At 39.0% G+C, this 144,179-nt stretch overlaps 7 protein-coding genes across 18 annotated transcripts in view; 3 read left to right on the top strand and 4 right to left on the bottom strand.

Annotated features, from left to right (window-relative positions):
* The first annotated feature begins 3,156 nt into the window (after positions 1-3,156).
* LOC131240646 (monothiol glutaredoxin-S10) lies at positions 3,157-13,259 on the top strand. Its single transcript, XM_058239014.1, has 5 exons — positions 3,157-3,646; positions 4,032-4,105; positions 11,086-11,160; positions 12,559-12,585; positions 12,970-13,259. Exons 1-5 carry the CDS (start codon positions 3,258-3,260, stop codon positions 13,053-13,055), a joined length of 651 nt encoding a protein of 216 aa, XP_058094997.1. The 5' UTR covers positions 3,157-3,257; the 3' UTR covers positions 13,056-13,259.
* Positions 13,260-14,300: 1,041 nt separating this feature from the next.
* On the top strand, positions 14,301-20,800 carry LOC131240644 (protein LOW PSII ACCUMULATION 1, chloroplastic). 5 transcript variants are annotated; one of them, XM_058239009.1, is made up of 7 exons: positions 14,308-14,705; positions 17,274-17,867; positions 17,943-17,996; positions 18,380-18,521; positions 19,345-19,469; positions 19,888-20,002; positions 20,383-20,800. In XM_058239009.1, exons 1-4 carry the CDS (start codon positions 14,485-14,487, stop codon positions 18,519-18,521), a joined length of 1,011 nt encoding a protein of 336 aa, XP_058094992.1. In that variant the 5' UTR covers positions 14,308-14,484; the 3' UTR covers positions 19,345-19,469; positions 19,888-20,002; positions 20,383-20,800. The 5 variants fall into 5 exon arrangements, with proteins under 5 accessions (XP_058094993.1, XP_058094992.1, XP_058094991.1 ...); XM_058239010.1 differs by lacking the exon at positions 20,383-20,800 and having other exon boundaries at positions 14,301-14,705; positions 19,340-19,469; positions 19,888-20,099; XM_058239008.1 differs by lacking the exon at positions 20,383-20,800 and having other exon boundaries at positions 19,888-20,099.
* A 2,227-nt stretch (positions 20,801-23,027) lies between these two features.
* LOC131240645 (photosystem I reaction center subunit IV B, chloroplastic) lies at positions 23,028-25,085 on the bottom strand. The gene is made up of 3 exons (XM_058239013.1): positions 24,758-25,085; positions 24,113-24,178; positions 23,028-23,254 (listed from the first exon to the last, which is right to left on the bottom strand). Exons 1-3 carry the CDS (start codon positions 25,010-25,012, stop codon positions 23,150-23,152), a joined length of 426 nt encoding a protein of 141 aa, XP_058094996.1. The 5' UTR covers positions 25,013-25,085; the 3' UTR covers positions 23,028-23,149.
* A 12,389-nt stretch (positions 25,086-37,474) lies between these two features.
* On the top strand, positions 37,475-58,859 carry LOC131240643 (uncharacterized). Of its 3 annotated transcripts, none has more exons than XM_058239004.1 (13): positions 37,477-37,925; positions 41,518-41,689; positions 41,825-42,042; positions 45,848-45,908; positions 48,914-48,986; positions 49,214-49,291; positions 49,483-49,640; positions 51,717-51,885; positions 53,155-53,617; positions 53,849-54,238; positions 55,317-55,520; positions 56,945-57,078; positions 58,391-58,859. In XM_058239004.1, exons 1-13 carry the CDS (start codon positions 37,521-37,523, stop codon positions 58,566-58,568), a joined length of 2,703 nt encoding a protein of 900 aa, XP_058094987.1. In that variant the 5' UTR covers positions 37,477-37,520; the 3' UTR covers positions 58,569-58,859. The 3 variants fall into 3 exon arrangements, with proteins under 3 accessions (XP_058094988.1, XP_058094987.1, XP_058094989.1); XM_058239006.1 differs by having other exon boundaries at positions 37,786-37,925; positions 41,480-41,689; XM_058239005.1 differs by lacking the exon at positions 55,317-55,520 and having other exon boundaries at positions 37,475-37,925.
* A 1,844-nt stretch (positions 58,860-60,703) lies between these two features.
* LOC131240642 (chaperonin CPN60-2, mitochondrial) lies at positions 60,704-68,998 on the bottom strand. The gene is made up of 18 exons (XM_058239003.1): positions 68,784-68,998; positions 68,618-68,642; positions 68,366-68,497; positions 67,124-67,283; positions 66,777-66,952; positions 66,444-66,539; positions 64,285-64,389; positions 64,000-64,086; positions 63,804-63,893; positions 63,602-63,682; positions 63,446-63,514; positions 62,612-62,689; positions 62,399-62,494; positions 62,181-62,280; positions 61,986-62,089; positions 61,761-61,866; positions 61,562-61,640; positions 60,704-61,153 (listed from the first exon to the last, which is right to left on the bottom strand). The coding sequence occupies exons 1-18, from the start codon at positions 68,819-68,821 to the stop codon at positions 61,048-61,050; spliced, it is 1,728 nt and encodes a 575-aa protein (XP_058094986.1). The 5' UTR covers positions 68,822-68,998; the 3' UTR covers positions 60,704-61,047.
* A 2,915-nt stretch (positions 68,999-71,913) lies between these two features.
* Positions 71,914-109,340, bottom strand: LOC131240640 (CLIP-associated protein-like). The gene is made up of 21 exons (XM_058239002.1): positions 108,836-109,340; positions 107,744-107,899; positions 107,571-107,633; positions 106,837-106,905; positions 106,433-106,607; positions 94,331-94,492; positions 89,974-90,071; positions 87,920-87,994; positions 87,769-87,837; positions 87,606-87,691; positions 87,397-87,514; positions 80,061-80,159; positions 79,626-79,986; positions 77,572-79,394; positions 77,275-77,376; positions 75,682-75,786; positions 75,459-75,533; positions 75,291-75,359; positions 75,121-75,189; positions 72,608-72,709; positions 71,914-72,347 (listed from the first exon to the last, which is right to left on the bottom strand). Exons 1-21 carry the CDS (start codon positions 109,166-109,168, stop codon positions 72,186-72,188), a joined length of 4,371 nt encoding a protein of 1,456 aa, XP_058094985.1. The 5' UTR covers positions 109,169-109,340; the 3' UTR covers positions 71,914-72,185.
* A 34,444-nt stretch (positions 109,341-143,784) lies between these two features.
* The window catches only part of LOC131240639 (uncharacterized), a 17,151-nt gene continuing 16,756 nt past the window's right edge, over positions 143,785-144,179 (bottom strand). For all 6 annotated transcript variants that reach the window (XM_058238999.1, XM_058238996.1, XM_058238998.1 and 3 more), the window contains one exon: positions 143,785-144,087. In XM_058238999.1, coding sequence (XP_058094982.1) covers positions 143,936-144,087 — 152 coding nt within the window. In that variant the 3' untranslated portion in view covers positions 143,785-143,935. The remainder of the gene's footprint in view (positions 144,088-144,179) is intronic.

The raw sequence follows: 144,179 nt of genomic DNA, 5'->3' as shown, positions 1-144,179 counted from the left end.
GAGGAGGGTTGGTGTATGGTCGGACATCGCTTGACTGTCCTCCCCTCCACTCGGACCCCTACACTCGTTGAGGCTGCATCTGCTCTAGCATCTGTTTCATATAACCCAGGTTGGCCCTGATATCTCCGACCTCCCTCTCGAGGGCATTCCGTCGACCATTTCTTCAACGATTTTGCTGGCTGCGTTTGCTTGAACTCGAAGTGGCCTGATGTTGTGGGGAGCCCTAGCAACTCTCGTGCTATTCAGGCTGTTCCGCGGATCGCAGAGCAGGCTCTGGTGCGGGCAGGGTGGAAATCGAAATCGCTACTGGAGGGGATTGAGTTTTCTTTTTTCCCTTCACCATTGTAGGTTATCTAGAGTATCTCTGGTAGAGCATAAACGGCTTAAGATGTCAATTTCCACAGACGACGCTAAACTATTGATGCAGTTTTTTGGCAGACCCTTTGTGTAAACCTTCCATGGACCTGCACATATGTAAAGAAGGACAAAGGAGGCCCTAGCTAATGCAAGAGACTCTCTGATGCCTAAGTTAGGATCGAAGTCTTATAAAATGGTGTAAGATCTATAAAAAAGAGATACAAGTCGAGTATTTGGGGTTTTTCAGTGAATGTACCTTAAAATGGTGGAAATTACCTATATTTAATGGAGACCTAAAATATTGTTTTGGTTGGATTCTTCCCTGATTTATTGGCTGTAATCCGGGATTTCTGTGAGATGAGGGATTCCTGAGAATGTCGGAATAAGATATTATCACCTAGAGATCTTGAGAAATCTTCTAGGTCAGTCTAGGGTCGGGACCCAAGGTGGGCCTTGACTCGATCAACGAATCAGCCCTTGCCATTTGTAAGCCAGTTGGGCGCATCATTGGTCTGTGGTCATGCTGCTCCCGATATATAGTCGATCCGTAACCGACTTATGGCCGATCTATAGTCGATCCGTAATCTACCTATTACCAACCTATGGGTCAAGTTAGTAGTATATGACCATTAAAAGGGCTTGTTGGTGGGCTCTTTAAGTGTCCTTAAATTTGCATCATCCTTCTTATAAGTGACGCTCTTTGGATACAAAAGCATCACTGGGCCCGACGCTCGATTGGCCTGAGCCAGTTCAATAGAGTTGTTCCATTCAATAAGCCAACTTATTGACTTATCCATTTTTTCCCTCAACAATTTTCAATGTTAAAATATTTGCAGGACCTGCCGTAACATTTATTTTCAATCCAATCCGTTAATAAGGTCAAAAGGACTTGCATGAAGAGGAAAAACAAATATAATATTGATCCGAGACTTTTGCGACCCATGGAATGGTTTCAATGGTCCACGTTCAATCCCTAACTAATTCTTCCCTCCCTAATTCTTGCAGTGTAGTCCACTTAATCTTTAGATATTTCCTATGTTTTGGCTCAAGCCTGGCGACTAGCTCGGCAAATGGATGGACGGTTTAGATATTACACATACCTCGTGATGGGACCCACAAAACTTGGTGACGTCAACACACCAGCTAGATGGCTGGTGTGTAGCCTATGTCCAGGTTGACTGAAGTAGTCCCGCCAGCTAAAACAATAGGGAGAGTGACCTTCACCGTTGAAATCTTATTAATTCATAAGTCAACACAAACACGAAACGAGTGAAAACACAAATATGAACTTCTGCATCCCTTTGACGTTTTTAATGGTAGGCGTCACGCTCCCCATTGTTTCCTGTGGTTGGGTCCACCGGAGCTTTGAATCCGACTAATTCTTTGGACCATGCCTCGAAACGATCTCCACAAATAATGCACTATGCATACTTACTCCTCCACCAATGGGTCTAACCTTCGATCTTTTAGATTTGAATGTGACCCATTGGAAAATTTATTTTCATTGTTCTAAAATCCATCCACATAAAGTGATAATCAAGATCATCCGTTCAGCATAAATTCAGTGATAATGGCCATGAAGCATAAATTACACAACACGGACGGTTCCGATCATCGGAACACAGCACGTGGGGCCAATGAGCAGCCACCCACGCTGGAACGTGAGTCGCGACGGAGCGAAAGATGAAGAGTATCCGTTAACATGTCCAGATACATCGCGCTCTCTCGTGAATCCCAAGGTTCCTGTCTGGTGCACTCGAGCGAGTACATTTACTCCTCACTTGTCATCACATGGGCCAACGTGGTGTACCTATGCAAGATCCAATCGGTTCGTTATGCGTCTTCCACCATCTTCTCTTTTGTGACCATAAGAAATAGTCCGACGGTCACTACAAAATGGACCAAAGATCCACGTTCAGCATGCATGTCTCGCCCACAGAGTTCAATGTCCGTCCCGATCTTCGACGGGAAGAATCTACTCAGTAGATCCTGACCGCCGAGTGGCTCGGATAGTCGGATCCCGTGCACGTGTTCTGTGCTATCACACGTGCGAGGCAAGTACGTGAACCGCAGATTCGCGCGTGACAGTGAACAACGTATCTGCCAATCCCGAAGGATCGGAGAAAGGAAAAGGACGGAACATGATATGGGCATCTCTATCGTGATTCGGGGAGCGACCTTCCACCGTACACGTGACCTGATAGACGGTGGATCGGAACCGCTTATCCCATAATATCTTCTTTCTATGCCCAAACTTTAGCTAAGAGCACAATCCTAACCATTCATTTCTATCTACTTTCAACTCAAAATGATGACTGTGAAGTATTTTACTATTTCACCGTCCGTTTGAAGGCCTCTTATCAACGCATAAGATGAGTAATTTTGTGTAAAGTTTCCAAGGGGGCCCATCCATAGTGGGACAAGATAGATGTACGGCCCATACGGAAGCGATGGATCGCAATCGTCTACGACACCATACAAGATCCGTCAGGCCCAACATGCTTTATATCTAAATCCACTCCGTCCATCAGGTAAGATATCTTATTTGAACCATAAACACAAAAGATCATCCTGATTAAAAAAATATGATGGGCCATATCAATTGTAACAATGTGAAATTGCTTCTAAAACATCCAGGTACAAACAACATGGCCCACCTGATATTTGGATCACGGCGGTTTTCGTTTATTCACTTCATCCCGGCGAGTTACACCTGATTAACGGGTTTGATGAAAGATGGATAGCATGGCGGGCCCGGACACAACCCTCTAGTTGGCATCCCATCTCTATTTTCCCCTGTCGTGGGACCCATCTGAGCTGTGGATGTCGCTGATTTTTACACCCAAGGCATGGAATCGAGGATAGAACCTGATGGACGGAGATGATTTTACGTACGTCGCATGTCGGGCTCCACAGCTTGGGTGTTTTGCGCAGTCGTTTTAAAGCAGTCAGGTCCAGAAGCGATAGGGAGACAGAGAAAGGCCCGAGCAGCAGCAATGGCGGAAAGCTCCTGTCTTATTGGAGCGAGCTCTGCTCTCAAGACGACCTTTCGAAAAGGCAAAAGCCATCACCTCCTTTCACCTTCTTCTCCATCCCACCTCGTCTGCGGTTCGTCTTTCTCTCTCCTCTCTCAGAGGAGGAAAAGCAGCAGCAGCAGAAGTCATGGAAGAGACGGAGCTGTCGTCGCCGTTCGATCGATGGCCTCTTCGTTCGGATCTCGATTGGAAGAGACCGTGAAGAGGACCGTCTCGGAAAACCCCGTCGTCATCTACTCCAAGACCTGGTGCTCGTGTGTTTTCAATCTCCTCTCTTCCCTTCTCATGTTACACGTGGCAAGCATTCTTGGTTGATCGAGACTGTTGACCTGGAGGGCCAACGTTGGGCAATAGGGCATAAATTGCAGTTACAGGACGGTTCTGATCGTCCAATTGTTTTGGGTTTTGCTGGTTGAATGTGGTTTACTGGTATTACCGTTTCTTTTGCAGTCCAATTTCATTGGGCATGACCTATCCCGGCGGAGGCCCACCAGAGCGACGGTCACAATTACCAGACACGTTTCTCCATGTACCCTGAGGGAGCTGCGTAGAGCTTATGTGCAGAGGCCTGCACAAGATTGTGTGTTTTTTTTTTTGAATTCTGAATGAATTTTCCATTGGGTTTGAATTTGAGGGAAGGTATTCATTGGAGGTGAAGTCGCTGTTCAAGCGGCTCGGTGTGGAGCCACTCGTTATTGAATTGGATGAAATGGGTATGATTTCCTTTCCTTTCATTGCAATTTGATTTTTATTTGATTACATTCAAATTCCATAAATCCACTTTCTTAGGACTAGGGGTGCAACGTGGGTGGTTTGTATCGGCTCGAGGATCAATCCGAGCCGGACCTGACCTCAAGAGGACCCAACCAGCAGCCCATCCTGACCCCAACCTGAATTCCTCTGTACTCACCCTAAACTGACCCGGCCCAACTCAACCTGACCCAAATACACATGTTTATTCCCAAACCGACCTAACCAGACCCTGAATTTGCTCAACCCGAATCCATACCAGATTTCAAATTGAATTGGAATTTCCCAACCCTAACCCAACCTGATCCAAACTCATGTCGGGTGGCTCGGTTTCAGGTTGGTCCAAACCCAAGCCACAGTTCTACTAAAGATACAAGTCATTGGTATAAATGTGTCAAAGCACCTACCAACTGATTTGCAAGTTGGGTTTGGAGCCCAATTTGTTTGGTTGACCATAAATTCGAAATAATTATTAGGTTTACAGTTCAATACTCCGGTGCTGATGCAATCGCCCCACATCCCACACGTGCATGCTCTACACGTGTGCACAAGAAAAGGACCACGTTCCTTTTTGGCTTGTTCCTAATTTCCTTCCTTTCATATGCCTGAATTGGGAAAATATCTCCCTTTTTTAGGAAATGGGTATTATTAGATTTATTGTTTAAATGCTTTCCTATTTTAGAGATCTTTATGTTTGGAAATAAGCATAATTGGATTTTCTTATTTTGGAGATCTTAGCTAGCAAGGAATCCTATTTTTAGATTTCTTAAATTATGTCAGAGAGGATTCCTTAGATTATGCTAGAGATTGTCTTAAAGAGGAAATCTTGTAAGCACTTTAAGTCACAAGCACCTTAAAAAAAAAGGATAGTCCCTATGGAATAAAATACAATTAAATGATATTTTCTTTGAGCAAGTTCTCTTGTTTTTCTACAGTAGTATGTTGGAGAGGCGGAAGTAATGATCTCTAGTATAAGACTAGATGACTGTTGAGCTTGCTCATAGTCATTTCATCGTCTCTCTTTTGTGTTTCGAACTTTAAGTTTGGCACGTTGAATCACATTGCAACTAGTTTCTTTCTTGATCTAATTGCATTATTTTTGGTATTAGAGCAACTTTTGCTCTTGGGATTTTCTCTCCTCTTCCCCATCTTCTTTTCATGAATTTTGTTCCAAAATCCGTCCCAAACCTACCCTCAATTCCCTAAACTAGCTTGTTAATTCAACCCTTTCACTACAAACTATATACAATCACCATCTCACCTAAACCATCACTATATCTCTATTCCAAATCCCACGTGTAAACAACTCATGCCCTATCATACACCAAACTTGCCCAAAACCTTTTCCATTCCCCCCCACCTATCGTGGGATGGCTAACCTCAGGATGGGATTGTATCAACCCTGCAACAAGTGGTTGGTTTGATCACAAAATGGTTGGATGATATGGAAGCTTGTTTCACGATCAAAGTAGATATTCTGGAAGGACGAGTTATTGTTCTCGAAGAAGTAAGGGAATCAATCGGATTGTCAAATATCTATGGATGGCCATAATGGAGGATGGAATATGGGAATATAGCCTCAATGCACATTGGTCGAAATTGTGATTTCCGTGAGGGAGAGTATGAGCCTAGCTAATGGATTCAACAACATCACAACGTGCAATCGGGAACAAGAGGAATGAATGACCTTCGATCGGACTATCCAAATTATCCGAAGGAGGGTGGGATGTTCATATTACAGATCCCGCTAAGCACACCAAGATCGAGATTCCAGATTACGATGGTAATTTTGACCCTAAGGTGTTCAATGACTGGATAAAGTCAATAGATCGATATTTTTGTTGGTGCGAAATGGAAGAACTGTCAAGCTATATTTTACTGCCATGAAACTTAAGGGTGCGGCTCTAGATTGGTGGTATGTTATTGAAGAAGACTTGTAGCAATGTGGGTCTCCTTGTGTAAGCAATTGGGAGGAGGAAGAGAAGGAGGGATTCAAGTAGAGGTTTCTGCCGTGGATTGTGAGATAACTTCTTTCTAGGAGCTCCTCATGTTACGACAAGAAAATTTGACTGTGAAGGAATACGGACAACATTATTATGACTTTGTTATTCACTGCCGCCTAACGGAAATAAAAAAAAGCAACAAGTGTTGCGTTATTGCAATAGACTACAACTTGATATTCAAAGAGAAATGGAGACTATTTGGTTCAGTAGCATAGACGAAGTGTATCAGATGGCCTGAAAAGTGTAGGAGCAGAAGTTGGCAATAAGATGTTGTAGCCCTTAAGTTGGGGATTATACATCCACTCATTCTCTATTAGTGGCTTCACAGTGTGTCTGTAATCAGTCGCACCCTGCGGTAACTTTCCCCAGGTTTACAAAATTAGCTAAAACTCTGCCTCTAATCCTCTTTCCTGAAGCAATGACACAAAGGGAAAGTCTATTGTGACAACTCGGGGGAGGTCCACCAACACTTGCTTCAAGTGTGATGGTTGTGAACATTACATGATAGTTCCCCTCTTGCGATCTCTAGTTTTTCAAGGACAAGAGGGTGAATGGTACAAAGGAAACTTCATTGCAGACCGAATGGAAGGTCAATGTGAAAGCGATCCAGAAGATGACAATTAAGAACCCGAGGAATGCATAGATGGCCTTAGAAAATAAGTTGTCGTTGGTGGTCAGGAGGATTCTGAAGACACCAATAGAGGAGGCTCAAGAAGTCTGGTTGAGAATCAATATCTTCCATACACGAGTATCATGTGGTGGAAAGGTTGTCAAGGTCATTATTGGTGAAGCCAATAGCATGAACATAGCCTCGCAAAGCATGGTGGACAAGTTGAAGTTGAAACCTCACAAGCATCCCAAGTCGTATGCGATTGCATGGGTGAATGACATGTTCATCCCTGTGACTAAGCGGTACATAGCGAACTTCTCCTTGGGTCCTTATGAAGAATCTCTTGGTGTGACATTGTTCCAATGAAAGTCATACGTATATTATTGGCATGCCCGTGGACATACGATAGAGATGTGACTCATAAAGGTCACAAGAATATGTACAACTTTATGTACAAAGGAAAACTCATTATTGTCAAGTGTCAACCTTATGAAGGATGACGTACTCGACGAATGAAGTTGGCTTTCACAGTGTTGTGAATGGCCTGATTTGTGGAGGAAAGTCGGAAAGAGGAATTGTGTGTTTTCTAGTAAGGATGTAAGACTGATCCAATTGGTGACGTTGTTGTCCAAGCACATGAAATTTAGGACATTTTGTCCCAATTTTAAGATTCGGTCCTTAATGAGCTATGAAGTGAGCTTTCACCCATCATGTCACTCAACATGCGATGGATTTGGTACCTGGAGTGCCATTATCAAATCTTTAACATACCAATGAAATCAACAGAGCATGTAGAGCTTCTTCGGTAGGTGGTGGAATTGCTAGCTAAGGGTTCATTTGTGATAGACTTAACATGTGTGTTGTGCCAACATTGCAAAGAAGGATGGCAATTGACAGATGTATGTTAACACTTGTGCCATAAACAAGGGATCCTATTTATAGATTTCTTAGATTATGTTGCAGATTGTCTAAAAGAGGAAATCTTGTAAGCACGCTTTATAAATAAGGCATAGGCCTTATGGAATAAAACATAGTAGAATGATATTTTCTTTGAGTAAGTTCTCTTGTTTCTTTACGGTAATGTTTTTTTTGGAAGGATCTATAGTATAAGACTAGAGGATTGTTGAGCTTCCTCACAGTCATTGCATCATTTCTCTTTTGTGATTCGAACTTTCATTTCGATACATTGAATCTTATTGCAATTAGTTACTTCCTTGATCTAGTTGCATTAGGTAGATTTGGAGTTCCAGTCTTGTGGAAGGTGGGCCTCTTAAGGTTACCCTTCTAAGCATCCCACACGGGTGCTGGGCCATGAATAATTTATGTGTACAAGTATTTGGTTTTGTTCCAATTTTATCACTTGTGTCTTCATGATGGTGAATAATTCTTTTTGATAGTTCTTTTTTTTTTTTTTTTTTTATCTCTCCTTTTCTTTTTTCATCTACTGCGTTATATATATATATATATATATATATATAAAATTTTTATCAATAAAGATTTGATCAGAAAAGGAAATGATATATAAAGGTCTAAAAAAATTATGGAGATTACAAATAGTAGGATTTGGGTCCCAACCAACAATGCATATAAAAAAAACTTGCCATCGGGGAGCATATGTCCCTTTAGGAGGGTCCCTACTCATGGCTCAGTCGTAGACGCTGTGAGTTTCAACACTGAGGTCATGGGTTTGAGTACTCATTGTGGTGTGTGTGGGGGTGTGAGAGTGTGTGTGTTGAAAAAAGGGGCCCCTTAGGAGTAAGTGGTTTATGTAATCAAGGGCCATGTTGTATAAAAGAGGGTGATGGGAGGATCCTGAAGCATAGGAGAATTATTTATCTTAGTTGGGGTAAGGCATAGATGATGATAATGATTTAATTTGAAGTAAAAACTTCCCTTTTGGTTGAGCACTACTTCCATCATGACTCTCTTATCCCTCCTAGTTCTTTTATTTTCTTCCTCTCATTCTTCTTTTCTCCATCAATTTCATAAGGTGGTGTGGTTATGTAGACACTCTACCCGGTAATGGAATAATCGATTGTGCCTGATCAACATGATCGCTTCTCACATGAAATCTTAGAACCACACACCTTCTCCAAGTCCGTATATGTCCATCCTAAATCATCTCCAACCTGATCTGAACAGACCTTTAGCTTAATCCAAGCCATCCAGACTCTGAAATAAGGCCAGATTGGCCATCCAGAGGTAGTAGAAATTAGATTTCCGTTGATACATTTTCTCCTTCAAAAGTTGCTAGGTGTTCCTAGAATCAACGGCCAGTTAGTCATATGTAAGGATTTGGTCAAAGATCATAAGCAAAAATTGGATTTCCGCATTTCATGAAGACCTAGTTATGACATCATTGCCTCAGTTTTCTGAATTTTCTATGATTCTACCCTTTCATTGTAAGCCATTTTCAACCATTACTATAAAAAATCCCTAAAAGAATCATTTTACTCCTTTATGCTTAACCTTCACCCAAATTACTGAGCCAACCACCCTAACGAGAAGATGCCATGTGTCGAAGAGCTTTCAAGAGCCAATCATAACAAGCCACATACCATTTTATCCCTCATGTAACCACTAATAACCAAAAATGCATCACCTCCAAGTCTCCAACTATAAATACCCCTCACTCCTCTCATTTTTAAGACACACAACAACAACTTCAAGCCTTGAAGACTAGGTGAGGATGTCCTAGAAAAAGAAAAGGGTGAAGTACTCCACTCCCATAGGTTTTAGGAAACCTATTCCATAATGCTAATGGTGGCCTCAATGACCACTGCCATTACCATTACGATACGGCCTATAATGGCCATTACAACTTTCTTTATTCCTCTTTTGTTTTTTTTTTTTTTTTGGTGGGGGACATGTTTCAGCCCCATAATGGACCCATTATAGGGCCTTTCACAAGCCATTTTTTCCATAATGGCCATTACTCCCTTTAACCTGGGATGGTTACAAACATTATTGTTACATAATTGTTTTGAAATACCTTGGTTCCAGGTGAGAGGCTTTGGAAACTAGGTGATGATGTCATAGAGAAAGTGGTGAAGTGCTCCCCTCTTTGAGACTAACCTCCCACAGGTTTCATGGAGAAGGTACCAGGAGTAGTGTGCGGATCGAAGAGCTCCACTCATAAGGAGTGCTGGTGTTCTTCCTTCCCCATTCACATCTCCAATTAGGGCCGCCGTCTTGCTATTAAAAAATTTGTAGAGTCAGAGATCTAAAAACTCCAATCATCTTCTCTCTTGGAAGAGTGTTGAAGTTATTCCCTCTCCACTCAATCTCTAGGTCCGTGCCTAGTCATAGAGAAAGGGGCGAAGTGCTCCCCTCTCTAAGGCTACCCTTCCACAGGTTTCATGGAGAAGGTACTAGGAGTAGAGTGCGGATCGAAGAGCTCCACCCATAAGGTGTGCTAGTGTTCTTCCTTCCCCACTCACATCTCTAATTAGGGCCGCCGTCTTGTTATAATTTTTTTTTTTTTAAATTTGTAGAGTTGGAGATCTAAAAACTCCGATCATCTTCTCCCTTGGAGGAGTGTTGAAGTTCTTCCCTCTCCACTCAATCTCTAGGTCCTCGCCTAGTCCAAGCGGTTTATTTACGACTTTTATTTACATTGCTTTCCTTCCATTTACCGCATTGCTATATCTCCCTTCTCATACATCTCTCTGTTGTAGAGTTCCTTTATTTCTTGCTTTATTCATTTACTTATTTTCAAGTAATAATCAAGTGCTAAAATCCCAAATAATCCCAAATCCCGTAAAGTGGAGACTGTATGTTTGTCTGGGGAAAGAAGAGTGCGTCACACCTTCCTTCTTCATAACCGAAGCCATTACAGAACTGGTGAATGTATACTACATGGAGTCATTCGAATCTAAACTATTCATCTTGACCCCTGGGTCATCATGGTTCTATGGGGTCTAGCCTATCGTAGATTCTGAGATTTTGGCTTGTGGCAACTCCAAATATTTTCTTTCACCCTCTTGCCACATCCCTCTTCCAGTGCCCTCTGCCGGTCCGTTCCACAGGTTAATGTGAGCGCATGATAATTGTGTTAGCAAATAAATTACTCATTTTTGTTGTGCCAGTTGTGTGTATTTCACATGATGCTTTGAACTTATTTGTTTTGGTTCTTTTATGTTGTTATAGTGAAGAAATCTGTTGTGCAAGTGTGTATGTGCTTAGGAGTATGACATTCTTCTCCTAATTTGAAGGAAAACAACAGCTGACCTTTAAAGGAAATGTTGTGAGTTTTACAGTATCCGGTAAATTATGGACTATTAGTTAATGCAAATGAAGTGTTTGATCACTGACCTCTGTTCTTCTTTAGGTCCTCAAGGCCCACAAGTACAAAAGCTGTTGGAAAGGCTCACCGGACAACATACGGTCCCAAATGTTTTTATTGGTGAGCTATACTTATTGAATCCTCCAAAGTTTCTCTTGCATGTTCTAGAATGGCCTAGTGCACAAGGGTTATATTGCATTGGGCTTTCTTCTTGCTTGATGTGACCAATATGGTACATAAATATAATTTGTTTGAGGTAGCCTAAATTTCATTTTAGTTGGTCATATTGTGGTTGGTAGAAGTTTATGTCATGTCTAAGTAAGTTGTTTGCATGGAGTAAAGACATCGACACAAATGCTTCCACCACAGTTACAGTTCATCGAGGTCAGTGCCTCCATTGGTCCCAAGAGACCACAATAGGATGCCTTACAAATTTGTAGACGCAAGAGGGAAGAATCAACAATTTGTGCAAGCATTTGAGTATTTCTTTATTCAAATATTGTAAATTCCCTATTTTATAGTTCCATTGAATGTAGTTGGAAACTTTAAATTAAAAACTCTTACCATTATTCTGTAATGAATGAACAAAAATTCATTCATAATGAGGTGCAAAAGATTTACTATTTTTAGGCTTTGAAAAACAATTGAAGTGTTTGTGACTTTTCAAAATTAGCTTTATATTATGTGTTCTTCTATTGTTTTGTGGTTTCAAGTATATAACCCATTCAAAAGGTACACTTCATAGTTTCTGCATGAAGAAATATTATCCATTAAGTGATCTCTAACCTTTTTGAATAAGTGTCAAGCTTCAGTAGTGATAGAATGAAGAGTAATATATACAAATGACACATAGAAAGCTAAAAATCAGCCTTTCTAAAAAAAGAAAGCTACATATCTTTCTGAGACAGGAATGAAATCCTTAGTGTTTAGTTATAAAGGTAAAAATAAGGAAGGGTAATGCATGCCCGATACACAAGGCACCGTTAGGATGTATTCTAAATCGCATTGGAGCACCCGTGGTGATTCAAATAAACACCTGAAGGTGGTCAGAATTTTTGGTAGCCCATTCATTAATATTATGTTTAGGCCCCCAAATCAATATCCAGAACTTCATTCATGAATCCCTTTTCATTCAGATTTATAGTACTTGCATCCAAGGAAATAAAAATGGTTGATACTTCTCATCTTCCATGCAAATTACTCTCAGCCTGTCTATTTTTTGTTCCCAGTTTCTGCATACTATATCGTATGGCAGTTTCCATTGTTTCTACTTTGTACATATGTACAAATGCTACTAATTTTGAGACGTACCAATTGATCAGCCTTCTCTATCTGAAGATTGAACAATTTTCACTACATGTATCTGTGGATTGTTAATTTTCAATCCCTTGATTATTCGGTATTGTATGTTTATGGGTGTAGTCAATGGCCATATACCATAAAACATGTATGTGTTTGTATTGCTATGGATTTTGCTTTAGATAGACATTCAAGTTTCCTATGTTCCTTTGTAACCAGGTGGCAAGCACATAGGCGGTTGTACAGGTACCTTCCCTACGCTGCTTGTTTCTTTTTATGATGTATGTGGTTGTAACTTGTATGTTCCCCAAGGGGCCTCGAAATCTTTATTGTGTTGGAGACGATCATTGGTTTTGAAACTGAGTATCTTGGCTCAGACTCACCATGCTGCTTGCTGAGTCAACTTGGCTCTAATGGTTGTCAAGTTGCTCAAAATTGATGATATTAAGAAACAGAAGTTTGATAAACAGAGACAAGAAGAAGAAGAAGAAGAAGAGAAAACCACAGACTCAGCTGTCCCCAAGTCGAATTGCTGAGTCAAGACTCAGTTGGGCACCTGATGAGATAGGTCCCATGTCCAAGTATTTGGGTCGCGATTCTTCATTGTGACATTTTCTTGTTTTGGTGCAGATACTGTGAAGTTGCATCGGAGAGGAGAACTCACATCCTTGCTAGCAGAAGCAGGTAGCAGTAACACCCAGAGCTTGCAGCCTTGAGGATATGTGGATGCATGGATTGCAAGAATCTTTGGACCTGTTGATAACATATGTTGTTTCTTTCAAACACAATCCATTTCATTCAACCACAGATTAGATTACAGGTCTAAATCATGAGTGTATATCTTTTCTAATCAATTTATGCAATCTCTACAAACTTGCCATGTACTTGAATAATAAAAAAGTGGCATGCTTTTCAATGGATGGCTTGTTTCCTTTGTCATGAAAGTTAAGAGGTGATAGCCAGAACCCGGACAGCTCTAATCTGATGATCTTAATTGTTCAATCGCTTACCTTAAAAAGAAGGTGAAAAGCGATGATGGACAAAAAATCCATTGATCCTAGGGTTATCACCATCTTATACATGTGATCTTTGACCTATTAAGTTGCGGTGGACCTGAATACGAGGCCCAGAGCCAAGAGTCCCGGGGTACTGAGTCAGGCCCAGCCACTCAGATCTATGCTAGCTTTGGAAAAAGTTAGGTTCAGCATGCATTGTGCTTGGGTTAGGCTCCTTTTCGTCGGACGTGGCTTCAGGATCACCTAGGTCGGTGGATCCTTGACTGTGGGGCCCACCATGATGCATGTGTATTGTATACATGCGTCCATCCATTTCGCCAGCTCATTTTATTGGATGAGCAAAAAAATGAAGCAGATCTAAATCTCAGGTGGACCACACCACAGGAAACAGCGGTTATTGACCATTAACAATTCACACTATTTCCTCTGGTGTGGTCTATTTGAACTTTGGATATGTCTCATTTTTTCGTTCAAGCTCTTAAAATATCTGATAAAATGGATGGATGGAGTGGATAAAATAAATAAATCACGGTGGAACCCACAGCGTAGTGAGTTACTCGGTACGCAGCCGCTTCCTCTATAATTTCTGCTGTAACAAGCTAACACTCAAGATTAGCTAGCGCCACGTGCATCCTCTCCACACGCGCCTTAAAAAGAGGCAGAGGTGCCGAAGCGGCGCGATTTTCCGAGATCCAGTCCATTAAAAAGGTGGGTCCCTCCCTGCAGATGACATGATGCAAAAATCAGAGCTGTCCGCTAATCAGGCAGGGCACACTTATATGAAAACAATGGATACTTAAAAAACCCCTTACAACTGTCAACATTCGTTGAGCATGTCAAGCCCACCTGAAGAGTTAACGAGCCTGTACCACCTTACGCATGGTTCAGATGTTCCACACACATGCCGAATTGGCACGCGTGCCGCGTGTAGATAACATCATAGGGGCTACAAACCTTAAAAATAGTCTCCCGTCCACGCTTCACGTTGGCGCCATGGTCGCCACCCATCCACTAACGGTCCAGACATCGCTGCTCCCGCCAAATCGCAGGACGCCTCCAGCGCACGTTAGCGACACCCTGATATCTATAAATTCCTGACTCTCTTCTCTGTAAGCTCTCTCTAGTCTCCATGGCTTGTGCTGTAGTGCACCTTTCCTCCCTCCTGCAAAACCCTAATTTCCATCCCAAAACCCACCTCCCTATCTTTCCCAAATCTCTCGGCTGCCAAAAGAGAAGAATTCCTTCCATCCATGGGACCCACCTCATCCACTTCAAAACTCTAGCCAGAAACCCTTCCTTCAACATCAGCTGCTCTGCTGCGAATAAGCCCTCCCCGTCCACTGAATTCAGGTATGCTTGTAACCTTAGCTGCGTTTGGATGTCCATTCGAATCAATTTGCGATAATTCAATCCAATAGAGAGTAAATGACCAATTTGGGAGTGGCCTTCCAAATTGCAACTAGGGATTTTGGTTGTGATGACTCATCGAGTAAACAAGAAGCTTACAGTGAGTAAACAAGAAGCTTACAGTTAGATAAATGCAAGAGCATGTTTCAGATAGTTATAAGTAACTTCAAGCATGAAGCAAGAATAGAAGGCTTAACAAGTGAAGATACATCATTCAAGTTCCAAATATCAAAACATAAAACAAAACCAACTTCCACAATGCATTTGAATTTACGAACACCTAAAAGAGAATGCATGATGAAAACAACAAAGACATCTTGAAAATTCAAAATTTGAAACTTAAATAACCCCAAATAGCTATGATGATGATGAAATTGGGGAGCTGAGCAAGTTCTCATCAGCTACACTGCTCTCAAGTTGGAAGTGTCCATTGTCAAGACCATTCATCAGGCAGGTCCCATCATGATGAAATTGGGGAGGGTCAACAAGTTCTTGCCATCCATGCTTTGATCATTTCTCATATGTGGAAAATTGAATGGATTATGATCCAGTTAGACAAAGCATCATCCAAACATGCATATCTGGAGATTATAATCAATAGTTATTTATTTATTTTTCCTGCGAGGATGTTCTATAGATTCCATTCAATAACATTATGTGCAATACATGCTGGTTTCCTTCATTCTGCATTACTGATTGGTGTATATCCTATAATTAGGTGTTGTATGGCATACTCTCATCTCAAATTTGTTGTTTTGGTGTATACCAGTGTTGTGTAGTTTTGGTTTTTGAATGAAGTCGAATTGTCTGTGATAGTTGATACTTTTTGGTGGAAGTGTTATAATTTCCATACAGAATGACAACTATCCAAGATACAAAGTAATGTATTTGTTCCTAGGTTGCAAGAATTAATGGAGGAATTATCCCATAGTCTATAATATAATATGCATGCACCACTTTCACTGGACACTGTCCATAATTTGGGCCCTCTTTGGAAAATAAAAGATAACAAGGAATGGTAGATCATATCTGTCTGTTTGGTGGCCATCAAACAGAGTGCTAAAAAAGACCAGTGAATGGCTCAATTTCAGAAAGCAAATGTCCACTGATCAAATGGTTAGAATTTTCTGCTCAATTCAATATTCGGGTTACGCCCCACCTAGAGTGGGTGCATGATTTGGAGGCTTTGAAATGTGAAATGCATGCCAAGTGTACAGATGGCGAATTCATGCATATGATATGAATTCAAAAAGAAAGATCGGGACTTCCTAATAGGAGAAACATTTGTCCAGTTAATTACCACTAAAAGATTAAACTCATTTGTCACCCCCCAAGAATGTCAAAGAACAAACTGCTCCCAAACATTCTTTCTCATTTATCCTGAAACAAAAAGGATGACATCAACTTCAAGAGATAAATGAAGCTGTCTTAAACCTATTGCAGAACCATGGTCACCTAGTGAGGGTTACATCAACTTTTAGAGATAAGTAAAGTCTTAAACCTATGGCAGAGCCATGGTCACCGCGTTTTTCAGAATCTCTGCAGGTCTCTGGGTGGGATCAACAATAGGGTTTTGGAGTCTTTGGATGAGTGGACTCATTGATTCCCTAGTGTTTGGTTTTGGGGCTTTGTATTTTTTTCCTTGTCTTTAGTTGCTTTTCTTCCCCTTGTTGTATAGGTTTTTTTTTTTTTTTTTTTTAGCCTTGGCCTTTATTTTCCTTGTTGTATAGTTTTTCTTTTTTGGGCCTTTGGCCCTAATAATATGCATCATCTTTCCAGAAAAAGAACCATGTTTACCTGGTTGCTTGTTTCCCCTCACAATATCTATTTTCCCGGTCACTCTTTTGCATGTGAGTAATTCTTGCATTTTTGTTGCTTGGATCCATTTCTCAGCCTGGAACTCAAATTGACATGGTGTGGGATGGGTTCAATTACAGAGACACATTTGCTAAATGAAAATGATACGAGGACAAATGCACCATGAGAATGGTAAAAGATTTCTTTGTTGTGCCATCACCACCGTTGTCGTCATAGCTTTGTCCCACTAGTTTGGATTGGCTTTACGATTCCTGTTTTGCCAGTCATTTCTAAGATTTGATTCTCATGATTGCTGGGTAGAAGTTTTACGACCAGCTGCCTGCCTGACATCAACTCCTGTCCCTGGGACTGGCTGGGACATTGCTTCCGTTAGTTGTGATTGTTACCGATATGACAATAATCATTTTCTGCATTGAATGAAGCATGTTCTAAATCTTGATTTCTGTTTTACAGAATTACTTGTTTTTGTTATATGGGTGTTGGAATATGCTGTGTCTGTAATTTTTAGGTTACACAATGTCAAAACTGCATGTCAATGTGTATAGCCTTTTTTATTCATCACTTATCTTAGTTTAGTCTTTTCAAACTAATGCAAAATGAAATTCCTGTAAATCTGGGTAAATCGTCTGTTTGTTCTGTAACTTACAAAACTTTTTCCTAAGCTTCTGATGCTATCATGTTCTGTTAGTAAAGCTTCCATCATCTGCTCTTCAGTTCTGCAGCCAAGATACGAAGTGAAGTTCTTTCTCCCTTCCGCTCTGTTAGAATGTTCTTTTATCTGGCTTTCATTGCAAGTGGTGCCTTGGGAGGACTAATTGCCACCACACGGTTGGTTGCTGCTCTTGCAAATTCATCAAGAGCAGATTTGGCCCCTGAGATCCTGATGGGTCTTGGCATAGACATAGGAGCAGTCTTGTTTTTTGCATTTCTTTATTCGAGGGAGCGCAATGCTAAGAATGCACAACTAGCTAGGCTCTCAAGGGAGGAAGGCCTCTCAAATCTGAAACTACGTCTGGATGAAAAGAAGGTCATTTCTGTCAGTGCTCTGAGAGGACTTGCACGCCTTGTCATCCTTTCTGGCCCCGCCTCCTTCATTGAGGAGTCCTTTAGACTGAGTAAACCTTTCACTGAAAGCCTTCTTGAACGAGGGGTACTGGTGGTGCCTTTTGCTACCGATGGGGGCATACCCAGCTTTGATTTTGAAGAGAGTGAGGAGGAGACTGCTGTGCTTGAGAAAAAGAAAAGGCTTTGGCAGCTGCGCCCTGTATACACCTCTGAATGGGCCAAGTAAGGGACCACTAAGAAACAAAACTCATTTGTGTTCATTTCTTTCTTTCTTACTCTTAATCCCTCTTGCATTAGCAGGTGGTTAGACGAACAAAAGGGAATGGCTAATGTCTCACCCGAGGCTCCAGTGTAAGTGTGATGCTCTGACCTTTGTGGACACTCAAAAACTTGATAAATGAGTGGATGTGCACTGTTTTCTCTTATTCCAGTTCTTGCCATGCATGTGGATGCTGCACCCTCTCTCTCTCTCTCTCTAACATGGCAAATAAATGGATGTGCACTGTGTTCTCTTATTCCAATTCATGCCATGCATGTGGCTACTGCTCTCTCTCTCTCTCTCTCTCTCTCTCTCTCTCTCTCTCTCTCTCAAATTGTTTGAAGAGTTTAATTACTTTTTATGTTAATTATATCTGCAAATGTGGAAGTGTGGTGTGACTTTGTGCATGTCTGTTGTATAATTTTGATAAATTGGTTTATGTCAAGAATTCTGCTCATTTATGTTTTGTTTGAAGGTATCTCTCGCTACGTATGGATGGTCGTGTTCGTGGAAGTGGAGTTGGCTACCCTCCTTGGAATGCCTTCTCTGTGCAATTACCACCAGTAAAAGGCCTCTGGTCAGGTATTCTTGATGGCATGGATGGAAGAGTCCTCTAGGTAAGACATTTTTCTATGTTGTTCAGTGTGAGGAAGGTTAGTGTCTTCTCTACCTTCAATCACATTGGAGCGACTGCATTTAGTTTTTTAGCTCATATCATCTGAGTTTGTTGCTCGTTGCTGAGAATATAGTAGATCTGTTTTGTTGAGGTTTGTCCATTCGCCTACTATTTCTTATCAACCTTCTCAACTTGGATTTGTTTGTACCTGAATATTCTACACCTTCACATTAAAGCCTTTATATTAACCTTGACGTTTGCTGCATGAATTTGAGAAATGCCACTATATTCTGAACTAACTAGAAAAATGCTATTAATAGTAGCCAATATAAAACTGACCCTTCATTGCCTCTACCTCTTGGTGTGCGCATGTTCATGTATGTGCGTGTGTGTGGAGCTTGTAAGTCTCTATGTATTGCCAATCCATCCATTATGTAGGCCACACCATGGAAAATGATGGACAGCCATCAATCGGATCCAAAGTATATGTTTTGGAGCTCACAAGTCTCTGATTATTACCAATCCACTCATTATGTAGGCTACATCATAGAAAACAATGGACATCAATCAATCTGATCGAAAAAACATGTGGCTCACTTCATGCGTGGAGCAGCCTAAGCGATCTTTATGGTTAGGTCAACATTTTGGATGGCTTGTATGCCATTTTCACGTCACAGTGCTCTTTGCTAACCATCTAAGGATGATAAGTTTACCTTCAACTAGCTGCCAGTGAGTCCTCTTTTATGTGTGCGCGCGCGCGCGTGCAGCATTGAGGCCTCGGGTGTGCGTGTGTGTGTATTAACGTCTATGTCCATGTAGTGCAGGTACAGGTGCAATTGTAAGGTCTGATGTTCAGGTGCTAGAAGAGTGGGGAAATGAAATGGGAGGTAAAAGGAACATGTGGCAAATGTCAGGAGAGATTGTGGGGTATCAAGTGGAGAATGTCGAGGTGAGATTTCAGGAAGAGAGCCCTATTGTTTTATTTCTGTAATGAGTTCTAATTTGTTAGCATGGAATTTATCCAGTCCAAGTGGCTTAGACTGAATCATATTCATCCATGACCTACATCAATGTCTGATTAACCACACAGTGATCTGCTATGGGGCCACCATCGGCTAAAAGGCATATCTGATTTGTACACCGAGCAGGTGGCAGGCCTCCCATCTGACCACCATCCTTTCAGGATCCGGCTGTGGTTCAAGTCGCTTACTCGGGTTTTTCAGCATAGTTATACTGGATTATTCCTTTTCTTTATTATCGAATTGACATTTTCCTTCCTTTCTGCCACTTCATAATTCTAGATTCCATGGACTTCAAAATCTCAATAGATTGTGTAGATAAATTATTTTATTCTATTGTTTTTTCAGGTTTCAGGAATTGTTCCCTCCACTCTCAAGGTTGAATTTTTTTCCAAGATGTATTGTGCCATGTTGAGACAGTCTATCAACACAAAGATCACATGCTTTCAATCATATTTTCAATGTAAGCCTGTAACAATTACTAATGTAGTTTGTAAATGTTAAGAGTGGATACCTGCGCTTAGAGCAGCACATAGCATGGGATGGTGCTTTTCCTTGTACCGCGTTTCCTTTTCTTTTTTCCTTTCTTTGTTCAGAAAATATAAATCAGGAAGTGAAGTAGTGGTGATAACACATGCCCCACCATGTTTCCACATGTGGGTCAGTTGCCCATCAACATCGTAGTTGTGGCAGCACAGTTGTATGGTCTGGATTGGTGGACGCTAGATTGGATGGGTCAGTGGTCAAAACCTCATAAATTGGTTGACTCTAACTGTGGTCAATGTTCTGTTTGCCCATAGAATGTGGAGTTGACGACTTCCGTTTTTAACCTTTCATTTGCAGGGCACTGATTGGACATCACATTCTCTATCAAGAGCGGATACCAGAATGGGAAGACATTTATAGGATGACCTTATTCTGGATCCGAAACCTCCCATGCACTAATATCTTGACCCGTTTTTTTTTCTTGTTCTTTCCTCCTCCTCCTTTTGGAGCAATGATAATCAATGCGGATCGGAGGCTGAAGATGCCCTTTCTGAGCACATGCACGGTATTCAAGGCTTCCCAGTTTCAGTACAAGGTGCCTTCTCATCTCTGTCCCTCTCCATTTCTTTGTACTATCTCAGATTATATACATTATAAGAAAGAGAAGAACTTGACCCTTCTCCCTGAAAGCTCTGAGAGATTTGAATCGCTTAAATCCTTCAAAAACTTGGGCTACGCTTGGATGTCTAATAAAGATGGGCTACGCTTCTTGACATTTCGTAAATTTTCTATTGTTCGTTAGAAATTGTGTGGTTTCTCTTGTTTTGTGTCATTTGACAACATGGATGTGAGCATGGTAAGAGACTAAGAACAAGTTGGTATCCTTGTATGGGCATGCCCTGGTGTGGACGGATTTACCATGTACCATAACATGAAACACTGATGGGCTTGACTCCAAAGCCCTTGGTCACAAACTATTACTGGCATTGCTACTCCTCGGGAGCTTCGACTGCAAACCTTCTGTTATTTTTAGTGCTTCATGCAACTGGTGTGGCTAGGACCGTATGATTGTTCTTTAGAACACTGGGCCAGCCATGTTAGGGCTACTATATGGACACTCTTTATTTAGCATGTAGGAGATTTTGGTGCCATCCATGGTTGGGCTCATCAATATCCATGGTTTGTATCTTTGAACAATGAGCTCCACTTGTACAAGCTGAAAACCTGAGCAACCTGTGCATTTCCGGGGTTGAGTTTTGCACTCCACTGCATGTATAAATTATGTTTGCCAACTAATCCCATCTTCACACACACACACACTTTCTGATGAGATGTTTCTTGCTAAAATCGTCACCTGCAAGGGTTCTTAAAAAACCATTTGAATCAGGTAAACTGTGAATAGGCCTGTTCTGTTTATTTCCATTGTCCATTGGGAAGTTCACACACATTTTCTGATGGGATGTTTCTTGCTAAAATCGTCACCTGCAAGGGTTCTTAAAAACCATTCCAATCAGGTAAACTGTGAATAGGCCTGTTCTGTTTATTTCCATTGTCTGTTGGGAAGTTCTTCCCATCGAGAGGATGGACCATGCCCTAGAAATCTCCCTGATTACAAGATCCAAGCTGTATCATTTCTTTTCTTCCTTTTGAAAGTTGACAATAATTATATTAAAAAGAAGCGCCCAAAACGCCAAAGAGCAAACAAATCAAAACGTAAAAGCAAACTAAAAAGGAAAAAATATAATCTCTCAAACCATATATGCAAGAGGCCCAATCTATAACAGAACCCCTTGCCCTACTCAAAACCATATCCACCTTATTACTAACATTGTGGAAACATCTCTCATTCCTTTCAGCCCAGATAGCCCAAAAGACAGCTAGCAAGCTAAGCTTCCACAAAGTGCGGACGTGCTTCTGAAGACCTATCCCATTCTAAACCAGAAGATCTCCAACAGATTTTGGCATAGTCCACGCTACATTGAAACTAGTAAGGAAGCCTGACCAAATCTGATAAGATGATTCACCAACTGGGCTCTGTCCTTTCTCAGTTGAATGTTGTTTGCATTTCTCTTCTTGATCATCTATTTGCAGGACAAACTGAAAGGTTAGGATTGTCGTTTCAAGGAGATTAGGGGCATGGTCCATCCATGGTATGGCTGGAAAGGCTAATGATCCAGATTACTGAACCATTGGCCCCTCTTATACAAAATGAAAACCTGAGTATACAGTGCACACCTTCAGTCCGAGCATCACATAATTCCTCTTTGGATTATTTTCCAGTCCACTCAAAAGTGTAGGTAATCCAAGATTCTCCCATTTGTGTGGACCCATCCTGGACACTCTTGGAGCATGAATGCTAACTTGTTACATGTGCGTAAGCAATCTATTCGATTGTCTGTGTTTGATTATGAAATTTCTAGGAAAATGCATGGCTAATTCCAATCAAGTGTGCATAATATCTTTGGATCCTGCAAAAAGAGCCCAGGATCCAAACATATACGAACATATTTCAAACTTGGTAGTTTTTTTTTTTTTGGTTCTCTTCATTCATTGTTTCTTTCAAACTAAGGCCCTGTTTGGTAGACACCAAAAACGGATTTCATCTCATTTTAGTAAACAATGATTTTGTATTGGAGATCTTGATCTCTAATACATAATGAGTTCATGCTAACAGTAATTATATATATTAGAGATCAAGATCTCTAATGCATAGTTACTGTTAAACTAAAATGTGCTGAACTCATTTTTAGGTGCCCACCAAACAAGGCCTAAGCAAGAAATCCGAAATTAGTTACAAAGTGAAGTTGTCTAAGCTAATCTCTCCTTTTGTTTCACCTCTCTTAATGAGTAGACCTTCAAAATTATGAAGAAACACACCACTGGATTTTATCATTTTCCTCTTGATTTAACCAAATGATCGTAATTGAATTTTGCTGTCCACCCAAACGTATCCTAACTCGAGTAGATGGCTTGATAGTTATAAAAACAGACGCATCACGGTATCACACAAATAAATGTTCGTTGGAAAATAGAACGGGTTACACGAGCAAGAAGTATATTACAAATTTGAAAACACTACGGATACATTCACACACACAAATGTGCGCACGCATGCACTTGCTACTCATTTCACTTCCTGGACCTCATCCAATGCATAGTTGTTGGTAGAGACGTTGGCATAATTCACCTTGTTGAATCGAACCACGACGGGATAGCGGGTTTTTGGATCCTGGAAATTGCAACAGAATATCAGCAATTAGAAGTTAGAACATGAAACTCAGTGTATAAACTTGTAAACTTCTCAACCCACAAATCAGCATGCGCCTTGGTTAGTTACAATCGATGGACCACTTCTTGGATGAGCCAGTTGAGAAAAAGGAGCAATCATGTGGTCGATAGCTTGCTTAGAGACTATCGGTGAAAGTTGTGGGATTTTCTCAGATCATGGGATTAGACTGCTTTAATTAGGACCATCATCAAAGGTTATGGGGAGTATTCCATAAAAGTGGCCAGTCTATCAGACGAGCAGGACCATTGACTGGTGTGGACACAATTATGGGGGTGGCCCACCAGTTGGACTGTCTAGATCAATGAGCATGGGCTTTAACCAGGATAATGGAGATGCTTTATACAAAATGTCTTAATGCATATATTTTAAAATAAATCTAAGCATTTGAATGTCAGAAAGTAATCTTCCATGGCCTCTTCGTTTTCATTGAAGGGGCAACGGCGTATAAGAAATGACTAAAATAGTCTTGAATAATCAAAAGAAGGATACCTTATTTTCACCCTACGCATGGTTTCATCAGGGATTTGTAAAATGCACTTGATTTTCGGGCACAGAAGGAGAAAAAAAAAACACAAAAAAAAAAAACCTTAAAGACTATGGAAATCTTTGTGCACACCTGTATATGCCAAAGCGTCAATCGATTGTGGGTGGGAAACTCAAAAAAAAATTCAAAATGGAATTTGAAAATTTGATTTTGAAATGCAAGCGTGGAAATATTTTTGTTTCTGCAACGAGCCAATCATAATTCCACGCGTAGAGAGAGAGAGAGAGAGAGAGAGAGAGAGAGAGAGAGAGAACCTGATCAACGGCTACCACAGATCCGATACCATTGTACCAGTAGGATTCTTTCCTAAGGATCTTCACCTGAGGGGTGAGATAGATGGAACATAGCCAAATCAGTACTTAGACTACTATTACCAAAAAAATAAAAATAAATAAAAAATCACAGCAACATTAACTATGGTGGCGGCAGTAATGCTCCTAGTTTTATAAGAACACATGAAGAGTCCAGTCAAATGATCTGGACCATTCATTATGTTCAGCTGACACTTCATGGGTCGTGAAAATTGCACCGATTGGATGGTTCCAACAATTTGATCAGTAGCCCATAAAACAAACTATCAATTCACGGAAGCAGGCCCAATCAACACTTCAAACTACTGACTTAATGGGGCCCACCATGGATTACTTTTAACTGTAAAAATTAAAATAAATAAATAACATATCCATGGGAAAACAGATACTCAGTAACTCAAATAAAAACTCGGCCAAGTTACTAATCCAAATATTATTAATTTATTTATTAAGTACCGACTCGAGTTAAGTAAAGAAACATCCAAGTCTCCGAGTCAACTCCACCCAGTTGGACACAACACCGAGTCCGAAGTCGGAGTTTGGAGTTTTTTCTACTATGTATGCATGCATGTATGCAAGTATGTCTACCTTTGTGCCCCTCTTGGGTCCAATGGGCGGGGGCGGAGCAGGCTTGGTGGCGGGAGCTCCACCCTCCGCAGGGGCTGCAGCAGGTGGCGGCGGCGGCGGCGGCGGCACTTCTTGGGCACATACGACTAGCCTTCTAGCAGTGGAGTTGTTCTTGGGGAAGAAGATGGAGGCACGTGAGGAGGAGGTGGTGGTGGTGGTGATGTTTGAGGTGAGAACAAAGGTAGAAGCAGCTGAAGCAATGTTAGAGGTTGCCATTCTCCCCTCTTTCCTCTCTCTCTCTCTCTCTCTCTCTCTCTCTCTCTCTCTCTCTATCTCTCTTTCAACTCTTTTTACTTTCTTTATTTTCTCTTTTAGATTTTGTGTGTGATAAAACAAGTGGTTCTAGATTGATGAATGACAATGGATGGTTCTGACCACTTGGGTGATGCCACGTGGGCACCATATCCATCCGCTGAGGATAATGGCATCTTTTGGATCATGCCACGGTTGGAATGCCGGGATATTGGTATGGTAAGGTTTTGGAACGTGGACATTGAGTTTCGGACAATTACGTCTGTGCCCTTCTGCTTATTGAGTTGGGAATCTAATCTGGACGGTTGGAAAACAACCAATTAGTGGCCTTTAAACTGACGGTGGAGAACAGTGGCGGTTTTTTCCCAGGCGAGAAGTAGTGACAAGTGATGGATGTGATTGTCTGATTGATGTGGTTTTTGAACTGTGTGCTATCTGTAATCGGGTCCCCCAAATGAATGGACCTGATTGCTATCTCGTATTCTCACGTGTACGGCGTAGAGTTGGCTCTACCAGATTTGTTCTTCTGCTCCACCGTATCATTTGCATTGTGGTACGTGCCAACCTATCACGCGCATGTGAGATCCAGTCCGTTCATCAGTCAGGGAGCATGTAAGATGCACCAAGTGAAAAATCAGGTGGATATACTCATCATGTAGGTAGCACATCTGCGTTGAATTTCGAGCGGTGGTCACTTTTTGTAACCGTCCCTTTTTTCTCGTACACGCATTGTCTGCGAAATGAGTGGGCCAATCTGATTTTAAGGCCAGGGCATGCTCAGAGCGTGCCAGACTTGATAAATGGTCTCGATCTCGCACTTGTTCCATGTTCTATCGCACAAATATCCGTCCCAATCATCCATTAGGCGACATATGCATCTTGCATGTGTGCATTTGAGGCCACCTGATCAACGGATGGATTAGTGACATTCATCTTCGGAAATAGAGATTTGATCAACCTTTTGGGCTGGGCTGGGCCAGGTTGTTCTATCAACGGTGACTGGGACTGACTCACGACTTGTGGAGGAGGCACTGTGACGTGGGACTTTTGGGGCTGATTTGTGTCCGTCCAGTCTCTTAAAATGGTGGTGACTCGTCGGTTGTGCACTTGTTATACAGATGTACGTCGATCCATACTGTCCAAATCGCGGGCCCCTGGCCCAGATTCATGGTGATGGCCGATCCTAGCCATCCAAGTGGTAGCCATCAGTGGAAAAGTGAAATGTCAACGCAGCCCAATCTGGAGATTAAGCTAAAAGGATCATCCTGACCGTCCATGCGTAGTCGAATGCAGACTGCTGATCATGTTTGTTTTCAACTACCTTTACTGCGTATATGCTCGATCAGGACCATCAATTCAACGATATTTTTTGGACCCTGGTTCATCCCACTTACCGATCGCAAGATCGATGGTTCCAATCATCAGATAATCTCTGCATCTGGTGGTGCACGCTGGATGAGACAAACCGAGCTGATCAGCCCATTATGATCATAAGGTGGCCACAATTGCACAATAGAAATAGATGGTCACAATAAATTGATGAACATTCCATAATCAACGTACAATTGTGCCCACCTGGTTATTAGATTGGTCCGATTTTTTTGACAAAAGGCATCTGACTGATGTGGACCACCATTTCGAAGGCCCTCTTTAAGGGACGTTTTGAGCGTTGCTTGAGTGGTCACAGGAAGAAAAGAATTCACGATGACGGTTGGAGCGGAGTCCAGACGTACGGGCCCATCTTTGATGAATGGTTGTGGTTATCTTTCGAAGGCGATTCGATAATTGCCGCGAGTCGTTCATCAGCGTATTGGGCGGTTCAATGCATATGGCTGCGTTTCAACGAGAAGGGTGCAATGGCACATATACTAGGTTGGGATGGTTGCATCTCTTTATGGGGTGGGCTCGTATGGTACGGCTACCACCATAGCTAGTGGTGTTATGGAGCTGCTGCGGGCCCCACATGGTGTATACATGACATCTAATCCGTCCATCAGGCTCATCCCACTTGTCTCATTGAATACATTTCACAACAATTCTATGTTTGGTTTACCACTGGAAAATCATATTGATGATACTCTTCTTTGTTTTTTGACCAATGAAATAGCCCCTTAGCCTTTCTTTTTCAATAGCATGGTATGTAGCTTGGCTTCTGGAATTGGATTTTGTTCTTCATTTCATCGAATTCAAAAGCTTTATAATGTTTGATGGGAATTTCATGGACTTTTTCTTTTCTTTTTTTTCACTTGGAGTATGTAACATGATATCATCGAGTGCACCCAAGTGTACTAACAGATGCATTTAGACGCATGGACAGCTTGTTCTCAATTTGGACCGTCCATTATACCTGCCGTATTGTTTATTGGTCAGGATGAAAAATGCTGCACACATAGGATGATGCCATCTTAATATGGTCCTTTTCTGTTAGGTGGTTTTTGGTCATATGATTGAAATGGAATAACTCTTTTGAGATGAATTATCTAAGGAGGCTCTACCCAGTGAATGTTTAAAATGATGTTTGGGCCCTTTCTATTGCCTGTTATCTAAACCCTTCCTACTTGAGGGCATGGATCCTTGAACTATTCGGATCTCTCTAAGGTGTTCGATGAAAGGTGGGCTGGACATATATAATGGTTGCTCTAGATTGATTAATAAACCTTTGATGCGTCGAAGAGGCAATAGAAAGTGCATTTATCAATTGTAACTGTCATTTCTTGATTTTGTTAGGAAACCAGGCACTTTTTCCTTTTATGTGCAAATTAATAGGATTGATAATATATAAGATTTAAATAATGAAAATTATTTTTAACACAAACAAGCAAATCATTAGACGTAGGATGCAAGAGATACTATTTATTTTTTTTTTAATGGAAAAATTTTCAGTGTGAAGGAAAAAGCTATAAGACTTATTTCGGCTAAATTGACTATAATAGAAATAATACAAGTACAACTATCAAAACTACATTCAAACTATATCATCCAAATGTGGATTATAAGCAACAATGAAAAAAATGAATTTCTTTCTAATTTGTAATTGTACAAAATCCTCAACACAACTCTTAGAGAAGACAATCGAAGAAACCGGCATTATGGATGGACCTTGAGTTTGTGAAGATTTTAATGGTAAAAGGCTGTTGTTCTTCATCTTATACAAAACTTCTTTTTTTTCTCTCTTCTTTTTTCTTCAAGAAAGAAAACCCTCAAAATGTTGCTCTAACTCTCTCTATGTAAAAAAAAAAACAACTTTTCTTTCATTTTACTTGCTTAGCTAAAAGACTAAAATATATTCACATACATGTGGCAATAAAATAAATTACTTAAGCCCACACATATGAGTCCCATCACCACATGAGTAGAAACTCCCAACAATCTCTCCCTCCTAAACTTATGAGGAAGCTCCGATATGTCCAAACCTACCATGCTTCTGTAAAACTTATATATTTTTTTTAAAGTAAGGCCTTAGTTATTAAATCTTAACCGCTCTTGTCGGTATGAATTTTCTCAAGTTGACGTCACAACTTTTCTTCAAGATCATTCCGAATTCAATGATTTCTTACATTTATGTCCTTGGACTTATAATGGAGACTTAAATTTTTACTGAGGTGGATGATACTTTGACTATTACAATAAACAACATAACTATCTTACATCAAGTCAGATTCTTAAAAAAACATTTTCATCTACAACATTTTCTTGCTAGCTCTAGTCACTGCAATATACTCAACTTTTATAGTAGATAGGACCACACACTTTTGCAACTCGAATTGTCATGACAATGCTTTCCCTACAAAAACAAGTATAAATTCCGATGTGGACTTCTTGAAATCAATGTCACATACCATATCTTCATCTATGTAGCCTTCTAACATAGGCTTACCATCTCCAAAGCATAAACACACATTCGATGAACTACTGAGATATGTGAGAATCCATTTAACTACTTCACTAGAATTTGCTAACAACACCAACTGTATGTGTAATGTTGGGCCTTGTGCATACCATAGCATACATCAAACTACATGTGTGATGTTGGGCCTCTGCATACCATAACATACATCAAACTTCCTACTGCTAATGCGTAACTAATTCTCTTTATTTCTTCTTTTTCTTTCTCACTCGAAGGAATTTACTCATTACTTAACTTAAAGTGACATGTAAGTAAAGAACCAATGGATTTTTCCTTGCTCATATAGAACGTTTCGAGTACTTTCTCAATATAATTTCTCGTGATAACCAAAGTTTGTTGACCTTCCTATCACGAGAGATCTTTATGTCCAAAATTTGTTTTGTGGGTCCTAATTTCTTCATGACAAAGGACCTATTTAAATCCCTTTTCAACCTATCAATTTTATCAATATCTTGACCAACAATCAACATAGAGTAAATGAATAATGAAATCACCATCAGAAAATTTCTTCGTAAATACACAATAGTCTGAAGAAGTTCTCATATACTTATAATTCACCATAAATGAATCAAACAGGCCTGTTTTAGCCCTTATAGGCTCTACTTCAACTTGCAAAACATGTGCTCATTGCCTTTAACTTTAAAAATTTTCAACTATTGTATATATCTCTTCCTTCAAATCACCATGAATGAATACTATTTTGACATTTAGTTGCTCAACCTCTAGATTTATGCTTGCAGCTAAACGTAATACAACCCGGATGAATGACATATTCACCACAGGTGAAAAAATATCATCAAAGTCAATAACCTTCTTGTCCCTAAATCCTTTCACAACCAACCTTGTCTTGTACCTTGGCTGTGAGTTATTCTATTCAGTCTTTAACTTAAATACCCACTTGATCTTGAGTGCTTTCTTACTCTTGAATAGCTTTACGAAGTCATATATGTAGTTCTTTTGTAAAGAATTCATATCTTCTTATATAACACTTAGTCACTCTTTATATTTATCGATTTGAGCTTCTTGATAATTTTTAAGTTCACCCCTGTCTGTAAGCATGATATATTCATGAGGTGGGTACCTTCTGGATGGTTGACTCACTCTAGCGAACCTTCTCGACTGAGGCTCAGCTGGTGGTTCTTGAGGGGTTTGCTCCACATGTTCTTCATGTTCAACATTAACAACTATTTCTTATTAACCTACGCATCTCCTTCATCATCATAAATATCTCAATTCTTATAGGAAGCGACTCCATTTCTATACTTATATAGATGAGTCCATCAGGGATATACCTGCAGATAGATCACATCACACTGTATCATAGTTATAGAATTCATTAAGAACATAGTCCAACTTTCCTCGCTATAGGTTATGATACTGCTACACCATATGAATGAGGTTATCTATTTTTATATGCGGTGTTGATATCAAGTCAGCCAAGGTAACTTATTGTTACCTATTTAACTTAGTTATTGGGATTTTTAATCATATAGGTTGGATTCCCATTGCCAGTGATTTATCTAAGTATGACTCAACTCTATTCCCCTCGATGTACTCATCACTAACTCTCTAACTAGTACTTTAGTTAGTGGATCAACTAGATTCTCTTTATATCTTACAAAATCAATTGTCCCATCCTCGAATCAATTATTTGACTAATTTATATCTTAGACGTGTTTGGACTTCACATTATAGGTCAGATTGTTTTCTTTAACAATCACAACTTGATTATCATAATACAGCGCAATTATTACCACTGGTTTACCTCACATTGGTATATCTGAGAGCATGTTTTTAAACCATTCGACCTCTTCACTTGCAGTTGGAAGAGCAATAAACTTGGACTCCATCATGGACTAAGAGATATAAGTATGCTTCTTAGATTTTCAAGATATTGCGACACCTCCAAGAGTAAGTACATAGCCACTAGTAGACTTGGATTTCATTGAATTTGATATCTAATTTGCACCACTATACTCCTCTAATATTGTTAGATATCTGGTATACTCGAGAGCATAACTACAAGCCCCTTTCAAGTATCTTAGAATCTATTGACGACATTCCTGTGATCTTCTCTAGGATTATTGGTGTATCTATTCAGCTTACCAACTCCATATATAATATAAGGTCTAGTACAATTCGTAAGATACATCAAATGCCTAATAACATGAGAGTACTCAAGTTGTGATACACAATTATATTCATTTTTATATAATTTCACATGTGGATTAAAGGAAGTGCTTACAGGTGCACAATTTAGAATGCTATATTTTTTTTTCAGAATTTTTTCTACATAATATGATTGAGATAAAGTGATTCCATTGGAATCTTTCTCAATTTTGATTCCGAGAATCACATTCACCTATCCCAAGTCATTTACGTCGAATTGTGAACTAAGGAAATACTTAATTTCATTCAGCACACTAACGTTAGAATCAAATATCAACATGTCATCTACATGCAAACATATGATGATGCGTGCATTTTCAAACAGCTTGATATACACACATTTATCCAATTCATTAATTTGAAAGTCATTTGGCAATAATACTTTACTAAATTTATCATGTCATTGCTTTGAAGCTTGTTTAAGCACATAGAAATGTTTAATTATTTTACATACCTTATTCTCATTACCTTTTATCACAAACCCTCTGGGTTAGTTTATGTAGATACTTTCCTCTAATTCTTCATTTAGGAATGATGTTTTTATATTTATTTGGTAGATCGCCGGATTGTGGATGAAAGCAATAGTATTAATACTCATGTGATTGTAATTGGGTGACTGTGAATATTTATCAAAGAAGTTAGTACATTTCATTTATTTGTACCCCTTAGCCACGAGCCTAGTTTTGAATTTCTTAACAAATTTATTTGGTCTAAGCTTAATCTTAAAAACCTATTTACAACCTATGAGTATGCTATATAGAGGTAGGTCTACTAATTCTCAAGTGTTGTTATGTAATATAAAGTTTGTTTTATTATTAATGATTTTATTTCAAAAAGTTGAATTATGAGAACTCATAACTTTGGCATATGAGGATGGGTTATCCTCTGTAAGGAATGTGTAAAAGTTGGGTCTGAAATTAGTTTCAGATATGGCCCTCTTACTTGTTCTAAGTTTCAATGGCTCTTTTATCATATCATTCTCTTTGTCAATCCTTATGGTCGAGTCTATTACTTTTAAGGAAGAAATAGCCTTAGATTTAATTGGGAACAACATATAAGGTTTCGATGATGGAATTGTCATCAATATGATTATGAGACCTCAAAACTAAGAATTTATAAACCTTGTTATTTTATGCATAGTCCATAAGCACACGATCAATGGTTTTATTCCTTATTTTTTCTTTAAAGGTAGTTACACTTTAGCTAGGCACCCCCCACACTTTAAGATATCTCATATTTGGAGGTTTGTTCTTCCACGATTCATAAGGAGTTTTATCATAATGCTTATGAGATACACGATTTAGAATATAACATACAGTAAATGAGGACTTATCTCCTTAGATTAAAGGCTAAACCGGAACTAGAAAACATCTCATTTACCATATTCATGAGAATTCTATTTTTCTTTTCAACAATTCCATTTTGCTGACGTGAATATGGTGCAGTTATCTCATATATAATCCATTTTGATTCATTATATAATACAAAGTCATGAAAAAAATATTCTTTGCCTCGATCAAATATATAAATTTTCATATTTCTTTCTAATTGATTTTTCACCCCGTTCACAATTGTTGTGAATATGTCTTTTGTTTCGTCTTTATTCCTAATCAGATATACCTTTGCATATCTTGACTAATCATTTATGAATGTTATAAAATATTTATTTATTACATAAGTCATAATATTTTTATGGTTATATATTGCGAATCAAATATAAGATTTGGTTGTTCCTGTTAACTATTTTGAATGATTTTTTGATATACTTATATTATATACATATTTCACATTTATCTTGGTTTTCCCTTTACAGTCTAGAAATGAGTCCTATAGATGTCATGCTTTCAAGATAATGATAATTCATATGTTGTAGTCTAGCGTGCTACATATTAAGAGACTCAATCAAGTGAGTATAATAATTAGCATCATTATCATCCATAACACTTAATTTAAACAATCTATCATTTACATAGCTTTTTCAAACAAGATGTCATTCTTAGTAATAGCACATTTTTTGGATTTAAAAACTAACTTAAAGTCATTATTGTCAAAAGTAGAGCCGGAGATAAGATTCCTCCTAAGATCCGGTACATCTAGTACGTCTAGAAGAGTCAACACATTTATAGAAGAAAGCTTTGTGCTCACCTTTTCATTGCCAACGACATTTGCCTAAGACTAATTCCCCATCAATATGTCTCTACCATCTTTAAGTTTCTTATAAGAGGAAAAGACACCTCAATTGTAACATATGTGCCTGGTGGCACCTGAGTCAATCTACAAATTGAGCTACAAGGCAATGGATGCTTCAATGATGACCCCTACAAACTCCTCGGTGACATTAACATGATCTTTCTCCTTGTCACCTTTTTAAAATCTACATTCCTTTGAAAAGTGACCCGTCTTACCATATACATACCACCCTTTATTATTATTATTATTATTATTATTATTATTATTTTTCCATTGGCCATGTGGGTGCTTTTTCTTTGGTGGTCCAGACCTTTGGTTCTCTTGACCCTTTCAGTTATTCTCGACAAGGTGGGCCTTACTTACAGATTCTAAATCTAGAGAATATTTATCATGGTTCCTTGTTTCATCTTCGATCCGTATATGAAGAATGATGTCATTTAGGCTTATATTATTTCTCTTATGCTTTATATAATTTTTATACTCCTTCCATAATGGAGGGAGTTTTTCAATTATTACAGCAACTTGGAAAACATCATTAATCAACATACCTTCGGAAGAAGCTTCACTTGATATCTTTTGTAAATCATGCATTTGAAATATTACAGACTTATCGTTAGATATCTTAAACTCAATATAGCGACTTATGTAATAGTGATTTATTACATAAGTACTTTTTTGTTCCGACATCCTTTGTTATGAACTTCTTTTCTAGATGTTCCCATAGCTCATTGATCATAGAGAAATGACAATAAATATCATTGTTGTTATTAGTCATAGCATTAATAATATATATTCAACACAAATTGTCATCATTCTCCCAATTAGATTTTTCAACAAATGCTGCTAGTTCATTAGCCTTAAGAGATGACGCAAGATTCTTAATGATGTATATTAGCTTAAGAGTTATCAGATAAAATTCTATTTTCTATTGTCTTTCGAAATTCTTTCCATTAAATATCTCGACTTGAGATTTCTCAGGGACAGTTACCATAGTAATCAAGACTTTGAGGATATATATGTCTTTAAATTGTTGGTTCTAATATATAGAAATATCGACGAAAACTAAGCTCTAATTGATTTGGCCAAAAGTTGCAAAAAAAAAAAAAAAAACCAAAGAGGAGATATATTTTTTTTTTTGATAGATTTACAAAATGAGAGGATATGTCTTTATAAATGAAAAGTAGGTAACCATTGTGCCTTGAGGCCCGTGCGAGTGGCGTGATAAATGTATGTTGACACATGTCGACTCATTAATTATAAGTTAGGCGTAAGATGGCTCATTGTCTTCATGTCCATGAGTAGGACAACACATCTACAAAGAAAACAAAAAGTGACGATCAAGGACATTGCGCCACAGCTATGGCCCGCACACACATGCGAAATTACTCTCACGACATACCATTGTTTTCCAATACAAAGGATTAATGAGAGATTTTAATATAAAGGCTCAATTTTCTTAACAACTTTACAATGTATGATAAAACTAAACACAATTAAAGCAAGATGTTAACAAAGGCAAAAAAAATTAATTTTTCTAAAATTTTCAAATCTTACATTCTTAAAACCTTTGTAATCTAATAGATGTTAACAATGAGTTCGTTTGGGTCGAAATAATAAACCAATACCTAAGCAAAAAATGAATTATGAACAAAAATTATGTGGCCCACTATTATGTATGTGTATGGTCCATGCTGTTCATTCATTTCACCTACTCATATCAAGGAAGGAGCCAAAAAATGCGGTATATCAAAAGCACAAGTGGACCACACCACATGAAACAAAGGGAAGTGAATGTCTACCGTTGAAAATTTCGTAGGGATCGTAAAAGTGATCAAGCTATCTTTTTGTAATTTTTTATTTTTTATTATTATTTTATTTTATCTGTGTTTGTGTGACCTTATGAACAAGTTGGATAATAGATACACATCCTTGTAGACTTTATAAGAAGGATTTAACTTTCAACAGTGGGCATTATTTTAGTAGTTGTTTCCTGTTGAGTGGTTCACTTGAGCTTAGAATCTGCTTTATTTTTGGGCTATGTCCTAGAATAAGCTGGTAAAACGGATGGATGGTGTGGATCAAACATATACATCATGGTGGTCTCATAAAGATGACATTTACACAATTAAATGAATTTGTTGCATGAAATCACATTTTTCAAAGTGTATTTCAACCGGTATTTTGCTCGATAAGTTATTGTAATGATTTATTTACCATCATTTACATTTACACATGAAAATGAAAAATTTAAACACCCTCAATTGTGGGGAAAAAAATGTACCCCTCATGTATGTTAGTTTAAGCTTAAAAGCTACCTACAAGTTTAGAATTAGACGTTAATTTGAGTTACCTTTATAACACGTGTACGGTTACTAGTGTCTGCCAACCATGATCATAACAATGCATCGAATAACTCCTCAACGGCGAACAGGACGCAATTGAATAACTCCTCAACGAACAGGACGTGGATTGCGTCCTCCCGCCCGGACGACAGGGCTTTGTGGGGCCCACTGTGATGTAAGTGTTTTATCTACGCCGTTCACCGATTTTCTCAGATCATTTTAATGTATGATCCTAAAAATGAGGAAGGTCCAAAGCTCCAGTGGACCACACTAAAGGAAGCTGGATTGATAATGACACCCACCATTTAAACATTTCTAAGGGCCAAAGTGATTTATTTATTATTATTTTTTTTTTAAATTTTATAAATTTTATATCATCCAACCTATTCATAAGGTCATGTAGACGTGGATGAAGTGAAAGCACAAATATAAGCATGATCTGAAACTTCTCCAGCTCTCAAGAAGTTTTTAATGGTGGACGTTCAATCCTAACTTTGTGGTATACTTAAGCCTTGGACTAATCTCATTTTTTGGTTAATATTTTAAAATGATATGAGAAAAACATTGAACGGCATGGATAAAACATTTACATCATGTGGGCCCCACAGATCCTACCCCGATGGATTATCGTCCGGGCGGGGTAGGACACAATCCGCGTCCCAACGGACAATGTCTTGAGTGGACGCAAATTGTGTCGTACCTACACAGACGGTAATCCGTCCGGGCAGGGCTCCGTGGGGCTCACCGTGATGTTAGTGTTTTATCTACGCAGTTCATTGCTTTTATCATATCTTTTAATGTGTTATTCTAAAATTAAAGCAGGTACAAAGCTCCGATGGACCACACCAAGAGCCTTTTTGGGCGGGCGGATTGGAAGGGATGGGATGGATTTTAAGGTAATGATGGTGGTGTCAATGGATTTGTTTAAGATCCATGGGATTGCTATATTCCGGACAAGTTCATGGAGTCTGTTTGGCACGCTCGGCATATCCTGCGATTTTACCTTCCAATCTGTCTAACCAAACACGCCCAAGGAATGATTGAACGGGATTAGGAGGGATGTGATCAATTTTAAGGTAATGATGTCCCGAGACAAGCACATCGCGTTTGTTTGGCTCGTTTGGCGTATTCCAGTATTTTACCATGGCTCGTTTGGCATATCTCCATCCCATCCCTCCCATGGGATCCATCCGGCCAAACACGCCCCAAAGGAAGATGGGGGTGATAATGATACCCACCAGTGAAACCTTTCTAAAAGCCCCATGATTTTTTATTTTTTTTAAACCATCCAACCTATCATAAGGTCATGTAGACGTGGATGAAGCAAAAAAAACAAATATCAGCTTCATCCGAATCTTATCCAGGTCCTAAGAAGTTTTTAATGGTGGACGTTCAATCCCCACTTTGTGGTCCACTTAAGCCCTGCACCTGCCTCATTTCTTGTCTCGTACCTTAAAATGATCTTAGAAAAACGATGAACGGCGATAAATCACTTACATCACGTTGAACCCCACAGAGCCATGCCCGGACGGTAGGACGCGATCCGCGTCCGTCTTGACGAACGCCAGCCGGCAGTGAGATGGAACTCGCCAGATTGCCTCCTAACGGCACACGTGTCAATGCTTCGCACGTGCGATATACATGATATTTTCATCAGGTGCGACCCAACAGAAATTCAAGCGGGTCCGATCATCAGGTGGCTCGTCACGGTGTCCCCATCTGATGAATGGTCTGGATATAATCCTTCAACATCTCAGTCGCGCGATTTCTTAGAGAATTCCGACACAGCTCTTAAACCTCTTCCTCCCTCGCTAAAACCCCTCAGTCTTCTTATCCATCTTCTCCTTCACAGGAGGAAAAAAAAATGGCGCTTCTCTTATCCTGCGCCCTAACGCCCCTAAAACCAGAAGCGCACAAATTTCCTTATCCTACTCACTTCAGCTTCTCTTCAACTCCCACTCGATTCCGCACCGTCGTTGTCCTCTCTGCAATCTCGACGCCAGAGAAGAAAACCCGCAAGAAGAAGCAATCGAAAGATGACGATTCTTCTTCTTCTTCTTCTTCTTCTTTGGCCGCTTCGATCTCGACAATGGAGAAAGGGCTGAGGTTTACGTTCATGGAGGAGCTGATGGGTCGGGCACGGGCTCGCGACGTTGCTGGCGTGTCTGATGTCATCTATGACATGATCGCTGCAGGCCTGAGCCCTGGGCCCCGCTCCTTCCACGGCCTGATTGTCTCGCAGACGCTCACTGGCGATGTCGAGGGCGCGGTAATTCACTTCTCCTTTCATCTAAAATCGATATTTTCACCCCTGTAGAGTTGTAATAGCCTAATTACATCTGTAACAGCCTAATAACCCTTTTATGGGGGTGAAACTATCAACTTTCATGACTGAAATATCACACCCCTTTTATTTATTGGTAAAGAAAATGATTCGTTCTTGTATGTATCAGTGGTGTGGATTGGAGATTAGTGTGGAAGAAAAGAGAAAAATGGTCCACTTGAAGGGAACCGGCCTCATTACGCCACCTCTCTCTTTGAGAGAGATACCCTACTAACAGTAATCAGTTAGAATATCCAACATTTCTTCATATTAACAATGACCACTCAAAAGAGGAATTCTAAAATACCGGACTCGCTAACTAGGGACACCTGTTAAAATATCCAACATTTCTTCATATTAACAATGACCACTCAAAAGAGGAATTCTAAAATACCGGACTCGCTAACTAGGGACACCTTTGAACTTACGAATCCTACTATGTAAGTAACTCCACACTTTTTTCTTTTTTTGGTGGATAACTTAAGGATTTTATTAACTAGAAGGAAAATATAGTTCAACGAGGGCTGGAATGGCCTGACAATGGAAAATGTGGCTACGACAGCTGCTCAGACAACCAGAAAATGAAACAAACAGCAGTTGCAGCAACTAGCTAACTTACAGCCCTCTCCTATTGTCAATGAAAAGAGAGCCTCTACTTGCAGCTTCCTTTGCTTGATCATCATCAATTCTCATTTGCATCCTGGCCCACATGCGCAGAAGTTATAGACTTGCCCTGGCAAATCTCCATCACCTCTTCTGCAACCACAGCCACCTTCCATGGGAAAATATTAGTTTTTGCCAATGCCATTGCATTTCTTGAGTCTCCTTCAACAATAACCAGGGAAAAAAAAAACCAAAACAAAAACCGAACTGCAGAATGATCTTGATGGCTCGAAGGAGCTCTACTGCCTCTGTAAAGTTTATGCCAATTGAGCCTGATAATAAGAATAACACAGTCCCATGCTCATCATGAACTACCCTGTCAATATCAGTTGGGCCCTTTAAGCTCCACACTTACCGACTGTGGAACAAGATCCATGTCTTCCCATGGGGCTGTATCATGCTCCTCCCATTGCTAAACCCTTGCCCACAAGGTTGAAGTCAAGAAACTGTTTCAGTTGCGGGCTCCATCTGCACTGGTATCTTCCACATTGTTATTGTCTGACTCTCCGTCAAAGCTGGAAGCCTGCAATTATGCACAGTTGGGCTTTGCAATTGTGTATGGGGAGAATCCTTCCTCACACTTATAGCAGAGACTATTTTTCCTATGTTCATCCATCTCAGCCATGACAGTGTTTTTCTAGGGCCCGTGAATCATGGAGGGGTTGAGGAGGTACTTTCTTTATTGGAGATAGCTGCTGAATCATTGAGAAAGAAAGCTTAACACCCTATCTATTGATTAGAAATGTTTTGGTTGTTGGGGGTTCATACTTTGGACTCTTTGTTGGGATGCTTACATCTTGCAGTCACATGAGTCCCATAGTCATCATGAGTTTTTGCAGCTTGGACCATTGGATATCGTAGTGGATCTCATCCTCCAGCTCACACATGGACTGATGGTAAACTCTACTGATAACCTGGCGGTCTGATTCGACGGCTTCTTGAATTCCACTTGATACTCTTGGACCAACACAGTTTCTCTCAACTTGATGAAGGCCCCATTGATATCTTCAAGCTCGTATGGCCCCAAGCGAGAACACAATGCCTTTCTTTAACCGATTATAACGCGGTATTGCCTTCATTTCGAGATAAAAGGAGGCAACTAAAACTTTCTGTTCATCCAGAATTTTCTTATATTCAAGGAATCGTTGAGTTTTACAAATCCATGAATTTGATCTTCTTCTTTTTTAAGAAAGGCTCCAATCAGTTGATCTTCACCGTCGAAAAGAGGAAAGTCCACTTGTATTGACTTCATTTGAATAGAATTACCATCGTTAGATCCATTGGATGTTTTATCTCGTTTTTAACTCACCAAAGATTCATTGATGCCAAGTGAAAACTGCTTGAGCCTTTGGAAGATCTCCCTTAGAACTCAATCCCGCTGTTCTATGTTCTTTTAGAAGTTACCCTTTACTGTTTGATCTCCTTGTCTAGCTTTTGACATCTTGTTCCGTCCACTATCAGATCCCAATCATTGGCTCTGATGCCAATTTGATTTGTAAGCTTATGTGTCAATGATGTAGATGTGGAGATTTAATAGTAAAAAGAGAAAAAAATGGTCCACTTGAAGGGGAGCTGGCCTCTTTAGAACTGAATTTTATCATTGCCTCCCTCCAAAAGAGTTTACAGCCCCCCTTGAACGGCTCACATCACGTCTCTCAAGGGAGATAAACTTTACTAACAATAACCAATAAAAAAAATTCCAAAAGATCTTCCAATTAGCCATGACCAATCAAAAGAGAAATTCAAGTAGAAATGACTTGCTAGCTAGGCCCACCTTAACTTGATAATCCTAGTATGGAACAACACCCATTGTGCCTTCCATGGGGCCGTATCAGAAATGCACATTTATAACAAGAGCAAAGCTTTCCTAGTGTTTACATTCCTTTAATGGGAGTGTTCATCTCTCTCATTATGCTCTCACATAATATGACTAATCAAAATGTCTAGTCCACTGTACGATCAGAAATCTAATTGATGGTATGTGCTAATTTCCATGGACCAGCATGTTCTTACAATATGCACACAATGGCTTTGAGAGAATTGCATTTAAAAAGTGCTATCCCCACAAAGATTTTTAAAAGATTTCTCCATTTTAGTCAATAAATATTCCTGCCATTTATGAAATAGTTAATAAAAGTCCTGCCATTTATGAAAATAAAAAATCTTAAAGAAAATATTTAATCCTTTAAGTAACACTTGAGCATTGGTTTCTTTGCCATATTTTGATCCAAAAATAAAAATCCTTTTATCCCTCAATAGGAGGCCTAAAATGCTAATTCTGTCTTCATATTTGTCATTTATGAAAAACAAAATTTAATTCACGTGCATTTTGGAGTCAGATTAATTGCAAGAGTATTCTTGGGTAATAATGTAACGGGAGTCTCTTTCAAAAAAAAAAAATGTAATGGGAGTCAGAGGAAAGATGAGGTTACGTTTTGGATCTCCTGCAATCTGCAAATAGTCAATTCATGGATGAAATAGGATTGGGTCTGACCTAAAGTCACGTCATCTGCAAATTGGAGCCAAAATCCTAGATGATTTTCTCCTCAGGTTTTCCCATTGGTACATCTTGAACGGAATTTAGTGACACTTTGCATTTTCATTGCGGTGCTCTGTTTTGTTCGTCTCTCTAATAGGGAGCTAATAGGAATTAGATCATAGTTCAACTTTGTGTCTTCCAAATGTTTATTTGCTACCTGAATGTTACTTCTACTTTTTGGCTATGGATTTTATTAACCTGATGCTGTAGCAATGGTTAGCAAGGATCAGGGGAATCGATCAATTTGTAATTGATATCTGATTGGTGTTTGGTTGATGTGGTTATATGTGAATTTCAGAATGTACTCATGCTGGAGAACTACTATACTCAATGCAGATGCAGACATTGCGAAGGGAGTTGAGTGCAGGCCTTCGTCCTCTGCATGAAACATTTGTTGCTTTGATTCGCTTGTTTGGTTCTAAAGGCCATGCAACCAGGGGCTTAGAGATTCTTGCAGCAATGGAGAAGTTGAACTTTGACATCCGTCAGGCTTGGCTAATTCTCGTTGGTACATAAGTCTCTTTAACTCTCTCTCTCTCTCTCTCTCTCTCTCTCTCTGCGTGTGTTTAGTTATTATGCTGCCATTGAATGATGCTTTAGAAAATCCAACCAAGCTAGTTAACATATTATTCTTTGAAAACAGAGGAGCTAGTCAGAAACAATCATTTGGAAGATGCCAATAATGTATTTTTGAAGGGTGCGAAAGGAGGACTAAGAGCCACTGATGAGTTGTATGATCTTTTAATTGAAGAAGATTGTAAAGCTGGTGACCATTCTAATGCTTTGACCATTGCCTATGAAATGGAGGCTGCGGGAAGAATGGCAACTACATTTCATTTTAATTGTCTTCTTAGCGTACAGGTAAAGATATAAATTCACAGTTGCAGAGCGACAAAGTTCTGTTCCTTGGAATGCCTTTGTGTTTGTTTTGTGCTTCACTGTCTTTCCCTCAGTCATATCAGATGCATCCCACGTTGAAGTTTTTAGGATAGTTGATTTTTTCATAAAAAAGCTATTGATAGTTTTATTTCATTAAAAAAAATAAAATCAGTAAGGAGTTTGCGTAGTTCTAATAACTGTTGATGCTTTGGCTACTTGTTCTTTGGTTCTTTCACAAACTTTATAGCTACAGATGAGACCCATACATCTCACTTGTATTGAGCTTGTGACAGCTTGACATATGAAATTAAGAATATCAAATATCACAAAGCTTATATCACGTATCGATTCCTTTGTGAAGATCAAATAAATGTCAATACTTGCTAATTGTAAATTTCAGGAGATTAAAGGAGTTTCTTTGGTGAACAAATCTTGTTATTCCATTATCAATTCTTCAATTACATTTAAACATTCATGTTCTAATTTTGGAAACTGATCTATCCCTATTTTCTTTGGAAAATCAAACTGAGCTTTGCCCCAACTTTTTACAAAATTACATAGACTACCTCTGTAAACACACCCATGTGATGTTTTCTAATGAAGCCCAGCCTCCCTAGCTGCAAAGAGGTCTTGTATAATGCTTGGGTTTTTAGTTCGTACAAGTGGGGCCATGGTTCAGTGATCCGTATGGTTTATATGATGGGCCTCAATGTGGATGGACTAATTAGTGTTCGTAGTATTGGTATCGTGACACATATCACTGACCTGGGATACAGAAACATGTATGAATATTGCCAATATCAGGAAATGTATCGCTGATTGAGGGAAACATGGAGAAAGAGGTGGAATTTTTCAGTGAAACTTCAGGAGATGCTAAAAGACACATGTTGACATATTTAGGAATAAAAAAAATTGCAAGCAAAAAAAAGAAAAAAGAAAAAAAAAAAGAAAAGCAAAGAAAAGAATAGAAAAAAGGAATTCCATTTAATGGGGGCCTAAACAATGCGTTGTCATAAAAAATCAGTGCAATAGTAACTAAAACGAGTTCATATCATACAAATGTAAGTAATAAACAATAACTAAGATAACTAAAATAATCACTTAAATCGAAGAAAAAGTCATACATTCATCCATCCATGCATGCATGTATACATACTTAACATCCATCCATCCATCCATGCATACATGCGTACAAACATCCATCCATGCATGTACATAGACATACATGATCCATCCATCCATCCCTCACTTAAATCGAAGAAAAATTCATACATTCATCCATCCATACATGCATGTATACATACATACATACATCCATACATGATCTATCCATCCATCCATGCATACATGCTTACAAACATCCATCCATCCATCCATCCATGCACATACATAGACATCCATGATCCATCCATCCATCTCTTCATGCGTACATTGGTACATACATGCATACTTACATACATCCATACATGTCTATCCATCATCTATCTATACATGCATTCATACATACGTACGTATGCTACTACATCCATCCATCTATGCATACCTGATATACTAATACATCCATCCATGCATACATGTGCATACATACATGATCCACCCACCTACCTATCCATCCACCCACCCATCCATTCATCAATCTCTCCATCTCACAGTGTGCCGTAAAGACCGTTACGTAAAGGTAATGGTAGCAACCGTTACACGTTATGGGGTCATAACGGCCGTAACAGCCATTATGGAAAAAAATGACTCGTAATTGCTATTAACGGTACGTTACGTCCCGATAAAGGCCATAATAGCCCTGTAATTGTCTGTTATGGGGCAAATACAGGTTTTCCATACTTTTTAATCAATATTATGAAGCAAAAACATGTTTTTTAGGATTTTTTTTCATTAAAAAAAGGAGACCGTAACGGCCATTACGGGAGCCGTAACATTCGTTACGACCCATATCATAAAGGTAACGGTGGTGGTTGTTATGGCCACCGTTATTGTTACCGAACACCTTGCCCATCTATGCACGAATACATAGATGCATTGTATGATACAACCGTACAATCATGGAAAAAATAAGTTTTGAAATAAAAAATAGTCTTTAAATAAACAGATTTTTTTTTTTGTTTATCACATTTTAAAAATCTTTGATAATGTAATATATTTCTCGAGAAATGGATCGCATTGATCATCAACATACAACCATAAATAGAAAAGAAACAAAACAAACCAGATATTTAAGAAAAATAGGTTGTCATTATTTTTACCAAATACAATAGATTTTTTTAATTATTATTAATTTTCAAAATTTTAATTTTTAAATAACTAAATTTCTTCTACACGATCCGGAAAAACCCAACCCATGGCAATGAATAGGGGGAAGCGTCTCAAGAATGGAGAACTATTGGACATCTTGGGCAACCCAGTGGGGTTTTTTTTTTTTTGGGGGGGGTTATGCTCAATCTCTAGTGGTTGGGTGTAGGGCTTATTGTTCTTAGCACGTAGTTAGTGGGTGGGGGTGGGATTTCGCATGCCTGTTGGGGTGGCTTTTTCTGTTTTTGGTTTTTTCTTTTTGCTGCTTTTTCAACAAATTGTCATCCTTCTATAAAAAAAAACTATTTTTTATTTATTTTATTTTTTTTTTGAAAAATTGAAAAATTTACATGAATCAATAGATCTGCCAACTCTCATCACCACGCAAGATTTGGGTCCTCAATTAGTAATTTTAAAGGAGAAAATGGGGGAGGGGGGATTTTCAACTCAAATTCATGTCAATGCATGGACATGGATTTGTTTTGAAGTTGAAGCTGATCATGCATAGAAATGGATTTCAGCTTAAAACAAAGCTTTAATCTAAAGACTAACAGGTTTTTTCGCAAAAAAAACTATTCTTCGAAGATCCAACCCACTGTCACTGTCCTTGCTCACATCTCCCCCATGTAAAAGATCAGATGGTATGGTTGAAATCCACCTTCCTAGTCCCCCTGATTTTCTAGCAAATAACACAGTTTCTGGACTTGAAATGGTGTCGACGGTTATATTGCTAGTATCACTGACATCTAGAATTTTTATAAAGTGGGACAAGACGATATTTTCATGATATCAACACGATATCAATATCTTGGGGATATCGGCAATATTTGGGAATTTTGTAGTTTTTGAGAGTTTCAGTATCGCCCAGCTGGCGATACCGATAACACTGGCAATATTATCAATAACATCGCCGATATCTAGAACACAGGAACCAATCGCCAAAATTCCCTAGATTGGTGAATCCTTATTGTTAAACAGTCTTAAGGCCAGCCAAAGGAAAGGCCAGGCATTTGATCCTATGGCCTTCCAATCTAGGGGATTTTTGGTGTGTGGACCATCCACAGCAAGGCTCATCATATAAATGGCTTAGATCACTGAACAATTGGCCTGCTTGTACAACTGGAAACTGACCTTCCATACTCACTCTTGGACTGAGCACTGTATTCCTTGGTTGCAAACCAGGAGCATTACATTAGTGGGCTGTGGCGTTGAATCCAGGCAAAGGTTATGCCACACACAGAGGTGGAGTCGACTTATTTATGAAATTTTGTCCAGATTGTATGCAGTGCTGAATGAAATTACTATGGCTGTGAAAAGCGTGTTTCTTGAACTTGTGAAGTGCTTGTTGATGACTGGGAACTGTGGTTTGAATCACAGTTTTAAGTTGCATTTCATAGATATGTTGCACATTTAAGCTGCATTTTATATGCTAGTCTTTACGCATGGCCCACTAAACTGTTTCCATTTTGATTCTATGGTGTAGGCTACTTGTGGAATACCAGAAATTGCTTTTGCAACCTTTGAGAACATGGAATATGGCGAAGGTTTATATTTCCTCTGACCTTTCTTGCTTTACATATGTTTCATTAGAGTATCCTTGTAGTAGTTTTTTTGGTAGGTGAGCCGGGGTCAAACTCGAAACCTCAATGTTGAAACATAGTGTGCCTACCATTTCGCTATAGGGCCGAACCCATGATATAAATATTTTTGATGTTATAGAATATCTTTGTAATTCTCCAAATCTACTTGTGATTCTAGAAGTTGGTCATTTGAAAGTCAGTTAATAGAGACGGTTGACCATGATGTAGAGATGGTCGACCATTTATTCATGCATTGAATCTTTGTTAGAGAAGCATGGGAAAGATTTTTCTGATTTGTTCCAGTGCTCTCGGGTGATGCTGCATTCAATCATGTCTTTCTTCTTGATGTGGCATGGGGGTGGAATTGGGCATAAAGGGAAAGCTCAGTGGCGCTTTTCACTCCTTGTGGGTTTGTGGCTGATTTGGGCTGAATGCAACGATAGGTGTGCTCTTAATCACCATCGTACTCCTAATGAGGTTTTTAAGAAAAGGCTAAGATGGACGTGATTGCATGTGCATTGATTCTTAAGCTGTTGCTAGCATTCCTGCTGTATCTTTTGATTCTTTTGGGTCTTGCAGTTCCAAGTGCAGGCATTGATTCTGAATCCACTTGCTAGTGTTTCTATTGTATCTTTTGATTGTTTTTGGTCTTCCATGTAGTTCGTACGAGTTGATTTCTCGTCGTCGTGTTTCTGTCTTCTTCTTTTTTTTTTTCAATAAAAATTGTGTTTCCGTAATTTATTTTTTTCTTTTTCTATTAACGGGTATAAAGTTTCAGCAATGGGAATCCTAATTCATCAAATATTAGTGTCTGAAGAAGAGGGTTTGTTTATCAAGTGAATGGGATCATAATCATCATAGCCTTATCAAGCCTCCTGATTCACCAATATCAAGTGAATGGATATGGATTAATATTTAATGGGAGCAGATTTTGCACACAAGTAGGTGGGCTTCTTCTTCTTCTTTTTTAAGTGTGAAAGGTAATGCTAATTTTATTAAGAGGAGCTGGGAAGCCATCTATTGCTTTTTGTCACATGGAAACAGTTCATGATTACTTTCATGTTGGAAGTTGCTTTTGAATCATCATCATCCTCATCCTCATCCAAGTCTGATCCCAATTAATTGGGGTTGGCTACATGAATCCTGTTCCACCATTCCACTCTATCGAGGGCCATACCTTCAGTTAGGCCATAGGTCATCAAGTCTTTTCTATCTACCTTCATTCACACCCTTTTGGGCCCTTTTGGAGCCTTCAACTTGTACCAACTCACTCCTAATTGGTGCAATCTTGTTCTCCATTGCACATGACCAAACCATCGAAGTCTCCTTTCCCTCATCTTATTACCTATTGGTGCTACTCTTAAGTTCCCTTGAATGCATTTATTTCTAATTCTATCCTTCCTTTTCTTGTCACTTATCCATCTCAGCATCCACATTTCAGCTGCACTCATCCGATGAACATGTTGTTCGGCAATTGCCCCATTTTCTTCCCATAAAGCATGGGAGGTCATATAGCTATCCTATAAAATTTCCCTTTCAGTTTAATTAGTACATGACGATCAACTCTAGAGGCACTTACTCCATTTCTTCCACCCAGCTTGAATTCTATGGGCAACATTAATGCATGGGCATTTTCACACCAGGCTCGAGTGGGGTGGCCCGTGAGATGTAGGGGCACACTCAGTGTGGGCAGCCCGTGTGAGGCGGGTGTCTTGTGTAAGGTGGGCCTCAACCGTGTGAAGTGAAACCCATGTGAAGTGGGGTCCACGAAGGGGGTTTCAGCTGAGGTCCTAACAACCTATGGGATGTGGGGCTTGGGCTATGAGATAAAGGGATTAATTCGCCATGATTTATCAGTTTGAGCTTTTAGAGCAAGTGGTTAATTGTCCTGCATCAAAGTGGTATCAGAGCGAGATGTCTCGTGTTCGATACTCCTCACTGGGGGTGATTAATGCATGGGCATTTTCACACCGGGCTCAAGTGGGGTGGCCTGTGGAATGCAGGGGCACACTCGGGGTGGGAGGCCCATGTGAGGCGGGCCCCATTTGAAGTGGGGCCCACGAGGGGGGTTCGGCCAAGGTCCTAACCCGTGGGATGTGGGGCCTGGGCTATGAGATAAAGGGATTGATTTGCCGTGCTCTATCAGTTCGAGCTTTTAAAGCAAGTGGTTAATTGTCCCGCATCAAACATCCTTCCGAATCTCTCCATTTTTTAAGGAAGCTGCTTTTAGATCTTGTTAAAAAATTGATTTTCCTACCAATTGGTATGTGGGAATTATACATGAGTTTTACCTGTCTCCCACTTTAATTCATTTCCTTATTGCCATGATTGATGAGGTGGTGGACTGGTAGAAGTAACCCCTTAAATTATTTTTTTTTGAGAGGTAACTGAAAATTTATTGAAGAACCCGCCAAAGGCGAGGAAAGAAAGATACAAGACACTAAAACAAAAACCAAGCAAAGATACTAGCAGACTTCTACTCATTGATGAATAATTGATGTTTCTTCCCTTAAATTTCATCCCTATTCTTAGATTTTTGTTGCATTTTAGTCTAAGAAAGCTTTTATCCAAATATTCTGCTAGGAGTAGGACTATGACTCACGTAATGAATTCTGAGGTACATTTCTCTGCATTTGGACTAGTTTACCACGTTAAAATGCGTGTTGGCTTTGTTTCATTTTAGATTTTTGTTGCATTTTAGTCTAAGAAAGATTTTATCCAAATATTCTGCTAGGAGTCTAGGACTATGACTCATGTAATGAATTCTGAGGTACATTTCTCTGCATTTGGATTAGTTTACCATGTTAAAATGGATGTTGGCTTTGTTTCTGTCTTGCAACTTTTGAATTCTTTACTTCTGTCAATACTCAATGGAGAAAATTCTTTAAAAAAAAAAAAAAAACTGTTTTTCACCGGTCATTCGGGAATTATAAAAAACTCTATATATAATTGCCGAAATTTCATTGCAGATTTTATGAAACCCGATACGGAGACATATAACTGGGTGATCCAAGCATACACCAGAGCTGAATCCTATGACAGGTAAATTTTGAAGTTTGAACTCCAAATAATTAAGGTATTTAAATCCAGTTTTTCAAACTCTTACATAGCTTTGTTAGGAGATGCCTTACTATAGTCATTTGATGATGAGTACAAAAGGTTTCAATATTTTCTTCTGCCACTGGGTTCGATCATGGAAATTCTCTGTCACAATGCATAGTAACTGTATGTGATGCCTCAGGTTTCTTTCTCTTGGCTACAATGTGTAGGGTGCAGGATGTAGCTGAATTACTTGGAATGATGGTTGAAGATCACAAGCGTCTGCAACCAAACGTGAAGACATATGCGTAAGCACATTCTCTCCCACTGAATAAAATAGTCTTTGGTAAGGTGCAAGCTTACCTTAATTATTAAAAGTTTATCTAGTTTATAAGTGTTGCTATGCATTACATACTACAAAGTGGTCCTTGTCTATAACTTTGTTTGAGGGAACATCCATTACCAATAACTTAATCTATTTCAATACTCCTTTATTCAGGCTGTTGGTGGAGTGCTTTACCAAGTATTGTGTCATAGGTGAAGCTATCCGGCATTTTCGTGCTCTCAAGAACTTCCCAGGAGGAGTGGAAGTTTTATATAACGAAGGGAACTTTGGGGATCCACTTTCTCTTTATCTTCGGGCTTTATGCCGAGAAGGTACGTTTGCTACTTTTCTCATTGTTTGCACCGATAAAGCTTGTCCTCAAACCAGAAAGATGAAATCCTATAGATATGATCGTATGTCTCACGTCTCACTTCTTAGTTTGGGCACCAAGAGGTCAAAAGTCCATTCAAGCTTATGGTCACTCTACAATAGAGCAATCAGAAAATTCCTACTAGTTGATAATAAAGCCTTAAAAGCCATAGAATCGACTTAAGCTTCAAACTGTATGCATGATATTTGTGACCTAAATCTTGATACTCCCTCTTCTAAAGTTCCAAGAAACCTCTTGCTTCTTTCTTATTGGAGAAATGAAAGAAAAAGAGAAGAAAATAAAGAGACATCACTGGTATTTTAAAAATGAACTTGTTGCCTTTTATTTCAAGCAGGAAGAACTATCCTATGGAAGTGAGTGAACAATTGCCCATTTAATCTCAACTCACCATATTGTTTCCTTTGGAATCCTATCCAAGTATCATAGGCATCAGGCCAGTAAGGTGTGTAAATGATGCAGGACATGAATTTAAATATGATATGCAAGATTTCAGGCTTAGATCATACCAATTCAGAAACAGTCATACAAATTCCACATCCCACATGAAAATCCAAACATTCAATTAAAGGGGAATCTATGCGGGTCCAGGCCTACACACATTAGGGCTGAATTAGTGAAAATTATGAACCAAACAATACTCAAAGGGAAATAGAAATCTACCACACATGCATAAGAATTAGTCTCTAATCCAAGGGATTCCCCAATCTTAATTCAAGGAGCCCTAGGGTGAGAAGATTGACAAATAACTTAGGGAAAACGTAATCTAGGGCTAGGATTCATGAAAAACGGCTATGAGAGGATAAAAGAGGATAAAAACTTGAGCCAAAAGACGATCCCACGTGTGGACAATGGGCCTGGGGCGCTCGCACGTGTGCAGGCACGTGCGCAGGTACCTGTCCGCACGTGCGAGGGAGCGTCGATTGCGGAAAAGCTCTCCTTGGCCTTGGTCGGCCAGGGGTATGCTCCAAAACCTCGAAGTTTCAGGTCGATCCGAGCTACGGCTTGTGCGTGGTGCTCCGTCGAAGTTTCAGCCCTCCTGTGGGCTGAAATCTAGAAACCTGCTGTAATGAAGAAAACTGATGCAACAAAGGATGAATTTGAAGCACGGATGGTGGTAGAAGATGGAATAAAAAAAGATGATGGAAGATGGGGTGAATCGGGATCAATGTGGCTTTGCACCACAGTAGTTAGCCCTTCGAAAAGAGAGGTCTTTACACCCACTTTTGAATTCTTCCACAACTCACGAAGAGAGCAGAAAAATAAAGCAGAATTTTTTTTTATTAAACTTGAATGAATGAAAAGAACTACAAGAGGTGCCTATTTATAGGAAAAATCCTATATCCCAAAACTCACATCATGTGCACAACCTATTACTTGGCTGTGAAGTAAACTAAAATAAAAATCAAACAAAGAAATCTAAAGCATTCACGATGTTCTAAATAATAACAATAAGCAAAACCTAAAATATGACATCAATCCAACGAGTGGGCCATGATCATGAGGACTCATGATGGCCTTTTCTTGACTATCGGGCCCACCCTTTTGAACCAAAACTTCATTTTCTAGCTAGGAGGCCTTCCCTGGACGTCGTCATCGAACCAGATCGATGGTGGGGCCCTCCTTCTGCATACGTACGTGCGTAGGGGGGGTGGCGTGCGTGCGCGTGTAGGCGGCGTGCGCACGATGTCCCCATCAGTAAATCTCACTTTCTTAGTTTGTTTCTGACTGATATGCAAGAAGATCTGTTGTTATAAGCAGTAATTTTGTTGCACCCTAGATAATTTTAAAACAAATGGAAATTAATTTGGTAACTGGAGAAGACAGAACTTATGATTTAGATGGTAAGATTCTCATCAGAGCTGAGGAAAAATAGATTCTGTATGTCCACCAATAACATGGTACTATATAACTCTTTCCATCAGTGCAGGAATTTCAAGATGTTTTTGCAATTTGCAGCATTGTTCGTTTGTTGTAAATTTAATACTTCTCTGAGCAGGTTAGTTATGATTGACATCAGGAAGGATTGTTGAGTTGCTTGAAGCTTTAGAAGCAATGGCGAAAGATAATCAACCCATTGCCCCAAGAGCAATGATCTTGAGCAGAAAATATCGTACGTTGGTGAGCTCTTGGATCGAACCATTACAGGAAGAGGCTGAACTTGGATTTGAGATTGATTATATTGCAAGGTCTGCCTTATCTTTATCAGCAATCTTAGTAAATAATATCGCAATTGTTGAAGTCTTAGATTCATGCAAGTGGAAGCTTTTTCTTTTCCCCCCCCCCCTTCTGGTTGTTGCTCATGTCAGATTAATTCAGTTTTCTCATCACTCCTAAGTTTCATTGTTTTGCATGTGCCAACTGTTTAATTTGTTTGCAGTTGTTTCTAGTTTCATGATAAAAGAATTCTGCTAATTGAACCCAGATTTGCTTCTGCTTCTTGAGTTACGTTACATACATGATGTTCAGGTTCTATGCTCTTTGACTCTGTATGGAACTGGAGATACCTCTATGAGGGCAATGGGAACCTGTTTTATGCAGAAAAGCATCACTGGTTTGCTAGCAGTATCCACAATTTGGAGCAATTGCACCATCATACATAGTGGTTGGCTTTGATGTGCTCTGAATGCAACTCATCAGTAAAAAAGAAAAAAGACAAGAAAAGAAAATAAAAGATGTGCTTTGTATGAGACCAATGACAAAGTAGCACACCATTTTTCTGACCACATCTAGGGTTTGGAGTGCTCGTATGAACTTCACCAGCTAAATTAATCTGCTATGCATTGGCAAAATATGCACAATTGGCATCATAAATATGAATGACAGAGTAATGGCTCATGTAATCTAAAGCTGATTTAAACAATGCAAGACTTCTTCTGGACTTGTTAGCATTGGTACTTAAGTCTCCTGTCCGGTCATAATGCAGTTTCTCTGTCTACCTGTAGGTGCTCCAAACTAAAGATATGACTCCTGTGTTATTCTTTGGATGATGTGGAGTGTATGCATTCCTTAGTGACCTTGCTCCTGTACTTTGTAAACAGTGAAACATAAACTATTTCATGTTTGTTTGGATGGTTGGCATCACAATTCTCCCCATCTTCGACTTTTGACCTAGAAAACTAGTGCATTTCTTTTCCATGTATTGAATCAGAATAAAGGAGCTAGATTGATAGTTTCGAGTTTGTAAGGCCACTACTATGGTTTCTGGTAAGAAGGTTCTGAAGGTAACGAGGATAGGCCTTTAATAGTTCCAAACTAGATCTTGCCAGTTGTGAAGGAACTGGTTCATCATCCTCATCCTCATCATCTAAGCCTTATCCCAACTAATTGGGGAACTGGTTGAATGTATTAATATCACAATAATTGAGTAAATATTGCTTCTTCATCTGCATGTTATTATTATTATTATTATTATTATTTTGTCTTATGTCAAAGTCTTTGCTATGCACATTCACCAGGTATATAGCAGAGGGGGGCCTTACAGGTGAACGCAAGCGCTGGGTGCCACGCAGAGGAAAAACCCCTCTGGATCCTGATGCCCTTGGATTTGCTTATTCAAACCCAATGGAAACATCTTTCAAACAGCGGTGTCTTGAGAATTGGAAGTCACACCATCGTAAGCTCCTGAAGGCCCTGAGGAATGAGGGACCTGCTGCTTTAGGGGATGTATCTGAATCTGATTACCTCAGAGTGGAGGAGAGATTGAAGAAAATCATTAAAGGTCCTGACCAAAATGCTCTGAAGCCAAAGGCTGCCAGTAAGATGATAGTCTCTGAATTGAAGGAAGAATTAGAAGCACAAGGGTTGCCTATAGATGGAACCAGAAATGTTCTCTACCAGCGGGTTCAAAAAGCAAGAAGAATAAACCGTTCCCGTGGTCGGCCTCTTTGGGTTCCTCCTGTGGAGGAAGAAGAGGAAGAGGTCAGTAGTTTCCTTCATAAGACTCGTGGGACTTCCCTGTTTCTTGTTTGTTGTAAGCACTTCTATATTCATATGCTGCTGCACGCTCAGGATATAAATTCCTGTTTATATTTTCTTAGGAGTTACTTCGAGTCATAAGCCCCCATGCTTTGAATATTGTTCCCTCTAGATGCTGAGGAATAAAAGCAGGATGGCTTGGCAATAGTTTATTCTATATGATTTTCTTTGCAGGTGGATGAAGAACTGGATGAATTGATTTCACGGATTAAGTTGGAAGATGGAAACACAGAGTTCTGGAAGCGTCGTTTTCTTGGAGAATGCATAGATGATGTTCATGGAAAGCTTGCTAGCAATGAAGATTCAGAGTTTTCAGACGCAGCAGACAATGCCGATGCTGTAGATGATATCTCAAAAGAGGCGGAAGATGATGAGGCCGAAGAAGAGGAGGAGGAGGAAGTTGAACAGACTGAAACTGAAAGTCAAGGAGAGAGGGTTAAGGACAAAGAAGTGGAAGCAGTTAAGCCTCTCCAAATGATTGGGGTGCAGTTGCTGAAGGATTCTGACCAAACAACTACCACAGGAAGGAAATCAAGGAGGAAAGTCCGCCGAGTACCAGTGGAGGTATGAAATTAATCAACTTCTTCTTCTTCTTTTTTATTATTATTATTATCATCATCATTTTACAGGCTACTTCTTGTTTCGCATGCCGTGGCTTGCTTCTTGTTAGCTTCAGCCTCTGGGCTGTTTTAATAAATCTTATTGCTTCATCTTTCAAAAAAAAAAAAAAAAATCTTATTGATTCTTGATTAAAAAAAATCATCTTACTGGCTAATCGTTTCTGTTTATTTTCCTATTTATTTCATTAGCAAATATGCTTGCAAATCTTTCCAACATGTTTTTCTGTTTATCGTTATTTTGCAGCCCTATGACTTATTATTATTATTATTATTTGTGTGAAAGATATGAATTATTTTTATTAGGGTAGCATGATGTTTAGATATTTAATGTGCTATTGCTAGTGCCTGTCCAACTAAATGTAACTTGCATATTTATTAGATGAGTTAGTCTTCTCAGTGACAGATATATGAGAAAAAGATTGGATCTTTTATTGATAAAATATGAATTTATTAAAGAGAGATAAAATACAAGGGATGCCATCACACAAATTTAGAAGCAGAGTCCTGATGCAAAGGCAAGTACTATGAATGTCCTCTTTTAGTAGATGTTGCACTGTGCCACATTAAGAAATCAGATCTTTTTCTCTGCTTATTCTTTTACGGATATCGCAGTTAATCATTGTTAGGTTGACACCATTTTTAATATTTAACTTGCTTTTGCTTGCACCAATTTTTTTCTTAAGTATCTTGCAGAATTTTGCAACATTCAGACATGACAAAGAGAGAGTAACATTTTTAAATTAATAACTATTTTAGACAGTCTATAACTGGGAATATGTCTTGTTAGGCTTTGAGACAGTTGGGATAGGCATCTCCAACCATGGTGATGAAGACTTGTAAAAAATTATCTCCAATTTCTGTATATCTTGTAGTCAGTAATTATAAGAAGGAAAATCCTGCTCAGTGATGTGATGCTACCAGTGTGTTGAAAAATTCTAGTGATTCTCACATGTGTCATCTTGAAAACCTGAGCCTCCACCTTTTAACTGTCATGCGTGTACTTGGTGAATCTTTTGATGCAGGATGACAATGACGATGACTGGTTCCCTGAGGATATACATGAAGCATTTAAGGAAATGAGAGAGAGAAGAATTTTTGATGTTTCAGATATGTATACCATTGCAGATGTTTGGGGTTGGACATGGGAAAGAGAACTCAAAATGAGACCTCCTCAAAGATGGTCTCAAGAATGGGAAGTCGAGTTAGCAATCAAAATAATGCTAAAGGCATGTCACTGTTCTTTTCCTTTGTGAATACAGCACAGTATTCTTCTTAGCTCTTGGCTTGCTTGTTATGCCTATAATCTGAAACTTTTTCCTGTCTTTTGTTACAGAAATTCATATTGGAAGTTGCTATTCAATAGGTACTATGAAATGTGTTGAAATTCAACCTTTTCAGCTGCAGGGATTCTCTGCTTGATTGATTCTTGTTGTAGTTAATTTTCAACAATTATTGTGGACATCACTACATCCTTTTTAATAATGATAATTTGTTGTCTGTGGATCAAGTTTGAGGCCTTTTTACAAGGAACTATGATAAGCTCAGTATATCTACGTGCATGGGCAATTGAAGATTCACCATGTCGGGTGGAATCACCAGAAATCTGCATGTAAATGCCATTTTGATTCGTTAAATGCCAAACGCAGTCAAGACTCTGGGTTTTGTTAAAACACCTAGGTGTACTATAGTCTTTTCAGCATTTAAGTAAAGTGGCACCCTTATGTGGGATGTGGCCAATCACCAAAAGGAGGTCCAAGAGTGGACCCCACTACTGGTCAAAGATCTGGACCAAATCGAGAGCTCTGATTGAAGATCCAGACCAAAACAAGATTTCAATTGGTCTGTGTGTCCCACAGATGCAATCAGATAGCCAAAAGGATGAACTGGTTGAACTGTGGGACCCACGAGTCCAATCGGCTGTTTTTTTTAGGTTCATATATAGACCGTATGCACTTTATATGGGTTTTTGTGCAACATTACAGCCTACAAAGGCCCATGCGTTTTGACAAACTCAAGAGTGTTTTAGGAATGTGGGTGATAGTTGTAGTCCACTTAGATTCTTATTTGGGTGAATCCTGTTGGTTCATTTCCTTAATTTTTTTGCATGTATGGACCAATACATGATGATATTTTGTTTTAATGTACTTATTCCTTTGGTAGATGATTCTTCTACCATCTAGTGGGATTTCCTACAGTACCCATTAACCTTAATGGGAAGTTTTTCTTCCTTTCGTTGATTCACTGGAGCATTGCTGGAAGTTGATTCCACAGTCCATTGTTGGATGCAAATATTAATATCGTGGCATCTAGAGTAGGAATTGATTTCCTAAACTGCTACATGTTCTTAATCTTTTAATTGAGTTCAATACCATCTTATTCCCCCCATCACATTTGGTGTTTGTAGCAGTGTTCTTTTGGTCAGCTATGAAATTCTGAGGTAGTCCTCTTGTCTGTTCTGATGAAAACTATGGGGGGTTTTGTTAAACTCCCTGCATAATTTATCTAAAGTAGCTATGGTACAGGTTTAGTTCTCAGGTTTACGGTACTAGTTTCACATTGCCTTACTCTTAAAGTTAGCTTTCACTGTTACCATAACAGACTTGGCTTTTACATTTCTTAAAAGCTTATAAGATGTATGATAATATTTCAGGTGATCGAATTGGGTGGAACACCAACTATTGGAGACTGTGCCATTATACTGCGAGCGGCTATAAGAGCTCCCCTCCCTTCAGCTTTCTTGAGAATTTTGCAGATTACACACAGCCTGGGTTATGTTTTTGGAAGGTAGGATCAAATCTTCTGGATAAGATAAATGGCAGAAGACTGATAATCCCATGTTAAGCTTCAAATTCATCAAAAAATCCAGGAAAAAAAATCCTCCAATATATATCTTTTTTCCAAATAACAGATTATGGAAGCCAGTCACCATAAGGATCTTTTCCAGGGTATCCATCGGTTTCTGAAAATCAGGGTAATTTATTTCATCATCATCATGATCATCTAAACCTTATCCCAACTAATTGGCATCGGCTTCTGAAAATCAGGGTAATTTATTTCATCATCATCATGATCATCTAAACCTTATCCCAACTAATTGGTGTCGGCTACATGAATCCTTTTCCACCATTCCACTCTATCAAGGGCCATAACTTCAGTTAGGTCACAAGTTGTCAAGTCTTTTCTTACCACCTAAACCCACGTCCTTTTGGGTCTTCCCTTGCCCTTTTAGAGCCGTCAACTTGTACTGACCTTCTAACTGGTGCAGTTCTTGGTCTCCATTGTACTTGACCAAACCATTGAAGTTTACTTTTCCCCCGTCCTATTACCTACTGACACTCCTGAATTCCCTCGAATGCATTCATTTCTAATTTTATCCTTTTTTGCCTTGCAACTCATCCATCTCAACATCCTTACGTCAGCTATACTCATCCTACTACAGTTTAACCCCTTTTCCAAGCTTAAGCTAACCGCAAGGGGACAAGTTGTGAAATTTAGAATGTCAAAGAAATTGCAAATTTACAGGACAAATAGCCGAGACAGATGCTATGCGCACCCCCAACCAGAGAGTGGAAGGTTTCTCTGTGTTTGAGAAGTCGGAAAAGCTTGACTCAAAGGTACCAGATTCCATTGAGGCTCAAAAAGAAAATTATCTTGTTGGATCGTTAAAGCTCAACAAAAACTTGAATTGTCAAGTCTACAATGTTATAATTTTAAAAGAACTTGTTACTCGACTCAACACACTTCCGAGTTTGACTCAAGCTTTTGAGTTATAGGACTGTTCTAAATGGTTGTTTATGCTGAATTTGGTGCAAGTTCCACACTGGACACTATTGTGTCAGTTTGATTCCATCCTGATGCACATTCCCCCTGTCAGTTCAATTGAGGGTCTAACTCGTGCTGGTCAACCGTTGCTCATAGGTCGCACCAACAGCCACCGATCAAGCACTACCTGTCATCCCTATCTGAACTAGGAATCTATTTTGTTTCTGGTGATCAGACCTGTGACATCAATGTAGCCACCCTTTTCTAGCCACCAATGAACTAGGTCCCACCCCAAAATTATTGAAATTTACTATTATCTTTTTTTTTTTGGCAGCCCACTGTATGATGAAGTCATCTCACTGTGTCTTGATCTTGGAGAAGTCGATGCAGCCATTGCGATTGTTGCAGACATGGAGACCACCGGAATCAAAGTTCCTGATGAAACCCTAGACAAGGTGCTCTCTGCAAGGCAGAACACTGATCCTGGTGACCCTGTTCTTGATGAATCTTGACAGCCCCCAACCCATCTGCAATTAGAGCTCGATGCATTTCATGACCCTGTGCAGCACTTGCATCATCGTTTTTTCATGGTGCCTCATGCCGATTTGGCGCTTCGACCAGAGACATGCTGCAACTTTGTTTAACAAATGGGAAGTTGTTTCTGAACTGAGGTATTTTGTGGGCACACTTCGAGTGGTATAAATGTAAATGTCCAAAATGCTAATTTTTATTAGTCATCTTGTTTCAAACATGCAACTATCTTAATACTAATGAAAATGGGAAATTTTCCTTACTTTTTCCAACTTTGATCAATTGCATTTTTTTGTTCTTGTTGGTAAAGTCACAAGACTCACGATCCACAAAGTTCACTTCGATTGGAAAGAAGAGGTCAAAACATCACAAAAATAGTACAAAAAGTATTTCCTCTAAATCCCATCTAAATTTAAACCAAAGGCGTCCCTATGGCCGACTGTTAACACGCCATGTAATGTACTAACAGACTCGCATTAGTTACGGTATTCATTGGCTTCAAGTGTTCAATGGTAGGCAAGAGTGCGTGATTCGAGTGCTCATGTGGTGCGCGTGTGTGTAAAAGAAAAAATGTTCAATCTAAGAGATTTTTCGGCATACCCATCGAATGGGAGCCCTGTTAAATTAGCGGTCTGGTTCATTACAAAAGGATCAAATTGACTGCTAGAGTCTAGACATTTTCTTAATGTTTTGAGATGCTAACAACGGGCACCCACACACACCTAATGTCATGAATGTAGCAGTTGGATCCAGCTTATGTTGCATTGATCCAAACCATTCATATGATGGGCCATATGGCTGGGGATGGATGACCCCCCAAAATACCTTAAAGATCGGAAAGTATATTGTTGAGGTGCCTCCCCGAAGACGGAACCTACACAAAGCATGTTTGAAAGTAGTTCACATGATCGAGAGCGGATTAGGTAAGACCCCAGCTTCATCCAAGATGGTGCAATCCTTACCGTGGGGACAGCCTTGATGCATGTATTCTGATCCTCACCCTCCATCCGTTTTTTTGCATGATCCCAAAAATGAAGATCCAAATCTCAGATGTTCCATACTCTAGGAAACGGTGGGGATTGAACACCATTAAAAACTTCTTAGGGCACCTGTTTCTTTAGTGTTTATTTGCCATCCAATCTGTTGATAAGGTTACATAAGGGAAAGAACAAATATCAGCTTGATCCAAAACTTGTGGCCCATTAATGGTCAATCACCACTGATTCCTGTGGTATGGTCCACCTTATAACTGGATCTGTTTCAATTTTTGGATGATTCTCTAAAATGATCCGGAAAAACGAGGTGAGGAATCGGCTCCCCACATGACCATGCCCATCTTTGACACCGACACCCACTGGCCATCCAATCAAATTCCACCTTGTCAGTGGCGGAGGGAGCTCAGTCCAGGCGGGGGCTGTACCCAACCTGCATTCCTATTATTGGCTCCATAGCTCCAAAATGCCCGCGTAGACATTCAATACCTTCTGGGGGTTTAAATGCTCTTTTAACCCCGGAATTGCTTCTCTCTCTTTTTTTTTCAGGTAACCCCCATCCACAGGGAATTCCATGCAAACGGTTGGATCATATTGCACTTTTAGGTAAGCCCCATCTACAGTAAGGTTCATCATGCAACCAGTTGGATCATTGCTCTTTTTAGGTAACCCCATCAACAGTGAGTTCCATCACATAAACGGTTGGATCATTGAAACTTGACCCATCCAACTGCTGCAATGCCAACAAAAATAAATAAATAAATAACAGATATAACAAACCTCAATTAAGGTTCCTAGGTCCTGGGCAGATGTATAATTTAATGCTCTCATTTCTGTACAAGTGGGATCCATAATCAAGTGATCCAAGGCATTGATCTCATGGGCCCAACAACAAACAGAATCATCAACATAGGAAGATCCCAGCCCTCCAAAACCTAGCCTACCAATAGACTGTTCCCTGAAGGGGAAAAAAGGGTACTGGCCCACATTCACAGGAGAAAAGAATGGCCGAAGAATGTATGCATTAAGATCAAGATCTTCCAGTCTCCCGACCATACCAGATCAGCAGTATCTTTGAACATGGTCACAAACTCATGCAGGAAAAATCATTGCAACCACTGTAATAAGGAAAGCTACATTGATAAATCTCAAAAAAGCTGTTTGTCGCAAAATCCCCATCAACAATGCAACGATAAGTTTATTCCAATAGAATTTATTTTTTAAGAAGCAAATGCTCGATTTTCCCTAGGAAAACAATCAAGGGTGTGTTACAATTGGTGTTTTTGCAGCAAAAACAAAATTTCCTAATGATTACATTTATGGTTGGCCTCAATGCACAACGCTCAGTGTTCAAAAAGGGCTCCGGAGAACAGATCCAAGTAAGGAACCCACCTCAAAATCCCTAAAGGTTTCTGTTTCAAGTATATAATATCAGAAAATTCGAATCAAAGCAATCTTGGGAAGACCTTTAATAATCCATGCCACCCATGCCACCACCCATAGCTGGAACCTCTTTCTCATCTTTAGGTAATTCAACAACAACTGCCTCGGTTGTAGTCATCAAAGACGACACACTGCAGCATATTTGAGTTGAGGTTACATATGAGACCAATAGGGAAATGACAATCATTCCAAAATCACACTAATAAAACTTCACACGAAAAAAAAATAAAAAAATCATGATGTGCTTTAAAATGGTCCAAGATGTTAGGATTCAAATGTGTTTTAGTGGTGGCCCCACTACATTGTATGCAGAGCTTTGAATTTTACTTTATGGAATGGCTGTATGCAGCTTTGATTGATACGGCTGCCACCACTGCAATGCATTGTACACTTGGCAGGGTGTGGGGCTCAGCACCTTTTCCAAGTAGGGTAAGCATTTAAATACTTAAGTGCACATTTCCCCTCAAATTTGAAAATCAAACTTCTAAACATATGCAATCATTTTAATACATCTAGAGTATTTAGGTATATTTAATTACCTTGCAGCATCAACCAATGCAGTTCTAATAACTTTCAATGGGTCGATGATCCCTGACTTAACCATGTCTACATATTCACCTGATTACAAGGACAAACACAAACAAAACACAAGTTAGCATGCCACACAGGCAGTCTCAGAAGAAATTTCAGCAGGAGAATAATGTTAGATTAATAAAACAGTTGCCAAAGAATTATCACCTTTGGCCGCATCGTATCCAAGATCAGGGTTGTCCTGCTCCAATAGCTTGCCAACAACCACAGCCCCTTCAACTCCAGCATTTGAAGCGATTGTATGCACAGGTGTCTGTCAGTCAGTCACCCAACATCTTCATTAATTTCAAACTAAAAATATAATGATAATAAAATCAGAACAACAATGGATGTAAGGAATAGATTAGTGATTGCTGATGATGAAATCTGAACCTTCAGAGCATTCTGAATAATTTGAACCCCAATCTTCTGATCAAAGTTGGCAGTATGCAGCTTCTCCAGCTCCCTCGAAGCATAAAGAAGTGCAACGCCACCACCTGCAAGCAGAAGCACTTTCAATGAGCCTGAATGAAGTCTTTGAAACAGGAGCTATGATCTCAGGCCAAATGACAGAGTAGAAAATGTTACCTGGTACAATGCCCTCCTCAACAGCTGCCTTGGTTGCATTAAGAGCATCAGTCACCCTATCCTTCTTCTCGCCAACTTCAGCTTCACTAGCTCCTCCGATCTGGCCAAAGCAAACCCAATGAGGCAGATAAATGTCTTGAATGGAGTACTTCCAGAATGAAGTGTCAACATAATGCAATGATAAGCATTGATGTACATCATGAAAAGGGAGACAAGACCTTAAGAACAGCAACACCTCCAGAAAGCTTTGCAAGTCTTTCTTGCAGCTTCTCCTTGTCATAATCAGAGCTACTTGATTCAATTGCAGACCTCAGCTGTCAGAAAAACAAGTACATCAGGAAACATACCCATCTCCAGAACTTCATGATGCAAACTGACTAGTTCCAGAATAAGTTGAAGAAGAAAGAAAGCCTATGAAGAACAGAACAAACCTGCTCACACCTTTCCTCAATCGCTTTCTTATCACCAGCCCCATCAAGGATGACAGTGTCATCTTTAGATATTGTGACCTACAATTATTAAATGTCACATAGTGAAGGACAGAGAGGCAAATGGAGATGCATCTTCATTTATTGAAAAAGAAAAATAAAGAGTCCACCACTAAATCAAGCTTTAATGTTAAGCAAGCAGCCTTGAAGCAGAATCTAATAATGTGCGTGTGCGTGTTTATCAGCAGTGGGCATTCAGTTATTTCGAATGCAACTAGATCACTCGAAAGTTCAAACACAGCCTCTACTTGAAAATCAAACGCTCTGAATAGCACTAAAGGCCACTTGTCTCATTCCTCAATTATATTCGGATTTTACAAATGGCAGTAGAATTTGATCACTAAAAACCAAGGTATTCCGTAACAGTAACGGTGGCCATATTGGCCACCACCGTTACCTTTACGATATGGGTCATAACGGCTGTTACAGGGCCATAACAGCCGTTACGGTCTCTCTTTTTTATTGATAAAAAAAACCCAAAAAACTATCCACCCCATAATGTTGAAAAAATATTCCAAAAAACCTACATCTGCTCTATAACAGGCCATTACAGGGCTGTTACGGCCTTTACAGGGGGTGTAAAGGCCCATTAACGGTTGTTACAGATGTCACGACCCCATAACATGTAATAGTTGCCACTTTTACACCTTTACGTAATGGCCTTTACAGTACACCATGCTAAAAACAATATCTAAAGATCATCTAATAATTGCTAAGAAACCTCCGTAAGTCGTATGGCTAAAAACAGCAAAAAGTCATCCAGAATATAGATCTCACCTTTTTGCATGTGCCTAGCATATCCAGTTCCACTTTATCAAGGTTCATTCCTAGTTCTTCAGTTATGAGCTACAAGAAGGAAACAGACAGACATTTAACAAAACCATAGAAAACTTGAGAAAGCATAGAAGCCAGAAACTTGAAGAATGAACCCACATCACCGCCAGTGAGAGTAGCAAGATCCTGCAAACCGGCTTTCCTGTTCTCCCCAAAACCAGGTGCTTTAATGGCACAAACCTGGTTACACATTATTTTCCCCATTAGATCAACAGATAACCTCATTGACAAAACAATAAACAAAACTTCAGAAAACATTAAAACAATTCTTTAAGGGTAAAATATTGAAAGGAGAATACACCTTAATTCCAGCCCGAAGCTTATTTAGAATGAGAGTGGCTAATGCATCACTTTCTACATCTTCAGCAACAATCAACAAAGGTCTTTGCCTCTGAACATGCATATGCAAAAATCCAGATGCACAATCAGACAATAAATTACAAGGATATTACTAGTATATAGAAGGGCAAAAATCCAGAGTACACGGAGTCATTTACCTTTAAGGCCAGCTCCAACACTTTTACCACTGCATTTATGCTTGAGATTTTCTTCTCATGTATTAGAATAAGAGGATCGTCAAGTTCCTGTCCACACACACAACGCGTATAATGTCAGAACAATGCAAATTTAAGAACAGAAGATAAAGAGGAATCAAGGATGTTGTGTTACAATCAAAGAAATGACCACACTAGCCATTGGAGACCAGTGAGAAAGGAAGCCATTAGCCTAGATGTTGTGGTTAAGAGAACTAATTCAGAAATCAAAAAAGAAATGAAACTTACACATTTTTGGTTTTTCTGGTTAGTGATGAAATAGGGAGAAATATAGCCCCTATCCAGTTTCATTCCCTCAACAACTTCCAACTCATTATACAGAGTCTTGCCATCCTGCAAAGTTTTCATGGACCAGTAAGATCAACCAATCCCCAAGAATAACTAACATGCTTCTTAGCAGGAACAAATTATCACTAACAATAATACATGCAAGAAAGCAGCACAACCTGAACTCCTAACAGAGAGTGTGATGCAGACAAAAGAAAATGGGCAAAAAAAAAAAAAGAAAAAAGATACTTCCAGCTACTTAACTTTCATTCTCGTGAAAACTGTAAGTAAAACACCTAATTGTTCCAAGAGATGGGCCTCATGCAGTATTCAAAGAAAAACATTGCAACTGTCAATAATTTATTGTTGAGAAAACCCTCTTTAAGTTCTATTCATAGGTAACAAAATTTGGAGAGAAATATCTTAAACAGGTAATCATCCTTGTAAGTTATAGGGGGGCAAATTATAAAATGAAAAGAATGGCATATGAAGTAACTGACTGCCAGTCTTTGTAAACCAAATTGATCAAAAGAATTCGCTGCAAGACAAACAGTGAGCAAATTCTTGGCAGAAACATATAAATGTTGAAAGTAGCCCTAGTCCCCAAAATGCAGAGCCTTGGAAACTTTTTTAGGATTGCAATTTCATGAGCCTCACAATTTCTTAAGCCTTGGAAACCAGATTTGGAAACTTATCTTTTAAGGTAAATGAGATTCAGAAGCTAGTTTCCTTGTTCAAAGCAATGAATGCAGTGTCAATAATATTGGCCAATATACAGCCGATATTATCCGTATCGCAGAGTGCTGATATGATACTAGCCTTTAGTTTGGAAACTTCCCAGTATCAGTCAATATATATGTATTGCTATGTATCATAATGTATTGACAATACCTTAATTGCATATTGAAGAAATCACTAAACCCAAAAAAGAAGAAGAATATTTTTTTTCTGATTTTTTTTGCTTTCATTACATTCCTAAGGAAATTTTGACCACTCATTTTTTATTGTTTGGAGAGAAGGGGATTTGGTGGTAGAAATCAAATCAGAGAGCATGTGGTACCGGAACCCAAATTGATGAGTTTTTGCAAATTTGAATAGTTTCTTTAAATTCCTTGGAATAAGTGGAATGAAGTTCATAATTCATAATTTTGCACATTTTGAGTAGTCAATAACGGGTTTTGACCTTCAATTTTCAAATCTGGAAAATTGGGGGAAATTAAAGAAATCCGAAATTTCCACCTTTTCACCCATTTAAGTTGCAACCAAAGGTTAGAAATTCACATTAGAGTGCTTTGAGGCTGATCTACAGATTGACAGAACTTTTTTGGGAAAAAAAATAAATATTTTTAATTAACAAATGTTAAAAATTAATTAAAAATAATTTTATTTGAGAACAATTAGACTGACAAAATGTTATGTATGCCTAATATTTTATATTTATTAGTGTAAACTGTTCTTAACATCAGCCACACTTCTTTATTTATTATTTTACATGAACTGATTTTAATACAGTTGCATCACTCTTATCTAACAGTGCATAGTTTAGTACTGTATGTACAGAGAAACTTAGTGTTGTACTTGATTTTTGTAACCTCTAGAGTTCCAAGTGTGTAATGATGTCTTTTTTGAACATCCCCTGAGGTTTCATTGAAAAATTCAACCAATTTCCCAAAGTTTCCCAGAAATAGCGACTCATTAGGTAATACATCCAATGCTTCCCATGCAATGCCCCATCTGTTCTTGTATCCCAAGGGTGAGATACATCCATCAATACCAATACTGAAAACATTGGTTAGGAGAATCCTTTAATCTCATTCGAACAGAGGCTAATGATTTGCCCAACAGTCTAAAGACTGTTTACAGTTCTTGTTTATGTGCATGGTTCCCTTTATCTTTGTCATTCTCGTAAATTTACTTATCTTGAATAATATTTACATAATCGATAAGGAAAAAGAAAGTTCCTGAAAATAAAAGCATATACATACACCAACAAAAAGGCTAAAAGCATACGTAAATATCAAGCAGCAAGCTTTTCAGTCAAGTAACATGCAGGAAAAAAGCGATCCAAATAAATCGACATGCAGATAAGTTAGACTAAAATCAGGCATCTGGTAGCTTACAGCAATAGTGATAACTCCCTCTTTGCCAACTTTCTCCATAGCCTTTGCTATCAGCTCACCAATCTCTCTTTCTCCATTTGCCGATATTGTGCCAACCTTTTCAAATTGAAATAAACAAGTCCATTAGTCAAAACTCTAGCAACCACCAGTTCCACAACTTGTTAATATTACTCCAAAAAATGCAGTGCGAAGAGGATGATCAAAACTCCAGCAACCAGTAGTGCCATAACTTGTATACTGTAACACATGAAGGCATCTTGTACATTGTTCATAAGATCCAACTTCATATCGCGCTGCGTTCTGTTTCTTGTTATCTTGAAAGAGATCACAAACCTGTGCTATTTCTTCTGATGTGCTGATCATCCGTGCTCTGCTCTTCAAGTTGGTCACCACAGAATCAACTGCCATCGTGATACCACGCCTTAGATCCATTGCATTCATCCCGGCTGCCACTGATTTGCACCCCTCAGCAAATATTGCACGTGTAAGGACCGTGGCACAAGTGGTACCTGCAGGCAACAACATATTTAGTCAATGTAACACACTTTGACACATGGTTAGACTAAAATATGTAAAACATCTAGTTAACATGAGCAGTGGAAATAATAATAATAATAAGAAGAAGAAGAAGACAAAGAATCAATCATCAGAGAAACATCAAGCATGACTTAGAACCTTACCATCGCCTGCAACATCATTGGTTGCATTGGCGACCTGCTTCACAAGACTTGCACCCATATTCTTAACTCTGTCCTTAAACTCAATACTCTTTGCAACAGTCACGCCATCTTTTGTCACTTTGGGTGCACCAAAGCTTTGTTCCAAGACAACGTTGCGGCCCTTCAAAAACCCCAATAGTAAAAAAAACATTCAACAATCTAAGCCCTTTGATATAAGATGGAAAATAAAGAGGAAACAAGAAATTGGTTTCTTGTTGACACACTTCCAATAGGTATTTGTTAGCAACAAATCACCAACAACGCAAGCAAAAAGAAAAGTCAACAAAAAGGTGAACACTTGAACAAGAAAAAAGGCAGAAGCACATCTGTGGGCAACAAAGCAGAACCAAAATCAAATTTTAGAAAACACACATATCCAGTTTTCGGAGGACAAAGGCTCAATGCACCAATTCAGAGCAAATCTCATTCTCAGTACCACTAAATATCTTCCTCAATTCTCAATTTCAAAACAAATAACTGAAACAAGGATGGAAAATAGCTAGACATACTCAAACTAAAATCTAATCAATCCTATTCATTAGCCTCCATTTCAATATTGAGGTGTTGGTCTAAAAAAACGTAACCAATCCTGCAATCCCTAGTAAATTTCTGCCTTGTAAAACCCACACCCCCAATTGTTTACCCAAAACACAATCCATCGCAAACTGTCTGACATCTAGAACGTCACATCTGGGGAAACCCAGTAACTGAGAGAAGACAGAGCAGCAGAAGTACATCTGTTAAAAAATGGAAGGATGCAATTTCATCATGCATCACAAAACATATCCTTAAATCTTCTTTTTTTCCAGACATTCTTGGCCAACCCCTTCTATCCAAACTATCCAAATCCATCAAATAAGATGCTCAAAAAGCCTAAAAGACATCAGATATTCTCCTCGGTAGTGAGACCGATCAATTATCTGTCTGCATTCCTAACAATTTTCACAAAACGTATCTTCCTGCATCCAGTTTGAAATTACAAAAGGAAATGTAGTTTTCAACAAATGCACGATCATCCAAACAGACAGGTTATCTGCAATAAATTGCCAGACCACCAATTGAAGTGGTTCCAGAAAAAATGATGAGAATTATTATAAAAAAATAAAAAAATAAAAAAAATCCAACAATAATTCCAATCCCAACAATAGCAAAAACAGCATTACATTACAACATAAGAAAACACTCTGCAATGAGAATAACTACCTTCGGGCCCATTGTCACTTTTACAGCATCGGTAAGCTCTTCAACACCCTTAAGCATCAAGGCACGAGCTTCGACCCCGAACTTAATATCTTTCGCCGCGTAGTTTCTGCTCCAACTCAACCGACTACTGATCTAAACCACCAAACGGGGGAAAAAAAAAACCATTTCACCCAACAACCAAAATCCATCACCGAAATCATAGAACCATAAAATAAATAATAATAATAATAATAATAATAATAATAATCCCACCTGAGAGCTACTGTTTCTGGCGATCCTGCAGCCATGAAAAAAGAAAAATTACAGATAGAGAGATGAAGAGAAATGAGTGAAATCCAGATGCAGAAACATTAAAAGAAGTGCATAATAAATGGATAAAAAAGAAAAGAAAAAAGAAGAGAATCTTTCTTCTGCAAACCTGGCTTTGGAAGCAAGGCCTGCAGCTGCTCGGTACATGGCGGAGAGATGGGATTAGGGAGTTCGGATTGCAAGGGATGAAAATTGGCGTTAGGGTTTAAGAGCGTTTATATATTTATTTTTTGTTATTTTTGTGCAAGAATCCGAAGAAATGAGCAACTTAATTGTATGCAAGGGTTTAGAGGCGTCTTTCTATGGTTTAGGGTTTTAGCCTCTTTCTTTAAAAACCTCATGAAACAGAGAAATGGATCACATCCAACTGTTTGGACCATTATGTTACCGTCCATCCAGGCGATGAATTTCAACTAATAATTTTAGTGAGAAATCTAACCCGTCCAATATTTTATAACAGTGAATAGGATCATCTACAGACAAAAAACAAATATAATATAATTATTATATGAGTCACAAAATAGAAAATAATTTATAACCTTTGATAAATAGCACGATTTAAATTAGCCCTTTATGAGTGGATGAGGCTGATTTTTTTATGATGAAGATTAAAATTAAAAGACAACGTATTGTACAGGTTGGATTTTTCATCACATGATATATTAGATGGTTTTCTTTGGATGGACGATTAATTAGTATCCAACCAGTTGGATGTGAGCATATTTCAATGTAAAGAGCTTATCGTCCATCTTAATGGGCCCTTGATTTCTCAAGCCTGATTATAATGGGCTGGATGTCTGGGCCTCACCTTGTTTTAGAATCTGGGTCATACACCTTGCGGGTCAGTATTACATGGCCCACATGCACCTGCTTGGTATGATATCAAGGTCAGTGGGATTGGTTAGATGCGAGATGAAAGGGCTGAGATATGCATCGATCGGGAGAACGAATCTGGTTTGCCCTGGGCATAAGTGGGCCATGTTTCAATAGATACGCTTATGGGAGAGAGAAATCTGTTTACCACATCCTGCATTCAAGTCCACTTATCATTCTATGTCTTTAACCATTTGCCCTTAATGGTAGGGAACACTAGATGGACGATCCCAACAGTTAAAATCATCCTGCCATGTGTATCGTGCAGAGATGGCTCGGCCCTTCTACCGGGGGACGCAGCTTTTTGCAGGAAGTTGCTGCGCTGAGATGCCAAGTGGGGCCACTTTGATGTTTGCGAGAAATCCACCCCTCCCATCTATTTTGCGAGCTCATTTTAGCATGTTCAACGAAAAATGAGACAAATACAAAACTCAAGTAGGTCACATGAGAGAGAAAATTAGGGAATGAAATTCTTACCATTGAAACTTTTCTGAGCTCCACCCTAATGTTTATATGCCATCCAAACCATTTATAAAGTCGATGTTAATGGGATGAAGTGAAAACACTGAAAAAATTAGCCTAATACAAAACTTTTGTGGCCATATGAATATTTCAACAGTGGGAATTGAATTTCCATGGTTTCCTCTCTTGCAGCGCACTTGAGTTTTGAATCTGCCTCGCTTTTGGCGGAATGTCCTAAGATGAGCTTGCAAAACAGACTCATAAACATCACAGTGAGCCCCACCCAACATCTGTCACAAGGAATCTGCATCCATGCCAAACATGCTTTTGCTAGGGTACCATATCCAAAGAGGCACATGGTCCGATCAAATCCTACGCCATCACCAACACTAATGGTGGCAGGGTCACATTCAGGGTCACCACCTTCTAGTGGAGCCCGTATAGCATGTTTGGAAGTTGCGCAATCAAAGGAAGTGGATTGCTTGGTGACCGTGCTTCCAGGGACATCCTTGGTAATAAGAAAGACAGGATTTGATTGGGCCATTGTAGCAGTTAAAAATGATGCAGTCTAGTATTTATTGAATCCAACAACTTTCAAACATGCTTTAATTGATGCAAACATTGATGAGAATCCAGGTTTGTCTACAGAGGGTGAGTCAAGGCCTAAGATCAGGCAGAAAGGCATAATCGATTGCCATCAGGTGAATATTTCTATCTTTCAAAAAATAATAATAATAATAATAATGATGAAAAAATAAAAAACGGGTGAATATTCCTGTACCACCCATTGTTGGTCCCAAGGGATAGAGGAGGCTAGGTTAGCCGAAAGATGGTTATCAGTTCAAGAATACATGGTGCCAATGTTTAATTGCAACACTTTCAAGCATGCTTTGCATGAGCCCTATATATGACAGCAGCACGCCCCAGTCAAATCCCACCGTGTTTCACTGAATATCTATGGTGATTCGATCACTTGGCCAAAGCTCACCATGTAGGGTTACTAGATCCTGGAAAACTAGTGGCTCTCCAGAATGAGGAGGAATGCTCAGGTGCTCTCCCCCAGTCCTCAATACACCAGTTAACCGTGCCCCAGCCAACACGGGAGATTCCTGAAAGCAGAAGCTCATACCCTGCCACAATGTTTGTGAGAAATTCTCCCATGTTAGGACAGGAGCCCAAAAATGAGATGAATCCAACACCCAAAAGTGGGCCAACTATAAGAAACAGTTGATACCCTTTTTAGATCCCACAATGATTTTTTATATTCCATCCAAACTGCTCGCAAGGTCGCTTCCACAAGGATGAACTGAAACACACATGCTTCACTGGTGGGCGTTGCTCAATCCCCCACTGTTTCCTATCATGTCCCTCTTGAGTTTTGGATGTACGTCATTTTGGGCTCCTGTCCTAACATGAACTGGTGAAATAGATGACCCCGCGTAGCTTTTCCTAAGGGAACTTCCTGTTTGGCAGCACAGGCAACTGGCGTTAATCCTCCAATTTGTTCTAGGAAATTCCATCTGAGCGGTGCATATTTTGAATGTTAGTATCTCAAATGTGAGCTAGAATTGATAGATGGTTCAGATTGATTGATTGAAATGTCCAAGCAAACCGATGCAACCATGGCAACACTCTAAATTCCAAGTTCTAGATCACGTGCACTACGACATGATCTAATCACACGCTTCTGGGCATAGCCATATCCCTGCAGGGGCCAGCACGCATTCCAAACTGGAACAGATGGTGAATATCCCGACCATCCCCATCTATCCATAACCAGTTTAACATTCATGCCGTTGATCAGTTGATCAGCTCAATGCCTCGATGTCCATTGGCTTCTTATGCTGCGGCCCACCTGATGGATGGAACGCCCACATTCTAAATCATGTTGATGGGGGAGAGGCTAATCCAAATGCGCTGTTTTCGGTATTTCAAAAAAATGTTATTACACCCAAAAGGGGATCTCCCCTTTGGCACTAAACGGGTATGGGTTCCATTTTCACAATTTTGTTTTCCACCCCCAAGATTCTTACATCCCAAAAACACACCACTCACAACCCAAGCTCTCCCTCCCCTCAAAAAGGATATTTTCACACAATAAACATATACAAATATTAAAGGAAAAAAGGAATAACCAAACCCACAAACACCAAAGATTTCTTCGAGACAAGCAAGCCTAACCATGGTTCACATCGACTGCAGCACCCGATCTCGCTTGCGATATCCGGTTGGCATAAATGGTCACCAGCCGCAACTGCGAGCTGTTAAGCCTCTCTAAATATGGCAAGAATGCTTTTCCAAGCATGATATAGATATCCACCAAACAGAAAACCACAGTCTGCAATTGCCCCACAAAAGAAAGCAAATCACAAAAGGATGAGATCAGTGGTAATGCGGACAGAAGCAACCAACGACTATTTTGATCCATTTTCAAAAGATAGGTGAGTTCTTAATAATAAGATGATAATATTCAGGTCTTCTCTGGTTTCCTTTTTGACAAGAGATGGGAATTTTGAAAGCTTTCTCCACCAGAGAATGTGAAAAGATAAGAAAAAGAAAATATCATGGCTATCATAGATCAAAGATGGTCATGCTAACCTTGCGGACATCAGCACTTGGGTTCCCAAATGCATCAAAAAGAGCAGGAAGGAATGAAGGTAACTGAGCCATTAGTTCCTCTTGTGAAAGCCTCCCCACAAGCTGAAGAGATGCAAGAGCCTTGAAGTGAGCATAACAGCAAGGATAGTACAAAACACACCAATTACAAAATCAGCACCAACAAAAGAAAATTCGATTCCTGTTTGCCTTGTCAACGGTTTCAAATCTGGGGGAGGAAATGATATTAATTTTGGGCTTCTATAGGTGGCTAAAAGGACTTTCAGTTCAATATAATGTTTCCTAATTTGCAAAGATTAGGAAATCTAAGCACTGGATGATGCTCTAAAAAAAGTTAAAGTGGATCTTTGAAATCCAGTTGTCAAGGAGGATCTGGAAAAGGCAATGGATCAAACAGCAAGAAGCACAGGATGTGAAAGCAGGATCCACAGGCAAATTCTCAGCTCTGAATCCATTAAGGCCCTTGATGGACGGGAAGCCTCAACAAGATTTTCACCATCGATCTTTTGCAGCATCAAAATATATATGTAAGCAAAACCATCACTAGACCTGGTCTACTCCATAGACCATTTGTTTGGTCTATTTCATGTTATTTCTTGACCTTCTTTATAGATGATTGATCAATGCCAGCTTTGACCATAGGTTTAGTTGGAGAGGGTGAACTAGCATTCCTCTGTCGTGGATACAAAGGCAAGCGAAATGCAACAAAAAAGAAGCTCTTCTCAGGATTCTAGAAAATGGCTTATTTTTCATTTGGTTGATCTTGTAATTTGGTAAATGCTGAGGGACGATTGTTAGATGATGGCATTCTCATAATAATGTATTTCTACGGGATTATAGGATCCTAAATATTTTAGAAATTTCATAGATAGTCTTCCAATAGTAATCTTGTAGATTTAGAAGGATTCTAGAATCCTCATAGATATTCCATAAATCTCCTAGTATGGAATACATGTCTTCTCTTCTTCCCTATTTTTTTCCTCCATAAATCTCATTTCACTAACTCTAAAAATCCTCTTCTCAAACTGTCTCCTTTCTCTTTTCTCTTCTTAGTCTCTTCTTCTTCTCTTTTTATCCAGAAAACCTCAATCCTTTTCTTCTCTTCTTTTTTTACAAAACCCTCAGTCTCTTGTTTTACTCAACCCAAAATCACTTCCCTATTTCCCCCTCTCACTCCATATTGACTCCAGATTCCGAAAAGAAAAAGAAAAAGAATCCTCTCTACCTTCTTTTTTCCTCCATAGCTTTCACACCCATCTCATCAGCCTCAACACCCTTCTCTAACTTACCTGTCTCCATCAATTCTCCAGCATGGCCATATCTAAAGGCCAAACAGAGACACGACATCACTTGCTATCCACTTTGGTACAAAGCCAGCAATGAAAAGTAAGAAAAGGCCCACCATCCAGTCCTTTCCTCATGACCATCATCCGTTCTCCAAGCACAATCCCATCGCCTTATGCTGTCCTTGATGCAATTGTGGAATGAACAAAGACTTCGTATTGACATTTCTGAAGGATATCTTCTTGATGCTATGGGACAGTGACAGTCAAACTAAGGGCCTCTTTGCATGTGGACAGTAGCTCTCAAATCATGTCGGATTGATGCAATCCATTTCATTTTGAACAGGAGACAATGAAACAGATTGGAATAGGCAACCTTTTAATAGCTTTCTCACTTCCATCTGAGATGCTTCAAATAAGCCAAAGAACACCTTAGTTTATCCTTCAAAAGAAAAGAAAAGAAAAGAAAAGAAAAACAACAACAACAAGGAGCATTTTTTACCACTCATAGAAAATGAGGCTTAAAGCCAATTGGTAGCATATAATCCTTTCTTATTTTGTCTTAATTACCTATGTGATAAAAATTAAGAAAACCATATATGGAAGTAAATTAAAGAGTCCAAAGAGACCAAGCCCAACTGCAGGAAATTATACACAACCGTATGGCTTGGAAGAGTTTTATGACTTGTACAAGTTCATATACATTTTACGGTTGGTGTGTAACACCTAAAAATGAGTGCGGCTGGACTTGTGGGTCCCACTGTCTAGCCGGTTGTCAATCAAAGCGATCCAACTGGATCAATGGGCATGAGGCCACAATTTTTATCAGGACTCTTCATATTGTCCATGCATTCAATCAGGCCAATCTGGACCTTGAATGTGGTTCAGATCTTCAATCTGGATGTTAGATGGGCCTGATATTCAACTGGACAGTTTATGTGGTCCATAAATTAAATATGGATGGTTGTATGGGCATGTTCTTCAATTTTTACAGTTGATCTGGCCCATATTTTCAACATGGTCCCTTGGATGGTACCAATTTTCAGTCAGACAGCAACGGGATATAATCTGGGACCTGATCAAATGGCCTGTGGATACATCACCAGTTCACCTTGTGGAAGGCTCAGATGTTATACACACTCGGTAAATGTTCACTAGGTAGACAATGACTCATCGTCCAGCAAGGTATCAAGAGGTGTTCAAAATAAATACCTTTGTTAAACAGTTGATGCATGTAACAAGGGTTTTCTCATCTTCGCTGACCAATAAAGGGACAACAACCTGCAACCAAAGAAACCAGTTAAACTGAGAACATTTGGAAAACCTTGAGCTTAACATTTCATGGAAGTCAATAAAAAGAGTTGTGTTTGCTATGCACGTACACTAAGGCATCTGTATGGATCATACTGGGATAAAACAATAGTCAAACAATGCTCTGCTTCATTTGAAACCTAAATTCAGATGAAAATGAAGGAAAATTTATGAGAAAAAAGAAAGAAAGATGCATAAAGATAAATACATTTAGAACTAGTTCCTGAAAAGCACAATACCTTGGCAATCATATCCTTGGTAGCATGAAGCAACTTTTCAATAACAATTTCAACAGATTCCTCCATTGCTTCTCTCTGAAAGTAGCAATAGTACAGAAAATCATTAGTATTTTCAATGTAGATCCTAAGACTGCTCAAGAATTGAACAAGACAGTCTTGGACTTGTATCTTTGCAGAGCACGTAGAGAAGCAAAAGAAAAATGACTAGAGGCAGTTCATGGACCTGATTATTGAGCATTTCAAGTATCAAAGAAATAGCAAGTTCCCTGATGGAAGAATCAGGATCATCCAAGACTTCAAGTATGGCTGTCAGAATTTGGTTGAAGTACTGCAGAAAAAATACCAATTGTTGTTAGCAAACAAAAAGAATCTAATAAAAATGTTTCACATCTTGTATCGATTAGGTATACCATGTGTTCTCATGAATTCAGTGATGTTTCACCATGATATGCCGAAAAGAAAATGTGCAGATCTCGGAAATTTACCTGCTCCTCAGAACTAAGTACACGTGAACAAAAAGTTTTTTAAGTGAAACCTACAGTAAATTGATCAGGATTGCCTTCAATTTCACAAGAGCTTCAACTTAAGCATCCCTGGACCTAATAATTTTTAGTTATAGAGGGTATGGTCCAAGGAAATGAAAAACATTTAACCAATATAATCAAATTTCCCAGGCCAACACACAAAAAACAAACATTCAGCTTCAGCAAGAAAGGGAACATAACCATTGATCCTTCAAAAGAAATAATAATAATAATTGTACTAAACAAAATAAATAAATAAATAAATAAAACATTTAGCATCACTTTCCAAAATTCCAAAAGTAAAAAATCTTGAGCTAAGAAATTTCATCCAAGAATCAATATACTCTCAGGAAATGCATGAAGGGGCAGACCATTGATCAGTTTTTAATCCATCCACTTGTTTTGTAAAGTATCAGGAACACATTAGTGAAGTATAATGAAACCTAGTCTGACACAACACAAAGCATTAGATCGAAGTATTGGGGAACAGTACACAAGTAGGGTGAAGATGCTGTAGGCAAGTAGTGATTTAGATCTATTAACAAAATCATACCCTCTTAGCCATGTCCCAGATATCTGGGACCAGCTAAAAGAGACCTGTTACACTCAGGAACCATCCTCAGAAGCGCACAAGCCTTCATGTCCTTCTCATCACCTTGAGCCAAGTCCTTTCAGGTCCTTCCCCACTCCATTACTTACCAAACTATTTCAGTACTATTATTTAGTCTGGGCATTGCAAAAACATATCAGGGCAACCATACCAGTACTACGTCACCATGTTCAGTCATTCTTATCCAACCATGATTTGGTTGGCTAACTGAACTTCATAATAATAGTTTCTTTGTATGTTAGTTGAAGGATGCCAATTTATGCCATTCAACTTAGAAGCTAGAATCAACCCCTCACCTGGTTAGGCACAAAAATAATAACTCAAGGATCTTTCTGTCACCCAAAAGGAATTGGTAAACTAAAATCAGATAAGGGTGACAGTGACAAAGAAATAAAGTTGATAATGTAAAGAATGAAGAACATGATTCACCAGAAGGCAAGGCAGTCATCATCGTCATCATCATCTAAGCCATATCCTAGAAGGCAAAGCAGATACATAGATGAATTTTTCCTTTGCTCTACGGAGCAAAATTTGGCAATTAGCAAGGAACAAGAGGATTTTCATTTTGCTATGGAAATGATGACCGAATAAAATTGAAAAGAAAAGGAAAGATATCCTGTCATGGAGAATTATCATGGAAAAAATAGTAATCAGACATTTAAATCTGAAAATATAACCGCACCTTGTTCCACACAGAGTAATCATTAGCTACAGAAGCTTCAACCAATTGCTGAAGTGCCCTGCGTTTACTTGTAATTGAATTCTCATCATTGCCATTGCATATCTACAAAGGGCAGAAATTACCTTATGACTACAATGTATCACACAGTTTTCTAGAAAATCAACAAAGGCACAACAAATCGATATTGTTAAACAAAGAAAAATTACAACAATTGCTTTGGTATACAAGCAGGGTGAGAAAATGAGTATTTTTCAGTGGAAGGAGAACTGATCTCAGCTTCAGTTTTCTAGAGCTCACCTGGTGAAGAAGTTGAGGAATGCTAGGTTGAGAGTCTGCCGCAGGGTTATTCTTTGTAGTAGTGATCTTCTCATGATTAAGCTCCAGATTAGCTTCACTGTCAATCCTTAAACCTATAGCTTCTAACTGATCAGATGTCACCAATCCATCCAGTCCATTGATGTCCAGGCGTGGAGACGCTACATGACTCTCAAAATCTACACTGTGATCCACCTTATCAGGACGATTAGTCCAGGATCCCGCATTATCTACCATGAAATTAACTTCGTGCTTCAGATCCTTGCTTTTAGAACTAAGAAGGCGCTCAGTGTTAGAGCCATCCTCAAAGTTTTGATACAACTGCTCATGCGTCTCATCAGAAGCTGACTGACCAATGGAGACACTGATCTGGGTTGATTCTTGCATGGAACTCCACTTCCTCCCACCATCACTATCAACTGAACCAGAAGAATACCTTCCAAAAAGGTGACTCTTCTTCGTTGTTCCAACATATCCTTCCTCGGAAGAACTTCCAACAACATCTGACTGGTCGTAAAAAGATTTAGAACGTTGGCGTTCTTTCTTGTTCTGCAGATAGTTCATGAGGTCCACCTCGATCCGAGGTGTATACTGCTTAAGTGCTCGTCTTAAGGAATTCTGTTCTTCAACCGATAAACTAAGAATAAAATTCAGGACTGATACTGAATCAAAATGGGAGTAAATTGAGATAATACAGGTGATAGCTGCTTCCTTTAGCTTTGTATTTTTATCATTCACCAACGGTGCCAGCTTAGCAAGCCATAACTTCAGGAAGCCACTATTCCCAGCACCTTCTGAATTCAATGCATGCTTGTTAAACGAATTGATAGCGAAGTCGATGACAGCCAATTTTGCCTTTGGTGATCGTTGTTCATCCAGTGAACGTAGCAAAGCAGGTAGCAGGGATTCAATGCTATAAGTCTTGCCGATAAGTTCCAAGGTTGTTGAACATGGTTGCCTAACCAACTCCTTTGGGTCAATTAATCGTGAAAAGACATGAGGTAAGATCCTTTCAACATAACTTTCAAAAGGCTTTCTGCAAGCTGGAACAATCTCTGCTAGTGTTGTAAGAGCTGCCTGAGCGACTTTATGGTGAGGATCATCCAAGTGCCTAAAAAACAGCTTCATTACCTTTTCGAAACTCTGTGTAACTTCTTGAATGCCTCTGGGCCCCTGCTGCAGCAAAGTCCGAAGATAGTTAAAAGCTGAAACCCGAGCACCCCAATCAGAACTAGGACTCAGCCCCTCAGTAAGAGCCTCACTAAGAGAAGACGGGCCATCCATGTAGCTAGACATATCACCAACTGAGAGTTGAGTATCCTCAAAAGTATTTCTAGTAATGGCAGGTGTCCTCCCAGTTACGTTCTTTCTTGAAAGTGGCCTCTGAAAATTAGGAATGTAACTGTTCTGTGAAACCCTAAAAGCGGCATCTTTATAAGGAGTATCCAGGTAGTGCTTATCAATGTGCATGTCTGTAAAATGCCTGATCGGCCTTATATCAGCATCCTCAATGGAACTTCTCTCGTGCAGCCTTTCAGAAGATCTTCTAGCTGTGTAGGACAATGATAGGGCTGACAAAGAGTCATTCGTCAGATGACTGAAATATGATACTTTTCCAGACTCTTTGGAAGCTTGAACCCGAGGAGTAATGAGGTCAGAGACAATAGAGCCACCATTGTTTACACTACCTCTAGCAATATTAGCTGCAGCAGAATCAGCCAATGATGATTTCTGTAATGGGAGATGGTCCGTAGCAGGAACAGCTGGAGGAAACGGTGGATCACGAGCTGATGGAGGGTCAACTCCTGCACTAGGAGCAATAAAAGGAAGGTTTAGCTGTTCATATAAATGGTTCAACCAAATTAAATCGTTCTGTCAACTCATAGAAGTGATTTTTATTTCCTCTATTTGATAGATGATTATGACAAGGGAACTAATCCGAAGTAGCGAAATTCATTCATGATTCGGTGAATAAGAAAAAGGAACTAATCTGAAAAAATAGTATTTGGCAGTCACGAACATGATTCATTGTATACCTAGATCCAAACTAGTTGAGCGGGTAGCAGAAGAATTAAGCTTCTCAGATATACTACCACCTCTAAGCATGCTCTCAATAGCCGTAACCTTCTGTTTGCTTGCATGCAGCACACTTTCAAGGCTTCTTTCTCCACCTTTAGCAATTGGCTTTGTTTGTGATAGAAGCACACCACTAGATGTGAGAGATGTTCCTGAAGTGATGCTAGCAGTCCTGTCCATCGCGACAATAGCAGAAGTTCCATACCCAAGTAAATTTGTAGTAGGTGTCTGAGATTGAGTGCGAGGCGGCTGCACACCTCTCTCACGAAGCGAAGGAGAAGCATATCTTCTATGCACACCCCCATCTTCTTCATTTATTAGCTGTTCAAAGCACAGCATATTAGACAACAAGTTGCCACAAGGGCATACAGGGATTTCAGTATGAAAACAGATACCCTTTGTATGACAGGATCAAAGGATGAAAACAAGCGCCGGGAACGCTCTGGCCAGGTTTTTGTGAACATTCGATAACAAGTCCTTGCAGTTGATCGTACCTACATGGTTCCAGTAAGTTTGTCAAGTACATAATGAAATTTTGTGAAAACAATTGCTCATTAGGTAAGCGGAAGACTGAAAATAAAATGTCAAAGACATTTATTTGGTATGAAAAAATTGTTAGTAAAAGAGCATCACTTTCATGACTAGGGCATATGGCCCTTGATAGTGTTATGGCAGAACCAGACTCGCGTAGCCGACCAACCCCCATTAATTGGTATAAGGCTTAGATAGCAACTAACACATGGGGCAAACTCTATTGATATAAAATCACAGAAACTATAAGATCTGGAAACTGCTGTCAAAGGAGAGAAGCGATTGGGAAAGGGGAAGGATCCTTGAGTGTGGAAATGGGAGAGTTCAGGAAGGTTTTCAGTCAGGTCATTCTATGGTGCGATCCACGTTCCTGAGACAAGAACATGGAAATGCCCCACCGAATTTATTAGGTCATTGGGGGGTGAGAACTGAGAATAGAGTTATTGCATTTGCTTGGTCGGTATGAAGAAGGTTGAAGAAGGTTCTCACGGTGGATAATTTACAAAAATTACATGATCATTCCCAATATTTGTATCAAGTACTTTCCTTTTTTCTTTTTTTAATGTTCTTTTGTCAAAGTGGACAGTACCACCTCAATATTTACCAATAAAGCTAATAAGTAATACAAAATTGAGGAGAGAGCAAACAAAAACACACAAAGGATAACCATTTATGTCGAATATTTGAATCCCATATTTATAAGAAAAACAAGCAAGTTAACTTTTGAAGGCAGCTTCAACCAGCTAGTCTTTGTTCCAAATCACAGGCACAATTTTCAAAGGGATCAGCGACAAAGTTCTCTAAACATATGAGATAAATTAACATGCAACTGGAAAATTAGATTTTTAGCCTCTGATTTCAATCATTTCATTCCAAGTTAAAGAGATCTGATTAAGGCTCATGTCCACACCATTATACTATTGTACTCCAACAATGGAAAGATTATGCTGCTTGCACAACCAAAGAACATCCAAGAGTGCCATAAATTCCACAATTAAGTTAGATCAAAAGCAAAACTGAGATTACAGTTGTCATCTCCAAATACAACACACCTCCCCAATTCTGTAGGTTCCCATGATACACCCCATCTACATTCAATTCCAGGCATCCAGATGGAAAGCAAATCCATTTTGTAAAAATAAGCTTCCCTAGCACTATAGGCCCAATCTGCAACTTTAAATTTCCTTAACACTATTGACCTAGTCTGCAGCTTTAAATTTCTGATTGATTACTTATTTAAAAAAAAAAAAAAAACTGCATTCCTAGCGTATAACTTTTTTAACAACAAATGATGAATGCCTCTTTATACCTTGATATCCGCAATGGTGTTTTAAATAGTGAATAGCCTATTAGCGTGTAGCATAGTGTTCACCCCTTTGAAGCGTGAGGCGTAAGCTACACGCGACTTCTAGATTTTTAATCAAGGTGCTTGGTTGCACCAATGTCATGATATTCTTTACCAGACTAGACTGATTAATAGTGAAATTTAACAAATTTTCATAAAATTTGGTGCAACAAAATGCAACCTAAAGTAATAGGAAAGGGCAATGATTAAGTACAGGGGTAAAGAAAGAGCAATGAAACTGATTTAATATTGTTATTTATATTATTTTACTAAAACCATTAAAAAGGTTAACTAATTTTTATTGGAAATGGAAAAATGTAACAAATCATTGAAAACATCATGTGAGCTATATTGCATGTAGCATAGCCTACATAACATGTAGCATATGCGAATTATGATGTAGCGTAGGCTACATATGACTTAAGCTATTTTCATGAGCTATGTGGCATTAAGGCTATGCTATGCTACATAGTGTAAGCTACATGCTACAGTGTAACTATTTAAAACACTGATCTGCACTGCTCTCACTCCTTCCATATTTCCCAAGCAATGAAGCCCAGCAGCAGACTGATGATCCAGGAGAACTGTTTTTTACAGGATGCCTTGCAAAACCACATGTTGCACCTTAGAAGAAAGGATAAACCACTAAATGAGGAATATCCATGATAACGCCAAAGCTGCCCCATACCTCATGCTAAACCACCAAAGCTAAGAACGTGATTTGCATCCCATATTGCATGATTATCTCGGCATAAAATATGGAAGCAAGAGGGATGCCGAGCTTTTGTATGGAACAATTGACCAGAATTTTTCCTTGCAAAGCTTTCCATAGGAAGAAAGAAGTTTTAAGAGGCAAGTCCTCGCTCCATACCCACCATGGTTAGCTAGCCCATATCTGACCCCTCACCATCTGATAATTGCATGCTGATCTAGTTGTGAAGCTTCCCCACTAGGTCCTAATGTCCAAACCAGTTTGTCCTGATTATGAGAGGACTTGATATCCTAATGAACCATATCTTGCACCAGATAGACGCAGATATTGGCTAACTCCAGGTTTCCAGATCCATCCGTCCTCCAGGCATCTTTACCCTGGAAATTTCTAATCCCATCTGAACAAATATTGGATGCAAGATTCCTTAGGTGCTCATCCCCCCACCAATAATCCTTAAATGGTTGACAGTGCCATGACCCCACAAGTCATCTAGAAACTAACAAGAAAACTTCTATCAACTAAACCTATTCTCCCCAGGAACAAGAGCAAGACTTGGGTTTAACCACCTCTGATAAATTAGTCTTGCCCACATATTTACCCTTCATACAGTCCAACCATTTTGTCCTCATCAAGACCATTATCAAAAGCATCCTCATTCTGAATGCCTTCTTGACATCCCGAATAACTTTAATACCCATTCCACATTACAACAGAAGACGTCACTTATTCCACACAACCCAATTATGCGAGACCATTCTCATCCTCACCTCAAAGAAATTGGGCAATACTCAACTCTGTTACCTGCGCTCCTTTTTCTGTTGATAGGGATGGTGTTTGATGTTCCTCTCCTCGTATGCAAACTCAGTTCCCATTTTGTAACCATTCCTTGGGAAGTTTGCTATCCATCAAAAACAGGGAAAAACAAACAAACAAACAAACGAATAAACCTTTAATTCCTCTCCAGTAGGCGATACTGGAGAGGAATTTCTAGCCCGTGAGGAAGTATTGTAGTGTTCTAGCCCATGAGAGGTCTCCAGGGGTACCCTGTCATTCAGAAATTCTTTCCCCTTCTTGCAATATGCTTCTCTCGTCCTGCTGTTAAAAAAGCTTTCATTCATTGATTTACAAAAAAGATTAGTCAGAAATGGCATCCAGCTAAGTCAGAAAAACACAACTCATTACGCAACACAGAGGACACTGGGCACAGAAGATGTATAAACTTTTCTTTTTCTTTTTCTTTTTTTTCTCTCTCTTTTTTTATTTTTTATTTTTATTTTTGAAAGATAGTGACATTTTATTAAGGAAGGCGCCAAAAGAACACAAAAGACTACAATCCAACCTATAGAGGAAAATTACAATCCTCAAACTCCTTTATACAAGAGGCCCATTCCACTGTCTCCAATGCCAAGCTTCCCATATTCTGAAAACGATAACCATTCCTTTTTCCCACAAAGAGCCCAAAAGTGCACCATCAAAGCCAGTCTCCAAATAACCCTTCGTTCTTTCCCTATCCCTACATCATGCCATGCCAAGAGAAGGTCACCACTTGTTCCCGGCATCACCCACAGCACTTTAAAAAGACTAGGGAAGCTAGCACACACCTTTTGAGAATAAGGGCGGTGTATGATGATATGGTCTACTGATTCGCATTTGTCAAGCACTGCATGCACATGTTGGGTATCACCATTGACCTTTTTTTAAAAAGATTGTCAACAGTCAAAACCATATTTCTCCCAGCTAACCAAACAAAAGCCGCTACTTTTGGAGGGGCACCATAGGACCATGGTTATGAATGTTGGCATCGGTCGGCGTATCAGCCGGCAGAAAAAAGATATGATACGGCGTCGCGTATCGGTATCGGCGTCATATCAGCCCATATTGGTCAATTTTTTAAAAAAGTAAAATAATATGGAAAATATTAGAAAATTAGGAAAAAATGAGATATTCAAGAATCTATCATTTTTTTGGTATTTTGACCATGCATTCAATGGTGTATCGGACCATTCCTTGATGAGAATGTTGACTGTTGATTGACTTATTGAAGGTCAACTAAATGGGCTCTAATTAAACACAAATCAAGCATGATTTGGTGAACAATGGCTCATTACATTGAAATACAACCCAAAAAAAAGAAAGATGAAAATATAAAAAAGATAGTGAAGGTTTACCCTTCTTTCCGATTTTTCCCATAATAGTCCACTTCACTTTTGTCATATCCCATTCAAATCATTTGTTTCGATCCCAAAGTTGGTTTAGATCTAGCCTAAAATAAGTTTTTAAGCTTCTTCCATGGTTTAAATGAAAATAAGAAGAGAAGAAGAGTGAAATTTTGAAAAAAAAATCAAAATCAAAATCAAAATCAAAATTGGGCTTTTATAGGCGTATCCGCACTGTATCGGTGCCAATACGGGTCAATTTTTCATATCAGACCGATACGACCTCGTATCGGGTATTGGCTCGTGTCGATACGAATACAACACGGCAAAATCGGCCAATACGATATCGATATTCATATCCATGCATAGGACCAAATATATGACGTATGAACACATTTCTCTCCCACAAATGATGGCTGGAGCATTTTATAAAAAGAGGAACTGAGAAGCGCCACGATTTGCCCTTTGTTCCAAACCATCCTATCCTGCTCCCTCATAGCATAAGCTTGTCTTATTTGCAATGTTGATTAATTAAAATGAAAGGGAGAAAGATACAACCCAAATATCATCTCAAGAGGGATGTGAAGGTGAGGAATTATCCATCCCCAAGTTCAGTCTCACCCCCATGAGAGGAACATAGAAAGATTGCATTGAGAAGCACCTTGTCACGCCTCTTAGGTCCCTTTGAACATTCAGGGTCCACACGACCATGCCCTAGACAACCAATAACATTTACCAACCTCCACCACTCTGGCTAGCAGTACCAGCACAAGAAAACAACCCTTGGATGGTCATGATTAGCTTGCAAACTCACTCTTGACACTTCAAGAACATCTAAATTCAACAATTTAAAAAAATAAACAACTATATTCACAAATTTAAATCTCATTCTTACCAATAAGATACCAAGCATAACACCTTATATGAGCATAATATCATACCATGCTTGGTATTGAACAACACAACAAGTTTCAAGGGATCACTCCCAATTTTTTTTATTCAACTATTCACGAGGACTCTTTACATGTTTACATACTTTTTTTCTCAAAGCAAAAGAAAGTCCTAATATAATCCTAACCCTTAATTACTTCTTATTCTAACTGTTGTTTCTGTAAAACATTAAAACTAACTAAAATATCCATAAACATTAGAATTGCTTGAACTTGGTTTCTTATGAAAGCTAACGCAATAAACTCTGAAATGGGACAAATTTCATCAAATTTTGGCATTGTTTGGTACTTGAAAAATGGTCCACAAAATAGGTAACAAAATACTAAAGGATAACTTGTTAAACAATTCACGATGAACTAACTCTAGACTTGTGTAGTCTAAGGTATTCCATAATGGTAATGGTAGCCCTAACAGTCACCTCCATTACCGTTACGGCCAAAAACCTATTTCAGACCCATACGGACCTTTACAGGCCATTTTTTCCATTTCGGCCATTACGGCCTTGTAACGCGTAATGATTACCAACCATTATCATTACATATTTGTTTTGGAATACCTTGGTACAGTCACAGTTTAATTGTATCATGTCTAGGGTATACAAACAAATCAACCACTCAAATGGGCCCACAGATTGTTCAAACCATTATCAGGGTCCACAAAACCGTCCTGGCATATTGTGGGGCCCAAATCTCTTATCATAGGGCCCATTCATTGGCTTGTGTGGGGCCTACTAGTAGAATGTATCAAGTGCCATGTACAATAAAGCATTTCCGTACCAATTATCCTCCCAAAAGCTGGTCCACATCACCGCAACTCCAAAGGCTACTCCTTTGGAAGCCTTATAGGCCTGTATCGAGATGAGGCCGAAACATAACCCCCCACCCTCCCTCGCACTGACCATGGTGGCTTGAGATTATTTACCTATAGGTTCATAATCTTCATTGTTTTATTCGTAGCCTCCTCCTTGCTTCTTAGGGTTAAACACCTACCGCCTATGCCTATTTTCCATTCCATTCCAAATAAAGTCCCTTGGCAACCTCTCCAACCTATTGATTATGCTACTCGCATAGAGAAAACGCAGCATGTAAGTAAATCAGCATATTTGATAGCATCGATTTAGTAAGTGTAAATTGGCCCCCAAAACATAAATAACTACTTTGTAAAGGGAAGAGTCATCTCCTCCACCACATCTCAAAGAAGTTATGCTGGATTAATCATGCACAAGGAGAGTCCAAGATAAGTAAACAGTAACCTTCCTGCTTTGCACCCAAACAATTCTGCCAGCAATGAACTTCTTCACCCTATAGCAGAACACTTTTTTTTGTCAATTACCCCTCTAACCTGAAATCATTTTGAAGCATCTCAAAATGTTTTGCAGTCTTTAGACTTTTGTCCTACTTGCATCACAAAATTTTAATAATTAGAAGTGGACTACGACAAAAAATTGGCTTCCACAACTTTTCTTTTTTCAACAGCACTTCCACAAGAAGTCAATGCTTCATAACAAAAAGCATGAGAAAAATGAGCGGAGAAAGAAGAATAAAACATGTAACAGACAGAAGGGCAAGTACAGATACAGGTATTATGGCAAGGATCAGGCTCTGACTGATCCTTAACATCCAAATTCTGAGATAAGAGTATGGCAAGGATAGGGTACACTGCTCATAAGTATAGCCATGCTAAAATACTTCCTTATCACAGGTTGAATGTGTTGCCCAGCTGGTAAGATTTGCTATAACTATCACTTTTTTGTTCAAAATCCCAGTATATGTAGATTTAAAGTCTTTAGGAAGGGGGATCCCATATCCATCTCTGTGTCCAAGGAACCAGGTCTCTGACGGAGGTACTCCATTTTCTCTGAAGGATCAGAGTATAGTAGACGGGAGCAAGAGGTGTAGCAAAATGTGCAATTGAACAAGCATAAGAACATACATGCAAAGGTATGGAAAATTTAATCTAGGAAAGAAGCAAGCCCCACATCTATTTCTCTTTCTTCTAGCAAATCTGAGCTGAGAAAAACCACAGCACAGTACTACCTCACTCATTGCATCTGCAACACAACACTTTATAAGATCTTCATAAAGATCAGCTGATCGTTGTATCTCCGGTGCATCAGCCCAATACTCTAGGATAAGTAGCGCATATTCACAACACCTGCAATGACATGATATGTTGAGAAATGGAGAGAGAATGAACAGTAACTGAACCAGTCATAAGCTACACATGGCATTAGGAATATGCATACCTGGCACGGAGCACCGAATTTCGATCATTCTTTGCACAATCAGCTATCCGAGGAAGTACACGGGCAACTTTGCAGTTACGTAACATCTGAAAAGAATATAAGCAACTATAAAAACTTAATCAGAAACCATTTCATGTAAGATAATGTCCTGCAAGATTCATACCGTTTTTATGCAGTTATCTGCAGACTCTGCAATTACAAGCACAGTTATGACCACCAGCTTGAAAAGCACCTGAAAGAGGTTGCAGAGACAGCCACAAAACTATTAGGATATGTTAAGACCACAATAATCAGTGAACAAAAGGTGATCTTACCGGAATGAACATCTCAGCACAAGCTTCAAAATCACCCAAAAGTTCCTTTGATAATAAGCATAATAGATGGCAAGCCTAGAGAAAGAGAAGCCCAGTCAGCAACATTTCAAAAAATACACTATGAAACTCTATGCCACTATCACATGAAATGCTGACATCAACTTTCCACATAGCCATAGATAAATGAACAGAACGGGAAATCTAACAAGAAATCCAGAAAATGCAATGCAATTTCAAAATTATACTAGAAATATGTCATAGATAAAGAAATTTAACAATATGCGTGCATCTGCATGCATGTACATTTGTATGTACATACATATACATTTTCAAGGGTACAATTCATCATCATCATCATATAAGCCTTATCCCAACAAATTGGGGAATCTTTTCCACCATTCCACTCTATTAGAATGCCATAGTTTTGGATTCATGTTGGAAGTTGTGGCATACGTTTGACACCGGCTGCCAGCCTGACACAACCCTTCTCCATTATCTAGCTTGGAACCGGCATTTTTTTAAGGCGCTTGGGACTGGCAATAAGAGCAGAAAACTCCCACAGGTGCAATGCAGTCAACTACTCAATAGGTTGATTACAATCAAGTGCTATCTAATAGTCTATTACATAGGTTGGTTACAATCAACAAATTTGTCAAGGGTAAAATAGGAAACCAAAATTCTAAAAGCATAATTGGAAAGCAAAATTCAAGCCATAACCAACGGGTTGCCTCTATCTAGTGTTCCATACCTGCATCTTTTCAATAAAATAGAAGCGTCCCATTTTTTTTATTTGCCAAGAGCCAGAATTAATCATGAAAGATGCTGACTACAAATTATTGCAGGTGACAAGTCAATTCTAAAACACCTATGCCTGATATCTATCAAAGTCTTTTGGATCTTTTAGGGTCATTATGGGTGAATAAGCATATGAATTCCTGTTAGTTTTGGTTCGGGAAGCATGTGGGCCCGCCAGACGACCTTCCCCTAGCTAAAAACAAGAATGGATCAAAAAATGTTGTAATTTATTCAAACCATTCCACAGGCCACGCCACTCGAGCCCGGTGTGAAAATATCCATGCATTAATCACCCCCGATGAGAAGTCTCGAACACGAGACCTCCTGCTCCGATACCACCTTGATGCGGGAACAATTGACAACTTGCTCTAAAAGCTCGAACTGATAGAGCATGGTGAATCAAACCCTTTATCACATAACCCAGGCCCCACATCACATGGGTTAGGACCTCCGCCAAAACCCCCTCGTGGGTCCCACTTCACATGGGTTCCGCTTCACACAAGCCAACCGCCTCACACGGGTGGGGCCGGCCTCATACGGGCCGCCCACCCCGAGTGTGTCCCTACATCCCATAGGCAACCCCACTCGAGCCCGGTGTGAAAATGCCCCTGCATTGAATTAACGCATTCCTAGTTTGAGTCCATAAGAGGCAAACACTAAACAACCCAAGTGACAGCCCCACATGTTTCTTGAATGTAACGAAACCAGTATGAAACTAGCTTTCACAAAAAACAACCCCAAGTGTCAGGAACTGCTTTTTTTTTTTTTTTTGAACGGTGAATAAATTTATTAGAAGGCCAATGGGCCAAAATGCAGAAAAAAAAAAAATATACAAAAATACAAGAGCAAGGAGCTCAAACCACCCATCCTCCTGTTTCCAATATTGGGGCCCCCACACTGACTGGATCGGATTTTATTTTTGGGAAAACATGTAGAAGGTCAGACCAAGCGGATGGATGGATCAGATCCCGCGGGTGTATGTGATACTGGCACATGTGTGACATGCCCATGAGCTTTATTGCACGCCCAGTTGCGCTTAGCAAAGCTCCATAATCAGTTCCAGAAAATGTACAAAATAAAAATGTGGCTTCTGACGAAAAAGAAGTTATGTCCTTGAGAAGCTGGACAAGGATGACTACAATTGTATTGTTTGTGGTCTAGTCAGAACATCAAACTTGGCCGTAAGAACCATGAAAAGTTATTGAGATAAATTTTGAACTAAAAACTAACAGTACTGGTCCAGAAAAGCATTATCAGACCTGTTTTACTATGCTAGATCGCCGATCAGATAACTGAGTGCATAGGGGAGCAACAAGTTGCTTCAAAAGCGTAGGGAAAGACGGATAATCAGCAGCACCTGATTAAAATAAAAAAATAAAAAAACACATAAATGCTGATGTGAATATCACATGAAATGGGATAATGAATGTAGCCAAAGAGAACTTACTTCAAAGTAGACATTAGTAACAAACGGAGCTGTTTACAACACATTATCCAACAAAAACGAATTGACTGTATTAGATCAATAAGATCACATTTTCCATGTCATCAGCCAAGTGCTAAACTTCAAATTAGAAGACAGGAATAGTGTGTCTAAGGAATTGCGAAAAAAGGATCACATTATGTGTTATTGCTTTACATCGCATGAAGTCGATAGAGCTCAGAGCCTTAGAGAAATCCAAAATTCAGAAAACAAGGGTCGGGCTATCAAGCAAGCTAGAATTATGCATAGAGGTAGAGGTAGAGGTAGATTTCTCCAGGTAGTTGATAGAACGCAATCGTTACTCTAAATTAATCAAGAGTTCTTTATCAACATTAAATGCATGCACACATTCCATGGTCACAAGAGCAGGTGAACCAAGGATTTAGAAATTTCTGATGTCAACTCATCCAACTCAATTTGGCCTCTTGACTATGTCAGAATTCTTAGGAGAAACATTGTATGGCTAAAACCACAAGGATCTGAACAGTTAACAGTCTAATACATTTCATGGAGAGGTCATGTATCAGCCAAGTCATACATACAACTCAATTTCATCAGAAATGACAATGGATCACATTCTTTAACCATTCTGTTGGTTAACCCTCAGTATTGAGATAGATCTTTTGCAGCTTGGGAAGTTCAAGATTGAGACTGTATAACAAAAGCAGTAATCTTGTAATTCTTGTTGTGCAATTTTTCTCACATAAAACAGATACCTGTCCACATACAGTACATTTGTGATTGTGTATTCTTGTTGTGTAGCTCTTCTCACATAAAGCATGGAAATTACATACGGTACATAAGTCTGTACATGACAGCTTTTGATTGCTCAAGGAGGTTGTGGGAAACCATGCCCCTCCCAAGTTTTGATGATCAAACTATCTTGAAATTGAGCAATAACTATTGAGTAATGACCCACGCATCCATGATACAATACAACGAGTACTAAAACTATGACCCCTTCTCCCAGAGGATGACAAAATTCAATTTATGCTTCTCAGTTGTTGCATCATCAGGTTCGTACTCAGACTATTTGCTAGTAAGGGAAACTAATCATAGTGGCTCACCACAACGGGGATAGCCTTCTGAGAATATGACAGAGAAACATCTTTGACTACTTGTGGGAAAGCACATTCATTGAGCGTTGAGCAGCTGGTGTTTCATTAAGTGTTTGTGACTTGCATCACTCCACATAACCAAATTCAAGTTTCTCTCAGATGGCCTCACATCCACATCTCTTCAAAGATCAGAATCCAGCCCTCTTGGGATTCTTCTTCCAACTTCGCATCCACAAAAATGCAATCTGCATCCATGATGGATACTACCAAAACCAGAAAATAAGCCATTCAAACATCACTTCAGAAGCCCCTGTTAAGACGTTAGTGTCACACATTTTATTTATTTTTTTTGAAAGCAACAGGATTATATTAAAAACGGAAGAAGAGAACAAGGGGGGCTGCTGAGTTAGCAGAACCAAAGCCACAAAACACTACAAGCCTAAAAAGAGAAAGTTAAAATCTCTAAGAAAAGACACATTAGAAGCCCATTCTATAAGAAGTTTTTTTGCTCTCGATCCCACAACTTGACCTCTAGTGACAGTTAACTGTGCCAGGACAAAGAGGCCTGAGATCAACAACACACACAAGTACCCAAAAATGACAAGCAAAGTTACATGATGAAAAGCATGAGGCACAACAGGAAGCAGTAGTAGTCTCTCTTTTCCCTGAAAATGAGGAACTAATGGCACAGTAGTGCAAACCGCTGAACAAAATCAAAGTGCCAAAGTGCATAGCCAACTCCGAGTACATGTGTGTGTGGTGCATAGCCAACTCCCAGTAAATGTGTGTGAAAATCATTAAAAAAAGACTGCAGATAAATAAAGTTCACAGAACACACACATGATCAGGCTTAACTTCCACTCAGCAACTTCTATTGACACTGAACCCACAGAAAACCTTTTAACTTTTGCTGGGCAAATCAAATACAAAAAATACAAGTTAAAAGAGAAAATAAAGGAGTATTTATAAGCAGTGTTCGCAGTATGGATATCGCCACATGTATTGCTGGCTGGGGATATTAATCATGTATTGACTTTTTATTTTTTATTTTTAAGTTATTAATCATGTATTGATATCACTGACTCAGGGAAACATCCGGGAAACATGGGGGAAATGGTGGAATTTCTTAACATAACTTCAGGAGACGCTAAAATACACATATTTGCATATCTAGGAATCAAATAATTGCAAAAAAGACGCATATATAATAAGTTTCCCTTTAGTGGCAGCCGAAAAGCATGTAACGCTTACTCAGGGAAACATTGGGGAAACATGGGGGAAATGGTAGAATTTCTCAATGAAACCTCAGGATATGCTAAAATACACATATTTGCATATCTAGGAATCAAATAATTGCAAAAAAGAACCATGCATAATAAGTTCCCCTTTAATGGGAGCCTAAAAGCATGTAACGCTTACTCAGGGAAACATTGCGGAAACATGGGGAAAATGGTAGAATTTATCAATGAAACTTCAGGATATGCTAAAATAGACATTTGCATATCTAAGTATCAAATAATATCAAAAAAAGATGAAGATATGCATATTTAGAAAAAAAATAATAAGCTTCCCTTTAATGGGGCCTTAAAAGCATGTATTGTTGACTCAGAAAAACATTGAGGAAACATGGGGGAAAATGGTGGATCCATCCATCCATTCATGCATGCATGCAGATACATACAAACAAACACACATGCATGATCCATCCATCCATGCATGCATAGATACATACAATGACACATATGTATATACATACATGCATAGATACATACATACATACAATGACACATACATTTATACATACATGCATCATCCATCCATGCATGCATACACACATATATATAAATACACCCATCATCCATCAATCTGTCCGTCAAGTCCAACCAACCATCCAACCATTGATGCATACATACATCCAGCTATGATCCATCCATCCATGTATGCATGCATACATATACACGCATATAAACATGTATTAAATCATACAACCATGCCCCCATAAAAGATTTTGAAATGAAATCTGTGTCTAATAAACAGATTTTTTGCAATATCAATACATTGGCGATACAAGCAACACCTGAAATTTACAAAGTCAAAAACATTGGCGATACTCAGTGATATATCACCAATACTTGAAACGCTGTTCATAAGTAGGGGTTATACCACAACCAACCTATTCTCATTCATCCTTTTCTCGATACATAAGTAACAAATCCTGCAAGAAGAAGTATGATGAAGCTTTTCTCAACCTAAATGATTAAGGAACTGAAATAGGCTAGGAATGAAAGACTCAGACGACCGGCGCCTTTTCTATTGAATTGTTTATCCAAATTAACACTACAAACACTGTGTAAGTGAGCAAGAATTAGCCAACACCCTCTACTCTGTTTAGGCGGTGTTTGGGTATTACTAAATTCCCATTGAGCAGAATGGCCATTGTGCATGTTTTTTCTATCAGAAGAAACAAGCTCACTCGCTATTTTGGGCCAGTTTGACAAAAAGTCCAATTCACCAGATTAATATTGCAATTTCTGCATATCCTGGCAGCAAGCCCTTCAAAATGCATGTGGCCACTAAGAATGTTGGGTGCCCATTTGAACTCTTCTCCAAATGGTGCTTAGTTCACAAAGTAAATAGTATCTTTCTCAAGAATTAATTTTAAAAACAGATAAGGGCCTTGAACATTAGAAGAAACAAGCTCACTTGCTATTTCGGGCCAGTTTGACAATAAAGTCCATTTCACTAAATTAATATTGCAATTTCCACACTACCCAACAGCATGCTCTTCAAAATGAATGTGGCCGCTGAGAATGTTGGGAGCCTATTTGAACTCTTCTCCAAATAATGCTTAGTTCATAAATAGATAATATATTTCTCAAGAATTAATTTAAAAAACATATAAGGGCCTTGAAGATTATCATATTTTCCATTACAACTTCATAATAATAAGCTTTAGAAACTTCGAATAGTTTAGACACTGGAAACCAAAAACCCAATTGAGAGCAGGGCACATGCGTTTGTGTGCCCAAATGCACCTGTAGGTGGAAAACAATAAAAGTACAAGTTGATACAAACCTCCAAAAACAAGGCCTTCAACTCTCTGCATAGCAGCAATTCTTACTGACCAATCTTTCTCTGGTACCAGAGTAGATGCAATCTTCTCAAATTCCCTAATTAATTCCTTCTCCGAATACACTTTGATGGGGTCAACCGATTTTTCTGCAGCATCACTTTCTCCTATATCTCACGAAGAGGAGGGCAGTGTGAGCATAAATATAGATGGCTAGATGCATTTAAGAAGGAAAAGCTTCAAAGGATGACTAATTCTAGACAAGAAACACAATTGCATGTAATATTAACAGCCAAATGAAAGGATGTCATAATTATATTTTCTCAAATTATTAGTAAAGAGTCACAAAGATCATATGAATATAAAAAGTCAAAAACAAATACAGAACTAGTAATGCATGCAACCGCAATTCCATAACATGCATTTATTCCACAATGAGGTCAACCAGACAAGCAGTACACAAGATTATCCTTTTTGCAAGGAGGATGCTAGAGTTTTCAACAGATCCATGTTGTTAAAGAAGGCCACTGGAAACTGGAACAACATAGAGAAAACAATACACAAAAAACTCCAGAACAACAAAATCCCAAATCTAATATTTAGAAAAGAGTCAAGTAAAGCAACTGCATTGATGTTGTGAATACTTAAATAATTTTTTTCCTGTTTAATTGACATGCAATACTGCCCAACCCCCCCAAGATTGACCAGTTTTCTTTGGCAGTTTGGTCGAACCAATCAGACCCATTTGGCCCTTTTCTGCCTAGAAATATGCTCATTTAAGATAATAAATTAGATAGAAATCAACAGCTAATCAATCAGCTGTTGGCCTAGTGGCAAGTGTTTGGTTTCTAGCTAGAAGGCATAGGTTCAATCTTTTAATGGATATGATTCCACTTTTTTAACAGAATATATCCCCGTAAGTACGGACCACGGTTTTAGGGTGACCTACCCCATTTTGGTGGCGGTTGCAGTCCAATCCAATCTGACCACCCGGTCCTGTCCAGGTTTTAGAACATGGCCTCACCTTATCAACCACGCTACACCATACTACCATAGATCATCACCACAATGATTTCAGCCAACTGTCTCTCAGCACTAACCCATGAGCAACCCTCCACAGGATGGGTCCAAACCTTTATGACCTTGAATTCACCATTCAACACTAGATATGCACATCTCAAAGATTAAGTCATGCATGTGGAAGTAGGAAATGAGTCAAATTATGAAATGTGAATGGCTAATTAAATCAGTAACTCATTTCCTGCACTACATCCCTCCTCTGCATTCCCATTCTAGGCCTTACCTCTCGCTACCCTAAGAGTATGGAGCCATTGAATTAATAGTTATCCACCACTCAACATGAAACAATCCAACTCATCGCAAGCTTGCTGTCAAAATGGCCCAAATTGTACAAGGTGCTTCCATTTTTTATGATCTAGATCACCACCACCCCTTTACATCTCATGAGCAGTGTTCTGCATATTGATGATATTGGCTGAAATACAAAAGATCCTGTGTAGCGACGGAATTATCATTAATACATGCCAATATATTGCGACATCTGCGATATTTCTTGATATTTCTCACAACATATGCAATGTTTAGCAATACTTTGATATTTCCCTCTTGTATCTTCCACTTGGAGAACTTAATGAAATTGGTTTCTATTGATTAATCTGCCTACCACACACTTCATCTTCTTTGTAGCTTTCATTCATGAAGTCAAATTTAATCACTAATACTGTAACTCCTTTGTCGTGTCTTGTTCCTTAAAGATTCTTCTTTCACTCTCTACCAATAGCTCCCTTAATACTCAGGTCCCTATTTAATTTCCATCTTTCGTAAACTGCCCTATATTGTTTCTCCCAATGGACCACATGATATACCATATTCTATCCCTTTTACTTGTGAGTTGTTTACTCCATAAAATCTTGCTAATTCTAATACCTGGCAGTCTACCCATGTTACACGAGCACTCAAAAGAAGATAACACTCAATTTAGCACAACAACACTCTTCTTTGTGCTAACCTGCTTTTTCTTTTCTTTGAGTGGGTTGTAAGCTTTTGCACCATCTCGGTGCTTCTTTAATAAATCTCAGTTATCTTTAAAAACAAAAAACAAAAAATGTATAGTACCATCATCATCTAAGCCTTATCCCAACTAATTGGGGTCAGCTGCTTGTCATGTATAGCATTTTAGTGATTTTTTATTTATTTATTTTTGAAGGATAATCTTTATTAAAGGCAGGAGCCAAAAGAAAAACAGCAAAACACAAACAGAAAGAAACACTAAATATACAACAAACTAGCCCTATGGTATAGCATTTTAATGATATGAACTCATTTTAGATATAATTGCATCACTTGTGACCGACATCACATAGTTTTGTTCCCTAAACAATGGAAAACTATATGCATAGATTTTTTGTAATGCTTTGGGTCCAAGTGAGTAATCATGTCATTTAACATCTCCTGAAGTTTAAGTGAACAATTACACCATTCTCCGAAAGTTTCCCCTATGTTTCCCTCAGACTGAGAGGCATGCAATATTACCCGATGTTTCCCACAATATTTTTATATCCCAAGGTTGCAATACATAATGAAATACCAATAGTTCAAGCACAAGTCATTAGTGAACAATTAATGTCACCATCAAAGTTGGCAGCAAGCAATATTAGGATCCAATCCCATCTGCATGACTGACTTGAAAATGCTCGTTTCCAAATTTTAGCAAAATTTCGAAGACAAGCAATCGAAGATATTCCGCAATATACCCTATAGGCATGGATAGCCACAACCATTAAATACTTTAGAATTGTCCTTGATAATTAAGGAACAACAAAGAAGGAAATTAAGGTTTGAAACTGGAAGCTAAGTGATTCTAGAAATGTTTTATCCTACATTCTTCACTAAATTTTGAGCCTTGGAAGCTAAATTTTGTGTTTGCCGATATATGTGTCATTGCCTTAAGGATGAACTTTTCATTTTCCATATGGGGAGACGGGCAAACGAGATTGTGGATGCACTTGCAAAAGAAGATCTTAGTTGTGAGTCTCTTTGCACAGGAATCCTTTCTCGCTTAAATTTTCTCACAAAAAAAGAGAAGTCACAATCAATTATTGAAACAATCAGGTTTGTTAATCCAGGGGCATTTTCACACCAAGCTCAAGTGGGGTGGCCTGTGGGATGCAAGGGCACACTTGGGGTGAGCGGCCCGTGTAAGGCGGGTGGCTCATGTAAGGCAGAACCCATGTGATGTGGGGCCCACGAGATGGGTTCGGCAGAATACCTAATCCATGGGATGTGAGCCCTGGGCTATGAGATAAAGGGATTGATTCAACACGCTCTATCAATTCGAGCTTTTAGAGCAAGTGGTTAGTTGTCCTGCATCGAAGTGGTATCAAAGCGGGAGGTCTCGTATTCAACTCATCATCGGGGGGGTTAATGCAAGAGTATTTTTACACCAAGCTCGAGTAGGGTGGCCTATGGAATGCAAGGGTACACTCGAAGTGGGCAGCCCGTGTGAGGCGGGTGGCTCGTGTGAGGTGAGCTCCACCCGTGTGAGGCGGGTAGCTCGTGTAAGGCAGAACCCATGCGATGTGGGACCCACGAGGGGGTTTCGACCAAGAACCTAATCCATGGGATGTGGGGCCTAGGCTATGAGATAAAGGGATTGATTCGCCACGCTCTATCAGTTCGAGCTTTTAAAGCAAGTGGTTAGTTGTCCTGCATCATTTGTTCATATCATTTTTATTAATGTCATTTACCAAGGAGTTCTCTATAAATAATGACCTTATTCGACAAATAAGGTGGTTCACAAAAGGGTCTGAGATTGTTCAATGCAAAGTAATGGACTAAGAATTCTCTCTCTTGTTGGTCTATCTGCAAAAACATTAGCATTCTAAGAAATTTAAACACTAGAAACATCCATAGGATCTGTGACATTCTAAATTTCACCAATAACATTACTAAGGTTAATGGGCCAGGATTCATTTTAGAGGACAGCTTTTGGAGGATTGGATTTCTGGCATCGATCTGGCTAGTGTGGAAGGCCAAGAACAGCAACAAATTTTCCAACAAATCGAAGTCGGTGAGAATGTTATTTCATAGAGTTATGGGTTATATCATTTATATGTCAACATGGGCCTCTAAGGGATTCCATTGTCTAAGGCATGTAACTCGGAAGAGATAAGAGTCTCCAACTTTGGTTAGGAGGATTTCCAGTGTGAAGGTTTTCTTGTATAGCCTGGCATGTAATTTATTGTATTTTCTTCTTTTGGTTAATATATTTTCCATTATCATCATTCAAAGAAAAAGATTAACGATTCCTTTTAAACACCCACAAGATAACATGAGAAGAGCCACCACCATGATCAGCCAACAAAACAAATATTGCTACGATTCTTAAGCCCTTCCAAACAAGGTATTCCGTATTGGAAACCGTGGCCGTAACAGTCACCACCATTACCAATACGTGGGCGTAGTGACCGTTACGACCCCCGTAACGGTTGAAAATTTTCTTTTGCCCGAAAAATTCTAAAAAATTATCTAGAAAATCAAGAATAATGTAAATATTTCAAATATGTATTCATTTTTTGTTTTGAACATGTTTATGGTAGTGTAATAGTCCACTCTTTGGTAAGAGTGTTGTATTGAGTTGTCTAGTGAATTATTTAATATAATTATGTCTCTAATGTTTACACATCACAATCAAACATTAAAACTAGAAATCAAAAAAAAAAAAGGACATAAATACTGCTTTTTCATTTTTTTGAAAAAAGGGCCCTTGGAAATTCTATTCACTCAAATCACTTCAATCCATAGTTTTAATCTTAAAAGCTATAATAAGAGTGGTCGAAATCTGTTGTAAAATTATATAGGAGAGTTTTGAAATGAGAAAAGTGAAAAAGAGAAGAAAATTGAATTTAAATAGAAAAAAAAAAGTGATCGTTTTTCGACCATTACTAGAGTAACGACCGTTTTGCCTTGTAACAGCCTTTACGGTCACCATAACGGCTAATACAGTGTCAAAAAACTAACAGCCCCATTTCACTCTCATATCGCGTAACAGTCATGGCCGTTACCTATACGTAACCTTTACGGGCGTATCATAACTGATAAGGAACACCTTACTTCCAAAAGATTGTTAGTTTGGCTTCATTGGAAACCCTGCCTCCTCTAGGTCAGGAGAACGCAACAACAATTGCCTTCATCATCACAAACCAAACCGCCAACCCTGAAAGACTAGGATCACAAACCAAATTCAGCAGATCATGTTGCTAAAAGAGCTAGACTATTAGTAGTTGAATGGGCGATTAATGTCGATAAGTTAAAGGGTTGTAATTTACTTTTCTTAGGTACATAGGTGGCAGTATCGCTATCTCGGCGGTGCTACCCTGTACCCTTTGCTTGCTTTGTTCTCTTTCTTTTTATTAATATATCTCGTAACGTCTCAAAAAAAAAAAATTGTACCTCTGAAAAGAAAAAAGTTTGCAAACTCCAAACAGGCGAAGTCTTCTATTGAGCCTCTGAATCTTCTAACACCTTGCTCTTCCTTAAGCTCCCAACAACCAATTATAAACCTATAGACACCCACTCCAGCAAACTATACACTTATCTTAAACCAAAGCTTATGTCTGAAAGCTTAAAATCCTTAGGGAAGCCTACTCAACTAACCACAACCCAGTTCATAATTAAGTACAAGGACCATGCAGGACCACTCGAACTCATCAGAAAAATCTAGGCGCCAAATTCCATATGATTGCCGCCCACACCTATTTGGCACATCTAGGCCCACCGACGACCATCAATGTCGCAAATTTGATCAAGTACGCGAGTTTGACAAAGGGTGGCAATCGGATTGCCACCCGCTGCCAACATCATTTTGCACACTAAACACAGATCCCCAGGATCCCCAAGACAATTGTGAGACAGATTCAACGACTGGGCAATCTGGTTGCCGCCCCAGGGGTAAAACAATCATTTTTCCTTTCTAAATTGTAAAAATACAAAGAATATCACTTATCAAACATACCCAAAAGTGCCGTGTGTCTCGCAGCCAACCACAACCCTTCACATGGCATGTTGCCCTTAAAATTCACACTTATTACCAAAAAACATGCCTTTCTCTATAAATGAGTTGTCCCTTTCTCATTTCTACACACAGACTTAGCTCTACACTTGGTTGCCTAGGGAGAGTGAAAGTAACAGTGAAGAGTGTGGGAAGACTGAGAGTGAGCATAGACTGAGGAGAGGGAAAGAAAGAGAGAGAGAGAGAGATCACCCATCCAAGCCATCCACCTCATCCAACCTTCAAACCTAGCCTCCTCAAGCATCCAAGCCATCTTAAGTGGTTCAATTTGATCGAGGCAGGGCCGGAATTGAGATCCACACTCATCTCCTCTTAGGAGTGCCATAGCACTCTCCTCCTCCCATATTTCCGCGTGCACGAGCAGCAATCCGACCGTCCATTTTTATTTTCTTTCTTTATATTACACATCTCCTTTCTTATACACCCCCTTGCTTATTATTCAAGTGACTCTTAAGTGTATGCTCTACACATTGTCGAATCCCCAGATCCTAGTGTATCAAAAATCAAACGTTGGTTGATTTTGTCCTTAATTTTATTTGTTCATTAGTTCACAACCCATTTGCCTATGCTTTTATTTTTCTTTTGCAACTACTATTTTCTTGAGTACTTACCTAGGTTAAGACACCGCGATCTCCTTAGTAGTTTTTTTTTTTTTTTTTGAAAGATTACTTTATAGATTAGAAAGAGAAAGGGGCAGAGTACAAGGGGAAAAGGGGATTGTCGAGCAGGCAATCAGGCCTTTACAAACCAAGAAAGTAGAAATCAAAATCCTTAAATCCTACTACACAAACCAGCCATTCGATTAGCACGCATTTGGCTTTGCTGGCGATCACCGGCGCAAGGGAGGCAGAGTCCCTGAAGCATCTGTTGTTTGACTTGTTTCTCTCTTCCCAGACAACCCACCCTATGGCTATGAGTAGGGGTGCACGCGGGTCGGTTCGGTCCAGTTCTGGGGTGAAACCGGAACCAAACCATTCCTAACAGTTCTACAATTTTTGGAACCGGAACCGGACCGTTAGTACCCTAGAACCGAACCGAAACTGGACCGTGAAAAACAGTTCGGTTCCGAATCGGTTCCACGGTTCTGGGCTTTTAAAAAGCTAGCCCAGTTAGTGATTCACCAAGAACTTTTGGACCTGGATCCGCTCTATGGGTCTTAGGTATAAGATCCCTACAGCGACGTACTCAAAGCGGTTCAGTTCTGATTTAGTACTTAGATAAAGAAATGAAGGTAGGTGTTCATGCCTTCAATGGAGAAGGTGGCCTTAGAACTGAAAGATTTGATGTGCCACAAGGAATCCAAAGCCAGTAAAGTACTCACCACAAAATACATGTCAAAAATAGTAGAAGAGCCCTGACTTGGAGAACCAAAATGCTGAGCAAGCAATGCAATGGCAAGTAGTTATAAATCAAAAATAGCAGAAGCAATCAAGTGTTGCTGCTATCTATCATGGCGCTCCACCGATATTCTTTATAGAAAACAGAATCGATTCATATGGACCATTGTCCATATCTGACACCTCTAAAAGATCTACCTGAATGATTCAAGGGCATGTAAATGGACAATTGCAAAAATTAGGAATTGATACATGCACGTTTAATGGGCCAAAATTCAATCGGAGTTCACCAGATGAACAATCTGATCACCTGTTTGTGTGGGGTTTTTTTGGCCCAATCTACGAAAAATGAAAACATTAAACCCACTACATCATAGAGGCTGGAAACCAACACCCAACCTAAAACAAATGGTGTGGGAAGATCAATGCATATTCCAACAGTTCGGATCTACGGTTTGGATCAACGGTTAGGTTCGGTCTTACAAAGCCCTAAACCGGAACCGATCCGTATTCAATGGTTCTCGAAATTTTGGAACCGAAACCAGTACTATGTAGAACCGGACCAAACCGGACCGATCCAACAGTTCCGGTCCGGTTCCACGATTCCACCAGTTCGATGTGCACCCCTAGCTATGAGAGTCATGCGCGTTTTTTACCAAGGTTGACACTGTGCCAGGACTTGAGAAGGATGGTAGAGTACCTCCAGAAACTAGCAGGGGGGAGATCAGGATGGTAGTAGCTTGAATCGGCTAGTCACTTTTTAATGTTGTTTACAATCGGCTAGTTAGATAAGGACAATCGGAACCCCAAATATCCCTACAAATCCTAAAATCTCATAAAGTAGAGACCATACATAAGTGCAGGTTGAGAAGGGTACCTACCTCATTCCTTCTCTGTCACTGAGGTCCTTACCTGGAATCTCTGGCCACAGACCACATCCAGGAGGCATCTCAGTGGGAGAATTAAAGACTCCCCAATCCAAGGCAACTCTATGGTGTCTAACCAGCAGTAGATTCTAGGCTTTTATTGGCTAGTGGCAACTCCAAGTCTTTCAAATGTAACATTTTGAGTCCAAACCACACCCATTCTAAAACCAAGGCCAACATAGAAACACACGCACCTCAATAGTGTGCACACCCACCCCATGTAGAAAGCGAACATAAATCTTTCCTTCCCAGGTGGATTTTTCTGATGAGTTCGAGGTTTCCTGCAGGTCCTTGTGCCTTATTATGGACTAAGTTATGGTCAGTTGGGTAGGCTTTCCTAAGGGTTTCAAGTCATCAATCATTGGTTCTGGTTCAAGATGAGTGCACAGTTTGCTTGGGTGGTTTGATAAGCATTTCGGGAGGTATGGGTGATCTCTCTCTCTCTCTCTCTCTCTCTCTCTCTCTCTCTCTCTCTCTCTCTCTCTCATGCGCTCCTTAAGTAACCAAGTATAGAGCTAAGTGTACTTGTAGAAATGAGATGATGGGGTATTTATGGAGAAAGGCATGATTTTTTGTACTAAGTGTGAATTTTAAGGGCAAACATGTCATGTGGAGGATTGTAGTTGGCTGAAAGACTCGCAACACGTTTGGATAGGTTTGATAAGTGGTATTCTTTGTAATTTCACCACCCGAGAAGGGAAAATGACCATTTTATCCCCAGGGCAACAATATAATTGCCTCCCAACCGCCGAATCTCTCTAATAGATTTCTCGGGGATCATGGGGATCTATGCACAGTTTACGAAATGATGTTGACTGTGGGTGGCAATCGAATTGTCGTCCTTTTTCAAACTTGTAATAATCAAATATGTGACAATAATGGTCTCTGACAATGTTATCAAAATCCTTATTGTATTGCAAATCGTAATAGGGGTTGAATCGTATCGAATCACAAATCATATCGTAAATCGTAAGAATTTTTATAATTTTCTTTTAAAAAAATTGAAAAAATATGAAATATATAAATAAATTAGAAAAAAAATCAAAACTCATCAGTCATCCTTTTGCCATTAAAATGCACCTATTAATACTATGTCATGATAGTGTTAAACGATTCTTATATTTCCTTCTTTTTTAGTCTTTCAAGAAAATATCCCTTCAAAACATACAAGGATCCTTTAATAATGTATGTTCTTGTTACCTCAAGAAATATCTCTTAAAAACATACAAGGATCCTTTAATAATGTATGTTTTTGTTACCTTTCTTGAATGTAGAATCACATTCAAAAAGCGACATTTGATTTTGTAGACCAATGAAAAAAGATAGTTTGATTTCTAACTATCACTCCCACAATACATACAAGTCAACATGATTGTAACCATCCATAAAAACATTCCAGATAAGTTATACATCAGTTTGGTGTTTCGACCAATTAAGAAGGAAAAAAAAAAAAAACACTCCCTGATTTAACGTTGAAGAGAATATATGTCATTTAATCTCTTATAAAGATTAAATAAAATAATTTACCTTTTCTAAATGACTATGATTTAACATTGAAGAGAATATATATCATTTAATCTCTTATAAAGAACAAAATAAAATAATTTACCTTTTTCTAAATGATTCTTAAAGCCCTCACCAATTAAAAAACAGAAAATGATAGCCAAGGGAAGCTTAAAATAGAAGAGAACAAGTATAATTGAATCATAAGTCAGGATTTGAATAAATTGTCGGACTCAAATCATAGAATCATAGGATTGCTATAAAAAAGGGGATTCAAGGTGGGACTCAATCAAATCATTTTGCTAAAGATTTGACTCAAATCGTATATCGTAAATCGTAAGATTTTAACAGCACCTGTCTCCGATGGGCCTTGATGTGCCAAATAGGTGTGGGTGGCAATCAGACTGGATGAGTGCATTAAATTCCTTGAACATCAGTTCCAAATCCAAATGTGACACATCTTGAACATGAGTTCCATTAAATTCCTTTCTATTTATCATGAAGGTGATATTGGTGACCTTGAGTCTCTACAGTAATTTTCAAAAGAAGACTGCTAACAGAAGCACCAGACTCCTTTCTTCCAGATTCTGACAAGACACTGCAATTGGATAGCTTTAATGATACATCCCGTCCAGTGTTGTAAATAGCATGTAGTGTTTGGCCTTCTATAGCGTGTAGCGTTAAGCTACACAATACTTAATATTTTTAAATTAAAATAACAGAAAAATATGATAAAATTCACAGAATGCATAATTCCTATGAGTTCCTGACTGCGAATCTGGATCACCAAGCACATATTTTCATGCAAAATCTCACCGTCTCTTTGCCTTTAGACATCTCTAAGTGTGAGCTCTTTTTTTATTTATTGAAGCGTCACAAATTCATGATATGGACCACAATTTGGATGGTCTGGATTGATCTAATGTAGTGCCACATGTAATGGGGATGAGTCACCACCATTTTAAAATAGGTGTTGAACTAACATGGAAGAAATACTTAAAAAAAAAGAGATTTCAGGTAGCGTACGCTACATGTAGCATCAGGTAGTGTATGCTACATGTAGCATACGTTAGATGCCCTGTAGCTTACGCGGCTAGGGAGCTATACTACATAGCGTTTTATCTTCGCAATGAGTGCTGCTGAAAACACTAATCCCATCTGTCGAAATTTCACATCACACTCGAAAAATCTTGAACCTTTTTTTTACACACACTCACACCCCAAACACACCCAAGCACTCACACCACAGTGGGATTTCACCACAATGGGTTCTCGAACCCATGAACTCGTGTTGAAACTCGTGTGAGTCTACCACCGAGGCATGAGTAAAAAATCTTGAACCTGTATCTCGTAAAACTCAACTTATCTAAACATGCAAGAAACATATAGTTGATGATTGTTTGACCAAACAGATGATTCATTGTTTCTTCTTTACACATCATACATCTAACCAGGACTGTCGACTCTTGAGAGTTGAGATACCTGCATGTCAAAACTTGTCCACCACAGCCAGCCAACAGAACACATCTCATAAGGCTCTGGCCCACCCGAAGCCTTAAGAAAGGGTGAAGGAAGCTGGACAGAACAATTATAAACAGCTTCACACAACGATGCAATAAGAAAGGTGCATGGCCACAAAGCTGGAGACAACATTGTGAAACCTTTAGCTCCTTTTGTGTCAGTTTTCTGGTTACCAAACCTCATTCATCTTATGTCTGCTTAAGTTTCAAACCATAGACAGAATTTGGTGCCTCCAAGTGAGATGTCCCATTCTAGAAGCATTTAACTCAAGCTTCTTAGCAAGTTATAAAGCACGGTGTAAAAGTTCATACACATACCATCGAAATTACAAACATTCTATTAAAGATCATCTACAAGTGCAAAGAGGAGTACAAGTGTAAAACATGCAAGATGCATCTCTTTTTGTTAATCAAAATATCGATGCATCTCAATGGCACTGTCATTATTTCTGATCCCTGTGATATTTCCATTTTCCCCTTCAGACTGGGAAGGAGATAGCTGAATCCAGCTGCAGGTGGCCGCAAGGGGGCTCGTAGTTACGCATAAAGTAGTTATGTATAAAAATAATAAACAGATACAAGAAAGCGTATTGCAGAAGAAAATTAATGATAAGGCACGGCATACCAGCATCATAAAATGTGCATAAACATACCTTTGCAGGATTGTTGTAAAAGAAGGATAAACGAACACCAGAATCTCTAAAGTATTCAAGGCAAAAGTACCACTAACCTCCGGAGAAGGATGATTCACGTGCAGTATTCTTAGTCTTTGGGCTGTTTCTTTTTTGGTTATATGCAGGCAGACTAGTAGACTTCATTTCTAGTGGGATGAAATGACCTGTAGGTCCATCAGAAGAGTGAATCTTTGGCTCAATCTTCTCTAGCCTAGCATTTATTTCTTTCACCTGCAGTATGAGGTGGAAGTGAAAATTAACGCAAATAAGTAAAAGGACAAACCCAGAGCTTCTTTATTTTCTCTGAATAACACTGTTGGAAATATCCAATAATTTATCGTATATATGTCAATGCAAACTGTCTACGTCTAACTATTACACATATATCCAGACCGAGTAGAACCAAAGGTCAAATAGAAAGGCAGTATGAGAGGAGAACGTTTGACCCTATAATGATTACCAAAGATGTAGGAAGATGATGACGCTGCAATTCATCACGGAATTGAGGTCCAACTTGCGCGTACATCTCCTGGAGGAAGGGGGAAAGAGCCACAGTTAATTAAGTAGACTAGTGCCCTGCCTTTCAACAATTTAGCACATCAGTTAACAAGCCAATCAGAAGCTATACTATGATAAGTAACACCACATGTTAGAGTGTTAAAAAGACTTTAAGACCACATAAAACTTCCACTTTCTGCATCCATTTAAAATGGCAATGAACAGAATCAAATTATTGCGGCATGTAAGGAAACCATATATTGCTGCATTTGTAACTTACATTACATAGGCCATCGTTACTTCGTTATAAACTCATGAGGAAGAACTTCGAATCCCAGTATATACCATATGGTCGTAATAAACTTAAAGAAAAGCTTTTCAACTATCTAGTTTATTATAGAACAGAGAAGAAAAGGACCATCCATGGAACCACCACCAAGGAATTTGATCAAAAGCCTCATCCCAGTCTATGCTTTTACACAATCTATCGTCAATCCCAATATTGTCTAGAATCTTGATTGAATCTCGCATGCATATCCAAGATGGTTATGGCAATCAATACATGACCTTTGGTCCTTGCACACCGGAAGTTGGCAAGAACTCTAAACAACATCAATCAACAAAACGACTGGTCAAAGTTTACAGAGGTAAAAAAGGCATTTCTTAAGAAAAAGAAAATCAATGATCATTACTAACCTCAATGCACAAAGTAGCCGCTTCCCTAACGCCATGATTTGAGTCATTCAACAACTGCAAAACCTGACAATTCAAAATACACTTATTATGAAACTGGGATTTTGCCCTATAAGGAAAAACCATGTAAGAAAATGCATATCTTTTCCAACCCAACAATCAGGTAGCAGACATACAGGAGGAAGTAGAACACGTTGAAGAGGAAGCTCCGTAGATGCAAAAAGACCAATTGCTGATGTGACAGTGCGTGCAAACTCTTCACGGACTCTCCAGCTCTTGTGTGTCCATGCATAACTGCCAGCTCTTTCAACAATGATCGTTGGTGAAGAGACCTAATTCACATACAAACACTCAAAAGTTTCACTTCATTTTTCCTTCTTCAAAAAAATCAATGGAAAACAATACCTTGGCTAACACAAACCCAACTCCAGTGGGGTTTGAAAGACAAACAAAAAAAAAAAAAAAAACACACACACACACTCCAACAGCAGGGAGAACAAATAATTATTCATTCCACTGAAGTTTTTTTTTTTTTTTGCAGGGGGAGGAGCTTAAAGCTCATTACTCGGATATATAAATCCTTCAATCAGTCTGGAACACAAGCGCCAGAGGATCAACTAAATTGAGTGATTTAATAGAATAATCAGATTGTACATGGGTGTACCACTCAAGATAACCAAGACATTATTTGAGCCAGAGTCTCATCATCAGTGACTTGGCATGAAAGAATCCCTCCTGCCCATCTTTCTGGGAATACCCAGAGACACCAAAAGTCCGATCAGAAACAACCCGCTAATTCAGGGCGCACATGCGTCCCCACCCAAATTGAGCCAACCGGTGGTTTTTCACATCATAATTTGTAACATGGTCATTCAAGCGGTATTCCTAAAACCAGTGCCAAATTACCAATCCCAAAGCCCTATTCCTAAAACTTTGCTCCAAATCACAAGCAGCGATTTTTTCAGGTCCTGCTGTAAAGGGGAAAAGAAAATACAAAGAAATCCTACTACAAATGTCGCTGCTGGAAATCCATTCAACTCGCAATTGCTGACAAATCCCAAAGCCCTATTCCTAAAACCAGTGCCAAATTACCAATCCCAAAGCCCTAAATTTCTAAACCCGCCACCAAATTACCATCCCCTTTGTCCAGAATTTGCAGAAGAATCATAAAAAAATAAAAATGCACAACCGCACTAGTGAGAATTCCCCAAGAAATCATTAAAAAACAACTGAAAGTCTTGCCGGGATCTTTCTAGGACTCTTCCTACCTCCATGAGTGTAAGCAACAGCCGTCGTGCTGCGTCCCGCACTGGCTGCTTTCCGTCCCCCAGCCTCTCAACGGCGGCCGGCAAGAGCGCATTGAAATGCAGCTTCAGATGCTCCCCTGACAGCACAGCAGCAGACGCCAACGCCTGCAGCGCTCCTTGCGAGACCCTGAAGTTGTTGTCTTTGAGGAGATCCATGCAGCAGTCGACCAGGGAGGTGACTTCGGAAGACGACAGGCTCTTCCTGGAAGCTTCTAAAAGCTGGTGGAGGCGCTCCACCCCGGCCATCCGCTCCTTCGTGTCTTTGGCACGTGCCAGTTCCAGAGCCTCCTCCATTGATGGAAGCTCGGGTTAGGATTAGGGTTTTGGATCTAAGGTTAGGGTTAGGGTTTGGGATCTGAGACAGTAATAGAGGAAGAAAACGGGGAAGAAGGGAAGGAGAAGGAAGTCGAGAAAAACGGGAGGGCAATATGATAGGTGGAAAAACCAGAAAGTTCGGTAGATTTGAAGGAAGTGAGTAGCTATCTGAGTAGCGACGATTGGTAAGTCTATTCGATCGCTTAGGATGAAGAGTGACTATCTCCGCACAAGTGCCAACGTGGCATTTTCTAACAAATCACGGACGTCCATCAAGCTCATCACACCTAGATTATACCCTTTAGTCCAATGCTAGATTCTATTTAACTACCGAACAGGCTACTTCGAACCGAAGCCTTTAGCAATTTTATCTAACCGTTTATTTTTTTCATACATATTTGTATGATCTAATCAATGGAGAAGAAATTTTATTTTTTCAGAGATATGGCTGATATTCTTGGTACATGATGAATGGTTTATAATTATCATACGACTTCTACATTGGCACCTTTGCTGAGAAGAATTGAATTCTCACGCGAGCGATTTCACTTTGTACTCCTCTTTTAGGGAAGTTACTTACCGTGAGATTAACCTTGGTTTTTATAAAATTGACGGGACGATGCCACTTTGCTTTGGAAGTGAGCGAAGAGATGCATTTTGCCATTTTAGGGAAAGGGTATGCATGCCTGCTAGGAGGGCTGCATCGAAAACTGGAGTCGTCGCCAGTTTTGTGGGGGTGGGGAAACTGATCAGCGGTTCAGGATGTTTCCTTTGTGGGTAATGCAAATTGCACTCGCGCAAGTAATCACGTGACAATTCACAACACGTGCGAGATCTAAGCCATTTAAAATACTCTGCATCAACAAATCATAGCCGCCCATTATCTAGTTGGCCACGTTTGTTTCTAGAAGTTGGGCAATTTTCATTGGCCACCCAAATATTTATGTGGGTCCAGAGGAAACCCCATCATATATGGTAAAAGCAATTATAGATACGGCTCGCTGATGAACGGCTCATATCTTCACCCGATGCGGTTGTGGAGGATGACTCCATGAAAAATTGAACACGCGCGAGTGAATTAGAACAGTGACAGTTGTAAATACGAAACTCGCGCGGACGCGGATTGCCTACCCACGCTGCCAGTGGGGAGGTGGCTACTGGACGGTTCTCTGTGGGCCATGAGTTTCATCCACGCCATCCAAATGTATTTCCAGATCATTTTATTGCAAATCCCGAAAACTAGGAAGATCCAAATCTCAAGTGGACCACACCACAAGAAGACTGCTGATTGAACACTCACCATTAAAAACTTCCTAAGGCCAACTTAATTTTTTATTTTCCATTAAACCTATTGATTATGTCACCAACACATGATTTTTAAGGGAGGTTACAACTATCAGTCACATCCGAAACTTTTGTAGCTGTCAAGAAGTTTTGAATGGTGGGTGTTCACTTTCTTGTAATGTAGTCTACGGGAGACTTGGATACACCCTATTTTTTATATCATGCATTAAATAATCAGGAAAAATGAATAGATGGCATGGAAACCATACCGGCATAGGCTCTCTTATTCCAACGTGATAAAAAAAGTTTTATCCACTCCGTCCATCCATTTTACGTATCATGTTAAGATACGAGTCATATCCAAGATTCAAGTGGACCACACCACTCAGTCAGTTGTAATAATGGCGCCCATTGTTGAAACCATCTTAGGGCTCTCCATGATATTTATTTGTCATCTAACCTGTTTCAAGAGGCAACACAGTAATATCAGCTTGATTCAAACCTTTTGTATCTCCTACGATGTTTTTAATGGCTGAGAGTTCATTTCCAACAGTTTGTTCAATTTATGCATTAGAATTGTATCATATTTAAGTTGTGCCTTAAAATGACATATAACAAATGAACGAATAAAACGTATGTATTACTGGAGCCCTGCCTGGATGAAATATCGTTCCCGCGGGGGACCCACTCCACTTACGTGGCAATGGCATTTCCGTGTATTACAGATCTCGACGATCCCACTACCCGTTCTCATTCGTATGTAACAGATTTCTACGGACCGAGCACTCGTTCTCATTCGTACATAACAGAGCCTCACATGCATTAGCCACATGATCAGGGAAACGGATTGGCTACTCCCCTGCCACCAGCCCGGTTTCTGTAGTCAGTGCTCCGTTGGCCTCACCATGATGTATGTATTTCATCCATGCCGTTCATCTATTTTTTAAAATCATTTTATGGTAAAAGACCAAAAATGAGGTATATCACAGTCTTAAGTGGACCACATTATGAGAAACAGTGTTGAATAAACATTGACCATTAAAAACTTTTTGGGGGCCAAAAAAGTTTTGGATCAAGCTGGTCTTTGTTTTTTATATTCATATGGATCTGTATGACTTAATCAACAGATTGGATGTCAGGTAAACAGTACATTCGGCCTTAGGATGATTTTAATGGTGAATATCTAATCACTATTGTTTTCCTGTGATATGGTTCACCTTAGATTTATATCCCTCTCATATTTGGTATCAAGCCTTAAAATGATATGTAAAAATGGATGAACGGAATGGATGAAACACATACATCACGTGGGGCCCACAGAGCACCGACCACCGGTGGCAGTGGGAGCAGCCAGTCCGTTTCCCATGGGCAGACGAATTCTCTTAAGGGCCCGTTTGGCCGGGTGGATTGGAAGGGATTGAATGGTACTAAGGTGGATGGCATGGATTTCTAGGTAGTGATGGTGATGTCGGTGGATTGTCTTGGGATCCATGGGATTGTTTTATTCCTGGATTGCTATATCCAGTCCGTTTGGCATGCCTGGCTAATCCCGGGATTAAACCTTCCCATCCCTTCCAATCCCTCAATCCAAACACGTCCCAGGTAAATTTGAACGGATTAGGGTGGATTGGATGGGATTTAAAGGTAATGATGGTGTTGTCAGTGGATTGTCTTAAGATCCATAGGATTGGGATCAGATCAGCGACTCTGTTTGGCACGCCTGGCCAATCCCAGGATTTAACTTCCAATCACTTCCAATCCGACCGGCCAAACGGGCCCGAATCGGATCCCCTTGGGTTGTTGATGTCACCAAGTTCCGTAGGCCCTGTTCTGATGTATGTTTCATGTCCACGCCATCTATCCATATTTCCTGATCATTTTAGAACATGCCCTAAAAATGAAGTGGTTCCATAGCTCAAATGAATAACACCAGATTAAACAAGTTTTGGATCAAGCTGATATTTTGTTATCCCTTCATTCAGGTCCATGTGACATCGTCAACAGGTTAGATAGCAAATAAACATAATGTAAGAAGGCTAAAAGGTGGACGGCAATGTCAAAACTACTTTATGTGGTCTTGTCCACGTATGTTTTGGATCTACTTTGCTTCTTGGCCCATGACCCCAAATTGATCTCCAAAATTGGATGGACTGGAGATATAATATATACCCCATGGTAGGGTCTGAAGAACTTGGTGATGTTAACACACTTCACAATCTGGTTTAAATCGTAGTGTTGTTATGTGTTGACTAAACTAAGTTCCATGGATTCCACCTCAATCTATGTTTTATATCTATATTATATTCATACCATTTTTCTATTTTTCAATATCATTTTATGCCATTGCTAAAAAAAAAAGTAACAGATTTTAAGCTCAAGTGGACCACACCATAAAATGTAATAGAAAATTGAATTGAGTGCGAAAAAAAGAGACAGATTTTAAGCTTAAGTGGACCACACCATAACAAATGGTAGGGAATTAAATTGAATGCAAAAAAAAAAAAAATAGAGACAAATTTTAAGCTTAAGTGGACCATGCCATAAAAAGCAATGGGGAATCGAATTGAGAGAGAGAGAGAGAGAGAGAGAGAGAGAGAGAGAGAGAGAGAGATTTTAAGCTCAAGTGGACCACACCATAAAAAACAGTGGGGAATTGAATTGAATATGAAAAAAAGAGACAGATTTTAAGCTCAAGTGGACCACACCATGAAAAGTAGTGGGGAATTGAATAAGTGGACAACACCATAAATAGCAGTGGGGAATTGAATTGAATGTGAAAAAAAGAAACAGATTATAAGCTCAAGTGGACCGTACCATAAAAAACAATGGGGAATTGAATTGAATGCGAAAAAAAGAGACAGATTTTAAGCTCAAGTGGACCATATCATAAAAAGTAGTGGGGAATTGAATTGAATGTGAAAAAAGAAAAAAAAAACAGATTTTAAGCTCAAGTGGACCACACCATAAAAAACTGTGGGGAATTGAATTGAATGCGAAAAAAAAAAGATGGATTTTAAGCTCAAGTAGACCATGCCATTAAAAGTAGTGGGGAATTGAATTGAATGTGACTGCGACTGTTGAGAACTTCTTAGGCTACAAAAGATGCAAATCAAGTTGATATTTATATTTTCCTTTCATTCAAGCCTGCGTGGCCTTATGAATAGGTTTGATGGAAAACAAACATCATGGGGGCTTATAAAGGTTTCAGCTGTTGATGTCATTGTCTTCATTGCTTTTCAAGGTTGTGGTCCACTTGAACTTTAGACTTGCCACAATTTTTTTTTTTACCAGTGGCCTAAACTAATCATGAAAAGTGGATGGACAATGTGAATATAACACATACATCATAGTGGGTCTCATAAATTTTAGTGGCATCAACACACCATTAGGATGTGTCTTAAGTGATAGGTGTTGTTGAGCCCATGAAATGTGCGTGTTTTAAATCCACATCATCCATCCATTTTTATAGCTCTTTTCAAGGCATATACACACGTACATCATAGTGGGGCTCATAAAACTTAGCGGCATCAACACATCATTAGGATGTGTACTATGTGATAGGTGTAGTTGGGCCCCTCGAGATGTTTGTGTTTTATATTCACAACGTTTTATATTCACAACATCCATCCATTTCTATAGCTTTTTTCAGGGCATGCGCCCTAAAAAAAAAAATGCAAATCCAACATTCAAGGAGAGCACACCATGGGAAACAATTGGCATAGTGACACCAGCCGTTGAAACATTACAGGGGCTCAACAAGATGTTTATTTGCCATCAACCTATCGACAGGGTTACATGGACCTGGATGAACGAAAAAGGGATATATCAACTTGATTTAAAACTTTTACAGCTCCCATGGAGTTTTTAATGGTGGGCATTCCATCCACATTGCTTCTTGTGGTATGGTCCACTTCGCCGTTAAATCTATTTTATTTTTTAGCTTGTACTCTAAAATAAGCTAGCAAAATGGATGGATGGCATGGATAAAATACATACATCCTGATGGGCTCCATCAAACCCACTACCGGTGATATCCTTTGTGGCGGAGTCACAGGCATTTTGCTTCGTTTGTCACAAGTGAGTGTGTCGAGCGAGCCCACCTATGACCGTTAATGCTCATTGGATTATTTAATATAGAAATCTTTTTCCCTAAAAAACTCACAATGGTTCAAAGAACAAAGATATCCAATTCCAAGCACAATGGATAGTAAAAGTGAAGTTGATCGAACTGTCTAGGCCTCATACTATTAATCTAGTGGTTCTGATAGTTAAATATAATTGGATCAATCAAGACTTGCATAAGAATTTATACTGTAGTAAGGTACGAATCTCATTCATGCTCTCAAAGCATAGAAGAAATAACGTCATCGAACCGAATGAATAGCTCAAAATCTGGGAAGCTTGATGGGCCCACCTCAATATGGCAATCAGAACCACCAGATTAAGGGTATGAAGCATGAACGGTCATATCAATTTCACTTATGTTGTCTATCGTGCTTGTACTTGATCAGATATATCTGATCTAATCTATTTGAGTGCCTCATCTAAGCATATGAGATGGTATCAGATCATAGCTATTGATTCGTTGTTTACACCTAGCCTGGTGCAATCTATGCTAACCAACGAGAAGCCCCCATGTGTCACCACACTCATACATATGATAACAAAAATGTACTTTCGCCAATAGAGACTTCCAATGCTTATCTCTTAACAACACATAGCATGCTAAAAGGAGCTTATTGATAGTTGTACGCACATTTGCACCAAAAAAGGTTGTCATCATTCACAAAGGCATGTGACTGATCTACACTACACGCATGTGATTCCTAACGTGCAAAGGAAGTTACCAAATATATATATCAATAACGAATTCTTCGGAATTCAATATACTCATGCCATGGCCATCCTAATTTAGATTAACTCAAAGGGAAAATTCTCTCAGAGAAATGTCTAAGACTTTCTTAAAAGCAACAATGTATCAAATGCAAGTAACGAAAGCCATCCAAAATAAAAGAAGATCATGGACGATGGCATTGTATGGTACGGATTCCAAGTCCTAAGAACTTGGTAATGTCAAAACAAACTGTAGATATAACATATACCCCATGGTGGGGTCCGAAGAACTTGGTGATGTCAACACACCTCACAATCTACTTTAATTCGTAGTGTGTCATGTGTTGACTAAACTAAGTTCCATGGGTTCCACCTCAATCTATGTTTTATATTTGTATTATTTTCACACCATTTATCTATTTTTCGATATCATTTTAGGTCATTGCTAAAAAAAAGAGAGATTTTAAGCTCAAGTGGACCACACCATAAAATGCAGTGGGGAATTGAATTGAATGCTGGGGGAAAAAAAAAAAAGAGACGGATTTTAAGCTTAAGTGGACCACACCATAAAAAACAGTACGGAATTGAATTGAATATGAAAAAAAGAGACAGGTTTTAAGCTCAAGTGGACCACACCATAAAAAACGGTGGGGAATTGAATTGAATGCAAAAAAAAAGAGACAAATTTTAAGCTCAAGTGGACTACACCATAAAAAGTAGTGGGGAATTGAATTGAATGTGACCGCAACTGTTGAGAACTTCTTAGGACTACAAAAGATGCAAATCAAGTTGATATTTATATTTTCCCTTCATTCAGGCATATGTGATCTTATGAATAGGTTTGATGGAAAATAAACATCATGGGGGCCTATAAAGGTTTCGACTATTAATGTCATTGTCTTCATTGCTTTTAAGGGTTGTGGTCCACTTGAGCTTTAGACTTGCCACTTTTTTTTTTTTACCAATGGCCTAAAATAATCGTGAAAATTGGATGGGCAATGTGAATATAACACATACATCATAGTCAGGCTCATAAATTTTAGTGGCATCAACACACCATTTGGATGTGTCTTAGGTGACAGGTGTTGTTGGGCCCTCGAAATGTGCGTGTTTTAAATCCACACCATCCATCCATTTTTATAGCTCTTTTCAGGGCATATACACACATACATCATAGTGGGGCTCATAAAACTCAGCGGCATCAACACATCATTGGGATGTATACTATGTGATAGGTGTTGTTGGGCCCCTCGAGATGTTTGTGTTTTATATTCACAATGTCCATTCATTTCTATAGCTCTTTTCAGGGCATGTGCCCTAAAAGAAGCAAATCCAACGTTCAAGGGGAGCACTCCATGGGAAACAATTGGCATAGTGACACCTGCCCTTGAAACATTACAAGGGCTCATCAAGATGTTTACTTGCCATCAACCTATTGACAGGGTCACACGGACCTGGATAAACCAAAAATGGATATATTAACTTGATCTAAAACTTTTATGGCTCCCATGGAGTTTTTAATAGTGGGCATTCAATCTATATTGTTTCTCATAGTATGTTCCACTTCGGCCTTAAATCTATTTTATTTTTTAGCTCATACTTTAAAATAAGCTAGCAAAATGGATGGACGGCGTGGATAAAATACATACATCCTAATGGGCCCCATGGAACCCACTACCAGTGATATCCTTGGTGGCAGAGTCACTACGCAATTTGCTTTATCTATCACGAGTGAGTGTGTCGAGCGGGCCCACCTACGACCGTTAATGCTCATCGAATTATTTAATATTTAAATCTTTTGCTCTAAATAACTCACAATGGTTCAAAGATCAGAGATATCCAAGTACAGGCACAATGGACAGGAAAAGTGAAATTGATCGAACTCTCCATGCTTTGTACCATTAATCTAGTAGTTCTGATTATTAGATATAATTGGGCCAATCAAGACTTGCATAAGAATTTATACTGTAGTAAGGTAAGAATCTCATTCATGCTCTCAAAGCATAGAAGAGAGCATCATCAAGCCGAATGAATAGCTCAAAATTTAGGAAGCTTGATGGGCCCACCTCAATCTGGCAATCAGAACCACCAGGTTAAGGGCATGAAGCATGGACGGTCATATTAATTTCACTTTTGTTGTCCATTGTGCTTGTACTTAATCAGATATATCTGATCTAATCTATTCAAGTGCCTCATCTTAAAATATGAGGTGGTATCAGATCATGGCTATTGATTCGTTGTTTACACTTGGCCTAGTGCAATCTATGCTGACCAACAAGAAGCCCCCATGTGTCAGCACACTCATACATATGATAACAAAAATGTACTCTTGCTAAGAGAGACTTCCAATACTTATCTCTTAACAACACATAGCATGCTAAAAGGAGCTTATTGATAGTTGTATGCACATTTGCACAAAAAAAGGTTGTCATCATTCACAAAGGCACGTAACTGATCTAAGCCACACACATGTGATTCCTAACGTGCTTAGGAAGTTACCAAAGATATATCGATGACAAATTCTTCGTAATTCAATATACACATGCCATAGCCATCCCATTTTAGATTAACTTAGAGGGAAAAATCCCTCAAAGGAATGTCTAAGACTTTCTCAAAAGCAACAAGGAATCAAGAGCAAGTAACGAAAAGCCATCCAAAATAAAAGAAGATCATGTACGATGACATTGTATGGTACGGATTCTAAGTCCTACTAGGATACGACCAATACATAATTAAAATATCTACAATACACCACAATCGTCTTATGATTGTCTAGTAGTTTCCAAAATCATTTTGCCAGCACAAGTTACCGCAAATATTTTATTTTCTCACTGCTTAGTTTTTATTTAAATCAATAAAATCAACAATTCAATTTTCATTTTTATTTTTACTTTTTCACAATTTTTATTGCTTTATTAAGAAACTTGATACGATAATACCATCATGAATGGCTAACTCTCCTCTTTTTAAAAATTGCTTGATAATTAATAATTGGTGGCTGAATAATTAAACCAACCTTTACAAGTATGGTCATAATTCAACTAGTTTGATGCTTGAGGTCATAAGTGTTCAAGCGATTTGAGTCAATTATAACTCAGCATGCCTAACACTAATTTATTCACACGTATTCGACCAAATTAAGACCCTTCATAACACATATGACCATGTGCTTGGATTGAACAATAAAAGAGGCTTTATAGCTAACCAATGTTGTTTTGGGTCACCCCACTTGCATGTGCTATGCGCAAAAGGCCGTCACGAGTTTGTTTATTATAACCGTAGGAAATTTATACATTCATTTAAAGGGTCCTTGATGCATATTGAATGGAGAATGGAATATGTGAAACATCAGCCTCACGTAAGATAGTGTGGCCCTTACTATGGGGTTATTGTGGGGCCCACCTTGATGTATATATAAGGTATCCATGCCATCTTTCCATTTTTTCTAGATCATTTTATGACATTATCCAAAAAATGAAATATCCTATTATCAGATGGACCACACCGTAGGAAAATAGTGTTGATTGACTATTAATGGGATGCAAAAGTTTTGGATCAAGCTGATAATTTTTTTTCCTTTATCCCAGCTCATGTGACCTTGTCAACAGATTGAATGGTAAATAAACAATACATGAACATTTAAGTGCACTCTAAGAAGTTTTTAATGGTAGGGCGGTCAATCACCACTATTTCTTATGGTATGGTCCACTTGATAATGGGATCTACTTCATTTTTTTGGATAATGCCCTTAAATGATCTAGAAAAATGGATGGATGGCGTGGATGCATAATACATACATCAAGGTGAGCCTATGGCAACCCACAGTAAGGGTCGCATCATCGTGCACTTTTTGCATTTTTAAGGACAAAAATGTCCCTCCACCAGTTGTCCTCACATACAAGATAATCGGTAGGTGTGGTGGAATTTAAGATGGCCTTTTGAGAATGGGAGTGTAGGCTCCACTAAATCAATGATTGGGGACATCATCAGTCGATTTGATCCATTCACTTTAATTTGATAGTTGTGAACCTATACTAAAGTCTTTTTTTAAAGGTTAATTGGGGCCCAACTGCATTAACATTGTGTGTTACTTTTGGATTGTTTCCACTTATGTGGTCCATCTGTGATGAGTTTTGCACTTAGCAATTCGTTCGATGGCTTGAATTAAAACCTCTTTCATGTGGACGACTTAGATTTGATAGAAGACTATTCAGTGGGCCTCACGTAAGGTCTCATGTGAGGTTTAATAGGTAGGTACCTTGCGTAGGAAAGGCCATTTGGCCTTTTCTTTTTTCTTCCTTCTTAGTTTATTTTCATAGAGAGGACGATAACAAAGAGTCAAAGCTCTCGACGGCATCCAGTGGGCCACGATGTGGGATTGGTTAAAATGGTGGGGCCCTTGATACAAGAGGCCACTTTGGCATTATTTAGTGATTTTTCCTATTGGAGTGAACCATGCTAAGAGCCGAAGCTTATTCGATTGTCAGAAGTTGAACAGATGGAGACCACACCATCTTGATGGTGCGGTGGTTCTGTTCCATTGAAAGATGTTTCTGTTTTATTTCTCTTTTTTTGTATGAATGATTGGAATTTGTGAAATAGAATATGATTTGGTGTCTGAATGAATGGTGGAGAGTGTGGTGGTCCCATATAAAAAGTCAGGGTTTATTCTTATTTATTATTTTTTATTTTTTTGCAAAGGTCAAGTGGTGTGGATTGTCGATAAACATCAATCTGCATTGACTGTCGACAATTCACATTAACTGCTTGTTATTCGCTTGTATTAAATGTTTTTTAACTATCAACCTTTTTTAATCTCATCATTTCATGTTGTTAATCTTATTATAGAGAGTAATCTCTTTTGCCATGTCTTTTGATGCTACTCATCGTGTCATTACCTATATGAATTATATTTTTTAGTTAGATTTGTTGAATATGAGTCTTGCAAGAAGGGATTGAGAGATTGTTGTACATCTCTAAGAACTCATTCTCTTTGAGAATATAGACCCTTACGTGCGAGAATTGGCGGTCGTTTTATGGCCGGTTCGAGCCATTCTTAAAAAATTATAAGAGGCCCGACAATTTTACGTCGTGATGACACAATAACTTCATACTCATCAAGTTTTTCATGGAGAACTTAGATAACTATGAGAAGACATTAACTATGCCCAAGCCATCATACATCATCGTCATATAAAATACCGTAATGGTTGGCACTTTGTCCAGCAACTCACTACGGTCAGACATAAATGAAGACATCAAATAAAATGGGATAGCCACCTCGTAGAACTGGAAGACCATTTTCATGAAGTCATATTTGCACTCTAAGAAGCCAGTAGTGTAACACTATTTTTGGTTGAATTAGTGAAAATATCTTAAGATCTCTTAAACAAAGAACAGGAGCTCTATGTGAGTTTACTTGCCCGCTATGATCAGGAAAATATTGAAACAATTTCATGGAAGGAGTAATTATCATGGACAACTATGGACTTTGCCAATTGTACCTGTCGATATAAATTTGTGCGAAATGTGAAAATTAAGATATCTTTTATTTTGTACCTTTATCACCGTCCATTTGTATATGTAGTCACCACACTTTGTATTATGTGTGTTGAATCATCAATACAGATTATGCATTGCCAATAGTTACTATGGGTTGCCAAAATACATTATGGGTATCAACAATCAATAATGTGTATCAACACTCCACGGCGTATCATCAACGCACACTTGCATTTAATGCGCCCTTTAAGTATGAAAAAATCAACCATAGAAAACCAAGCCCCTTCATGGAATGAAATAATGAGGATTGATTTTTAGTATCACCCTTTAAGAAAGAAAAAAATCAAGCTTGAAGAATGAAGCCCCATTTATGCAATGAATTAATGGAAATTAATTTTTAGTGTCATCTTTTGAGAAATAAAAAATTAAGCATGGAGAACCAGACACCCTTCATACAATGAATTAATAGGGATCAATTTTTAGTGTCATTATTTTGAAAATGGAAAAATCAATCATGAAGAACCAATCCCCTTTTATGCAATGAATTAATGAGGATCAATTTTTAGTATCGCCCTTTGAGAAAAGAAAAATCAACCACAGAGAACCAAACCCTTATCATGCAATGAATTAATGTAGATCAATTTTCTTGCTTTTACATGCTTTATGACTATAACCATTAATCCCACTCTATAATCTTTATAATCATCTTGCAAAAAGTATCCTCTCTTGTTATAGCTTCTGAAGTCGTTCGCCGTGCCGTTCCTTTATTGGTTTCTATGTTATAATTAGATTTGTGGTCTTTGAGTCTTGCAGGCAGGAATGGAGAGATCGATGTATATATTGAATAACTATATCCTTTTGAAATTTCAAACACTTTTACAAAGGAAGTGGCCACTATTTTATGAATAGTTCGAGCCATTCTGCCATCATTCCAAGAGGCCCAACCATTTTACATATTGATAACATAACGACTCCGTTCTCATTAAGTTCTTAAGGAGCAACCAAAACAAGCACGAGAAGACCTTCACAGTGATAAAATCATCGCACATGTCTCTTGCATTGCTTACCATATTACTCATTAATCTGTTATACAACTCTTCATGCTTAAAGGTATATTGCAACGTCAAATCGGAAGAAAAAGTCACCTCAGAGAAGTGGAATGCGGTCTTCAAGATATCAGAATTCAACTTCACAGAGCCTGACAAGTAGTACTATTGAGGACCGAGTTAATGGAAGATGTGAAACATCTCTTAACCAGAGAACAAACCCTCTTACGAGAATACTTGCCTACTATGAAGATGAAGAGGTATAATAAATTACCTGGAGAGAGAATTTATTAGTTGTTGCTGCGGGCTTAGCCGATCGGACCTCTCGATATGAGTGGGTTCAAAAATGACAAATTTAAGATGTATTTTACTTATACATAAATAAATCTAATTTTATTCTTGATTTTTTTTTAAAAAAAAAACTTTATCTGTGACCACGCTGTTTTTTCTTTTTTGCCATGGAATGTGAATCATTGATAAAGATTGGTGATCGCTGATAAACACATTGGTCCGCCAATAAATATTATGAATCACCAATAAACAACGTGGATCGTCGATAAATATCGTGGATTGCTGATATACTTTATGGATTGTTGATAAATACTTTGGATCATCGATACACACTATGGATCGCCCATAAACACTCCGAGTCACTGATAACACTAGATCGTTGATAAACACTCCGAATCATGGATACACTGTGGATCGTTGATAAATATGCTAAATTGCTGATACACACCGTAGATCTCTGATATTCATTGAATACATGTGGATTTACTTTAAATCCAATCTTTTGATAAACACATAGGTCAATATTATGAATCGCCTACAAATATTGACCAATCATACATTGGATAATTCTAGCTGAAGTGCTGGGTAAAGTTATCGAACGTGTATATATATAAGTGGTTGTTGGAAAGGACAACTAGTATTAGATATACATTGGTTAACACATAAGATGGAAGAATCTTATAATTCACCGCGGATAATCGATACTCACTGTTAATTGTTGATCGACGGTTAGTATCAATGATTCACGGTGAATATCGATGATCGTCATTGAGTATCAGTGATCTACAATGAATATTGACAATCCTCGGTGACTATAGGCGATCCGTAGTGAGTATCGATGATTTATGATCCATATTGCTCCATTACAACATCCCTCTAAAGCATGTCTCTGTTACAACAACCATTAATTACAACACTCATCCATTTTAACTTTCTTTTAAATTAACATTTGTATATCTTAACAGTCATCAATTACATCATTAATCTATATAAATATTCCTCGATCTCATCAATTAAAACATATATCAATTTTCACATTTGTCCATCATAAAAGAATAATTAAATTAATGAATTAATAATTACAACGCTAACACACATTTAAAAAAAGAAAAAAAAAAAGAGTGGAATAAGAAGTGAATAATGAAACATCATTGTTTTTAGTTTTATCTTTTGGAATGAGTATCTATGAATAGTTTTGATCCTATTGGGGAGTCTCGAATATATAACTTCTATCTTAACTTCCTGCTTTTTAGTCTTAATCAATTCAATTTTTTACATTTTAGTCTTTCTAAATTATCGAAGACAGTTGAAAAACAATGTCTCTCTAAAATAAGAGATTTGATTATGCAAATTAATATTATTTAAGACATGATGAATAAGCAATAACGAATCAGAATGAGAAAATTTTCATGAGAATCTTAACGGGTTAAATACGATCTCACGGTTGCTACATATGAAAACGGTGTATTTCACTACGAACACTCCACATTTACGGCCAATTGTCTATTTCAAGATCTCACTCATTATTCTGAAATGGGCCAGGTCAACCCATCTATGAAACCAATTATAAATTTATCGCATCTGTTGTCCCATTTAGCATATATGCGATCGAGCAACCTAACGAGTCTTTATTGTAGGTGGATGACAATCAAAACCCAGTGATGGTTTCCGGCGTTGTGTGAAAGTACACCTACAAAACACATAAGCAGTATTATAAGTACATCTAAATTAAACACAACGCATAACGATTAGTCAAGCAAGTCACATAATAGTATAATGAGAAACCTACATAATCGAATTTCCATATCTCATTTTGTAAGTCATCTCATATAATAATAGTAAAAACATTAAGATTAATATCATTCGAGATGTCATGTATATCTCTATAAATATACATCCTGCCACCATTTGCATGTAAAAGGTTAATGTTGTCATTCAAAAGTTGTCGTTACAAATGAATCAAACTAGTATAAATTCTATTAATTGCAATATAAGTTAAATGTGTATATAAGAAAATGGACATTATCCATGACATTATTGTTACAAACATGCAATATTGAGGATACACTTCAGGATATTATAGAAGTCGATCGGTAAACAATTCCATATATAGGTCAATTATTTGTGCAAGCCCTAAATTATTAGTAAACATTTATAATATAAATTGAAGTACGTAAAAGACTTTTATCCTAAACTTTTAACCAATTATCAACCCATGCATTTTCCCATAAACATTTCAACCAAGCATGAGCACCGTTAATATAAGACACTTTCACAAATCCATATCCTCGATACTAAGCCATCTTAACGGGTCTATAAATACCGACTCATCAAATCGGGAAGGTTGGACCTGCGCCATAATCCTTGTCGACGCGTCACGTGCACCCTGCATAAGCATTACATATATTGGTTACATCGCAATAAATAAGGCTCGAATACAAAAATAATTGAAAATTTAAATAACTTCAGCCACTCTACCTCGGCCTGTAGAAAGCTAACTTTGTTCGCGGTCGAATATTCACATTTTCATATTGTGCAACGTTTTCTGATAACATTTTCATACGGGAGGCTATTATTCTCATGTGGGTCTCTTTCGAGATCTTATTCTTCCTCTTCACACTACTATTTGCCCTCGCCTCCATCTCCTTTATCATCTTCTTCGTGGTCATACTCTCCTTCACCAGCTCTCTCTTCTCGACTTCTTTCCTCTCATTAACAAATTCTTGAACTTGTTCAACATTGACATTTTTTATCTTATCTATGATAAGGATGAGTTCGCCGTTAAGCCTAAGTTGCAATAATGTGTTTGTAATGTCATAAACACTAAAATATAACACACGCAAAGTAAGTTTAAGGTTATATTTCAACATACTTCAACATTCACAAAAACTTTTGATGGTCGCTAGTATTTGACCATCTTAGTCGTCTTTTAATTCAAAATTTGTGGAATCATAATTAAACTTCGTTTGGTGGCCCAGCTCTTTGAGGGTCATATGTTGAAGAAAACTGCGTATTCCCAAATCCATTGAATAAGTAAAACGATAAATATTAAATTAAGGTATATTATAAAGATATAATACTTTACGAAAATTAATATGAAAAAAGAAATTACATGCAAGGCATATGGGCATCTGCGAAAGTTGTAGGAGTTCGGAATGTATTTCTTAATCAAAATATTCGATTCTCCTTTTAAGATCTCTAACCCCATACTCTTAAAAGGATGATTATCAAGTGCATTAAAATTATTTGCTAAATATATATACCATTATACACATCCATTCTTTTTGGAGTAATCAAACAAGTTTTACATGCACATCAACATTGTCAATTTTATGGTAACCACGTTATTGATACTCCATAGGAGAGATAGAAATGCCTTCCGCAAATCTACCTTTATAATATGAGATCGATATTTGAATAATTAATTCTTAATACTCTTCAATTTTTATGATTTTCGACCTATCTCTAAAGATTCGTCTAGTTTTTTCTACTTCAAAGTTATAACAAAAGCAAAGTATATATTTTTGAATTTAAAAATAATGCCACCAAAGTCAAAGCGGAGGTCACTGACCTACCTTTACATCACGCAATGAATTAATGTCCTATTTACCTTTCATCATCCTTTGTCAAAATCAAATAAATAATTGAATTGAATTCTTTTAAATATATTTTGGCTAATTGATGCATATGTTGCATATCAAATGCCTTAAAAATAAAGCAAATCGAAGCCTTATACTGAACACACTCACAAGAAACGGTGATGATTATACTCATTGATAAAAACACATCTTGTGGGCTACAAAGTTTTGGATTAAGCTAATATTTGTGTTTACTCTTGTCCTATGTCTCATGTGATCTGGTAAACAAGTTGTATGGTAAATAAACACGACGTAGGAAGAAGTTTTTAATGGTGGGTGTAAATCACCACTGTTGCTTGAGGTGTGGTCCACCCGAGAGCTGGATCTGCTTCACTTTTGGTACCATACCATAAAATGATATGGAAAAATTGATTAACGGTTGTAAATGCAACCCATACATCAAGCTGGGCCTCATGGTAACGGCCTGACCGAACATGATGTTGCCCCTACGTGACGTAATCCGCTCCCGGAAAAAGATATGATTAGGTGGATGTATTTTAACAATCAGCGGTTGAAGATGGGACACACCTACACGCTGGGGGAGGCATCCTTTATACTCGTTTGAGATAGATGAGGTTTAACGGACACGTGCCAGCATAACGTACGTGTACAGGAAGCGGACCGTTGGTCAGTAGCGTGCACTGGATGCGTCCATCACGTAGACCAAGAATCCTGCCAGCCAATCAGGCAGGAAACACGTGCCGTCGATTGTGGTTGTTGGTCATTATTTCCTACCCGTCTATTTCTTGCTGCATATGCGACCGTCCGATGAATCGATTGATTTGCTTATTGACCCACAGCATAACTCAGAACATAAAGAACGGACCAGATTTCTCACATATGTATCATTTTGGCACAGGTGCCGCGAAGCCCATCCATCTCACGACCAGCAAGTACAGTTCATTCCGCATCCTAGTCGGCGTGTGAAAGGGAAATGACTCCGTGCTGACAAGAAATTTCCTGTAATAAAAGGCTCAACCACTCTTGTCTTCTGTAATCTAAATTACCAAATGGGAAAAATTACATACGTTCGGACATATGTGAATATCCGTACGTCCGAACTTTAGAGGGTCCCACCATGAAGATTTTTATAGAATCCAAACCGTGAATCATGTGAATTGTCTAATTTTCATCGTACATACCAAGCATCCAGACAATTCAGAACGCCAGTTGATGACACTATACTTAAAAAGTAAAGTTGGGCCTACAGACAATCTGGAAATTTCTGCAGTGAGTATTCCCATCCCATTGTACTGTCCGACTGAGTTGGGAACTGATTAGGTGTGGCCCCGGCCCTTACTATAGGGTTCATCTTGATGTATGTATTTTATATCCATGTTGTTCATCTGTTTTTTCAGTTCATTTTAATGAGATTAACCTAAAATTGGAATAGATTCAAATGTCAGGTGGACCACACTATAGAAAACAGTAACAATTGAACGCTCCACTGTTAAAAGCTTCCTAAGGCCCATTGTAATGTTTATTTTCCATCTAGCCTGTTGGATAGAAAATATTAACTTTATAAGTAACTTTTTTGGCTAACAAGGGTAATTTAATGGTCAATCCCCATTCTTTATCGTGGCATAGTCCAGTTGAGATCTGCATCTCTGTTGAAATTTGGGCTCATTTCCTAAGGGGGTGTTTGAGGGCAGTTTAGTAGATGGAATTAAGTGGAATAAAATTACATTTGGCACGGTGCAATTCCAAGAGTATTTGGAGAGGATGGGAAAGATTGGCATTAGGTGTGGTAGAATTGCGTTGGTCCCATGTAGGATTTCAGTGAATTTTAAAATGTGAGACTCACATTAATGCAAGTGTTCATCTATGCCATCCATTCATATACAATGTTTACATGTGACATTGTAATTATATATGTGTATAAGCGGATGAATTGTGAATTTAGTCCATCGTTTATGATTACATGGTCCACCAAATATGATTTTGCTTAATCCTAGGTATTCCTATAGCAAAATATTTATTCTGAACCAGGGATTGGATTGCTACAATACCATGGTATTTCTAGGTATGCAATCATCGTGGAATGATGATGTTAATCCCATATAATACCATTCAACTCCACGGACCAATCACACCCTAAAATGATCTTAAAAAATGGGTGGACAACCTGGATATAGACTATATATACATCAATGCTGCCGGCTCCTCACTGAGATTTAAGCTAGCAGATTTTGGGTTGTTGACGTAGCTTGTGGATGCAACTGATGGACGGGTTGGATGGAATAACCACATCGTAGTGGACCCCACAGGCCCCACAGAGCTCGATCATACGGGAAACATACTTTCTAATAGGCAATGGACTTCGGTGATGGTCCAACGAGGACATGTCAGTTACGTATATGGACCATCAATGTGGTGGGCCCGTTGTGAAGGGGCATATTCGCATATTCCGAAAATCAAACCATAACATGCATCCGATTTTACCCATTCAGTTTGGACCGCTAATCTCTCTTTTTTATTTTATTTTTCTTGTTCTTGTCCAATTTGCCAGTTGGATCCTTTGGTCAGCACCTTTTCATGTTCAATCCGCAAATGGGTCCCACCATACGAATTAGATAGACCGGTCTGGACTTGCGTGCATACATGGATGGTGGATTGGTCACCATCATTTTTAAAATGGTGGCGAATCATCACACTCTTCTTTGTCGTTTTATACATGATAACAAATGTGTCTTTTCTGCCATTTGATTCGTAAAAGTGGCTAATATGTTTTGTTTATAGAGGAATGAAATGGTGTGAAACGCATACGACAAGCACGGAGTGTATAAGTAACGGCACCTTATCAGAATCAAAGAGAGGTGGTGAATAGGGCCCACCACCAATTAAAGAGCTATGGGGCCCACAAAACAAGATTGAATGTCAAGCAAGCGTGCCCCTCTCTCCTTCCATTACCACCGTCCACCATGATTTGATAATGTCATTGGCCATTGATTGGTCTGGTACGCTTTACATTGAATAATCGCTCTGCAATTGATGGCAACATCGTCCTGACAGAAAAACTTTAATACTCTGGCAGAATGCGACGGATGACACGCATGCACTTAAACTTAGGCGACTATAAATAGTTCAAGCTAAACTGTCCACATTGTGGGCGCCATCTTAGATTCATCGTGAATCAATTTTTTTCTATTACTTGATTAGCCGACTATCTAGCTGGTGGACATTCACTGGACGGTTGAGAATGAAAATATCCAACGGTAATACTTCCACAAGCAACTGAACAAGTGTCCTCGAATCTGAGGTAAGGATTTTTCGACCAATCAAATCTTGGGACTTTGACTAGGAATGGTAAGAGCCACAATTTAGACGGTTTAATTTGTGTTAGTATATGCTTCTTATTTAATTTCTGAGTGCCTGCGCATCAGGCGCAGCCAGAGTATCAGATAACTCGACTTACCATAATTTGGATAGAAATGGTGAGATTCATGAGCTTGGGCTGTACCAGAAGTTCCGATACAGCTAGCTTTTCCCACCAACATGTCACATTAGAAGAAAATCCAATCTGTGAATAATCTGGAAGGAATCATCGTGATCGACTGATTGAAAATTATATAGATCCACCCATCGAGTAGGACATTGCGTCAAAATCAATGGATATCTAATGATATACTGGTGTGGACCATTCAATGAGTTTCTTAGATTAATTTTCATTTTGAATTGTCATGACAGTGTGGCTTACCTTTTCAAGGACTGGATATTATCACACATATCATTTGGTGGGAAAAGAGTTAGTTGTACTCGGATGCAATTGCTGTATCTGACGATCATTTCTTCCGGTTCCGTTACATGACATTTTGAAGACCGAACCATTAATGCATGTCGAAACACCCTCTAGAAAGCTCGACAGTTAAGGGTGCACGTAACCACTGTACACGTACTATGTATGGACGTCACATGAGGCTGTCCAAACCATGGCCCGCTTTGGATGGATCATAAACCAGAATTCAAACTGAATGAATAATCCCAGCTGTCCAAGTGGTGGATTTTTAATGGATGGATTAGATGTTAAAAACAATTAACGGATCGGATTCACCAAACAAATGCCCCGTGATCGGAAGTCAGCGCAGTCTATCAATATGATGCCGTGGCTACCTCCCACCTACAATGGTCCGCATTATCTGGACGGTTTTTGGACTCGGGTGAATGAATGCCACGTGCTCAATTGCTGAGATCATGCGTGTGGTCCACCTACTCTGCAAGCGTATCAAGCTCCTCCTCTAACAACATGGCACCTGCCAAGCTCATGCCATCAACGGCTGCAGCTTATGTGTCGGTGTCCTCGACCGTCGATATGGTTGAGAATTATAGGATACATGGCCAGAAGCATTTTGGTGAGAATGGTCCGTCTCAAGATTTGACAAGTAGATCCCGTGGTTCAACGATCCAGACCATTGGTCTATTGCATTCCACCCTGGATGGTCCATTTCCAAAAAATCTCCTCCACTGGGTCATTACAATCCTTCAATTTATGGCCTACAAGTAGACGGTTGAGAAGAGAGAGAATTCCCACATGGGTGATAGGATCTTCCTATCTGGGATTTTTTTGGATGGTGCAGGATTGAATAAAGGTCCAGATCACTGAATTATAGGTCCCAATGGTCAGAACTAAAAACCCGCGTGGGAAAAAAAAACCCGAGTATCTATTGTGGAAAGCATATGATGATGCTCATATCATTGATAAAACTCAATCAATCCCTTTTGGTTGGTAGTAAGCTACAATTCTCTCCACTTTACCGACCCATGGACTAGAATTCTTTATGGGACCACTAAATAGAAGATGCATGGATGAGGACAAAAAAAGGATAAAAACTAGCTACCCACCTTCCATTTTAAAATGATAATATATATTATAAACAAGCCCCAAGAAAGCAACGGTCTATATCTTAATTCACTCCTGGACCATCCATGTAGGTTGGCTTGTCAAACCGGTTGAATTGTGGTCGGATTCTAAGCGTATTCGTGCGGAGACCCACTTGAGGATGGTGGGTATGGGTTTGATCTATTCAAGTTGGAGTCTAGATTGTATGATTTTTTCATATTAGTGAACTTAAAAGAAAATTATAAACCAGAGAGAGACCAAAGGCATTCACATTTCAAGCCATGATCCCTTTTTTCTCTGTGCATTTATTTATAGATGTTTATAATGGAAAGAATCAGGGTTCGAGAAGGCGAAGGAGAAGGAAAAGTAGGAGGAGAGTAGAGTTCCGGTGACTTACTCCACAAGTGTCTCACACATGTGGGCACTTGAAGTCTTTCATTATCACTCCACATCAGGATGGAGGATGGTGGTGACATCACACCCGGCTTGATAAGAAATTCTTGGAAAATGACCTTTACGGGAGGCTTTGCAAAGATGTTATCAATTTATTGCAAAGAAACAAATCTTATTATTTGCATTTTGTGTGTAATGGATTTGACACCTATTTGATATTCAATCAAACAAAAAGTCACATGTGTTAACGGAAAGGTTTGTATTTAGTTAACATGTGTGATTAGGAAAGTGTGGGCATACTAGAGTTGTATTAAACATGAGTTCGATTGGATGTCTATGACCCTAAGTGTCATATTAGCTGTAGGATTAGACTTATAAATGTTAAGTTGCCATATTAGCTGTAGGATTAAGACTTATGAATCGTATCAATTCCTTGGTGGGGGTGGCTAACCGTAAACTGTGAACTAACAATGGGTGTACTAACAAGCTAAAAAAAAACCACAAATATTATATTGATTGGGTGATTTAGAATGTAAGGGTTAGTCATTATAAATGGATTTTTTTTGCTTTTAGATAAGGACTTTTCTTTCAATGGCGATCGTAAACTTGAAGTTTCTTAATAATGCGACAATGGAGGGAAAGAATTAAAATTTAAAGGTTAAATCGTCAATTTTATTAATTATACTAGGTTTAATACAATTGGTGAGAAATTAACTAAAATAAGAAAAAAAAAAAAAGAAGATAAATACTTACGATCGCGAATATGAACAAACAATCAAGGTGGATAGTCACCAAGATATGATCTTCTTAATAAGGATTTGATTGATTGGAATCCAATGACAGTAAGCCGTTGATATTTATACTACTCATAGACATACAATAGAGATGACGTTAGACAACAATATATGATCTAAGCCATCATAAACTTTGGACGTTCTGCAGTAAAGCTTGAAAAAAGTGGAAGAACTAAAGCTAAAACTAGGATAAACGATGTCATGATGTGTAGAGAGATTATGTGTGGCATGGGGTCCGAGCTCCACATTGCTTGTTCTTTATATAACTTGGGATATGGTAACCCTTATTGGGTTTCTTTGCTGGCTCAAGATCCTTGAAGGTTACTAGGTGAAATCTTTTTTGGATCTCTTTGTTCGCTTGGATATAGATATCATCGAAGGTTATAGGATCTGACTGTATTACTGTCCAATTCAAATTCCTTCTCACGTCTTCTAATTTCTTTTCACTTTGAGAGAAATCGGTTTCTTGAACCTTCGTATTCCCTATGAAAGCACCAATCATTTCTGAAGAGGTTCTCCATTTTGATAGGATTGTGTAAGACAGCCTTAACGAGTGTATTTAGATTTTGATAGACATGTTCCATCATAATGGGTCTTTATAAGCTTGTCGAGCACACTGCTTCGACCACACGTGTCACTTGTGTGAGGGTCATGCGTCCTTCGTCGCAGTGTCTCATGTGTGAGCGTGAGTTGTTTTACTTTTAACATTTGACGTATTGCCGAAGGATATAAAATGAAATATATCATCGAGGGGTGAGTAGGATTTCGTCCATCATTAGTATGTAGTGTCAACACGTGACAGCATCTCACTAGTATCCATGGACGTGCCACGACATGTGTAAACAACATCATCTCACATTTTGTCATCTTGTATGAGTTTAGTTGATAGGTCTTCATTGCAAAGATTTTTTAACTATAAGACTTTGAATTTGTGAAATAATTATTGTGGAACATCGAAATTAAAAAGGCAATTATGCATATACATGGAGCGCCAGAAAAAGAGTAGAGAGATTGGAGATGGGGGTTTTGGGGAAAAGTCGATAGATAACAAAAGGGAATAAATGGATTAGAGATAGAAATAGAGGTTGATAATCTTCATATCAGTTTCACCACTGTTGCAATAAGATCTTAATGAGTTGGAATCGTCACGGGATCATAGATAAATGAATTTTGGCCACTATCGTCATTGCTCACCAAAGAATTGGGTGTTTAGATTTTTTAGAGATTACGTAGATGAATATGGGTTTATAGGAGAGTTTTGAAGAAGATTTGAGGGGACGTGCTGAACTTGGTAACTTCAAACCAACTCGACTCATTAGGAGTTACCTAAGGTGTGATGTTGAATAGGGGTACAGTAATGCTATGAAGAAAGTCATAAACCAACAAGAGATGAGAGGCGTTCACACTTCAACATGTGATCCCTCTCACTCAATGTATGTATTCATTAATCTTTATAATAGGAAAAAACTATGAGGGGGAGAAGTTGAAGTAGAAATAGAATAGTGAGAGAAGTAGAAGTATAAGAGGAGAAAGATGAGTAGAAGTAGATGAATAGGAGAGTTAAAGGTAAAAGAGTACGAGAAGTATAAAGAGAGTTCACGTGACTTCCTCTACACATGTCTTACACGTGTGGGGACTTGAAGTTTTTCTTTATCAAGGCCACTAAGGATTAGTGGTTTAAATCAAATCTAGCTGGAATATTCTGTTTGTATCAAGTAAATGGACATGTTGGTGGACTATGTTACTGGTGAAAATGTAAATATAATTGGGGTGACAACAGTATCCTTAGGTCACCGCGTATAAAAAGAAAAGCTTTGTGGATATGGTGTCTTTGCAGCAGCTAAGGACCACAAGCAATTTTATGAAATTCCGAAGTTAATGGATAGAGCGGATTCCACACATATACAATGGTGGACCCCATAGATGTTGTACGAATGCCTTTAGAATTTTTCTTATTATGTAGTCCATTAGAGAAGTTTTTGACGATAGGAGTTTAATCACCATTGTTTCTTGTAGTGTAGTCCAATTAAGCCTTTGGTCTACCTCCCTTCGGGATTCATGCTCATGTTATGCTAAGACAAATAGACTGCATGGAGGGTTGATATTATCATGTGTTAAGTGTCGAGGTTTTTATGCATTAAGTGTTGAGGTTGTCACATGTTAAGGGACGAGGTTGTCATATGTTGAGGGTTGATGTTGTCATATGTTGAGCGTTAATGTTATTAAGGTCGAAGTTGTCATGTGTTAAGGGTCGAGCTTCTCATGTATTAAGGGTCGATGTTGTTATATATTTACTACTAAAATGAAACAAATGGTATAGATTATATCTGTATCTAAAAAATTTTTAGTCCATAGCTATTGGTACAATAGCTGGTCGATGTTGAGAAAAGGCTCGGACTTGATCCGTAGCAAAAGTATGTTTTAGTTCGTAACCATTGATATTGTAGCCATTGCTTTTGAAAGGTCGGAGTTGTCATGTGTTAAGGGTTTAAGTTACTATGTGTCAACCTCAATCCTTCACACACGACAACTTTGATCCATAACATATGATAACCTATACCTTTGACACATGATGATCATGACCCAAGCCCTTAACATATGATAACTTATGTCATTAACATACAACAATCATAATTTAAGCTCTTAATACATGATAACCTAGACCTTTAACACATGATAATCTAAACTCTTAACACATGAGAACCCATATCTAAATTCTTAACACATAACAACCTATACCCTTAACACATGACAACTACTTTAACCAATGCAACACATTAAAAAAATCTAAATTACATCTCTTTCATTGTCTTCCATATGACAACTACAACCATTCTTATCTGCTTTAAATTCCTTTTGACAATCACTTTTTCCCACGATAAACAAATTTTTTTAATCTATAACAAAAAAATGTCTTTCATCTTTAAGAGAAAATGTTATTCAAAAATAAAATAAAATAAAACAATTCATTTAAAATGTTTTTCACATATCGGTGACTTATATCTCTAAGAAATGTGGTTGTTGGAGCAATTAGAAGTTGTTGTCGGTATCCATACGTTGGAAAAGTTGATAGCAGTGAATGTATGCCTGAAAATGTAGTCGAAGAGGGTGGTAGTGATTTCTTAAAAGACATGTTTGAAAATGAAAAATAAGCTCAAAGAAAAGAAAGGAAAAAAAAAACTTGATAAGGGGACCAAATTCCAAAGAAAGGATATTTTCGTCCACTAATTCTTCAAAAAGTAATCAAAAGGCTAAGTAAATAATATATTTGAGATAACAAATTTTTAGAGCATTTTGGAATACCACAAGACTATTATGGTCAAAATCCCATTATATGCATATGACAATATTTGGTGTTAAGTGCTATACTCATTGTATGTTAGAGAGAGAACCACGCCAGACGTTGTGTTATTAAGGCATTGCATCTGGAACTTTATCAATTTAAATATATTAAGGGTGCAAACTATCATAAAAATTGTGATCTAATCTACACCTTGTTCAAGCCACAAACTTGAGCTCATCTTCTTTTACAACTATTCCAAATAAGTGTTAGGGTTCCACACACACACACACACACACACATATATATTGAATATTGAATATCTCATTAATGTGGTTAGAATCTCAAAGGGAATTGCTCATCTAAAACTAATTACTCTGGAAAAATGTCCTTGCCTCCTCTGTGGTACCATCAGATTTTGATAGCTAAAGCTGTGACGTGCAATCCACGTGAAAGCGTGATAGCAGTGTGTTAGACGTGAGAAAGGAGAAGATGAGAAATTCAAATGGCAAACTTTTTTGTGGTAGCCTATTGTAACTTGTACAAACAGGTTAAACACCCCAATTATGTAGGACCCACTCTCTGTGCTATGTGTGATCCACTCCATCCATTGGGTGCCCCTAAAATGTAGGCCTCTTTAAAAATGGACACTCGATCCATAAAGCAGGTGGGCTGCACCACATGAATAATTGGAATGGGATGCCAATCATAGGCTTGTGTGCTTGCCAATGATGGTGTGTTTATTATTCTATTCAATCTGGTTTGATCATCTAAGTATGAATCGCCTAAATGAGGAAAATCTTAAAAAATCAAAATGATCCAAAAATCAAGCAGGCCACATCACACGAAAAGGTAATTATATTTTGAGATTTCTCCTCATATTTTTATTCACTTGAGTTTAATTTTGGATTTGCGATGAACATGTAGGGATACGTCGGATGGATGGACTGGATGTTATGAAAAAAACACAATGGGCCGTAGAGAGCTCGGTGTTGAACCCACTTCATACATCCCTAGTTGTACTAAAGGTTCCCTGTTCGACATTTAGAGCCTGTTTGATGCACCACATTAGATGGTATTTGATGGGATTGAAGTGGAAAATTCGTTTTTTCAAACCTTGTTGCTGTTTGGTTATTAGGTTTGTTGGCTTTGGATTAGGCTTTGAAACCACAAATGATAGAAATTTGAATTAAGGGGGTTCTCCCAATCTCACTTGATTTACCACAGCTGGAGTGAGGGACTCAACAGGGAGAGAATCCGAAGCTAATTGTGTAACCGTGTATAATCATCACCAAGTTCTGTGGGCCCAACATGAAATATGTATATATTATATCTATACTGTTTATTTATTTTTTGAGATCATATTAGGCGATGAGTCCAAAAATGAGATAGATCCAAAGAATAAGTGAACCACATCACATAAAACAATGAGGACAACTAGACATATGTATTATATCCGTACTGTTTATCCATTTTTTGAGATCATATCACGCGCACAAAAATGAAATAAATCCAAAGCTCAAGTGAACCACACCACATAAAGCAACAGAGACAATGATTATGATGGTTGAAACCCTCTTAGGGCCATCATGATATACATATGTCATCCAAGCTGTTCATGAGGTCACACGGACCTCAATGAAGGGAAAAAACTAATATTAGTTTGACCAAAACTTCTGTAACCCCACGAAGTTTTCAATAATACACATTAAATCTCCATTGCTTTATATGTTGTGGTCCACTTGAGGTTTAAATATGCCTCGTTTTTGGGCCCATACCTTAAAATGATATCGTAAAATGGATAGAATATGTGGATATAATACACACGTCATCATGGGGCCCACAGAACTCTGTGATATAAACACACACGGAAGTGCATCTATCACAGTTGACTGTATCTCTTCCACACCTATACCACCGGAGCCGGTGGGTTTTCACCTTGCCACCCAAACATGATGTTTGACTCATCTATCATATACATGAGAGATTTTTATAACTCCAAACATGAAATAAGATGAGATTGAAAATTTTGAAGTCTACTGCAAATTTTTACTATCTGTAATGATTGTTTTCAAATAATTCATTTATCCCACCTAATCCCATGCGCGAAACGCACCCTTCATACGTGTGGATAAAATCTCCATCATTATCGGGCAAACGCAATACCGCGAGAAGCATACAGCTAAAGTCGGACACATTAGCTACCGAGGACACGGATTAGCTACTGACACGTTGAGTAACGTGATTGAAGTGATATCACCAAGTTTTGTAGGCTCCATCATGATATATATGTTTTGTATCCACACTCTTTATCCATTTGGAGAGATCATATTGGGGCATGATCCAAAGAATGAGTCAGATCTAAACCTTGTGTGGACCCACCACGAAAAAGTGGGGAGAATGACACCCACCATTAAAAAGTTCTAAGGGCTACAAAAGTTTTGATATTTGTGTTTTCCCATCTTTCATGCCTAGGTTAATATATAAACAATTTAATCTCAAATAAACATCATGGCGGACCTTATGAAGGTTTTGACGGTGGCAATCACTCTCCCCTCTATTTTCTTTGATGGGGTTCAATCCAGCTTTGTATCTAACTCATTCTTTGGATGATGCCCTAAAATTATCTCTCGAAATGTATGAATGGTGTGGATACAACACATACATTATGGTAAGACCTATAGAACTTGATGACCTCACTTCAGTAGCAGCCTAGTTACTTAACCTGTCAGCAGCTAATCCGCATCTAGCTACTGAACCCTCCCTACTGAAGTGATGTCACCACATACTTCATGCCCATCATAACTTATGTACCGTATTGACATCATCCATTCATTTGAAGAGATCATCTTAAGGCATAAGGCAAATAATGAAAAAGATCCAAAATTCAAGTGAACCCACTATTGAAAAGAGTGGGAATAATGATGCACACCGTTGAAATCTTCCTAGGGCCCACCTTGATGTTTATTTGAAATCCAACCTGTTTATAAATTAATACAGACATAAAATAAAAGAAATTTTTTTTTTTAGCTTGATCCGAAACTTCTATGGCCAAAGAAGTTTTTAATGGTAGGTGATCAATCCCTACTGTTTTCTGTAATGGGGTCCACTTGAGATATGTATCTACCTCATTCATTGGATCATGCCTAAAAATAACGTCTACAAATAAATGTATTGCCTGGATACCAGGCATACATCATGGTGAGGCCTGTAGAACGTGGTGACTGACGTCACTTCATTAGCAAGGCTGCTGCTATCGGCTCATTCGCGTCCGCGTCCCTAGAGTCATTGTAAATTACATAAATGTCCTTTTCTATCTTTAAAAAGCGCTCCAGCATCCCTAGTATGCAAAGTCTTACATGATTCAAGTGGATGATGATACACGTTAATTACATTATTAACATAGAGAAATGCTCCAAAGGCCCTAGCGGCATTGGGACATTTAGACACTCCAATCCAATCCATTCATCTAGACCGTTCACTAGCTCTATCACATATTTACTAGGTTACCATCCAAACACCACACCAATCGGACAAATATTAACCATTCAATCAACGGACTTTAATATGGACAGTCAAGATCGTTTACGCCAAAGTAGGGCCAGTCAACAATTTGATCCACCTATTTGCTAGGGCTCTTCATGGATTGTGTATGATTCTAAAAAATCACTTTCGTTAGGTAATTGTAACCATCCCATCCATTGGTTGGGAAAAGGACGGCTATAGAAAAAAGGCCAAATCATGGACGGATTGGATCATCCGATCAGAGCCATTTTCGAATGATTCTCTATAAAATGTGTTTTGAGGTTAAGGCACAGTTATAGATTGGACTGTCCAAGGTGAAAGAGTCGGTTAACCAATCGACACTCCATCAAGGGCAGCCAAGACCCTGGGCCTAAGGTGGTGGATCCCATTCCAACCCATTTGAATTGGATCATGTCCGTCGACAGTATGGAGGGAGCGGATTCGTTGATGCACCCAGCATAAATAGGCCTTGACGTGGCGACATTTGATTGGGCCAGGCCCATGTGACGTAGGATGAGTACGGACGCGGATTAGATCCTGACAAGGTAAGTAGCCAAATCGCTACAGAAGTGAAGTCATCAAGCTCCATGGACCCACACATGATGCATGTTTTGTATCCATACCGTCCAACCATTTGTAGAGATCGTTTTATCGCATGAGAAAGATAATGAGACAGATCTAAAGTTCAAGGGAACCCACCACAGAAAACCGTAGGAGCAGTCACACCACAGAAAACCGCAGGAGCAGTCACTTCATCTATCTCTATGATGTATTTTTGAGATCCAACCTATTCATAACTTAACATAGAGATAGATGAAGTGAAAAAAAATATCAGCTTGATCGGAAATTTCTGTGGCCCCTAAGAAGTTTTGAACGGTGGATGTCATTGTCTCCACTGTTTTCTATGGTGGGGTCCACTTGAACTTTAGATGTATCTCATTCTTTTTCTAATGCCATAAAACGATCTCTCCAAATGGATGGACAGTATGGATACAACACATGCATCATGGTGGGGTCCACAGAGCTTGGTGAGTGGCTCAATTAAATATCGCAACATCAGGGCCTCACCCAATCCGCTCCCAGCTGGACCATCTTGGACGAATATATGGTTTTTTTTGTTCCACCAACCGACAATCCAGACCATTAATCTCCCAACCTGGATGAATCATACTGGAATGGCACCGTACAAAAACTGGGCCCCACCAGAGGGTAACACCTCAACAGCATATAAGCGATGATGGGCTTTCCATACGCAGCTTTTGGTTATTGATTGAGTGGGGCTGCGTATGGATGCTTTTGAAAAGTGCGATTAAGACACCATGCTTTAAAAACGTTGCACAATGATTAAGCAGAGCCACCAACCTTTTGGACCATGCTTAAGCAAAGACATGAGAAAAGGGCTGGCCCACTTCCTATATTAGGATTCCACCACCTTACTCGGTGGGTGTACTGACCGTTTCCTTTAAATTCAATGGGTCATTGAGATGGGTGGTTAGGATCTATTCAAGGTCTTATGGATGAGGATTTATGTCGATACCTATTTATTTGGGTCGATTCTAGATTTAGTCTTAGACCGTCTAGAGCTTAAAAAAAAGCACTGGTAGCATGGGAGCCGACTACGTGCGTGCGGCCCTGACCATAGGGCACACCTTGATGTGTTTATTATATATCCACACCGTCCATCCGTTTTTCCAACTCATTTTAGGATTAGACCTACGAATTAAGAAGATCCAAATCACAGATGGGCCACGACACAGGAAACAGTGGTGAATGAGCATTAAAACTTCTTGTGGGCCACAAAGTATTTGATAAAGCTGATATTTGTTTTTTACCCTTAATCCATGACTGTGCGACCTTATCAACAGGTTGGATGGCAAATAAACGTTACGATGGACCCTATGATTTTTTTAAATGGTGGGTGTTCAATCACCACCATTTCCTATGGTGTGGTCTACCCGAGATTTGGGTCTGCTTCATTTTTGGGCTCGTGCCCTAAGATGAACTGGAAAAACGGATGGACGGCCTGGATATACAATACAGACATCAAGGTGGGCCCCACGGTCAGGGCCTTACCGTGTCGGGTGAAACAACGCCGCACCTAATCTGCTCCCCGGTTGCATCGAGTTCTTTCAGATTGGTGGGCTACCTTCCAATAATGATCGGATGGCTTTTAATAATCATTACACGGCGAATTCACCGCAACAGATTGTACCGCGTCATTTCCATTTCTGAACTTTTGATCTCACGTGATATGTAAAGTGGGACCCACAAGTACGTAGCCACGTCACCGATGGAAATGCCGCAGGGGTACCCACCTGTGAACTATCTATCATGGTAGGTCGCTCCTGGCCTTCATGAGTGGGCCATGGCATTCCAAACTCATCATGCCTCATCTGCCATGTGACTTCAACCTTACAATGTAGTTTGATTAGTAAGAAAGTTTTTAACACTTTCCTAGTAATGTAATTAATTAGAAATTTCATTTGAGGTAGCTTAATTTACAATTCAAGAAAAAAAAAAAAACAGAAGTTATTGCAAGTCATTTTCAACCCAAAACCCTTCTCTCGCCCACATACCGCCCATTGTATCTTTTCAAAGAGAAATGGTCACGTACAACCCATTGCATGTGAACTTTGAATGCTGCCAGCCAACTCGTGTCGTGTGTAGGACATCCAAGCTGTGCAAAGAAGAAATTGGGGTGATGGGTCAGACCGGCACGTGGATTCAAACCGTCTGATGTCCATTTATTTTGAGTGTGGCCCATCTGATGAGCAGACTAGCATGGTTTTCATGCCTGGTCATTGTTTGTGATAGGGGCCACTTTTTGCATGGAACAGATGCCCTACAACTATGACACATTGTCGGGAAAAGATGTCTGTATGTGAAGTTCACATACAGTGGACTGTATCATTGCCATCATTCCTCCCTCCTGAAATAATTATGTTATTTAACGAACTTATCATGATAATAATGCTCTATGAGTGTGATAAAATAGAGATATTAAAAATCAAATATTTCTATTTTCCGTACCATCTAATAGCGTTTTAGGTCCGTGTTCTTTCCTTTTCTTTTACTTGACCCTACTTGAGCCTATTTGCCTGATCTGGTCCACCCATCAGGAGGGTCCAGCTATGTACATGATGTGGTACGAAAATCAGTCTGGTCTGAGGATCAAGTGGGCCACAAGTTTGCATCGAACATGAGTAAATTGTAATCCTTGATTCACCGTCCATTTTCTCCAGTATGTACGGACACTTTGATGATCCGTTTTGACCGTATTTTCAGGCCATGACAAACGCAGAAATTAGACATCAAATCTCGTACACGCATTGGCATGTGCGGCGGGGGAGCTAGCTTTCGTGTTTCTCTTTCTAGTATTTTCTCCTGCATGATTTCCTTCCCATTGTGGCCGAAGGGCTGATCCTGTTCAATGATGGCCCTGAGAACTGGACACAAGACATACCACCTGTTAATCAGGCCTGTTTGGGTGGGCCTTACACCGTAAGCCACATTATCAGATGATCGTAGCCATCCAATTCATGTTCTACAGATGGAAGGTTAAAACAAGAACGGTAGTGGCCCAAATTCAACAAGGAATAAAAAAAAAGGACAAGGAAAAAAAAAAAGAATCCAGCAATAATGCAGTCACCTACATGATCGACAAGTATGGACCTTTTCTCGTTGAATATGAACTGCCAGCCTTCCAGTTCTGCCTCTCCTGTGAGATTGGGGTCCAACGGTTTCTGCAGTAGGTTTCATTTCTGCACCATGGGCCCATCAGATGAATGGTTCCAGTTAGTGCGAGTAGGCCCCAAGTAGCTAAACTAAAATACAGGACATGACATCTCCCATATATGAATGTTGCTACAACAAATTGATGAAATTGATGAAACTCCACATGATGCGGAACATCTCGACTTTACAGATGGCACTGGTGTTCAGTGATCATGACAACCAACTTAGCAGGCCACAACAAAGATGGGTCATACTCAAAAAAGCAAAGAAACATGCAGTGCCATTCATCCGACCAGAGGCCTGAAAAATTAGTACATCCACTATCGCAGCGCGAGGGTGGGCCAAACTCTTAACTCGGCCCCCCCTTTTCGACTTATCCATCCACAAAGTGGTCCATTAGATCAACAGCCCTGATCGCCGGGCACACTCACCACCTGTACGGTGAGGATACCACTGCAACACACACAACTTCCTTGACACGGGCCTCATAGTGGCATTACCTGTTCCCATATTAAAATCCTAAACTTGGCTTTCAACCTCATATGTGCTCAGATAAAAAAGAAAAAGAAAGAAAGTGGAGAAGGACATGAAGAAAAGGATTAAAAAAAGAGAGGCCTGCACATGAAAAAAGGAGAAGGTAAAAGGACATCCAGATAAAAAGTGGCACATAAAAGAAGATATGGCAGGCGAAGAACTCAGCATAAAAGAGAAAAGATCACATGAAAAACATAAGAGTAGCATTTGTGTGAGTCTATGATGGGAGTGGGGCCCACTCTAACACATTTTTGGGGACACGACAGGAAATGTCGCTGCCACTTCATGACCCAGATGCGATCCACATACGGCAATCTTTCATTGCATGCATTTCACATGGAGTCTTTCAACAATGATCAGCTCAGCAGGTGTGGCTCACTGAAATTGTGGCATGCTCCAATCTCCAACGTGCAATGTGGAACCGAGTACAGCGATGAGAACCAGTCCAGGGGCGAGTCCTTCTATTGATGGGTCACCTGCCAGAAATCATCATGACCGGACGATGCTAACCATTTGATCAAGGGATTTTGTTGAATGCGAATGCTATGTAATACGTAAATGGGCTAGCTTGGCGCACCCTAGATGTGCTGACCAGCTGTTTGGCCATTCCCACGTGGGGTTGGAAGGAATGAAGTAGAGTGCAACGCCGAGCCAGATGACTATGGAAACCCCATCTAGCCATGCGATGACTGGTCAAGCCCCAACCTGGGGCCCATTCCAACATTCATGTATCCTCAATGTGCCCTTGCACATGGGTGCTGAATCATTATCAGACAGGTATATTTTCCCAGTCACATGGCTCAGCTGAGAATATTCCTCTCCTCAGGAATGAATTTAGATTCCTACACAAGCGTTCTGCAACGCTTCTATTATATTTAAATTTTAAACATGCAATGAGTAGTTAAAATAAAAAAACAGGTAAGCATCAAGCATAGAATCTGTTCACTTACAATGGGGCTGTGACAAATAGCTGGATACAATCAGTAAAAAGCCACCTGGGGCATCAGTTGAAATCTCAATAGTACAGTGATTGTAATGTATGGTGGGCGATCTGCTATGGATCATCATCATAGGGTGCAGCTGAGGCTAGCAATGATGGAAGAATTACAATAGGTTTTCCACGAAAACAGAACTCTGCAAGCTTGGAAACTTGAGTTGGTTGACAGCACCTTGTGTTTCCCGTCAAGTCCAATCGCTCCAATTTACCTTGAAAAGGAGAAAGATATTGTTGATGTCAGCTGAGGATTTTGGGAACCTTTAGGTATGTTTGACCAAGTTGCACCAATGGCGTCATTGTT

The sequence above is a fragment of the Magnolia sinica genome, chromosome 3 (genome assembly GCF_029962835.1).
Source record: "Magnolia sinica isolate HGM2019 chromosome 3, MsV1, whole genome shotgun sequence".
Lineage (NCBI taxonomy): Eukaryota > Viridiplantae > Streptophyta > Magnoliopsida > Magnoliales > Magnoliaceae > Magnolia > Magnolia sinica.
Note: the sequence above shows the minus strand (reverse complement) of the source record. Positions and strands in the feature narration are given on the sequence as shown.

Coding starts and splice junctions, on each gene's coding strand:
- LOC131240646 (XM_058239014.1), top strand. CDS start 3,258: ATGTCGGGCTCCACAGCTTGGGTGTTTTGCGCAGTCGTTTTAAAGCAG. Junction 11,161..12,558: donor GGTCCCAAATGTTTTTATTG/GTGAGCTATACT, acceptor CTTTGTAACCAG/GTGGCAAGCACATAGGCGGT. Junction 12,586..12,969: donor GCACATAGGCGGTTGTACAG/GTACCTTCCCTA, acceptor GTTTTGGTGCAG/ATACTGTGAAGTTGCATCGG.
- LOC131240644 (XM_058239009.1), top strand. CDS start 14,485: ATGGCTTGTGCTGTAGTGCACCTTTCCTCCCTCCTGCAAAACCCTAAT. Junction 14,706..17,273: donor TCCCCGTCCACTGAATTCAG/GTATGCTTGTAA, acceptor CTGTTAGTAAAG/CTTCCATCATCTGCTCTTCA. Junction 17,868..17,942: donor TACACCTCTGAATGGGCCAA/GTAAGGGACCAC, acceptor CTCTTGCATTAG/CAGGTGGTTAGACGAACAAA.
- LOC131240645 (XM_058239013.1), bottom strand. CDS start 25,012: ATGGCAACCTCTAACATTGCTTCAGCTGCTTCTACCTTTGTTCTCACC. Junction 24,179..24,757: donor GACCCAAGAGGGGCACAAAG/GTAGACATACTT, acceptor CTCACCCCTCAG/GTGAAGATCCTTAGGAAAGA. Junction 23,255..24,112: donor CTGTGGTAGCCGTTGATCAG/GTTCTCTCTCTC, acceptor TGCAATTTCCAG/GATCCAAAAACCCGCTATCC.
- LOC131240643 (XM_058239004.1), top strand. CDS start 37,521: ATGGCGCTTCTCTTATCCTGCGCCCTAACGCCCCTAAAACCAGAAGCG. Junction 54,239..55,316: donor TCCGCCGAGTACCAGTGGAG/GTATGAAATTAA, acceptor CTTTTGATGCAG/GATGACAATGACGATGACTG. Junction 57,079..58,390: donor CTGGGTTATGTTTTTGGAAG/GTAGGATCAAAT, acceptor TTTTTTTGGCAG/CCCACTGTATGATGAAGTCA.
- LOC131240642 (XM_058239003.1), bottom strand. CDS start 68,821: ATGTACCGAGCAGCTGCAGGCCTTGCTTCCAAAGCCAG. Junction 67,284..68,365: donor AAGTGACAATGGGCCCGAAG/GTAGTTATTCTC, acceptor GGGTTTTTGAAG/GGCCGCAACGTTGTCTTGGA. Junction 62,281..62,398: donor GAGGTGTTGCTGTTCTTAAG/GTCTTGTCTCCC, acceptor TGCTTTGGCCAG/ATCGGAGGAGCTAGTGAAGC.
- LOC131240640 (XM_058239002.1), bottom strand. CDS start 109,168: ATGGAGGAGGCTCTGGAACTGGCACGTGCCAAAGACACGAAGGAGCGG. Junction 80,160..87,396: donor TTGCAGATGCAATGAGTGAG/GTAGTACTGTGC, acceptor GGAACCATGTAG/GTACGATCAACTGCAAGGAC. Junction 75,534..75,681: donor TTGAAATGCTCAATAATCAG/GTCCATGAACTG, acceptor TGCTACTTTCAG/AGAGAAGCAATGGAGGAATC.